The 136,588-nt window shown below is 49.6% G+C and overlaps 2 protein-coding genes across 4 annotated transcripts; one reads left to right on the top strand and one right to left on the bottom strand.

Moving 5' to 3' along the window:
* Nucleotides 1–30,227: 30,227 nt before the first annotated feature.
* On the top strand, nucleotides 30,228–96,150 carry Znf710 (zinc finger protein 710). Of its 3 annotated transcripts, none has more exons than XM_057755927.1 (5): nucleotides 30,228–30,410; nucleotides 83,744–85,232; nucleotides 88,937–89,128; nucleotides 89,409–89,583; nucleotides 93,490–96,150. In XM_057755927.1, exons 2-5 carry the CDS (start codon nucleotides 83,772–83,774, stop codon nucleotides 93,657–93,659), a joined length of 1,998 nt encoding a protein of 665 aa, XP_057611910.1. In that variant the 5' UTR covers nucleotides 30,228–30,410; nucleotides 83,744–83,771; the 3' UTR covers nucleotides 93,660–96,150. The 3 variants fall into 3 exon arrangements, with proteins under 3 accessions (XP_057611910.1, XP_057611911.1, XP_057611912.1); XM_057755928.1 differs by lacking the exon at nucleotides 30,228–30,410 and adding an exon at nucleotides 31,319–31,372; XM_057755929.1 differs by lacking the exon at nucleotides 30,228–30,410 and adding an exon at nucleotides 31,908–31,919.
* Nucleotides 96,151–97,908: 1,758 nt separating this feature from the next.
* On the bottom strand, nucleotides 97,909–120,190 carry Idh2 (isocitrate dehydrogenase (NADP(+)) 2). Its single transcript, XM_057755930.1, has 11 exons — nucleotides 119,992–120,190; nucleotides 106,892–106,983; nucleotides 104,332–104,497; nucleotides 102,520–102,680; nucleotides 102,296–102,439; nucleotides 101,667–101,803; nucleotides 101,331–101,482; nucleotides 99,039–99,151; nucleotides 98,808–98,905; nucleotides 98,630–98,722; nucleotides 97,909–98,251 (listed from the first exon to the last, which is right to left on the bottom strand). The coding sequence occupies exons 1-11, from the start codon at nucleotides 120,104–120,106 to the stop codon at nucleotides 98,164–98,166; spliced, it is 1,359 nt and encodes a 452-aa protein (XP_057611913.1). The 5' UTR covers nucleotides 120,107–120,190; the 3' UTR covers nucleotides 97,909–98,163.
* Nucleotides 120,191–136,588: the final 16,398 nt, after the last annotated feature.

The raw sequence follows: 136,588 nt of genomic DNA, 5'->3' as shown, positions 1-136,588 counted from the left end.
TACTATTATTATTACTATTAGTGTGTGTGTGTGTGTGTGTGTGTTTGCATGCATGCACAGCAGGCTAAGAAGGCAGAGACAGGACCTTGCTGTCTAGCTAGTCTGTCTACATAGAGAGATACAAGTCCAGTAAGATATACTGTCTCAAAACACAAGATGGATGGATTGATTAGCTATGAGCGTCTAAGGCCTTGAATCTCAGCAATCAGGAGGCAAAAGAAGACCCTGTGAGTTCAAAGTCATTCTGCCTGTGTAATGAGTTCAAGACCAGATAGGAATTCCTAGCGAGCCCTTGTCAATGATGATGATGATGATCATGATGATGATATAGACAGTGATTCAGAAAGAGACCAAAGTGGACCTCTGGCCTCCACACACATGCATGTGAACAGACACAAACACATGCACACACACTCAGTGTATTTAATGTCTCTTATAAAATGTCAGCACCCAAAGCTTTGAATATGAAGGATCTATCTATAGGCTCCTAAGAACATCTAGGCAGCATTTGAAGTGCCCATTTCATTCAGACTCCAAGTCTGGTTCATAAAAAGAGATGAGTGTTCAGATGAGAAACATGGGAGAGTTTGAACAGAAGATATATTAATCTCAGAAAGTTAAAGACATAACTTTTCAAAAGAGATGTGTTAATATGGCTGCATTTTACAAAAGTGCTTGAAGCTCGGAGGAGCTGGCACTTGTCCCAGTTCACACAAGGAAGAAGACCCCTGCCATAGTTTCATGGGATTGTCCTCCAGTGGTTTCTATGCTGGAAGCTTAGTCTCAGTGTAGCCAGAGTTCAGGTGGGGTGAGGCCGAATAGATGGTGACAGGGTCTCCACCCACATGAATAGAGGAATGTGGGGCTCCAGGATGGGGTCGGATCTCTTTTGAGAGTGAATTAGCTCCTTTGAGATTGGAATTTCTGGAGCCAGAGAGATGACTAAATGGTTAAAACACAAGCCTGACCCCTTGAGTTCAGTCCCAGGAACCTATGGGCTTTTTTATCTTGTTTTTAAGCTGGGTGTGTTGGCACACATCTGTAACCACAACACTCCCAAGGTAGACGGGGAGACAAAAACTCACACGGAAACAAAGAGGACCATGCCCAGAAACAAGATGGAGGAACCAACTGAAGAGAACCCATTTCCGAAAGTTGGCCTCTGACTTCCGTGTATGTTATGACATGTAGATACCCATGAGCGCATGCATGCTCAAGTGCTCGCACACACACACACACAAATTAATTAATTAGTTAATTAAGAATAAAACAGGCTGGGCCAGTGGTGGTGGCACACACCTTTAATCCCAGCACTTGGGAGGCAGAGGCAGGTGGGTCTCTGTGAGTTTGAGGCCAGCCTGGTCTACAAGAGCTAGTTCCAGGACAGGCTCCAAAGCTACACAGAGAAACCCTGTCTCAAAAAACCAAAAGAAAAAAAAAAAGAATATGTTTTCATTTTGTTTATAAAGAACTAGCCAAAGATGGTGGTACATACCTTTAATTCCAGCACTCAAGTGGCTAAAGAGGCACATCTCTGTGAGTACAAGGCCAGCCTGGTCTACATAGCAAGTTCCAGACCAGGCAGGGGCTCCTGTTAGACCCTGTTAGGAGGAAGAGGAGCTAGCCCAAGCCCTCACTGCCTGCTCTGGCTTCTAGTTACGCCGTGCAATCTCTCCCTCCCATCAGTGCTTCTGCCATGATGATGTTTATCTCTGGTGCCATCCATCATGTCCTGACAGTCTCACTACATGCCTGGAATGCTCTTCATAAACCAGACTGGCCAGAAACTTACAGCAACCCTGCTCTGTCTTCCCGAGTTGCTGGGACTGCAGGGATACACCACCATACATGGCAAACCTCCTTTCCCCAGAAAGCACCCAGCCTTCAGTGTTTTGTTGTGGTAATGCAAAATAATTAGGAAAATGTCTTGGCTGGAATTAAAGGGAGTTTCTGAGGCCCTAAGAGGCACTGACTCGAATCCAGCTCTTCTCAAACCAATGCCGGAGATTTTTGATTGGATCCCACCCACAGCCCCCAGAGAGCAGCAGTCTATGCTCACAGTCCTCAAGACGAGGTTGCTGTGTGTGGTTCTTCCTCCAAAGCACCGCTGTTTTCCCGTGATCCTTTCTTCCTCTTTTCTGTTTCTTCTTCCTCTTCCCTGCCCATGAGGAAAATCCCCTTCTAAGTAGCACGCTAACTTTGTCCACATAAAGATAAGAGCAACCTCCCTCCTGCTAACCTAACCCTGGACTGCCCCTTGCATAGCCAGCCCAGGGTGATATGGGAGGTGATCTCCACAGTCACTGTGCTCCCAGCAAGGCAGTAGGCAGATACCCCTATGAGTTCATCGCACTACACACAAGTCTCAGAGGTGGGTTTCCACCTGCCCATTTGACAGATCAAAGGTTCTGAAGGTGCTCGTGGCTTCCTGCACTGAATGAGTGGTTGCTTCCTGGCTAAATTTTCCAGTCATTTCCACTTAAAGGGAAGGATGTTAATTTTATCTATGTGAATGTTTGTTTGTGTGGATGTATTAGATAATTTTTTGATTTTTGTTTGTTTTGTTCTAAGACAGAGTTTCTCTGTGTAATCCTGGCTGTCCTGGAACTCACTTTGTAGACCAGGCTGGCCTCGAACTCACAGAGATTCACCTGTCTCTGCCTCCTGAGTGCTGGGATTAAAGGCATGCGCCATCACACTCATTGTACTAGTTAATTTTCTATAGCTATAATAAGGAACCATGATCAAGGTGACTTATAACAGAAAGTGTTTAGTTGGGCTTAGAGTTCCAAAGGGCTAGGGTCCATGGGGGCAGAGCAAAGGAATGAAGCAGGAACAGCTGAGAGCTCACATCTTAAGTCATGAGCAACAGGCAGAGAGGGCTAGCTCCAGACGGCACGAGGCTTTGAACATCAAAGCCCACTCCCATATTGACACACCTCCTCCAACAAGACCACACCTCCTAATCCTTCCCACACAGTCCCACCAACTGGGGACCAAGCATTCAAACGTATGTTCATGGGAGCCATTGTCACTCAAACCACCACCACAATGTGTGTGTGTGCCTGTGTGTCTGTCTGTGTATGTCTGTTTGTGTCTGTCTGTCTGTGCCTGTATATCTGCGTGTGTGTGTCTGTATGTGTGTGTCTGCATGTGTCTGTGTCAATGTGAGTCTCTCTGTGGTATTTGTACATGTGTGGTAGTTTGCTTTCACCTGTGAATATGTACAGAAGCCAGAAGAGGCCATCAGGTGGTCTGCACTATTTCCCTTAGGACATAGTCTCTCAATGAACCTGGAGCTAGTCTAGCAGCAAGCAAGACCAGAAAGCCCCCTGACTACCCCTCCCCCCTCAACCTGACAGCTCTGATGTAGGTAGCCACACATAACTTTTTTTTTTAATGTGTATGTATTTTGCCTGCAGGTATGTAAGTGTACCACGTGTGTACAGTGCCCAAGGACGCCAGAAAAGGGGGTCAGAAACTGGAGTTATAAGTAGTTGTGAGTCACTTTGTGAGTGCTGGGAACCAAACCTGGACTGGTGGCCCTGGATGCTGTAAGAAAACAGACTGAGCAAACCACAAAGAGCAAACCAGTAAGCAACATTCCTCCATGGCCTTTTTCCATTCCTGCCTCCAGGTTGCTGTCCTGACTTCCTTGGACAAAGGTCTACAAGCTGTAAGCTGAGATAAACCTTTTCCTTCCCACCTTGCTTTTGGCCAAGCTGTTTTATCACAACAATGGGAACCCTAAGTCATTCAGTCCCCACAAAGTACTTTATGAGACAGGTCCTGCTCCCCCCCCATTTGACAGAGGAGAAAACTGAGGTTCAGGAGATCTAGGGGTTTGCCATCACACAGCCAGTGAGGATCAGGAAGATGGGGCCCAGATCTGGCTGATTCCTGGGTCCAGCCCCTTGACCCCACCTTGCCAGCCAGGCTCACGGTTCCTTGACTTCTCTGCTTCTGGAGGCAGAGTGGAGTCCATGGACCTGATGTGCTTAAGTTGGCTTCCCAGACTCCATGGTTCTGCCTGAGGATGGCTTTGCTTCCCTGCTAAAGAGCTGCCTGAGTTTCAGGATGGAAACCATTTGGCAGCCAGAGTATCTGCTGGAACCCTAGGAACATATGTGACAAGCCTATTTGGAGGCACAGAGGAGATTGGAGCTCAGACTCTTTCAAAACAGTTCTTTTCTCTTGAGCAAGATGTGTGTGCAGCATCCACCTTCCAAAGAAGAGGAGGAAACAGCATAAAATCAAGACTGGGGACCCTTGAGTTGGCTGGGGGACTCTCTCATGTAAGCATATGCAGACGTTAGGGACAGAACACCAGGGAGGGGTCTTTGGATTGCAAGCAACAGAAAATCCAACCCAAATTAGTTAAAGCAGAAACATGCATTGATTGACAGAACAGAAATCCCAGTAGCCAGCCCATCTTCAGGTGCAGCTTGATCAAGAGGTCAAGGAAGCTCCAGGTTCCCTCTTCCCAATTCTGCCATCCTACTCCTGGGCTTCATCTTCTCTCTCAAAGCAAGATGGCTGCTGTGTTAGGTACTATTTTATCACTGGGTCCAAAGCACCGGATGCAGCAACTCCAAGGAGGTGTGGCTTGTTTGGGCTCACAGATTCAGAGGGTTCCATCCGTGAATGCTTGGGCAGAGAACCATTACGGCATGAGTGTGTGGTAGGAGAGCTGCTCACTTGCCTCGTGATTGACAGGAAGTAGGGATAGGGAAGGGGTCAGGACACACCCTCCAAAGGAAGGACTCACTTTGTCCAGCTGGGGTCCTCCTCTTCGGGTTTCTGGCACCTCCTAAAATAGTGTCACAAGTTAGGGACCAAGTAGTCAACCTGTGAGACTGGAGGGGTATCTTATACTACTCAAGTGTCATCTCTCAGGAAAAGAGAATGGAAAGAAGGTCGGCCCAGGACACGCCAAGATCAAGTTCTCAGCACAGAGAAGATTTAGTTGCACCAGAGGGACAAAGGCAGGGAATAAGAAACTCTAGACAGAAGATAAAAGAAGAGGAAGAAGGGAAAGGGAACAGGGGATGGGAGAAGGGATATTTATCCTTGGGTGACAAAGACTGACTTTGGATATAGAGGAGACAGAGGTGGCTCAGAGGCAAATGGCAGTTTACAAAGGGAAAGGGGAAGCCCTGTACAAGAAGGAGTTGTTTGGTTTGATTGGCATGTTAATTAGGGTAGGCAAAAGGGGGCTTTGGATTGCTGGTCTTCAGTACTTGGATAGCTGGACCTTGGTGGTCAGCCTCAGGAGGAGGAAGTGGCCAAATAAGGGAATAGACCTTGGTGGTTAGCTTTAGAAAGGTAATCTAACAGCATTAGCTAGGCAGAGGAAATGGGGGAGCCATGCTTGAGCCTAATAGAGCCCTTCTGGAGCTTGTGTTTCCAAAAAGTTAACTGAGTTTCAGTGGCTCTAGGTGGCTCAGTGTGGACCAGGGAAATGTGATGTCAGCCAGCTCTGAAGGTGGAGGATCAGACACACTCAAGGTCATCTACGAGGTTTGAGACCAGTCTGGGCTACCTTAGATCCAGTCTGGGCTACCTGAGATCCAGTCTGGGCTACCTGAGATCCAGTCTGGGCTACCTGAGATCCTGCCTCAAAAAAGTAAGAGAGAGAGAGAAAGAGAAAAAAAAAAAGAAGAAGAAAAAAAGAAAAAAAGAGGCAGAAGAAGGTGGATCTCTGAGTTCAAGGCCAGCCTGGTCTACAAAAGCGAGTTCCAGGACAGGCACCAAAGCTGCACAGACAAACCTTGTCTCCAAAAACAAAACAAAACAAAACAAAATTTTAAAAAAATTGTTTTAAAGAAGTAGGATCAGCCAGCCTTGGTGAAGCAGGCTGTAACTCAGGCTACCTAAGAGCTTGAGACAGGAGGATCACAAGTTAAAGGCCTTCCTGAACAGAGTGAGCTCCAGTCTAGTCTGGTCAATTTATTAAGCTCTTATCTCAAAACAAAAAGTGAAAAGCAGGTTAGGGATGTAGGTCAGTGCAGATCACTTGCCTAGCAGATGTGAGGCCTTGGATCCAATTCTGTATCACCCTCCTCCCTGCACCACACACATGCCCAAAACAGCAGGATAGATGGGACAAGGGGCGTGAAAGAATATATATATAAAGGTGAGAATAAGGGGAAGAAGGAAGGGAGGAAGAAGCAAAGAAAGGGTAAAGAAAGTTAGATAAACAGAACTCCATTTAAAAGCAAAGTGGCAAGCAGCTTCCAGTAGGGATATGCTCAAAAGTTCATTTTTTAATCTGTTCGGAAGTCAGTACATTTTTATCTGTGTGTGTGTGTGTGTGTGTGTGTGTGTGTGTGTGTTGGGTGTGGGGGAGGAGGGGGTTCATTGTAAATATCCCAGGCTAGCCTGAGGAACTATTTATTGTTAATGTAATGAAGATACTGGATATTTGCGGTGAAAAATAGAAATCAAAACGTCCAAGGCCGGATGACACGTTGGGAAAGCCTGTCTGTGTTTGTTTGGAGTGCCGGCGCTGGAGAGAAAGAAGGCTTAATTAATGAGCGTGGGCTGGCAGATGGAGGCTCCGGTGGGGACCCGGAGGGGGCTTCCTTCGGAGCGTTTCCAAGGTCTCAGAGTTTAACGACGGGGCTCTCTGTGATGCAGAATTTCCCGTCCTACGTTGTGGTTTTGCTTCCTCTAGATAGAGATGAATCCAGAACACACCTCAGAGCTTCTCTTTACGGGTGCACAGAGAAGATGCGACCTTGCAGCCCTACCCTGACTCCTGTCACGTGACTCGCAAATGGGCTCCGTGGACGGGCGAAGAGAGCAGGAGGCTGTCCCACAGCTCCTGAGCCAAGAGGTTTAAGAGGCAGCAGGAGGGGGCAGAGGTCAAGGAGAACTTCGTAAATCATAAATTGTAGGGCTTGGTCTTCCAGGGAAAGGGCTGTCTGCCTGAGGAAATAGAGCTGTACCGCTCTCCTGCTAGAAAAGACACCCAAACTCTTGCATCTCTGCTTCTCAGTACGTCCTCCCTCGGTCCTTTTAGAAAGATGGGGTGCTAAGGTTTGGATTTGTGTGTTTATGGGTAGCTCAGTCTGGCCCCAAATCTTGATCCTTCTGCTTCAGCCTCCCAAGAACACTTTCAATACTGAATGTTCGGTCCGGGCAGTGGTGGTGGCGCACGCCTTTAATCCCAGCACTTGGGAGGCAGAGGCAGGTGGATCTCTGTGAGTTCGAGGCCAGTCTGGTCTACAAGAGCTAGTTCCAGAACAGGCACCAAAGCTACAGAGAAACCTTGTCTCGAAAAACCAAAAAAGAAAGAAAAAAGAAGAAGAAAGATAAAAAGACATGGGTGATTGTCCAGAGCTTTAAAAAAAAAAGTAGGAGGGTGACTTTAATCTAGAAAGAGGTTATTTTACACTTGCTCTTAGCCAAGAGACCACGAAGTGATGCAAAAGAATGTTTATTCGTGTGCATGTGTATATGTGTGTCTCTCGCTGGAGCTGCCGGTGTTGGGTAGTCCTGGAAATCTGCCCTGACCCCAATCCCTAGTCCTGGGGTTGCATGGGCATGGGCTCTGGGGATCCAAAGCAGAGCCACTTGCTTGCAAAACAGGCACTGTCCCCGCTGAGCCCTGAGAGAAGGTTCTCAAGAGCACAGGACTAGGGCTCAGTTGGTAGAATGTTTGCCCAGCGTGCGCAGTCCCCAGCATCACACGTGTAATCCCAATACTTGGGTGATGGGAACAGAAGGCTCAGAAGTTCGAGGCCAGCCTGGACTACTTGAAACCATCGAAAATAAAGAAAAACAGTGGTCTGAGGAGTTCAGAGCGCATATCTAAAGTCATTCCAGTCTGTTAGAGGGGAGGGAGATGAAGCCGGCTGGATGTGGCTGGAGATGCTGGCTGGACGTGGCCGAAAGCAGGGTGAGCACTCCTTGGGAGACATGAATTACTCCTGGATGCTTAAGAACGCGGAGACGGAAGAGAGGGAGTGCCAGGTTTTCAGTTGGTTCCCAATGGACATTGGTATTGTTGGAAGAAGCCCAATGAGAGGCAGGCTTGGTGAGGAAGCCGGCAGGACGTCGGAACCTCTATGTTACCCAAGTGACTCATCAGGAGAGTACAGGTGGAGTAGGCCAGCAACCATGAGCCACACAATTCAAATCCCATGAGCACTTAGCCACTGCTGAGGGCAGCCACTGGAGAATGCCAGCTCCTATCCAGTAGCAAGCCCTGTGGGGTACCTAAGCCCTAACTGTAGCAGCCCTTGAGAGGTCATGTTCTTTTTTTCTTTCTTTCTTCCTTTGTTTTTTGTTTGTTTTTCAAGACAAGGTTTCTTTGTAGCTTTGGAGCCTGTCCTGGAACTAGCTCTTGTACACCAGGCTGGTCTGCCTCTGCCTCCCAAGTGCTGGGATTAAAGGCGTGTGCCACTGCCCGGCCAAGGGACCATGTTCTTAACAGACCTTTAGAAAGAGCAATGTAATTCAGAGAGGTTCCATGATTACCATCGAGTAGATAGTAGGTGGATCTGGGGTCTGGAAACTGAGAGCCAAGCCTTCTGTAGTCGGCTCGTTCAGTGTGAGCAAACAGTGGGCATCTGTGCAGCCTAAGAGAAGGCACCAGTGTCCAGGGGTTCCAAGGCACTGCCAGCACTTTACCCTGTCAGGCCAGCAAGGCAGCTCAGCAGGAAGAGGGTTTGCTACCAAGCCTGACAACCTCACTTACATCCCTGGGACCCACAAAGTGGAAAGAGAGGATGGACTCCTGAAGGGTTGTTTCACAGCCTGTGCTGCCTGTGTGCCCTGGTGTCTGCACACACACACACATACACACACACACATGCACACACACACAAAATGTTATTTTTAAAAGCCCCATCTGTCAGCCAGGCTCTGCAGCACACACCTATATACCCAGCACTCTGGAGGTTGGTGATCCACAGTTTAAGGCCAATCAAGCAGGCTAAGTAATGACTATGAGCCCAGTTTGAGATGCATGAGATGAATGTATGAATGAATGAATGAATTCCACTAGTCCCTTCATTTCTTCTGTGCTCAAGTCAATCTCTTCCTGGAAGGGACACCTGTGTGGGGATGCTGGGCAATGAAGCCTCAGTTTTGCCTGCAGCTCCCCAGTGCACCCCCGTTACAGAAAGGCCAGGGACGTGAGGGGGAGGGGACAACTAACCACAGTGGGGCGGTGCTGTGGGGGGGGAGCTAATCAAATGGCAATGGTGGCTTCTCTACTTAGGAGGATTTGGGCAAGCGACTCCCTCCCCCCTGCTGGGACCACCTCCCAGGTCAGGTGGGTTCTAGGGTCCAGACAGGAGATGGACCAAGAGAAGAGAGTTCTCTTGCCCTTGTGGCCACTCACACTTTTGGATTGACCTAAATGGCCCAGAGTGAGTGCAGACATTTTCAGGATTTTTGTTTTCTGCAATTTTCTCTTGAGTAACCTGTCTTGTGGTATCTTTTGATTATCGTTGAGATTGTACAGTAAAAAAAAATCCATATCTATACCCTGCATCTAATCATCTAATAAAAAATAGATGTAGAAATATTTAAAATTTCTAAAATTTAAAATATTTAGCCTGCCTTTCTGCTTGACTTGTCATTTTTTTTCCTTTGGGGCTCCCTCTCCCCCAGACAGGGTTTCTCTGTGTAGCTTTAGAACCTGTCCTGGGGGCTGGAGAGATGGCTCAGAGGTTAAGAGCACTGGCTGCTCTTCCAGAGGTCCTGAGTTCAATTCCCAGCAACCACATGGTGGCTCACAACCATCTGTACTGAGATCTTGTGCCCTCTGGTGTGCGGGCATACATCGAAGCAGAATGTTGTAGAACCTGTCCTGTAGACCAAGCTGGCCTTGAACTCAGAGATCCACCTGCCTCTGCCTCCCCAATGCTGGGATTAAAGGCCTGTGCCACCACTACCCAGCTTCTTTTTTGGGCTTTTAAGAGAGGGGTTCATGCAGCTCAGGTGTAAGTCCTGGTCTACCTGCCAAGTGCTGAGGTTAGAGTTGCGCATTACCACGCCCAGATAACCTCCCCCACCTCCTCCTTTTATTCTTCTACTCCTCCTCTTTCTTCCTCCTCCTCCCTCTTTGTAGAATTTTGAGATAGGCCAAGACTGGTCTTAAACTCCTGACCCTTCTGTCTCCATCATCTTAGTGCTAGGATTATAGGTATATGCCATCATGCCCAAATTATTTGTAATTTTTATGAGAATACTATCTTTCTTTCTGTGTTCCTTTCTTTTCCTTTTAGACAGACCTCAAGAAGCCCCAAGGCAACCTTGAACTCTCCTGCCACAGCCTCCAGAGTACACCATACCCGGCTCATGCTTTCTTGATTTAATAATATATGTTGGGTGGAGCCAGAGAGATGGCTCAGCAGTTGGGAGTGCTTGCTGCTCCTGTAGAAGAACCAAGTTTGATGCCTGGCACCCACATCAGGTGGCTCATAAAAACAACTCCGGTTCCAGAGGATCAAGTCCTCTCTTCTGACATCTTTGGACATCAAACACAGGCACACACACACACAACCATTAGTGCAACACACACACAAAAAAATATGTATTGAAGGCAATTTATTTTCTTCATACTTTTTTTTTAATTAAAATTTCCACCTGCTCCCCGTTTCCCATTTCCCTCCCCTCCTCCCAAATATTGCCCCCTCCCCCCACTTCCCTCCCCCTATCCCCACTCCTCTTCTCCTCCCCCCACACCATTCCCCCTCCCTCTTGATACTGAAGAGCAGTCCAAATTCTCTGCCCTGCGGGAAGACGAAGGTCTTCTGTCTACTTCCAGGAAGGTGAGCATCTAAACAGGCTAAGCTCCCACAAAGCCGGTTCATGTATTAGGATCGAAACCTAGTGCCATTGTCCTTGGCTTCTCATCTGCCTTCATTGTCCGCCATGCTCAGAGAGTCCGGAATCAACCCATGCTTATTCAGTCCCAGACCAGCTGGCCTTGGTGGGCTCCCAATAAATCAGTTCCACTGTCACAGTGGGTGGGTGCATCCCTCGTGGTCCTGATTTTTTGCTCATGTTCTCCCTCCTTCTGCTCCTCATTTGGACCTTAAGAGCTCAGACCGTTGCTCCAAATTGAGACTCTGTCTCTACCTCGATCCATCGCCAGATGAAGGTTCCGTCCCGATGAAACTTCTCGGCACCTACACAGGAACTCCTGGATCTTCTTCATACTTTTGAACTTGACTGATTTACTGTTGGGAGCTGTGAACCCCCAGATCCTGAATTTCTTGTAAACATGTTTTTCTCTGTTCTGATACAGCCTGCAGCTGCTCTGAGCACGAGACCCTCAGGAATTCCTGATGGCAGGAGAGTGGTTTCTGGTGGGTTTGCCTGGGGCGTGGCTATCAGTTAAGGATCCCTATATAAGCTGCCCCTGAACACAATAAAGGGGGCATTCTTGGGGCATTCTGGCATCAAGGGTGATTTGTGTCTCTGTCTGTGAGTCTTTGTGTGCTTCAATCTCCAGCCCCTTGCCTGGTTCACGAACTGTATGGTGGCGCAGAGTGCAGAAAGGCGTGGTGTGCTAAAATTTACCAGTAATATTCTCTTTCCCTTTGATTCAAAAATCCATTGCTTCACCTGGCACCTGCAAGTGCCTGTTTTCTTTGACTTACAACATTGTCCACAGTTTGATCTTCCTTATGATTAGGTAGTGTGGATGGAATTTACTTACTGTACCATGCGAGAGGCTAAATGTTCCCATAACTTACCAGCCAGTAAGCTCAGTCTTCTTCTTCTTGTTGTGTGCACATGTTTCATTTTGCTTTGTTTTAGTTGGTATGGTGATGGAAGCGAGGCATGGATGGGAGTATACTTGGGATTACCCAGCACTTAGGTCAAGCCATAGGGATTGCCCTGACTGTGAGGAGTCAGGGCCACATGTTGAGACTCTGTCTGCAAGGGGAAGGGTTCTATGTAAGGAAATCAGATGGTGGATCATCTAACAAGAATAAAGAAAGCCTCAGGATTCCTGGGTGCTGAGTAAATCAGATGTGGTGGTATTGTTATCCCAGCACCGGGGAGGTAGAGGCAGGAGGATAGGAAGTTCAAAGTCGTTCCCAACTACATATTATCTTCAAGGCCAGGCTGGGCTACTTCATTTCCTTTGGAAATGGGGTTCTCTAGTGCCCAGGTGGGCATGAACCTGTGAGCTCGAAGGACCTGTTTCTCTCAGCATCCTGAGTTAGTATACAGGTAATGTCAGCATGCCTGGTATCCCCAAATGATTCAAATACAACACTTCTGTCCCCTATCCTGGTGCCTCCATTACCTATTAAATTAATATTCATGTCACTGTCAAGTCTGGAGCTAACTTCTTTGTGAAGGGGTAGGTTTTGGAGATCAAACCTGGGTTTCTCACATGCAAAATGCATGCCCTGGTCCTCTACTCATCTAGTTCATTAACTCATCTAATTTTTTTTGTTTGTTTTTCAAGACAGGGTTTCTCGGGCTGGAGAGATGGCTCAGCGGTTAAGAGCACTGACTGCTCTTCCTGAGGACCCGGGTTCAAATCCCAGCGCCCACATGGCAGCTCACAACTGTCTGAAAATCCAGTTCCAGGGGATCTGACACCTTCACACCAATGCACATAAAGCTAAATAAACCATAAATAAAAATAAAAAAAAAAAGACAGGGTTTCTCTGTAGCTTTGGAGACTGTCCTGGAACTCATTTTATAGGCCAGGCTGGCTTCAAACTCACAGAGATCCACCTGTCTCTACCTCCTGGGATTAAAGCCCTGCACCACCACCATCGGGCTAATCCATTTTATTTTTAGCAGGCTCCCAGCTAGCTCAGGTTGACCTTGAACTCTCTCTACCCTAAAATAACCTTGATCTTCTGAAACTCTGCCTACCTTAATCTCTCCAGTGCTGGGATTGCAGGTGTGTGCCAGCATGCCCAACTTTGTGTGTGTTTACATATGTGTACATGGTATATGTACCTTTCCCGTGGGTATGTGCATTGGCATGTGCGTGCATTTGTATGTGGAAGCCATGTCTGGGCTTTTCCTTGATTGTGCCTCAGTGTTCCTACCACCTTTGTTAAATTCTTCCTCCATTCTTTTTTTTTTTTTTTAAAGATTTTATTTATTTATTATGTATACAACATTCTGCCTCCATGGATGCCTGCAGGCCAGAGGGCGCCAGATCTCATTACAGATGGTTGTGAGCCACCATGTGGTTGCTGGGAATTGAACTCAGGTCCTCCGGAAGAACAGTCACTGCTCTTAACCGCTGAGCCATCTCTCCAGCCCCTCCATTCATTCTTCTAAGCAGTGTTTGCGGAACCGAGGGCGCAACCTGGGGCCTTGCTCATGCTGGGCAAGGGCTCTGCCCCACTGAAACTCCCTCAGCCCCAAACTCTGGTTTAAGTGTCTCCCATGCCAGAACCCCACGGCTCGGTCTAGTAGGGAAACACAGCAGCCAGCAAAGGGCTTTCTGACGGCTACATAATAAGACCACTTTTTCAAAGAGAATAATCTCACAATTATAAAAACTGTTTAAACTTTAAGAAGAAAACCAGTTCTTAGACGTTCATAATCTCAGGGTAAGGAAAAGAAAGAAGAGGCAGGTGCAGCCACGTGGGTCCGGGGAGATACTTCCGAGGAGAAATCCGGATAGAGGCAGCTTTGAAAGCTGTGGAAAGGTGTGGAGACCTCTTGTTCAGGGAGCACAAGGGCGGAATCTGAGGGTCCAGGAAGGCAGGGGAGACAGCTCTGCTGAGGTGGAATACTGTGGGGACAGCATCTTGGCAGCTCAGGAAGCAGAGAGACTGGAGCCTGAAGGGCCTGGTTACAGCTCAGAGAACCATTCCGGGTGAGCCACTTCCGCCAGCCAGGCTCCCGTCCCTCAGAACTGCACCGCTAGCTGATGATCAAGGGTCCTAACAAGAGAGCCTACAGGAGACGTTTCTGACCCAAAGCACAATACCTCTTATTTTTACTTTATTTTGAAACAGGCTCCCCCAGTGTAGCCCAAGCTGACCTTGAACTTGAAATTCTTCTGCTTCACCCTCCTGAGTTGTGGGATTACAGATGTGACCATCGAAGCTAAATTTTAATTTAAAGTTCTCTTCTTTTCTTTCCTTTGTGGTTTTTCAAGTCAAGGTTTCTCCGTGAAACAGCTCTGGCTGTTCTGGACCCCACTTGTCTCTGCCTCCTGAGGTCTGGGATTAAAGGCATGTACCCGGCTCTTTTAAATTTCTAATATCTTTCTCTTTGTTATTCTATCTATCCCCTTCTATTAAATCCTGTATTAATTACATTCTGTCATTTACAAAAATAAACAGCCCAAGGACAAGGGTATTAATTTTCTTTTTTTCTATTTTCTTTCCCTTCTTCCTCCTTCTCCAGTTTCTCCTCCTCCTCTTGTTTGTTTTAAAACAGGTTCTGAAGTTGACCAAGCTGGCCTTGAACTTTTGCTCTTCCTGCCTCTACCTAATCTACCTCTCAAGGGCTGGGATAACTGTGTGGGCCATCACTCTCAGCTTGCTTATTTATTTTTTAAATAAATTTATTTTTCTAAATTACTCTTTTCTGTTGTTTGAGTTTTTGAGTCAAGGCCTCATGTGGCTCAGATTGGTTCAAACTCTAATCAAGGTTAGCTTTGACTCTTTTCTTTTTTTAAAAAAAAGATTCATTTATTTATTGCATATACAGTATTCTGCTTGCATGCATGCCTGAAAGTCAGAACAGGGTACCAGGTCTCATTACAGATGGTCGTGAGTTGCTGGGAATTGAACTCCGGACCTCTGGAAGAGCTTCCAGTGCTCTTAACCTCTGAGCCATTTCTCCAGCCCCTAGTCTTTACTCTTTTAAAAAAAAAAAAAATTAGGGGCTGGAGAGATGGCTCAGCACTTAAGAGCATTGCCTCCTCTTCCAAAGGTCCTGAGTTCAATTCCCAGCAACCACATGGTGGCTCACAACCGTCTGTAATGAGGTCTGGTGCCCTCTTCTGGCCTTCAGGCATACACGCAGAAAGAATATTGTATACATAATAAATAAATAAATAAATAAATAAATAAATAAATAAATAAATAAATAAATATTTTTTAAAAAATATTATTTTATGTATATATGGGTATTTTGCATGCATGTATGTCTAAGTACCATATGCATGCAGTACCATGAAGGCCAGAAGAGGGCGCTGGAGCCTCTGGAAATGTACTTAAAGACGGTTGCTAGCCACCGTGTCGAAGAGCAACAGCACTTAACTGCCGAGTCATTTTATTTTTATTTTTTGTTTTTGGTTTTTTTTTTTTTTGGTTTTTCGAGACATATTTTTATTTTTTGATACAGGGTTTCTCTGTGCAGCCCTAGCTGTACTGGAAGTCACTCTGTAGACCAGGTTGGCCTAAAACTAGAGATCCATGGGCCTCTACCGCCCAGGTGCTGGGATTAAAGGCGTGCACCACCGCCAAGCAAGTAATTTTTATGTGAAACAAATAATAATAAAGTGTGTGTGCGTGTGTGTGTATGTGTGTGTGTGGTGTGTGTGTGTGTGTGTGTGTATGTAACCAGTGTGGTGGGCCAAAGGACAACTTGGTGGGATCAGTTTTCTCCTTTTGCTTTTATATAAGTCTTTAGGATCAAGTTCAGGTTCTAGGTTTTCATGGCAAGGGCCTTTATCCACTGAGTCTTCTCACTGTCCACAAAAATAGTTTTTAAAGATGTGTTTATTTATATTATGGATGTTCAGCCGGCATGTATGTCGGTTCACTGCACGCATGTAGTTCCAGAGGGACGCCAGCAGAGGGCATTGGATTCCCAAGAATTGAAGCCATGTGTTCTTAGCTACCCTGTGGACACTGAGAACAGATCCCAGCCCCCCTGCAAGAGGCTCTGTTATTAACTGTTAAAAACTGTTATTAGAGTCAGGTGGTGGCGGCGGCGGTGCACGCCTTTAATCCCAGCACTCGGGAGGCAGGGGCAGGTGGATCTCTGTGAATTTGAGGTCAGCCTGATCTACAGAGCAAATTCCAGGACAGCGAGGGCTACACAGCAAAACGCTGTCTCAGAAAAAGGAAGGAAGGAAGGAAGGAAGGAAGGAAGGAAGGAAGGAAGGAAGGAAGGAAGGAAGGAAGGAAGGAAGGAAGGAAGGAAGGAAGGAAGGAAGGAAAGAGAAAACTGTTATTAAGTGCTGAGCCATCTCTCCAGACCCCCGCAAACATAAATACACACAAGACATATATAATTTTAGGTATGTATTTTTTTCAGGTCTTTGTTTTTTGTTTTTTCGAGATAGGGTTTCTCTGTGGCTTTGGAGCCTGTCCTGGAACTAGCTCTTGTAGACCAGGCTGGTCTCGAACTCACAGAAATCCGCCTGCCTCTGCCTCCCAAGTGCTGGGATTAAAGGCGTGCGCCACCACCGCCCGGCTGCTTCTCTGTAGTTTTGAAGCCGGTCCTGGAACTAGCTCTTGTAGACCAGGCTGGCCTCAAACTCACAGAGATCCACCTGCCTCTGCCTCCCTGAGTGCATGAATTTTTTCTATAATTTTTTCGACGTGCTAGTATTTATGTGTACTACATGGATTCTTATGTACATAAATGGGTTTTTGCCTGTGTGTGTATGTGCACTACATGTGTGCCTGATGCCCAAAGAGATAAGGGATGTCAGATGTCCTGGAGCTGTCCTGGAATTGAACCTAGGACCTTACACATGCTAGACAGACAAGAACCCTACCACTGGGTTAGATTTTTTTAATTTTATATATATATATATATATATATATATATATATATATATATATATATATTTCATGTGTGCGTACATGTGGGTGCCTGTATGTCTATGAACATGTGTGTAGAGTGCCCAAATAGGTCAGAAGAAGATACCAGATCCCCTGGAATTAGAATTAGAGGTAGCAGTGAGCTGCCCTATGGGTGGTGGGAATTGAACCTGGGTCCTCTGGCAGAGCAACCAGCACACTTAACTGAGCCATTTCTTCAGCACTTTCTTTTTGCATTTTGTGTATTTTTAAAGATTTCATTTTGTGTGTGTGAGTCTGAGTGCCTGTGCGTGCACAGGTGTGCAGATGGCTACAAGATTTCAGATCCATGGAAACTGGATTTCTAGACAGGTGTGAGGCTCCCAATCAGTTGCTGGGTATTGAATTCTGGTCCTCTGTCAGAGCAGACACTCTTTTTTGTTTGTTTTTGTTTTTTCGAAACAGGGTTTCCATGTAGTTTTGGAGCCTGTCCTGGAACTAGCTCTTGTAGACCAGACTGGTCTCGAACTCACAGAGATCCGCCTGCTTCTGCCTCTCGAGTGCTGGGATTAAAGGCATACGCCACCACCACCCAGCTAGAACAGATACTCTTAACCATAGATCAGTTCTCCAGCCCCTTGTCTTTAAATCCTGAGACAGTATCATGCCAAGTGACCCAAGAGGTCCTTGAACTCCCTCTATATCCCAGCCTGTCTTTGTTCCTGCTCGTTCTCCCTAATAGTTAGAATTATAGGTCTGCAGCCCCAGGTCCTGTAAGTTCTAGAAATCTGAGAGAATGTTTATCAAAGTGGTGTGTACATTGGCAAAAAATGGAAAAATCAAAAAATGAAACTAAAGGAAGGAAAGAAACTAACATCCCACAATTTGGCATGCTAGGCAAATCCTCTATCATTGAGTCACACCTCCTAACAGGCAACTTGTCGAAAAAATATTTAAGAGTGGGGAACGTTAGTAACACTCTGAGTAAAAGAGCAAATTACACATGAATCAGAATTGAATTTTTCTAACATGTTGCGTACACATGTATCTTATCCAGAAAAAGACATATTAGATACCTGGAAGAAAATGTACATTAAAAAGTTATTGCCACCAGGTGTGGTAGTGCATGCCTTTAATCTCAGTAGTCTGGAGACAGTCTGATCTCTGTGAGTTCAAGGCCAGCCTGATCTTAATTCTAACTGAACAGTTCACCAACTGAGAACCAAATATTCAAATATCTGAGCCTATGGGGGCCATTCTCATCCAAACCACCACACATGTTTTTCCCATCTCCCTGGCCCCGTGGCTCAGTTTGTAAGAACTCTTGTTGCCAGGCCTGTGTTTCACCCCAGAATCCACACTGTGGAAGGAGAGAATTGCTATGTCCTCACACCCCCACCACACCCGTGCCCACACACATATACCCAAGGTAAATAAATAAATATATGTTTTAAAAAGTTGTCAGTTATTTCTGTTTGTGTGGCTTATATAGGTGTTATTTATTTTTTAAAAAAATTTATTTTATTGTAATTGTGTGTGTGTGTTTGTACATGAATGCAGGTATCCTCTGAATTTAGATCTTCCAGATCCCTGGAGTATTGAACCAGGGTCGTCTGCAAGAACAGGTAGTGGTCTTAACTGTGGAACCATTTCTCAAGTCCTTTTCTATTTTCTATCTGTTAGAGAGAATTTGTCAAGTTTTTTAATGAGTATACATTTTTCTCTCCTGTGAACAAGCCATATTTCTCCTTTCTTACCCCCCTAGCTTTGCTAAAACATATCTTTTTTTTTTTTTTTTTTTTTTTTTTTTTCGAGACAGGGTTTCTCTGTAGCTTTGGAGCCTGTCCTGGAACTAGTTCTTGTAGACCAGGCTGGCCTCGAACTCATGGAGATCCACCCGCCTCTGCCTCCGAGTGCTGGGATTAAAAGTGTGCGCCACCACCGCCCCGTGCTAAAGCATATCAAACTGGCATGTAAAGGCGCCCATAATCCATGTGTAAAGCTTGGTGAGTTTGCACATGCATGTGCTACATGTTCAGCCAAGGTGATTCACAAGCACGTCTTCTGTCCCCTCCTGTACTTTGCTGGTTATCCTGGTTTTGTTTTCATGGCCAGAATAATCACAGTATTCTGAAACAATTGCTTGGACATTTAGAAAACAAGGCTTAAATTTGTTTTGTATTCTCTAGTCAGAGGCAAAGGCCCCACAGGGAGCCTTCAGGGAGCTTCCAGTTTGTAGGAGAAACCAGGCAACTGGAGGTTGTGTTGCGCAAGGCTATTGCTTCTCTTCCTTTAGAAATGTCTGGAGAACTGGGTGGGAAGGGGAACCAGCCTTTCGGTTGCTGATTTAAACTCTGGGTGGAATAGAGTATCTATTGTGGGAGTGTATTGTGCAAAAAGAGAATGGAGCTTTTTGTGAAGAGAGATAAAGAGGTTGTGGGGTGGGAAAGGGGAGGATGCCGGGAGGAGAAGGGCTGCTGGCAGAGAGCTCCTGGAGAGGGGCCTGGGAAGTAACCATCCCGTGGGCAGACTTCAAGCAGGGCCCCCGAAGATCCCAGCAAGCCGTTCTCCTTAGCCTGTCCAGTTTGTCCCTGGGTCTGTGAGTCCACGAACTGTCCTGGATGCAGTGCCACCTTCACACAGGCTCAGGAAACAGTCATTGTCCTTGAATGTCATGGTAAACCTGAGAAACAGTTGTAGGATTATTCTCCTGAATTTCCCGTAAACTGTTCAGTAAATGGTCTGAAGAACACAGGTATGGTAGCTCGCACCTATAATCCCAGCAATTAGGAGGCTGAGGCAGGAGTATCGCTGTGAGTTACCTTGGGCCACAGGGTGAAATTCTACCTGAGAGAGAGAGAGAACCCAAGAGAAGATGGAGTAAGAATGAGAACCTGATTTCGGATCTCTAGAATGCATTTACAAAGGCGAGGATTTATTGGTGTGAATCTTTAGTGTTTTGTTTGCAGGGTTTTGTTTTATTTTTTCAAGACAGGGTTTCTCAATCCTGGAACTTGGTGTGTAGATCAGGCTGGCCTCAGACTCACAGAGATCCGCCTGCCTCTGTCTCTCGAGTGCTGGGATTAAAAGTGTGTGCCACCACTGCCCGGCTTGTTTGCAGTTTTTAATTCTTTAAGACAGTTTCACTACGCAGTTCTGGCTGCCCTTGAAGTTGCCAAGATCCTCCTGCTTCTGCCTCTGCCTCCAGCAGTTCTGCATATGCTGTATTGGTTCTGTTTGTTTTGAGACCAGATCTCACTATGTAGCCCTCACCAGACCTTCCTAGGTAGCCTCAGATCCACAGAAATCCACCAGCGTCTCTTCCTCCAGAGCATGCTGGAATTAAAGGCAAATGTCACCAGATCTGACCTGCAGATTCTTTAGATAAAAACTCTCTCTTTTTTTTTTTTTTTTTTTTTTTTTTTGGTTTTTCGAGACAGGGTTTCCCTGGAACTAACTCTGTAGACCAGGCTGGTCTTGAACTCACAGAGATCCGCCTGCCTCTGCCTCCCGAGTGCTGGGATTAAAGGCGTGCGCCACCAACGCCCGGCAAAACTCTCTTTTTTTGTAATCACATTTTCTACTACTAAGCTATTATTTTTTCTTTTTGGTTTTTCAAAACAGGGTTTCTCTAGCTTTGGAGCCTACCCTGGCATTAGCTCTGTAGACCAGGCCTCAAGTATGGGACACCATAACCCTTGTGTTTGTAATCTATTATTTATTTATTTTATTTATGATACAGGAGATTGAGTCTAATACCTCACCCCACCAGTCCTTGAGCCATACACACCCCCAGCCTGAGAGGCAAGGTTTCACACCTATCTCACAAATAAAACAAGCTAGGTGACGGGCAGGAGGATTGCTTTGAGTTTAAGTCCAGGCCTGGGTATACACACAGCAAGTCAAGGCCAGCTGAAGCTAAAGAGAACTGGAATCTGTTTTTGTTGTTCTGGGGTTTGTTTGTTCCTTTGACACAGAATCTCCTTACACTGTCCACACAAAATTAACAAACCAATAAAACGAAACAAAAAAAACCTTGCTTTGCTTACAAAAAGAGCTCACGGGGCAGGGCAGGGGAGAACTTGGGAAGCAGCTAACTTGACCTCCTTGGCCTCCACAGGCTAGAACCCCACCTCCCAGCATTGAGAGCTGTGGCTTCTGGCTTCTGGCCCTTGGCTATCAGGACCAGTTCCTCTTGGAAACTTCCCGTTCCTGTTTCTCTCTTCTTTCCACTTCCTCTAGATAGCTGGGCTATTGGCTCCCACCCTTAAGTTACCCAGACAATTTTCCCGGTGCTGAAAAAGAGTTTTAAACAAAGATCTTATTTTCTACCACAGGGAAAGATCCCAATAAATTTGAAAATGAAGATGTCATCTGAACCACATTCCCTGTTCCCAAAATGCTACAACTGGAAATTATTGTTATGAACCAGTTACTGAGGATTCTCCAAGGTAGCTCTGGGATAAAAGAGATAAATCAAAAATAAAGTATCAATTCAGAGGCTAGCACAAGACTCTAGCCATATCTCCTTCAATGTACCCTCTTTTCTCTGATCTCAAAGCTAAGCAGGCCGGGGCCACGTTGGTACAGGAATGGGAGTGAATAGGAAAAACAAAAGAATTTTAACAATGAAAAACAACAGCTGAGATGGTTCAGTGGTTAAGAGTGCTCACAGGTCCCCCAGAGGATTCAGGTTCTATTCCCAGCGCCCACATGGGAGTGCACAGCAACTTCTAACTCTAATGCGGGGGACCTGGTGTCTTCTTCTGGCCTACGCGGGCACTGTACACACATGTCTGTTCAAGACATACAGTCACCCACACAAAAAACAAATGTTTTTAAAGCAAAAAGAGGGCAATGATATAACCAGTGGTAGGGTTCTTGCCTAGCATGGGCAAGCTCCTAGGTTCAATTCCAGTGTTACAAAAATTAAAATAAAAATAGAACTATATTTAAACACACACACAGGTTGGGCTGGGCTATGGTAGCATGTGCCTTTAATCTCAGCAATTGGGGGGTAGAGGCAGTCGGATCTCTGTGAGTTCAAGGCTGGCCTGGTCTACAGAGCAAGTTCCAGAATAGCCAGGGCTACACAGAGAAACCCTGTCTCAAACAAAATAAAACAAAAAGAAAACCAGGAAGCCGGGCGATGGTGGTTCACGCCTTTAATCCCAGCACTCGGGAGGCAGAGGCAAGCGGATCTCTGTGAGTTCGAGACCAGCCTGGTCTACAGAGCTAGTTCCAGGACAAGCTCCAAAGCCACAGAGAAACCCTGTCTTGAAAAACCAAAAAAAAAAAAAAAAAAAAAAGAAAGAAAACCAGGAGATAGAAGCTATTAAATTTCCCTTTTTAAACTATTTAAAATAAAAAATATTTATTTAGATATTTTTAAATGTATTTAAATGTTTGTTTGCTTTTTTTTTTTTTTTTTTTTTGGTTTTTCGAGACAGGGTTTCTCTGTGGTTTTGTAGACCAGACTGGTCTCGAACTCACAGAGATCCGCCTGCCTCTGCCTCCCGAGTGCTGGGATAAAATATACTTTTAAAGACTTATTTTTATTACCATATATATATGTATAAGAGAGTTTTGTTGCATATATGTCTGTACCATATTTTACAGTGGATCCCCCGTGACTGCCATTACAGACTGACATGTGGGTACAGGGAATCGAACCCAGGTCCTCTGGAAGATCTGTAAGAGCTCAGAACCACTGAACCAACTCTCCAGACCAAAGTTCCCTTAATCTGTGGTATCAAATTATTGTTCAGGCTTTGCATCAACTTGCCTTCCCATCATAATTTGTTCTTATTTATTTATTATTCATTTGTTTAAGGAAGCTGACTATCGCCTGTTTAGAGCTGTTAGGAAACTTTTCTGTGGTAGATTTTTCTTCCTCTTTTTTTTTTTCTGGAGGGTGGGGTATGACATTAGCTCAGGCTAGCTAGCTTTAAACTCACTATGTGCTTGAGGGTGGTGGCCTCAAACTCCTGAGTCCCGTCTCTACCTCCTGAGTAGGGATTGCAGACATGCACCACACCACCACAGCCCATTTTGTTAGTTTTCTTTTGTTTGGGGGAGGGGAGAAGGGGGAAACAGACACTTTTAGCTCAAGCTAGCCCCAAACTCACCACCATAGGTAGGTAAGGGTAACCTTGAATTTAATCTCCTGCCTCCCTGTCCTAAGGGCCTGGGATTACAGGTGTGCACTTCACACTTGGCTTTTCTCCTGATGTTTTAGGCAGCACATCTGGTCAGGAGCACAGCACAGACCTGTGCTTTCTGCAGCATCTGTGTGATCCCTGGGGTCCTCTTCCTTTCCTTGGCTGGATACCAGCTGGGAGGTCTGATAATAAAAATTAAATATCAAGTCGTGTGGTGTGAGGTGGTTAATCCCAGCACTCAGGAGGCAGAGGCAGGTGCACCTCTGGAGTTCAAGGCTAACTTGGTCTACAGAATGAGGTTCAGGACAGTCAAGGCTACACAGAGAAATTGTCTCAAAAAACAAAATACATAAAAAAGGAATAAATAAATAAATAAATAAGATTGAATATTATAAATATTAGACATGACAAACCCGCAGATATTACATATCCCCTAAAAGGTTTGATTGGAATACAGTGAAAGACACACTGGTCTTTCTGTTTGTGTAGCTCTGGCTGACCAGGAACTAGCTCTGTAGACCAGGCTGACCTCAAACTCACAGGTCTATCTGCCTCTGCCTCCCAAGTGCTGGAATTAAAAGTGTGTGTGCCACCTTCACCTTAGAACACACCTACCTTGGCAGCTGGCATGTACCTTTAATCTCAGCACTCGGGAGGCAGAGGCAGGTGGATCTCTGTGAGTTTAATGCCAGCCTGGTCTACAAGAGCTAGTTCCAGGACAGGCTCCAAAGCTACAGAGAAACCTTGTTGCGTAAAAATAAATAAATAAATAAATAAAACAAAAACCCCAAACCAAACACACACACACACACACACTCACACCTACTTTCAATTTTAGCTCAGGATGACTTTGGGGCTTCTGAATCACTGGAAGAGAGCTGCGTGTCACCTGCCATAGAAACAGCTGATGGCCGGGCAATGGTGGCGCATGCCTTTAATCCCAGCACTCGGGAGGCAGAGGCAGGCGGATCTCTGTGAGTTCGAGACCAGCCTGGTCTACAGAGCTAGTTCCAGGACAGGCTCCAAAGCCACAGAGAAACCCTGTCTCGAAACCCCCCCCCCAAAAAAAGAAAGAGCTGATGGCTCTCTAGTGTCAATGTGGAAGAGTCTCTTCTGCTTGGCTATCTGACTAAATGGTAATGTCTTGAGCCTGAGCTCTCCCTGGGATCTACTGACATCCAAAGAGCCTTTACAGTTTACAAGATTACAAGATACAGTATCCTGTGTTTTCTGTTGCTAGTTACCTGATTTTATTCCATTTTGTTCCAGCCACTCCAGGAAACGGCATTAATTAGTTAATAAGATGTTAGAGTAGAAGGTGGGGCATCTGCCCAGACAGGTTCTTTCAGGGGAGTGTGAGGATGGATGAGAGCACTGATTGTGACGGGGAAGGACTTCGGAGGTGGTGGACTGGATTTCAAGGTTACCCTTAGCTATACACAGCGAGCGTGAGTCTAGCCTGGGTTACAGGAGACCTTGTCTGAGAGGAAGAGAGACAGAGACAGAAATTCCTGAGGGACACTGGCTCCTATGAAAAGAGATAAACCAGGCCAGGCACAGAAATCCCAGCTTTAGCTGTAAATTCTGGCTTAGTTATGGTAAAGCCCCATCGAAGCCTGGCACAAGAATGTTGTACAAGAATGTGCATCTGGCCAGGCGTCATTCCAGCAGAGGCAGGAGGATCTCGAGAGTTCCAGGCCAGCCTGGGTTACTAGTGAGTTCAAGGCCAGCCCAAGACACCCAAGGGCTGAAGAAATGCCTCAGCAGCTAAAGGTAACCGAAACCAAGTCTGAAGACTGGCATTCCATCCCTGGGACCTGTATGGTGGAGCGCATGCACACATCCCAACAAAATAAATAAACAATGCTAAAATAAAATAAAGGGTATCTGTAGCCTTTGAAAACAGAAACAATAAAAAAGAAATGCTTATCCTAGCAGTTTCGTGACACTGAAAACCTGCATGCATCCCACCATCTAACAATTTGTATACACACATACTATGGAATAGTGTAATTTGTTATGAACAATACTGTGGGTGTTAACAGGCAGGAAAAGATATTTGTGACATATTGGTTGATCTAACTGATTACAACTCAGTTATGTGATGCGGTTTTGTTAAATTTACTTTTCAATCCCATTTATTTATTGTATTGTAATTATATTTATTTATATGTGTTTACGTCTATGCATGTGTGCTCTGTGTATGTCCATGCTGATGTCAATTGTCTTCCTCTATAGTTCTCAACTTTTTTTTTTCAAGACTGGGCTTCTCTGTGTAGCCCTGGCCATCCTGAAACTCACTGTGTAGTTCTAGCCAGCGTGGAACTCTGTGTTCCATAGACAGAGAGCTGGCCTTGAATTCAGAGGGATTAAAGGCAGGCGTTACTACTTCCAGAAACTTTATTTTTAATGTTCATGTGTATGTCACCTGCATGTGAGTGTTCTCAGAAGCCAGAAGAGGACATTAGCTCTCCTGGACCTGGGGTTGCAGGTGATTGTGAGCTGCCAGATGTGGGTGCTGGGAATCAAACTTAGGTCCTCAACAAGAGCAGGAAGCCCTCTTAATGGCTGAGCCACCATCCCAGACGCATATATATATATATACATATATACATATGTATATATATATATATCTCCAGTTATTTAACAATATTTAATTTATTATTTTACTTCTTTACTTATTTGGTTTTCTGAGACAGGGTATCTTTGTGTAGCTTTGGAGCCTGTCCTGGAACTCCCACTGTAGACCAGGCTGGCCTCTGCCTCCCAAGTGCTGGGCTCAAAGGTGTTTAGTGGCTTATTTTATGTAGTTTTATTATATGCCTCTACATGTAAATATGAGGAAGTGGAATGTCCAGGACTATACACTAATATATAATGTCTCCAGCTGTTCCCAGGTGATTTCCAGTTTTGTCACAATGTATCTGTGCTATGAGAAGAGAAAGAAAAAGTCAGGTGTGGGGCTGGGCACGCCTGGAATCCTAGCTCTTGGGATACAAGGTCAGGTCAGTAAGTTTGAAACCAGCTTGGGCTCCATGAGACCCAGATTTGGGGGGAGAGAAGGACATGTAGGCAAGAGGGAAGAGGCAGTCTGGAGATCTGTACTTGTCATGCAGGAGGCCCTGGGTTCCCAATACTGCGGTAAAATAAGCTGCAATACAGAAATGCACAGCATCCACAGTGGAAGGCGTGGGACACTGATGTCTCCTGGATCTTTGGATCCACAGGGCATCATGTTGCTGTGATGTTCATCTGCAGTGTGCCTGGAGAGCCCTTGCAGAGGGCTAGGAGTCTTACAGAGGTTTGACTGGACTCTGGAGAACTCAACAATCCCTTCCCACCCCGTGTGAGTCGCCGTCTGTTTGTGCCCTGCTCCTAGGAGCCTTTGCTGGTTTCCCAGGACCCCGTCTTCCTCCGATTCCTACTGGTTCCTCAGGCAGGCTAGAACTCCAAGGATCAGGCTGGGCCTTTGTGCGCAGTTAGTTCCGGTCATGCTCCTGAGATGACATCCTGGCCTTCTTGACCAAATGTGGGTGTTCCCCTGCCAGGCATTTTTGAAGAAACATTTCTGAAGCAGCTGGCTCTTGGCCTGTGAGTCACTCTGATTTTCAACCCAGCTTTTCACTTCCAGGTTGCAAGGACACCTCCCCGACACTCCTTCATTTCATAGCAAAGGTGAGTAAAAGCTGCCATATATTGCAGGTGCTTATGCACCAAATCGCACAAAGGGTGTGTGTTCTTTTAAGTTTCACTGCACACTGGGAAGCAGGTATTTGCTTCCCTATCATACATATGAGAAGATCAGTGGTTGACTCAGCCACAGGTCTATGTTGCATAAGTCTGGGCGCTTGAACACAAGACACTAACAGGTTTAACCCCTTCCCCCGACTTTTATAGCCTCTCTTCAATATTTTGAAACAAGGTCTCACTATGTAGCCCAAGCTGGCCTTGAACTTAGATTTTTATGTTGGTACAATACAAGACAAGACCCCACACATTCTAGATATAGCACTCTACCACTAAGCTATATTTCTGGCCTTTTTTTTTTTTTTTTTTTTTTTTTTTTTTTTTTTTTGGTTTTTCGAGACAGGGTTTCTCTGTGGTTTTGGAGCCTGTCCTGGAACTAGCTCTTGTAGACCAGGCTGGTCTCGAACTCACAGAGATCCGCCTGCCTCTGCCTCCCAAGTGCTGGGATTAAAGGCGTGCGCCACCACCGCCCAGCCCCGGCCTTCTTTCTTATATTTTGAGACATGGTCTCCATATGTTGCCCAGGCTGGCCTTCAGATTTTTTTTTTTTTTTTTTTTTTTTTTTTGGTTTTTTGAGACAGGGTTTCTCTGTGGTTTTGGAGTCTGTCCTGGAACTAGCTCTTGTAGACCAGGCTGGTCTCGAACTCACAGAGATCCGCCTGTCTCTGCCTCCCGAGTGCTGGGATTAAAGGCGTGCGCCACCACCGCCCGGCTGGCCTTCAGATTTTGATTCTTCTGCCTCAATCTCCCAAGTAGCTAGAATGTATAGCTAGTTACTTATTTTTGATTCTCTCTCTTTTTAAACAGGAACTTTCTGTGCCATCCAGGCTGGCCTCAAACTCACAAGATCCACCTGATTCCGTCTCAGAGTGTGGGGTTTTATGTGGTTAAAGGTCCGTACAGTCATCATGCCTGAGCTCAGCTCCCTCCATTTTTACTAGGCAGGAAACTAGGGCTACATTATTTACTGAGTATATTAATCATGTAAGTTGAGGAAGCTGGCAAGTAAAATGGAATAGACTTTGAACATTTCCCTGACACTAATCCTGTCCTCCACTGTGCCCACAACCATCCTCATTCCCCAGCATGCACTCTAAAGTGCTGCAAGTACTTGAAATTTTCTCTCTCTTTTTTTTTCCTCTATATAATCGTGCCTGGCTTGTAACTCATTATGTAGACCAGGCTGCCTCAAAGTCACAGAGATCCACCCGCTTCTCCAGTGCTGGGATTAAAGCATTATCACCAGGTCTGGCTGCTAGAACTCAACATTTTCTAGAATTTAGAATGTCTTTTTGTTGTTGTTGTTGTTGCTATTGTGGTGTTGGTCCTGGCTATCCCGGTATTTAGAACATAACCTATGCTGGCCTTAAACTCCTGACAATCCTCCTGCCTCAGTTTCCCAAGTGCTGGGATTACAAGCATGCACCATGATGCCTGGCTCTGAGGCCCAGCTCTCTTTTGCTCCTCTACCAGTTTGCAAAGACAGAGAACAAGGAGCCTGAATGGCTGGTGGTTAAGTCTTTAGGACCAGGCTGAGGGGTTGGCACTAAGCAGGTACATAGCAGATGTAGTTGAATGAACGAATACTCGACTCTTAGAGATGACTTTGTCTCTTTTTTGGAGGCTATGGCTTGGGTATTCTGAAAAAGGTCAGGTAATGACAGAACTGTGGCTTCTGGCATTCCCCACTACAAGGGTGTACTGGGAAGTCGCTAGGGTCACGAGAGAGGCCCCAATGTGCTGAGCCTGAAATCATGGGGTCGTTCTTGCTGAACCAACTCTCTGGCTTCTGTTTTCTCACTCCTTGCCAGAAATAAATCATGTTCTGAGTGACTGGAGTCATTGCTCACAGCTCCGTGAGCTGGTGTAGGGTGGGGCAAGGGGCAGTGGCCTTGGGGCTCCTGTCAGCAAAGGCCCAGGCCTTTGGGCTGGGGGGAGGGGAAGGAGTGGCTGGTCCTATCCCTAGGAGGCTGCAGTCATTGGGGGGGAGAGACAATGGGGCTCAGCGTCTGCTCCTAGCTGGGAGAAGGGACCCTCCAGTGAAAAGCCGGGGAGAGCAGGGAAGTGTGGGAGGAATTGATGAGAAGGGGTGGAGCCAAGGAGATGCAGCCCGGAGGAAGGAGGGAAGGGAAAGGAAGAGCGCAGGGAGGGGAGAGGATCCAGGCTTCTCTTCGGCTCGGTGACCTGGTCCGGAGCCGCAGCTTGCCTCGCTTTGTCTGGGCCCGCCGAGACCTCAAGTTTCTCGCCCAGCTGCAGCCCCAGTCCAAGGGCCAGGCATCCAGCAGGTGCTCAATACTTACTTGGGAAAATAAGAAATGTGGCCAACTTTGCTCTGGGAACTTTTCCCCCGTGTTGTCTCCACTCCTCCGGAGAAGCCGAGGACAGAGCTGGTCTTGGGAGCACGCCCAGGCGCCCCATGAATAATTGACCCTTGGTGGCGACACTGCCCGGCTCTGTCCGCGGGCTCGGTACCCGCCCTGCGTCGGAGTCGAGCGGCGCAGCTGAGTGGCGGGTGTCCGGGAGGTTGGAGGCGGGGTGTCCGGCCTGTCCCAGAGCTGGGAGGAGGCCAGGCTATGCTGAACCCCGGGCCCCGCAGGGAGCCACAAGGGCCCAGACCTCAGCTAACGACCACGCCTCGGCGCCCCCAGCCGTGCACCCCGGGACCGAACCCAGGCCATGGACTTGGGGAGGCCGCGAGGGGCTGAACTCCTCTGAACCCCTTCGCACCCGGGTCCCAGCGATCGCAGCCGGAGCCGTTCCCTCGAGTCTGACCGTCCAGGGCTCTGAACAGCTGTTTAAAGGCGCTTTACTGTTCAGGGCTCTGCGGCTACGTTTGCTTCAAGCCCATCAGCCCACTTAAAAAATACATTAAGTGAAGAGCAACCCCCCCACCCCCAGCTTTCACCCCTGGCTGGGGAGGGGGCGGACTCAGAGCCCCTACCCGTATTTCGGAAGGACGGGGCTCCTAGGGACTCCCCCGGACTCCCATCCCAGAGGCTCTTCTTTGGGATAGGACACCCCAGGTTTCCTGGGGGGCTGTTCTCTCGGGCCCCCTTTGTGCCTGGCAGGGACAGCCCCCCATTTCCATTCGAGGTTCTGACGCTCTCTTCTCCCCCGCTTGTTAATCTTTGTTCCCCTTTTCTGCTGAGAGGAGGGAAAAAAGAGGGAGAGGGAGAAAGAAAAGAAGGAAAAAGGCGTGACTCGATTTTCAAACGAAACTCCCACAGCAAACAAAACCCTTTTAGAGAAATAAGAAAGGAGGAAGGAGGAAGAAAAGAGGAAAGGGGAAGAAAAAAAAGAGAAGCCTCCAGGCTTGCAATTCGAGTACGAGAGTTGCACCGAAAGAAAAGAAGAAAAATCCTCTCTGCGGTAGAAAGAGAAAAAGAAAACTTGGGCCGACAAGAGGGGTGTGCTGGGGGGGGTGGTGGAAGGAAGTGAGAAAACAAAAGAGAGATAAAAGGGCTGCTTTTCTGTCTCTCTTCCTCTGCGAGCTGGCTTAGGAGGAGCTGTTTAGCATCCCTTCACGTCAGCCCTGCCTCATTCCCTTCTTCCAGGGAGGGAGAGAGCGCGAGCGAGCGAGCGAGCGCGAGAGAGCAGGAGGGAGAGAGAGAGAGAGAGAGAGGGGGGGGGGGGAGAAAGAGAGGAGCCGGAGGGAGGGTGGCAGAGCAGGGCGGGCGCGCGTGGAGGCGGCGCGCAGCAGCAACCCGGGCGGTGGGCAGCAGGAGCCCCCGGCCCGCCCGGCCCGGCCAGCCGAGGGCCCCCAGCGCCAGGAGCCGCGCCCGGACCCAGGGTGAGTGTCCCGCGCGGCCCACGGCCCCGCCAACCCCCCGGCGGCCCGCGGCGGGGTGGCTGGGGGCGCGGGGGTGGGTCGCTGCGGCCGCGGTCGACCCGCCCCCCGCCTCTCCCCGGGGACGGCGGTGCGCAGGCCCGCAGCCGCGCTGCAAACATGTCGTCTTTTCCTTTCACTTCCACATTCCCTCATGCCGGAGAGCTGGAGCGAGAGAGGGAGAGCTGGGGAAAGAGGGAGAGATGGCGTCTGGGGGGGGGGGGGGAAGGGAAGGAGAGAGAGAGAGAGAGGAGAGCGCGCGAAGGGGAAGAGAGAGAGAGAGAGAGAGAGAGAGAGAGAGAGAGAGAGAGAGAGAGAGAAGCAGAGGCAGAGAGAGGCAAAATGAAAGGAAAGCGGCGGCGCGGGAGGCCGGGGAGGCGGCGGCGGTCTCCGGCCCGCACGTGGGTGTCGCGGCGCTCGGGGACGCTCCCCCCCCCGCAACCGGCCCGGGACTCAAAGTTTCACCCCTCGCCGCCCCGCCCCTGCGGCTGCCCACAAACTTTTTACTCCGGGAGCGGGTGGGGTGGCCGCGCGGCCGAGCCAGTGGGGTGGCGAGGGCGCAGCGCGCTGCTGGGGTGCCCGGCGCCCCTCGAGGTCAACGGGGGTTTCCAGCAGGGTGCCGCGGGCCCCAGGTCCCCCTCGGTAGCCCCGGCTCGGACCTGTTGAAGGCGCTCGCCCGGTGCAGGGAAAGGGTGGGCAGATCCCCATGGCTGGTCTAGAGCCTCCCGTGGCTCGTCCTCCCTTCCTCGCCGCCCCCTCTCACTCTCCTCGCGGTCATTTTCCTAATTGGACGGAGCTGTGGGGCGTGATCGTCGGCGTCAGATCGAGGAGCCCCCCGAATTCGGTGGTCTTCCTTCCCCGACTCTCAGACCCCACTGAACCGGCCTCGGTGTTACCCCCACCCCGAGCTGCGGACTTGCTAACTCGTGCGTAGCGGGGTTGTTGATTTTCTTTTTTTTTTCCCTCTCTCTCTCTCTTTTCTCTCTCTCTTTTTTTTACTTGCCTTTTAAGATGACTTTTATGGTCCCTGCTACTGCTTCCCTCCAGTCTAAACTGTAGTTTGGGAAGATTTAAGAGGCCAGGGAGGTGCTTGTGTGGCCTTTAACTAATCCAAAACGGTCATTAATGTATCTCTACGCCCTGCGAGATGGTTCCGGCCAGGCCAGCAGTAGCCTGGGTGTGTTTTCACCCGGACACTGCGGAGTTCCTCCACGGTCTTAGCGGCCAGCCTGCCGGTGAGGGGACACTTGACCCGCGGGCCCAGTGCCCTATCTTCGAAGGGCACCCTGGGCGTCTTTCTTTCCGTTTACAATGGAAACTGTCCGCCACTGTCTACCTGAAGCCGTACCTAGTCCCTGTGGGTACCTCGGAAGCTCACAAAACTCCCCCACAGGTGGGAGGAGGACTTTGTGCTGTTGGGGGTCATCCAGCCAGCTTTGACGCTGCCCTCTCAGCCTTGCCTTTTGTGCGTGTGTAAGTAAAAGCAGTCAAAGTTCATGTCTGCCAAAGAGAAGAGCTGGTGTGTGGGAACAGGGGGCGGGGGGAGGGCTTGTATCACCTTACTAGGGCTCTTCAAAGGTTCAGGGAGCTGGTGTGGGAAAGGGAGAAAAGGTCCGGTCCTTCACCGTCTTTAGATTTAAGAAAGTGTATTGTTATCAAAGCTGATGGGCCTGTCTGGTTTTTATTTTGAGAGGTCGTGTGACCGTCGCTTTTTCACTTGTTTCAAAGCAAACTTACCTTTGAGAACTTGGCTGGGTGGTTTGGTCTGCTCCCCTCTCATCCCACACCCTAACCCAGAGCCAGGCACCTGCTGTTCTTGGAGCACAACCTTGAATGGATGGCTCAGAGCTCCAGCCACCTTGTGGAGCTGGCTTTGCTGCCTGAGGGCACTGGATAGAGCTTGGGGTAGGGGGAAATGGACAGGTGGATCCTATCTTGTTCCTCTAGTCTGGTCTGGTTTCCTGCATGACCGTGTGCCAAGAGTTTCTGTGAATTTCACGGAGACAGACTGACTTCTCGGTTGCCTGGTGTGTCTTCTTCAAGCCGTTCTGAGCTGACCCTTGGGCCCATGGTGTATGAGGCATTTATTTTGTGCTCTCCTGTCACAACGAGGCATTTTATTTTAGGATCTCTGACTAGAGACAAGGAGACAGACAAGGTCTGGAATATCTTTGGGTTGGAGGAAAGAGTTAGGATCACCAGAGAGTTTGCATAGCTTCTGGTTTGCCTTGTGGCCTAGAAACCTCTCTAGCAAGGCTGATCTTGGGAAGCAGCTAGACGACTATTTTATTCTCTTTTGAGACTGAGTCTCACTACCGAGTCCAGACTGGCCTTGAACTGGTGAGCTTCCTGTCTCTCCCGAGAGCTGAGACTATAGGCATGTGCCATCACGCCTGGCTCTGGCATAGCTTATTTCTAGAAGGGTATAAGTTGCCTGTGGGTAACCCCTTTTGGGGTTGCATATCAGATATTTTACATTACGATTCTTTTTTATTTTTATTTATTGGTTTTTCGAGACAGAGTTTCTCTGTGTAACAGCCTTAGCTACCCTGGAACTAGCTTTGTAGACCAGGCTGGCCATGAACTCAAAGAGATTCGTCTGCCCGCCAAGTGCTGCTGAGATTAAAGGTGTGTGCCACCCTTGCCTGGCCTATATTGTGATTCTTTGGTTTTTTGAGACAGGGTTTCTCTATGAAATAGCCCTAGCTATTCTGGAACTAGCTTTTGTAGACCAGGCTGGTATTGAACTCATGAAGATCTGCCTGCCTCTGCCTCCCGAGTGCTGGGATTAAAGACGTGTGCCACCACTGCCCTGCATGATTCTTAACAGTGGTCAAATTACAATTGTGAAGTAACAGTGAAATAATTTTATGGCTGGGGGTCACCACAGCATGAGACACTGTAGTAAAGGGTCGCAGCCTTAGGCAGGTTGAGAACCACTGAACAATAGAAATCTAAAAGGAGGCATCTATTGCATCTCAGAGGAAACAGGTGAGGGCCCACCACTCCCCCCACACACTGGTGGTGACATTTGGTGCAGGTTCCTCCTTTGCCACAGTCACCCACAGGTCCCTCACGCTGTACCAGGGCTTGGCCCCCAAAGGGAAGGCTCCTGCCTCTGCTAGGTCTCTGTTAAAGATGGTCAAACCATTGCTTTGACTTCAAAACTAGAAGATCTTAGAGACTGCTTAAAAATATCCAAGACAGGAAGAGCGCCCATTGACCTAACAGTCAATAGCGGGGAGCCCCCAGGATCTGTTCCCAGCACTTCTCACAAGGCCTCTATCTTGACTGCAGCTGCTACAGCTTCCTGGCTGCACATCCTTCAGAGAACATGGCTATGAACATGGCGCCAACCAGGGGCTTGTGCCTTTGCAGGCCAGGGTAACACAGCCTTATTTTCTAGGTATGCTGTCCTTGCTGCTGGGGACTGGGCAGGCCGGGGCAGTTATCAGGGGAGCTTGCTATTTTAACACTAACCTCTTTAAAGCCGTAGCAGTTCAGCGGGGTGGAAGTTTAGTCATCGAGATGTCCCTAAACTACTGGGTTTTGATCTGGAATACTTTCTTCATACTTTGTACTTGTGCGTGGTTTATTTAGGGTTAGCTGGAGGGGAAGAATGGGGACAGAAGGAAGGGCCCCAGCTAGCTGATCTCCATTCAGGGTTTAGATCTGCTAGAATGTCTGTTTAGTGGGGCAGAGAGCTTGGCTCTATATGGATTTTCCCCTGCCAATCTATTTATTATTGATTTATTTATTGCTTATTTGCTCTGCCCATTGCTAAGCCCATGTAAGAGTAATATACAGTTGGCCTTTCATAAATACTTGTTGAATGATGTACTGGGCATTAGGAAAAGCATTTCCCTCCCAGGAGTAGCCCAGAAATGACACACAGAGACAGGGACGGGGAGGTGATTGATGGGAACTGCAGAGTTGTGCTGTGATTCATTGTCTCAAACAAGCTCCAGACAGGTAAGGCAGGAGGGGGCTGGGAAGAGTGGATCCTGAATGGGTGGAGCCACAGGGTGGAGACTTCTGCAAAACAATAGAGAGGTTTTGAATTGGACTCAAGACTCTGGGAGAATAACACAGTCAGGTGTTCCGGGCCAGGATTATGCTGAAGTATATATATCATCTCCCATAGTCCTTGTCAGGTGCTGGCAAACACATGGCTGTGCTCTCGCTTGGTAGCCTGGGAAACAGCCCAGAGGAGTCAAGGCACTTCTCTGGGGCCTCAGAGCTAGCTAGCGTGTGAGCCAGGCGGAGTGGCTTCTGACTTTGCTTCCCTACAGTAACGATGTGGCCAGGCCTCTCTCTACTCCTACAAAGGAACTGGGTCTTCAGCTTTTGGGTTCTTCTGAAAGGACAGTGGAAGAGAAGCGGATAAAAGCATTGTCAGTCTGCCCCAGAGAGAGGGTCCTCACACTGCCTGACAATGGCTCGGCCGATGAGGGCTGAAAGGGTGTGTTTGTTTTCCAGGCTCTGATTACTCCCCAGTAGCAGTCCCAGATCAGGACTATTTTTGTACCTGACAAGAATTTAGGATGCATGCTCACACGTATGAACACAGATGATGCCTGAATTGAATCCAGGGTTTTGCACATGTGCAGAACCACTGAGCTACACCCTTACCCGATTGGAGTACGTTTACACTGGTGGGAATTTTAAAGCTTAGGACTGTACTGTTGAGGGCTGGGCAAATGGCTCAGGCAGGAAAGCGCTTGCCTTGCAAACAGGAGGACCAGAGTTAGAAGGTCAGCACCCACATGAAATCCATGGTACACACTTGTAACTCTAGAATTGGAGAGGTGGAGACAGGAGGGTTTCCGGGGCTTACTGGGTAGGCACCCTAACTAATCCAGGAGACCATATCTCAAAACCAAGTAGATGCCATCACTTGCATGCAGACATGAATATGTGCACCTACACACAAATGCACCCACATATAGGAACACACACACACACACACACAAAATAAAGGTCATGGTTACCATTGGCTTTGGAGTCTCTAGATGTCCCCCCCCACACACAGGCCAGTCTGCTAGCCCAGCGTGGTCCAGACCAGCGCAGCTGCCTGTGTCCGGACAGTCTATGGTATTGTAGGCACTATGCTGACCCGTCCTCCTGGGGCTGGCAGTCTGTCTGGGAGACAGACATTAAACGAATAATTACACAAATACTCTTTAATTACAGTTGTTATAAATGCTTCAAAGGAAAAAGTTCAGAGGCATAGGAGGCAATAATTAGGGAGGGAGGAGCGAAGGGACGGTCCCTGAAGAAAGGGCATTTGAAACAGCCTCCTGACTGGGAAGGAGGGCTTTAACCAGGGTGGTATACATTGTTGTCTTTTCTTTCTTTGGAAATAGAAACAGTAAAGAAGAGAAAGGCACTCTGGGTAATAATGCACAGGTTTAGACAGCTGGTACATGTCTGACTGAAAAACCTTTATAAACATTTTATTTTTTTATTAAAGATTTTATTTAATTTTATGTGCATTGCTGTTTTGTCTGCATTTGTGTCTGCATTAGGTGTTGGATCCCCTGGAACTGCAGTTACAGACAGTTGTGAGCTGCCATGTGGATGCTGGGAATTGAACCTGGGTCCTCTGGAAGAGCAGCCCTTGCTCTTAACCCCTGAGCCATCTCTCCATCCCCCAAATATTTTATTTCTTCACTATGTATGTGTTTGAGCAAAAGAATGCCATGGCACCTTGTGTGGAGTCAGAGGACAATTTTGTCTTTCCATCATATGGATCCTGGGGGATTGAACTCAGGTCGTGGGGCTTGACAGCAGGTGCATTAGCCTGCGAAGCTATCCTGCTGACAGCTCCTCTCCCCTCTTGATGGGTTTCTGTTTGGTTGTTTTTAGTAACTAAGGCTTACCTCAATTGCTGTGTAGCTGAGAGACTGGCCTTGAACACCCAGTCCTCCTCTAGCAGCTCCCAAGTGCTGGGATTGCAGGCACGTGCCACCAAACCCTGCTTTCCTTAAGTTCACAGCCGCCCTCCTGCCTCTGCCTCCCCAGTGTTAGGATTCCAGGCACCTCACCAGGCCTGGCTTGGTCTGTTCACTTGGACATGAATCTTGCTGTTCTCTATGTGGTTGATGTACCAGCACCATCAGCATTATCTGGGAGCCTGGTAGAAATGCAGACTCCTGGGCCCCTCGGCAGGTTTGCTGAACCTACATTTTAACAAGAGCGCACCAGAGATGGCACAGGTGGACACAAGACCCGAACTGGAAGGTTATTAGTTTTGCAGGCAAGGAGCAGTGTGACCTGGAACACTGGCTCTGCCAAGTAGCAGGGAATTAGGCAATTTCCCAGGGCCCTTCTGGCATCTCTGACCTTTAGTTTTGGAGCTTTGTGCTGTTTGCAAACCTGTTGAGGGCCAGGGTCAGCACCACTGCCGCCTCCACCACTGTGCCCTGCAACCTTCACCCCTGGGGTCTCCCCTTTCACTTTAGTAAAGTACTCAGTACCCTTAGAGCTTTTGTGACACGGATCAGGATCAGGAAGTTGTAAGAGGTATTGGAGCTTTGTGGCACGGACTGGGAGACTGAGCCTAAGTAAGGAAAACTGGCAAGGTCAAAGGGCTTTAGGGAAGAGAGCGGTAAGGTTTCTGCCAGAAGTGGAAGTTAAAGGGGGGCGGGCAGGGAACCTGCTCAGTCATTCGTGGGTGGGAACTTAGTCCCTGGCTCCCTGAAGTCACTTCAGGGAGGACTAGACAGTCCTTAATTTCCTGCAGTAGGGATGGGGTTTTTACTGGAGCCATGCAGGTTTTGTGTGTGGTGTTTTGGAAGAAGACTACTTATTAGCATCAGAGGAGCCCTTGGCTCTGGTACAGTGGTGCTCAGCCTGTGGGTCTTGTCCCTTCCCAGAGGTCACATTTTAGATGTTTACATTACAATTCAGAATGGTAGCAAAGTTACAGTTATGAAGTAGCAGTGGGATAATTTTATGTTGGGGTCACCATGACACAAGGAACTGTATTAAAAGGTCACAGCATTAGGACGGTTGAGAACCACTGGTCTAAGCTAAGCTGCTGCTGATAGAGCCCAGGGTCTTTTGCGTGCAAAGTCAGAGAACGTCACCACTGGCTACAGCTGTAGCCCTTTTTCTTTTTTCCCCTTTTCTTTCACTTTCATTTTAAAAAAATGATTGTGTGGGGGAGGGGTGTATGTGCACGTGGCTGTCAGAGGACAATTTGTGGGCATCCACTCTCCTACCACCATGTGGGTCCTGGGGATTGAACCTGGGTTGTTAGACGTGATGGTCAGTACCCTTACTCTTTGAGCCATCTTGCTGACCCTCTCTTTTTATTTTGAGACAAGGCTTAAACTTACCTTGCTCCCATAGCCAGGGCAGACTGTGACTAGCTATCACCCAGATCTTTGGTTCAACAGTACTTACTATGTCCTGGGCACAGTTCTAAGTACTTTACATACCACCAATTAGCTTAATTACTTATTTTTTTCCTTCTGGTGGGGGGTGGAGATTGAGACAGTCCTATAGCCCAGGCTGCCCTCCAGCGTGCTGTAGAGCTGAAGCTGGCCTCGAACTCCGAATCCCCCTTCCTGTACTTCCTGTGCTGGAATTGTGGGGTGTGTGCTACTGTAGGGAGCTCTGTTTCAATATTTAAATTAGCTCCTTTAAATAGAATAACTTTGCTGAAGTCACATGTAGCAAGCACTAGACACAGCCAGACACATGTAGCGAGCATCCTCGGACACAGGTGGGCTGGGGGTGAGATCCTGTGGTAGTAGCGAGGCACCCTCCCCCGTAGTAAGTGTTTCCTGATTGTTCATGTGTGTATGACATGAAGAATTTTCCTAAGGAAACCGGGAGTGGCTGGGGCCAGGTTCCCAGACTGCCCCTGAAATCCCGCTTCGCCACTGGGTCCAAGTTCCTCTAATTTGCAAAGCAAAGAATTAGCAAGCGAGATGCCAGCAGCCTTGAAGACTAAACATTGCGCTAGCAGAGCCTTTGAAGAGTTGCACCCTTGAATTAGGGGAGGGGGCTGTAAGAGGAAATTGGGGTAGATCCCCAAACGGAACAGATTAAAGGGTGTTAAAACCGAAGCTGGGCCAAATGCATGTCAGCAGCATCATAAGGTGAAATAACCGCTTTTATTACCTTCTGATTAACGTGAGGCGCTCCCAGGCCCGACCCTCCCCACCCCCACTGCCTTGTCGTCCCCCCACAGAGGCTTTGCCTTCTCTTTTACTCTTTCCCGAGCTATCTGAATTTTCATTCGTATGATTTTTTTTTCCCTTTATAACATGTATGCGTGTGTTTGCAAACGAGGTCAAATCACTATCAGGAGTAAGCTGGCCTCTAAGAGGGCTTTGGTTCCGTCTTTCACACCCGCCATTGTACGAGTTTCTGGTATTAAATATATATGCTCTATTGTGTGTTTATTTCTGGGAGTTCGCAGAGAGCTGTGGGGGAACGTGAGGGTTTTCTGAGCAGTCAGAACTAAGCAGAAGAGATCGCAGCCTGACTGTCTTCCCTCTGTACCCCTGAGTCAGAACGAGGCTGGAAGGACAGCTATGGAAAGCACGGATGAGAAACTCTGGTGACAGCTCCCTTGTGTGTGGTTCGTCTGGGGGTGGAGGAGGTTGTGTGACTGTGTGCCACCCTGGACACCCTCCCATCTCCAGCAGGACGGTGATGCCATGGTTGTGGCTTCCTGGATGTGAAGGCAGTTCTGCATGCCTGGGAAAACACAGAGGCAAACTTGACCGGTCTTCCCAGTACTGACCACATCCGAGCTGCTCTCTTGAGAACTGTAGGTGCCCTTTGGAAGGCAGTGATGTGGTTGGTTAATCTCACTTTGATTCTGATGCTGGACCCTGGACCTACAAACGTCGTGTCTGACAAGTGCTTTGTTCTATCGTTGTGACTCTATTAGCTTTAGACCTCAAGGAGGCTTGTAGAAGATGCCTTTGCTTGTCCTCCCTCTGTACCCCTACTTGATGTGGGCCTGTTCACCCCTGCCCAAGCTGGAAACCTGTGCCTGCTTCCCTAGGCAGCTCCCCCTGCCCTTCCATCATGTGCTGCCCCCACCCCCTAACCCTCACCCCCGGTTGCCTCAGTAGGAGTGGGCTTCCTTATCCTGGGTTCCAGGTTTCTGTCTACATTTGTGGACAGGCCAGTCTCCTGTCGCCTTTCTTTTCTTTCTTTTTTTTTTGGGGGGGAGGGGGCTTTCCAGACAAGATTTCTCTGTGTAGCTAGCCCTAGCTGTCCTGGAACTAGCTCTTGTAGACCAGGCTGGCCTCGAACTCACAGAGATCCTCCTGCTGTTGCCTCCTGAGTGCTGGGATTAGAGGCGTGCGCCACCACTGCCCTGTCTCCTGCCTTCTTTCTTGTGTCCCTCCATTCCCACTAGAATCCACTTCCTCTCTGCCTGACTCTCCACATGGCTACTATCAGGGACAGCCTACCCCTCTAGGTCTGGTTTCTCACTGGTCCTTCATTCTGATCCTGCTATTTCTGCCATCTCTCCTGTCCTCGCTGCACTTTGGCGCCTTGGCCACAGTCCTCTGCATTCAGCTCTCTTCCACACGTCTAGTCCAGCCTGAGTGGTGAGGGCTCCCCCTTGGCCACACGCCCCTATACACAGTCCCCAGCTGGACTGCTTTTGGTTTGTGACCCATCCTGACATCTATGCTGTTTGAACAAGTGAGTTTGGGCCATTTACATTTGGTATGGTTTTAGATATTTAGCTGGGATTACAGATGTGCCACCACATCCAGATGTGCTGAGGGTGGGGGACTGCACTTTTTGCTAGCATACAGTCTACTAACTGAGCTACAGCCCCGGCTCTTTGTTTTGTTTTGAGACAAGACCTCATTGTCTAACTCTGGCTGGTCTAGAACTTGTATGCAGATGAAGCCATCCTCAAACTTGTAGAGGTCTGTCTATGCCTCCTAAAAACGCGGTTCTACCTATTTTCTCTCTCTCTCTGTCTCTTTCTCTCTCTCTCCTTCCTTCCTTCCTTCCTTCCTTTTTCTGTTTCATCTTTTTTTTTTTTTTTTGGTTTTTTGGTTTGTTTGTTTTTTTTCTTATTTTTCGAGACAGGGTTTCTCCGTAGCTTTTTGGTTCCTGTCCTGGAACTAGCTCTTGTAGACCAGGCTGGCCTCGAACTCACAGATCCGCCTGCCTCTGCCTCCCGAGTGCTGGGATTAAAGGCGTGCACCACCACCGCCCAGCCTATTTTCTTTTTTTTCTTTTTACATCTACAGACTGCCAAAGATTTAGAGATACTTGGTGTCTGTCTTTTGTTTGTTCATATTTTGAGACTCCTTGGTAATTCAGTATGTAAATCAGGCTAGACTCAAACTCACCTGGCTGGGATTAAAGGCGTGCATAACCACGCCCTATCTTTCCCCCCAAACAATACAGTCACTGTTGTCCCTGCTAGCATTCGCTTGTGACAGTAATTTAGCTGCTTTTCTTTTTTTTTCTTCTGTCTTTTCTTTCCTCTCTCCTTCCTTTCTTTTTGTCTTGTTTTGTTTTTCAAGACATCGTTTCTCTGTGTGGCCCTGATTGTCCTACAATTCACTCTGTAGACCACACTGGTCTCAAACTCAGAGATCCACCTGCCTCTGCCTCCAGAGTGCTGGGATTAAAGGTGTGCACCACCACCACCTGGCTGCTTTTTGGAGAGGGGCTCTCGCTATGTAGCTTGTTGTGTAGACCAGGCTGACCTCATTCACGGCTATGCCAGCCTCTGCCTCTTGAGTGCTGAGATCAAAGGCATACAACACCATTCCCACCTTCTTTTCTTTCTTTAATTTCGCAAATAGATTAGTTGCTGTGGTAGTTTGAATGTAATTGTTCCCCCATAAACTCACTGTTAGGTATTAGGAGGTGTGGCTTCGTTGGAGGAAGTGTGTCACTGTGGGGGTGGGTTTTGCGATTTCCTATGCTCAAGATACCGCCCACTGTCACAGACCATTTCCTGTTGCCTTCTGATGTAGCCAGCACCACGTCTGCCTGCACGCTGCCATGATTATAATGGACTGAACCTCCGAACTGTAAGCGAGCCCCCTCCATTAAATGTTTTCCTTGTAAGAGTTGCTGTGGTCATGGTGTCTCAGCATTAGAAACCTTAACTAAAACAAGTGCTGCTAAAAAAAATTTTTACGAGTGTGTGTGTGCGTGTGTGCACACTCAAGCACTCGCTCACTCATTAGAACTCGAGGGACAACTTAGGAGAGTTGGTTCTCTTTTACCCTGCGAGAGCTGATGAGTGAACTCTGGTTCAGGTTGTTAGACTTGGCGTCGCATAGCTGCTGAGCCATCTCACCACCCAGATGCTGTTTTAGATGCTGTGTGTGCTTATCGCTGTCTTGGCTGTCTTTTTCCTTGTCTTCAGCATCTGGTTTATTCAGGTTTTCCCCTTCATCTCAGCTCTTTCTAGGATTATAACATTTTATGGCGATGGTTTTTCAGTCAGAAAGTTTCAGTTTCTACTTGGCTAAAAATCTGATTTTATTATATTTAAGAATTAGTTTCACTGGATATAAAATATGAGCTTGACGGTTGTTTGCTCTTGGTACTTACAGGCGACGTTCCTCATGTGCTTGGTTTTTAGACAGGGTCTCACTGTATAACTTCCTGGCTCTCCTAGAGCACACTTTGTAGACCAGGCTGGCCATAAACTCACAGAAATCCTCCTGCCTCTGCCTGGGACTGAAAGCATGTGCCAGCACACCTGATCCTTTCATTGTTGATGTAGAAGTTGCTGGCCCAGTTAGGTCCTTTCTGATTGCCCCAGGGGTGGGGAGAGCAGAGTGGAAAACTACGCTTTTGCCCTTCCCTGTAAAAGTATGAAGGAGTGGATTTCGCGCTGCCGCGCTGAGGATTTGTTAGGACCTTAAAACAGGAAAGGACGGCCTGCTCAGACCCCCACACTTAGACTCAGAGCTTTCTGAAAGCTTGGAGCCATGTTCCTTCTTTCTGGATCACCGACCAGTGCCTGGCTCACTGTTGAGAAGAGTCATTGCTTAATAGATACCTATTGATTGAGCAGAATTTATGGTAAAATCGATGTTACTCTTCTTGAATAATAATAAGAATGTTGTAAGACCACCTGTCCTGTGATTGTGAACGTGTCCGGCTTGCTCTTTCTGACCAGTCTCTGAAAGGCACTTTCTAAGGTATTCTGAGGTACGTTCAGTGCAGTTTTTGAGTGTTGCTACAACACCAGATGTCAACTCTTGCCTCACAACTGGTATGAAGAGATAAGAGGGCTGCTGAAAGAGCATGACCTAGAGGTAGCTGGATGTGAACTGGAAGAGAGGGAAATGGGCCAGTGGTGGCGCACGCATTTAACCCCAGCACTCGGGATGCAGAGGCGGGCGGAACTCTGAGTTTAGGATGGCCAGGAATACACAGTGAAATTCTACCTTGAAAAATAAACAGAGGGCTGGGAAGATGGCTCAAAGGTTAAGAGAACTGACTGCTGTTCTGGAGGTCCTGAGTTCAATTCCCAGCAACCACATGGTGGCTCACAGCCGTTGTATCTATAATGAGATCTGGTGCCCAGAACACTATATACATAATAAATAAATTAAAAAAAAAAAGAAAAGAAAAACAAACGAAAGAAAGAAGAAAAAAAGAGTGAGCTTCCATAATATAGGGACTGGGTTACATTGCTGGCCTGGTGTGCATAAGGCCTCAGCAGATTATAAAATTATAAAATTTTGACAGCTGGTATTAAAGATGTGTACCACCCTGCCCAGCTCCAAGCTCTCTTCTTTTGGATTGATACTTGATTGGTCAAGAGCCTGTCTTCCTCATCTACCTTGGCTAGACCCAGTTGAATGTGTGTAAATCTCTGCTGTGTCTCCAGGGCAAAGCTTGGGCAATAGGTGGTGAAGGCAAGCCCTGCCCGCTGCCTCAGACACAATGATGGAGATTAGAGATGGACTCTGCAGTCCTATCTTTGAAGGGGCCAGCTTTCATCAGAACGTCTGAACTTCAGCATTATTTCAAGGGAGCTTTTATTACTGCCTGTGAACTGGCCTCAGGTAGGTGCCGGCCGCTGCCTGATGCCCGGAGAGATCACTCTCTGCTCTCTGAAGCTGATGCCTTTACTTTATCTTATGGTCAAGAAGTTTTCAGAGCCGAAAGCACTTAGTCCTTTAGAAGATTCCAGCAGAATAAGTTTTAAAAAGTATTTTTCTAAACAGAGGTGTAAATTGGGTGGTATGCCTTTAATTAAAGGGGAGAAAAGTTATGTATTTTTGTCTTTATTTTTGGTCTCAGAAATATCTGCATTGTTTTCCAAAGCCGGGGTATTGACTGCTGTCCCTGTGCTGAGGAGAAACACTGTGTAGAGACAACGCTGGAGGCGTTAGCCGTGTATGTGTATAGTACAAGACTAATTTACAGGTTACAACTTCAGGAAGAGTTGGATGGCTGTAAGAGATACGGAACCATCCTGTACCAGCTGGCCTGGTGTGTGATGTGTTTATTTCCAAGTTAGAGTTCCTGTTTCTTCACAAAGGCAGGGTCCTTTTAGGTGGTGGTCTCAGGGCTAGGAAGTTCCTGGGATTTGTGTGTGTGAGCTGATGGGCGCAATACCCTGTCACTTGGCAGTTCCACCAGGGACACGTCCCGACAGCCCACCCTTGCCATATCCCTGGGTCTCGGTGCCATCCCATCACCGGGTGAGTTTCCTGTCCGATGATGGAGTTGCATGGGTGAGTGAAGAGGGGCTGCCCAATAAATGTTCCCCAAAGAGATGCGTTTTGATACTTAACATAGGCTTTTGATCATAATAAGGCCTGGAGGCATCCAGCCGCCTCCCTTGCTCCCGAGGTTTTCCTGGTACGTGAATAATTAAGTCTGTGCCAAGTGGAGTTGTGCTCCCTTGGGCTCCAGGACACCAGTTTGAATGAGGACCACGTCTAACTAACGTGGTGTTCTAAATGCTCTGTCCATCTTCTTTGGCTCCATCCGTATCTGGGGAAACCTCCCCGTAGTGTGGTCAGGGTTCTGCTTCTTTTAGAGAGCTCATGGGAATTTCGCTGCTGACCCCGACTTTGGAGACTTTTTTAAAAACCTAGATTGTGAAAATTCTCTGCCTCCAAATCTCAGCACAAGAATCTGCCCCTAGCCTTTTTGAGATGAAGTCTCATGTAGTAGCCCAAGTTAGTCTTAAATCAGCAGAGTAGCCCAGGCTGGCCATAAATTCCTGATCCTCTTACCTCTGCCTCTCAAGTGCTAGGATTATGACTATGAGCCACCACTTTTTTTTTTTTTTTCGAGACAGGGTTTCTCTGTGGTTTTGGAGCCTGTCCTGGAACTAGCTCTTGTAGACCAGGCTGGTCTCGAACTCACAGAGATCCGCCTGCCTCTGCCTCCCGAGTGCTGGGATTAAAGGCGTGTGCCACCACCACCCGGCTGAGCCACCACTTTCAGAACACACATGCATACACATGTGTGCACATGCGTGCACACACACATACATGTACATCCCCATACAAGATAGATTATTGCTGTGTTGCCTGGGCTAGCCTCTAATACCGAGCAGTCTTTCTGCCTCAGTCTCCTGAGTTGCTGGATTGTAGGTAAACCTAGCTAGAGACTGGCTATTTTCCCTCTCTTCTGAATTTACTGTCCGCTGTGGTGGCCACTGCCCTTTCTTCAAAGAATAGCCAAGATAAAGGGGGTTCGCTTTCTCCCCCTTCAGCTCCTCATCCCCCCACATGGAGAGGACCTGCACAGAGAGGCTATGTTCTCAGAATTCGGAAACCTCATTGTGCAGTTGTATGGCCCTGTACTGGGTGTTTCCTTGGGTGGTGGTGGCGCATGCCTTTAGTCCCAGGGAGGTAGGGGTAGGCAGATCTCTGTGGGTTCGAGGTCTACTAAGTGAGTTCCAGGACAGACAGGGCTGTTATACAGAGAAACCTTGTCCAATAAAAAAAAAAAAAAAAAAAAAAGTTTCTGTCAACTATTTTTTTTTTTTTCAAATCCAACTCCTTCATGTATTTGGTGAATAAAAGTTTGGATCTTGGAGCTAGCATCACCCCTGCCCCTTTCTCTCAGAATAACAGTAGCCATGCATGGTGGTACACACTCGTAATTCTGCTGGAGACTGAGCTAGGAAGATCAAGGGGTTACTAAGAGTTCAAGGCCAGTCTTTACCAAGCTAGTGTGGAACTATAGCCTGAGACCCTGTCTCAAAATTAACAAAAAGGGGGTCGAGGAGACATTTCAGTTGGGAAAGCGCTTGCTTGCTTCACCAACATAGAGGCCCAACAGCAGCCGTGTAAAAGGCCAGTCAGGTCTGTAAGCTCAGCTCAGGGAAGTGGGAACAGGCAGAGCCAGTCTGTCTGGTGAGCTGCAGCGTCAGTGAGACGTCTGTCTGGAAAGAAAATAAGGTGGAGAGCACATACAAGTGCATTTGTGTGCACATGGTCCAGTGCACACACCCCAAGAACACATGTATTCACGACAGATAGAATAACGCACGGAGGTCATATGAAAATTGCCTCTGATTGACCTATTTTTTGGTTTTTCTCGAGACAAGGCTTCTCTGTGTGGCCCTGGCTGACTGGCCTCGAACTCAGGAGATTCACCTGCCCCTGCTTCCTGTGTACCAGGATTAAAGGCGTGCACCACCACCACCCAGCATGACTTTTTTCTTATTACAAAGAGATTTGTTGCAGGAAAATTAGGATTATAAATGACGAAAAAAAATCTATAATTATTAGTATTTTAAAAGGAGAGTCTATATAAACCCTTTCAGTGTATTTTCTTTTTTTTTTTTTTTTGGTTTTTCGAGACAGGGTTTCTCTGTGGTTTTGGAGCCTGTCCTGGAACTAGCTCTTGTAGACCAGGCTGGTCTCGAACTCACAGAGATCCGCCTGCCTCTGCCTCCCAAGTGCTGGGATTAAAGGCGTGCGCCACCACCGCCCGGCTTGTATTTTCAATTCAAAATATGAGATTGTACTGTTTGTACCATCTTGTTACTTAATTAACAATGTTAAATTAGTTTTTTAATTAAAATTCTCTTTGGGTTAAACAGCCTCCTCAGATCACTGTAAAGAATTTATAGCATTCTTTTGAGCCAGTGGATAGGCTTTTTAATCAGAGGTTGGCATCGGGTGTCTTCCTCAATTGCTGTCTGCCTGGAGCTCATCAATTGGCTTTGATTGGCCAAGCCTTGGGGATCCCCCTGCCTCTGTCTGCGCAGTACTGGGGTAGCTGCAGCTGCTTGAGTAGTGGGAGTCAAACTCAAGTCAAGACAGGGTTTCTCTGTGTGATGGTCATGGTTGTCCTGGAACTCTCTTTGTAGACGAGGCTGACCTTGAGCTGCCTGCTTCTGCCTCCCAAGTGCTGGGATTAAAGGTGTGGCTCAAACTCTAGTCTTTTTTTTTTTTTTTTTTTGGTTTTTCGAGACAGGGTTTCTCTGGTTTTGGAGCCTGTCCTGGAACTAGCTCTGTAGACCAGGCTGGTCTCGAACTCACAGAGATCCGCCTGCCTCTGCCTCCCGAGTGCTGGGATTAAAGGCGTGCGCCACCACCGCCCGGCTCAAACTCTAGTCTCATGACCACACAGCAAGGAGTTTACCAAGCAAGGCATCCTCCAGCCCCAGGACTGGGATTTATTTAATGCAGTCTTCTGCAGTTAAGTTGTGTTCTGGTTTTTGTTGTCATTGTTTTGGATTTTGGAGACAGGGTCTCACCCTGTAGACCAGGCTAGTCTGGAACTCTCTAGCCCAGGCTGGCCTCAAACTCTTGGCAAACCTCCTGCCACAGCTTCCCAAGTACAGAGATTAAAAGCGTTAGCCTCTGTGGTGGTTTGAGAGAAAATGACCCCTAAAGGAAGTACTGTTAGGAGGTGTGGCTTTGTTGGAGTGGGTGTGGCCTTGTTGGAGGTATCACTGTGGGGGCGGGCTTTGAGGTCCCCTATGCTCAAGACACTGCCCAGGACACCACCCAGTGTGTCAGTTCACTTCCTATTGCCTTTTTTTTTTTTTTTTTTTTTTTTTTGGTTTTTTCGAGACAGGGTTTCTCTAGTTTTGGAGCCTGTTCTGGAACTAGCTCTTGTAGACCAGGCTGGTCTCGAACTCACAGAGATCCGCCTGCCTCTGCCTCCCAAGTGCTTGGATTAAAGGCGTGCGCCACCACCGCCTGACTTCCTGTTGCCTTCTGATCAAGTTGTAGTCAGCACTTTGTCTCCTCACCGCCATGCTCACCGCCATGATGATCACGGGCCAAACATCTAAACTGTAAGCCACTGCGTGATTGAAATGCTTTTCTTTATAGGAATTGCCTCCGTCATGGTGTCTCTTCACAGCCAGACAAACCCTAACTAGGACAGCCTCTGTTCCCCCCTAAGGACATAGTTAGGCGGCGACATCGCCTTGCAGAAATATCCAAAAAAATCCATTTTGTTTCTTTTCACTGGACACCATCTTTTGTTTTAACACCGTCTGTTTGTTTGGTTTTGGCTTTGGGGGATTATAAGTTTTAAGACTTCTCTTTCCCAGTCTTTCCCACATACATAGCTAGCAAGAAGCCTGGGAGATGCTAGCCTCGTTGGCCTGGGAAAGAAATGTTATCTTGGTGCCTCTGTTTTGCACCGAGAGCTCCAGGTCTGGGTTCAGAGGCCCTGTCTTGCCCTTCTAACCTCAGGCAACACTCAGGCTGTGGTTCCCTGGGAAACCTTCTCCTAGGGTTTAGGGCAGAAGGGAGCCTGTCAGGGAACTGGGGCCTGTCTCTTTGGTAGGAAGATAGCCCCAAAACAAACATCCTGCCCAAAATCTAGAGACCACTGTGGGAAAATGCTGAGGCTGGCCCTGCTGGGCCTTGGGTGGAGGGAGCTTCTGATATCCTGTGCAGGCTCCCGTCCAGACCTGAGCCTCCCACACCCTAAGCCTTCGATCCTCATCTGGTAAAGGAACAGAGGGAAGTTAGACGGACTTTCTTGAGGAAGTAGTATTCGTGTGGGCTAAATTGGGCCTTCCTGTTCCCTGTCCTGCCTGGGTCTTCCTCCTTTCCCTCCCCTTGCTCCACATGGTAGTTGGTGGGGGCTCTTGGGGCCTTCTCTCTTTAGCTTCTTTCTTACTCATGCTGACATTGAGGCCTGTGTTTGGCTATGTCCACACATCAGAATATTCCTCAACCTCTGAACCCATCTATCCTGACAGGACTGTCCAGCTGAGGCCCAGCCCAGCCTGCTGTCTTCTCTCAAGCCTGCCTGGGAAGGCCACAGGCTTGAGGAGGCCCAAACTGCCTTCCCCCAAGAGACCCAACATGCCAGCTGCTGCTGCCCAAATGGGTAACAAAAAAAAAAAAAAAAGCACACAAGCCCACCGCCGAGAAAAGCGTCATTGGAGTTTCTATGAACCTGACGACTCCAGCTAGAAATGAGAGGCGCAGGTTGGGAGAGGGAGCCTGGATGCTTCCCCTGGGGTGGGCTTTGTTTAAATTTTAATATGCTCTTCCTTTCTCTCCAAGCACCAGCCCGGCTCCCAGCTCCTTTGTCACTCTGTCCCTGTTATCTTGCTGGTGGATGAGATCCCTTATCTGCTCTGCCCTCCCTCTCTTCCTAGTGCATCCCCCCCCCATCCCAGCCTGTGTCCCTCCCCCATTGGTGACAGAGCATGATAGATTCCCTTCTGCAACCTTAGATTCAGATGGAGCTTGTTGCTCCATTTGGGGAAACGGACTGACTACTCTTAATGGTAGGCCACTTGGGTGTCCTTTGAGAGGTGTTCTGCCCACCCTTAGCGCTACGGGGAGCCATGGGTCCAAGGGTGAGGGTCTCTGTTGTGGGTAGCTTGAGATGGAGCTGGTGTGAGCTAACTTCTAACTTGGCACCCCAACAGCTTTGGTCGTTCGTCACCTGCTGTGTCCTTGGTAGACGGAGACTGTTAAACAGAAACACGGGCTATTTTTACCCAGGTAGGCCCTGATCCAAAAGACCCTGTAGACCTGAGCTCAGAGGGCAGGAGAGCACCCACAGATGAACCCCAGAGCTCAGGATCTAAACAGGTGCTTTTCAGTCTTGGCTCACCATCATCCCCCAGCCTCCCTGTGGACAGGGCATAGGCAACTCTGCATCTGTATCTGTGCTCAGTGCTGTCATTGTTTGCTGTGGATCAGGGGTCTGTGTGCTGCCCTGAATCTTCTGACCTCTGACCTCTTAAAATTTTTCCCTTCTCATCTCCATTTCTTCATTTAATCAACAGATTTTTATCATGTGCCTCCCATGGGCCCAACTCTGTGATGTACAAGTGAACGTCATTGGCTTTGTCTCTAATCAGCAAATGATGCTGGGTATCGGATTTATATACGGCTTGTGGAGCCCACTGTAGGTTTTTGCTAGGGGAAGGTTCCCCCAGTGAAACACCGGGAAACCTTTCCCTAGCGGTTTTGTTGTTATTTTGTTTTCTGGTGTGGCTTTTTGTTGTTCTATATTTTGTTTTTATTGAGACAGTGTGTTGCCTTGTAGCCCAGTCTGGCTTTGGACTTGTGGAGACCATCCTGCATCAGCCTCCCAAATGCTGGGTTTACAGACCAGAGTCCCCATGCCTGGCTGGTTATGTTTGCAGTGCTAGCAGCAGACTGCGGGGTGGCTCTTGTGCTGGAAGCTCTCACACTGAGTTTCTTCCCCAGCCTGGAAATCAAAATCGGCTCTTTGACTGTCGTAGGGGTGGGGAGGGGGGTGTCATGGGTTGATGGGGGTGGTGTCTAGCAGACAAAGAGAGCTCTGCAAAGCACAAGCCCAGGCGGCTGAGATGATGGCCATGGCTTGGTGTGAATGGGAGGTAGAGGATGGAGGATGGAGATGGAGATACAGGTTGGGCAAACTTGGATGTGTCAAGAGCTCAGCCATCCTCTGGAGTCTTGTCATGGCCACCAGTGGGTTCTGAGCAAAGAAACAGTACGGGAGATCACCCTGGCATGACCATGACCGGGCACTTGGCCGTATCTGTGTGTGGAAATCCCCTTGGGAATGTTGGCCCGAGAGCTGAGGACCCCTCATGGGAATGCATATGGTACTTTGGCTTGAGTTCTTTATTGTTTTCTCCCTAGAACTCCCTCTCGATGTTCGCAGATAATTTACAAAAGTATGTCCTCTGTACTTGGCTGTGTTTCTTAAAGCTTGTTGAGAAATTACCCAAACTAAAATGCTTCCACTGTGGCGTGTTCTGCATACATACCTGATTCTGCATTTGTGAATGTAGCAAGAGCTGTTGAAACGTGGCATAAGCTGAGCTGGGCTTCCCCAGCAAAGGGAAGAGGGGAGCCAGTTTGCGCACTCATTGTGTGTTAGATGCTGGGCTAGATTTGTTTGTGTGTGTGTGTGTGTGTGTGTGTGTTACAGAGAGAGCGAGCATGAGAACTGGAGGTTGTGGACAGCTTGACAACTTGCAGGAGTCTGCCTCTCCTTCCACCTCCATCATGACTGATATCTTGCTGTATTTGGTTGACCATCTTAGTCTTAATCCCTGTCCTACAGAAAAGGGCCAGGAGTCCATTTCCCTGACATTCTTCTGACTCCATGAACCTAGACTGTCCACCACATTGGGTGGGGTCTGACTACTACGCTGGGGCAGAGAGACTTAATAGACACTGATTGAGACAACTGGTTACTCCTGTCCCCATCCTCTTAGACCTCTTGGCCTCAACACAGAACTCAGGGCAAGGAGAATTCTGGGTAGGGACAGGAGGTTGATCTCAGTGGGGAAGGACTCCAGGAAACTGGAGGAAGGGTGGTAAGGCCGGAGCCCAGGTGATTGGCGGAACTGGAGCTGGGTGGTTCATTCACTGTAAAAGGATGGGTGCTCCAGGAACAGCCAGGGACCACCTTTCTCCCCTGTTGTGCCTGCCACATACTTCTCCTCTTTCTGGGAACAGTTTTAGAGCTAGCTGTAGACCTCCCTAGGGTTTTTGGCCACTCTCGCTCCAGAACTGTTGTCATTTGAAAAGGGCAGAGGAAGCTAGCGGGCTGGAAGCTAGCGGGCTGTCCAACACGAGCATCCATTCATCCCCTTTGCCGGAATCAGAGCAACCTGGTAGGTCCTTCATAGGCCGCCATCCTCAGGTGTTGTGTCCAAATCAGCAGTGTGGAGAAAAGGGAGGGAACCATGCTAGTCAGCCCTATGGTTCTGAAGGGAATCTGATACACGTGAAAACGTTAGCATCAAAAATTGCTCATGATCTCCTAAACTAGAAATTATGAACACCTTGCGGTCCTCATAGCGGTCCCCTCCCCTTGCTGTTTTCAGCCACACACCGCCCTTGAACATGGCCACAGGCCCATCGAACTTTGCTTCCTCCTCGTTTACTTTTGACATAACATCATGGCAAGCGAAAAGTTTTCAAGCGCTTGGGCTTTGCGAGTGAGCATATGCTTGGCAGACACGCTGTCAGCTCCCTTAACCAACTGCAAGAACTCATTCTACCCAAAACAGAAACAGTGCCAGACCAGGGGGTCTTTGATCACTATGCTGCAAACCCAGCCAAAACACTGCAGATTCAAACACACTGCAGCCCAAACCCAGCCACTCAACAGGATTGTAAAACCTGCTTCTAAGGTGTTCCTGGATCAGGGAAGACATGAAGATAGTGACAAATGCCTAGAAAAGCGTTGAAACCAGAGGACTACATAACCAAACCTATGGGGGACAGTCGGTTCTAGGCTCAGCATCAATGCCTTTATTATGAAAAAGAGAAAGAAAAACCAGAGTAAATGAAGTTCAGCTTGAAATCTTGGAGGGGTGGGTGTATCAAAACAGCCCCCAGGGGAAGTGGGAGGAAAAATCAGCAAAAGATAAAAGCAGAAACACTGAAATTAACAAACAAAACAGAAACATTGAAACTAACGCTTCCTAGAGCAGATTCTGTGTTTAAACAAAGTAGCCTAACCTGGCAGATTTATTTGAGAACGAAAGGAAAAAAGAACACAATACTAGGACCAGGAGGGGGGGGGGGGCATTTCAATAGATCTAGAGATTTTTAAATGGAAAATTTATGCATGGCAATAGGCTTATATTTGAAAAATCCCAATTAAATGCTTGCTCCTCTGAAAATATATATGCTGCTAATGGAGGAAAAAAAATTGTGATTCTTATCAGAGCACTGCCTCCTCCACCCGAGACACCATTCCCGATGCTTTTGCTGGTTATTTTCAAATTTGATGGTGCTGATAGTGTTACACTATTCTGTGGCTTTAGCAAAAGATTGAGAAGTTGCTGGTTCATTCTACAGAGCGAAATAAGACTGGCAGTAAACGTCGCAAAGAGACCAGATTCAAGAAGGAAAATGCTCTGTAAAAAGTCGAATTCAATAATATTAAGCAAGGCATTCACCACAACCCAGTGGGGCAAGAAGGAAGGAGAGTCGGTATTAGGAAAGCTTGATACAGTAACGCGATGGTATGCTAATAAGTTAAAGCAGCAAGACCTTATTAACTCTGATATGTGCTGGGGGAGACTTGATAACATTTCTACCTAATCAATATACCAAGAGAGGAACAGAAGTGTGGGTGCCTTCTCAGCATGCTTCAGAGTACCTGTTAAGCTGTTAGCCAGCGTTACAAGTGACCAGCAACAGTCACAGGTGTTGAAATCAGCCAACCGCAGGCCTCTGCCGCACCGTCACTGCTTAACGCCGTGCACAAATTCAGTTTGGTAATCCCGAAGCAAATAACATAAAGAAGTAGTGAAGGTAACAGTAAACCCATCTAATGGATGGCACAGCTAAGGCTGGGGGTTGATTTTTTTCCAGAAGAAAAAAAAAAAAGGTCAGGGCCTGAGGGTGTGACTCACTGAGAGTGCTCTTGTCTAGCTGCAGGAGGCCCTGGGGTCCATCCCCAAGGCCACAAAACCCAAAACAAACAGATTTGGCTCTGAAAAAAAAAACATTTGTTTGCAGACTGTAAAACAATGAGGAAAAGATTTTATCATAAATACTTACCATAAATAGATTGATGCTTTACCCAAGAGCCTACATAGATAGGCAGTTTTGTTGTCGATGACATCAGTTTTTTGTTTTGTTTTGCTTTTGTTTAGTTATTGGTTTTATGTTTTGTGTTTTGTGACAGATGAAGCAGGCCAGTCTGAGATCCTTCTGTCTTCTCCTCTACATTGTTACCATTATGGAGTGTGCCTCCACTCACAGCTTAGATTTGTCTTGTACTGTAAATTAAGGTTTGTCAGACTTGGTGGCCAAAGCCTATAACCCCAGCATCTCAGGAAGTTGAAGCAGGAGGATAGCCAATAATCTGAGGCCATCTTGGATTACAGAGCAGAACCCTAACTGAGTAAGTAAGAAAGCAAGCAAACAAACAAACAAAAGTTTTTGGTTTTTTGAAACAGTTTCTTTGTATAGCCCTGGCTGTTCTGGAACAAGCTCTGTAGACAGACCAAGCTGGCCTTGAACTCACAGGGATCCTCCTGCCTCTACCTCCCAAGTGCTGGGATTAAAGATGTGCGCCACCACTGCCCAGTTTAACAGAAGTTTTAATAAAATGAAGACAAACTTGAAAGCAGTATGAATAGACCCCAGTAGCAAGTGAGTACCTGGTGCAAAGAAACTGCCAAGTGGCCGTCTTGATGCACACAGGGACCAAGTCAGCTCAGTATGTGGCAGACACTACATTGAGTTAATAGTTGCCCCGTAAGTTAATGAATGCAGTGTGCTTGTTTACCTGGTGTGGCTGTGCCTGTTTGCATGCATGTGTTCAAGCGTGCTCACACGTGTGCACATACACACTTGCCGTATGTGTCTGCACCGTGGGGTTAGAGGATATTCAGTGTTGGTCTTTGCCGCCCATCTTGTTTGAGACAGTCTCTTGCTCTCTGGTGCCTATGCCAGGCAGCTTCCAGGAACTGTCTCCTCCTCCCACCATAGGAGCGCTGGTGTTGCAGGTGGATGCTACCCCACCTGGCTTTATTGTGACTTCTAGGGATCCAAACTCAGGTCTTCGTGCTCTCTTGGCAAACACTTTTATCCACGGGACCATCTCCCTAGCCCTACAATGCATGCTTTTAGTTAAAGTACTGTACTATTTTTATTTCAAGTTAGAAAGGGTATGAGGGTTTTTGTTTTGTTTTTGGAGAGAAGGACTTGTTTAGTTTTGTAGTGCTGGGACTCAAACCCACAGCCTCCTGCATGCCAGGCAAGCAGCTATACCACCAAGCTGTATCCTCAGCCCTAGAAGACTCCCTCCCACCAGGGTTTTTCTTAGGAAAAATTTTCAAGTGTTTTGAAAAGTTGAAATACTTGTACTGTAAACATTCATACACCATGGTCCCGATAGGACAGATGCTCGTGTTTGCTGTGTTGACTCCATCTGCCCACTTAGAGGCGGACCTGGAGATGCATGAACCAGGCTGGCCTCCAACTCCCAGAGAGCTGCCTGCCTCTGCCTCTGGAGTGTTGAGCGAGGAGATTAAGGGTGTGCTCCACTAGGGTAGGCTGGTGGCAGAAAGCAGTGCGAGAGTTAATGCACGCATGCACTCTGAGCTTTCTGTGGCCTTCCCATCCAGTCCAGGGCCAACCATGAGTGTAAGCCCATACTCAGGTGGCCTTCCCACCTCAGCTACCCCAACTAATAAAACCCCTCCCAGACACAGCTACAGGCCAACCTAGTCCAGACAGTCCCTCATTGAGTCTCCCTTCTTTGGGGGTACTCCATTGTGTCAAGTTGCTGATTACAACAAACCATTACCAGGACATTATGCCCATTTGGCCAAAATTGAGAATCAGAGAGGTTAAGTAACTTGCTTAATTTCACTCACTGTGGTTTTTCAACCTGGGCCCGCCTAACCCTGTCAAATTATATAACATACCCCTTTTCCTCTTCATCTTTCCTTTCCCAAGTGCTCGACAGTGGTCACTAGGGTGGCTGGACAAGTTGGAAGCAGTTGGAGTGAGGCGGGCAGGCCCGTGATGAACAGTCCTTAGCTGCTGAACGTGAATGAATGAGTCTGAGTGTAGTGGGGTTTCCACCTATGGGAAAATAACCAGGGCAATGGATCGCACAAACCTCGATCCAAGTCATGGAGAACACATTCAGGAGGAAAGAACACGAGGGGCAGGTTAGGGTGCAAAGGAATATTGATGGAGTTTCCTTCCAAATTCTTTGTAATGTGATTGGTTTGTGTAGAGAAAGCCACTCACGCCCACGTCACAGTTCTGTGTGGTCATGGTGGGGGAGGCTCTTTTCTGTTCCATGCTGCTGTTTTATCTTCCAGTGTCCAGCCGCATGCGCCTGGCATATTGTGTATGTAATTAATGTGAGTGTTGGACGGGCGCCCATTGGGAAACTTCTCAAGAAGGGCTTGGCCCAGGAACACGTCTGCAGAGAGCTTCCTCAGCTGGGCTTTCCGAGCAAGCTCTTGCTTGGGGTGTGGTACAGGGTCAGCCCTGGCACAACCTAAAAGGGCTAGCCAGGTGTGGGCATCATTCTGGTTATTCAGTAAAGGCCGGGTGTGGCTCCAGGGTAGCATTCAGGAGAGCCTGGGATTGATCCTCAATGCTGTAATGTGGGGGTGGGGCAGAAGGCTGGCCTGGCATCACCCTCTTAGTATAGAAGCTCAAACTCCAGCTCAGAGGCACTAGATTCTGCATACAGTTTTTCTCTGGGTAAGAGCCCTGGAAGTCCTGGAAGCCGCTTTGTAGATCAGGCCGGCTTTTAACTTACAAAGATGATCTATCTGCCCGCCTCTGCCTCCTAAGTGCTGGGATTAAAGGTGCAGTGACCACCACCCAGCTTCTTAGACTTGTAAACTCTTGGGCAGGGCGTGGCAGTTTGCACCCTTACTCTGAGGAGGCTCAAGGTCAGCCTCAGTTACTTGAGACCCTGCCTCAAAGAAAAACAAAAAGCAAAATTAAAAAAAAAAAAGAACAGAACACCTTGATAGCAGTGGTTCCACAAAGCCATTATTTTTTTAAAATATTTATTTATTTATTATGTATACAATATTCTGTATGTGTGTATGTCTGCAGGCCAGAGGAGGGCACCAGACCTCATTACCGATGGTTGTGAGCCACCATGTAGTTGCTGGGAATTGAACAGAACCTTTGGAAGAGCAGGCAATGCTCTTAACCACTGAGTCATCTCTCCAGCCCCCCACAAAGCCATTATTGAGTGCTGAGTAGAGACCTGGCTACACACCTTTACAGCTATTCTCGTAAATTAGTCTTCACAGCTATAAGGATTAGCAACTGTTACCAACTCCATTTTGATGCTAACAGACAAGGAAGAGGTGTTTGGCTTAAGTCTTGGTGTTCCTAGGAATGTTCCACAGATCACAGGCCTTCTGCACCGTAGCTCCCTTGTCTGCAGAGCAACTGGCATCAGTGGACACTTCCTCTGTGCCATGCTCTAGCTACACACGCTGCACGCAGCCCCCGTGACATTAGTGGGGCCGAAGGGAGCCAGGCAAGAGCGACCCAGCGGTGAGGAATGGGAGGCCACCCACAGGACAGGAGAGCACTCCTCTAAGTGCAGAGAGTGTCCTTTAAAGTTTGTCAAAATTGCGGAGTGGGAGCCTAAGAGATGGCTGAGCAGTTAAGAGCATTGGCTGTTCTTCCAGGGAACTTGGGTTCAGTTCCCAGCACCCACAATCACCTGTAACTCCACCTCTAAGGGGTCCAGTGCCCTTTTCTGACTTCTGTAGGCACACAGTACACAGACATACATGGAGGCAAGACACACATGTAAAAAAATGTTTTTAAAATTGCTGAGTGAATCAAACGTGGTGTTGAGCACCCATAAGCCCAGCACTCAAGAGGCAAAGGCAGATGGATCTCTGTGAGTTCTAAGCTAGCCCCAGTTACACAGCGAGACTCTGTCTCCGGTAAATAAATAATATTGCTGATGGATTGTTACATAACAAGAATACCAACAAAAGCTACCATCCTTTAAACTTATGGCTTAGACTCAGCTCATGAGGTGTGGCCCTTACAGTTGGTAGGGATGGCTTCATTCAAAGTTAGAATGATGGTCATGGATCGAATACAACACTTGGATTGGACTGAATGATGAACAGGAAAGCCATGAGAGCAGAGCAGAGCTCTAGAGATCAGGATGTAGTGGGGACCGAGGGTACAGCATCACTTGGGAACCCACCCTCAACACACACATGCTAATCCAGAACCTGTGTTAAAACAGTTCCCAAGAAGCAATTCATCCATCCGATCTTGGAGGAGATCAGAAAACCAGATAGCCTAAGTGACTCCCACCCGAGGACACCCAGAAAGCTTCTGGATACCGAGCTCTTGCCTTTCAACACCGGGGTTGGACCAGTACTTGGCCCAGCAGAATAAACTCGTTTGGTTTCATTGAGTTCCTTTTGCTTTGGGTCTGCAAAGCTCCTGGCTGTCCCATCACTCTTGGTTCTCAGGCAGTGTGGGGTGTTTTCCATGGCCACAGCGTTTATCATTCCTTTTGGAGGTGAGAGTGGCTATAGAAATGCCATTGCCTGGCCTAGCTCCAGTGGACGTCCACTGGGTTACCCTGAAACTTGCCAGTGAGCGCCACAGTTGCTATGGCCACCCACGCGCTCTTAGGGCGGCCTTTTCTGCCCAGGTGGGACCTGCAATCGCCTGGTTAGCATCTGGAGAAAACCCAGTGGGACTCTGAAGCTGGCTAACTACATGCTTTAACTGTGCACGGAGCCCAGGTGAACTCATTTACCTCAAACCTCTGCGAGCTCAGAAGGCCACATATAGTTAGACAGAACTTCCAAGAATATTTAAGGAAATTAAATTAAATATATCTTTCTTTTCTTTCTTTTGGGTTTTCAAAACAGTGTCTGACTATGTAGCCTTGGCTGACCAGGAACTTGATAGGTAGACCAGGCTGACCTTGAACTTGGAGATCTGCCTGCTTTTGCCTGCTTGCCTCCTGAGGGCTGGGATTAACTATTATTTTCTGTTTTTACGAGAAAGGAGAGCAAAATGATGACTTTGGAAAATTCAACACCTCCCAACCAGGACTGATAAAAATGTGTGCTTGAAATATTAGGAAATGGAGCTGGAGAGATGGCTCAGTGGTTAAGAACACTTCCTGCTCTTCCAGAGGATCTGGAAAATTCCTAGCACCCAAATGGCAGTTTACCACTGTAACTCCAATTTCGGGGGGGATCTGACTCCCTCTTCTGGCCTCCGCAGGCACTAGACACATAAATGGTGCAGACATATGTGCAGGAAAAAGTCTGGTTTCAGTTAGTAGATTGTTTGCCTAGCTTGCAGGAAGCCTTGGGTCCCATCCTTAGCACTTGATGTGACAAGCCTCAGGACCAAGGGCTGCCCATCAGTGTTCTGTCTGCAGAGATAAACAGAACTAACCCTTTACTGCAGAGAGCCTGAGAAGCAGTGGCACATGCACGTGTGCAGTTAGGCGGAAGAAGTGGAGAGTGGCAGAAGACCATCTGCCCTCCCAGCAGCCCCTCACGCGGCAGGGACTGGCTCCAAGGCCTCTCCATTGAGCGCTTCTGCCTGGTCCCTGCCTTGTCCCATTGAGACTGGCTTTGAACTCTTTGAACACAGAGGTGACCTGTGGGTGGAGCAAGAAAGCCAGAAGTGGCATTTAGAGTCCTGCCGTGTGACCTTGGGTCTTTCCCCAGCTCCTTGGAGTTTTGAATGAGAATGACTGTCACTCATGAAGGGTTCTTGTGTGAAATATTTATGGAGCAGTCCATGAACGAGGTTTTGGGTACCACAGAGGGAGAATGCCTTGTGTTTGTAAGTTATCGGGAAGCTGGATTGCAGGAAGTTGCCTGCACCGTCCTGCTTCCAAGTTCTTGTGTGTGTTCCCGGTGGTGGGGTGGTTGTGGCGTTGGTGGCAGCCGGGATTGTCAGGAAGCAGCAGGCAGTTTCCGGATGATTAACTCAGTTCCTGGAGGGCCCTCCCTGGCAGTCAGGGAGCCTGATCACTAGGCCCCTCTAGGCCTGGCTTCCTCCCTAGCCTCTCCACGCCCTGTCTCGGAGTCCTACCTAGGCCTCTGCCACCTTGGGCCCGCCACACCCTGTCAGGCCTCCTAAGCCTGGCTTTGTTCTGATCACCTGGGCTCTGGCTCCGCCCGGTTTTGCTTGCAGGTGTTTTCTTTGCACACCTGGGGGAGACTTTAGGTCTCTGCCAAATCATCCCCTGGTAAGAGATTTGGGCCATTTGAGCCCTTGGAAACAGGTGCTGTCGGTGTGCTTCCTGTGTGCAGGGACAGGTCAGGGCCACTTAGTGTGAGCCGTCCAGCAGTCTAGTGCCCGCAACTCAACCAGGCCCCGGATCCTCAGCTTGGGGGTGAAGCCTTCTGTTTTTTAATACCTGGTGGCTGAGTCAACAGCATGGGCACTAGTGTTTGGATAGCAAACACCTAGCAGCGGCCCGGACTCACCCACAGCCACCCTCCTCCTGCCCTGCTGCTGGCAGTAGTACCCTCTGGAAAGGTCAGCCAGGTCTGGCTCCATAATTTTCAGGGCCAGGTGACCAAACACCCTATGTTTGAAAATGAGTAGGACAGTCTTGCCGAACATGAGACCAGGAACAAGTCCTTCCGAGTGTAGAGCCCAGATGGTGGCACAGGCAGCCAGAGGCATGGCCACCCAGATAGGCCTCTCTTTGGTAGGAGAGGAGGTTGACCTCTCCATGAATAGCTTTGTTTCTCTCTCTCTCTCTCTCTCTCTCTCTCTCTCTCTCTCTCTGCATTGGTGTTTTGCCATGGGTGTCAGGTCCCCTGGAATTACAAACAGTTGTGAGCTGCCATGTGGGTGCTGGGAATTGAACCTGGGTCCTTTGGAAGAGCAGTCAGTGCTCTTAACCACTGAGCCCTCTCTCCAGCCCTGAAACTTGCATTTCTAAAGGGAACGAACTCCAACTTCTCCTTCCTCTTTTCCCCCTTTCTCTGCGAGCTCACAGAGCTTGAGGCCTTCCTCCTCTCCCAGCTTCCTCTCCTGGCCTCTGCTTCCCCTCCTCCCCCTCGCCTGCCCACCCTCCTCTTCCATTTCTTCTTCCTCTTTCCATTACTAAGCCCTTGACTGGATTGATGTGTAACATTTCCCAGCCATTCATCTGGTGCCATTCGACTTTAATGTTCTTTTCGGCAATACCAGGCTCCTTGGGTTTCCAGAGCCTTTCTGAAGTGGCTGGAGTAATGTCTTCCTCACCAAGGGGCATCCCTTCAGTGGCCTCTGGCTCTGCCCAGATGGTTTCTGCCCACAGGGAGCCCTGGATGAATTCTCATTGTTAGCCCTCGGTCCCTCGCCGTGTCCTCCCCACATTCTGCTGTCAACCCTACTGGCCACAGTGGAAAGAAAGCCTCTTCCATTCCCTGGTGAAACCCCGTGAGCCCTGGTGATAGAACCAACCTGGCTTGCATTCTCGTTCACCGCTTCCTTGCAGGCTGTGCAGCTGGGGACTGAGCAGGGCACGGGAAAGACTGAGGAGAGGAGCTGGGGTACCGCCCTGGTCTCCCCTTGCGTTTTCACGCAGCAACCAGAAAAATCTTCAGAACAGGCGTGGTGGTGCAGACCTATAATGCCATCACTTGGGAGGTGGACGCAGGAGGATTGCCACAAGTTGGAAGTGAGTCGGGGTTTATGTGAGGTTCTCTCAAAAACAAAATTCACAAGAACAACACACGTTCGTGGCAAAGCTGTGGTTGTAGCTGTGTAGGGTATTTGCCTAGGATATACAAGGCCCCATCCCTAGCACTGAAGGTTTAAATATGTGTGTGTAAGCGTATGTGACTTTTTCCTAAACTCTTGGGCTGAGGATGGTATCCAGGCCCTCAGCATGACCTCACAGGTGCTGGCTTCTTAAGTGTCCCTGTCTCCCTCCAGCTCTTGTTCCCAGTTCTAAACAACAGGGAACTGGCTTCCCTCTCAGAGAGGTGGCTTGTGTTCCTGAAAAGACACTTCCCCCATGCCTTGAAGAACACTGGCATCTGGGGAGGAGGAGATAGGGAGGCCATAGCACAAGCAAAGTGAGGGTAAGGGGCAGGCTGAAGGCGTGGGAGGCTCTTGAGTGGCAGGAGGGGAGAGGGCACTGGGTAAGTCAGTAGCCTGGCTCAGGATGACAGGCCTGGTCCCTTGGGACAGGAGTCAGGAGTCTCGACTTTTCTTGTAGTTATTTGAAGGGTATTTCAAAGTTCCCAGGGGTCTGGGGTAGGCCCAACCTAGGAGCTTGCATGTATTTTCTTGGGTTCACTGGAAATCCCCCGAATGAGGCTTGGGGAAAGTGGCCCAGTTGCCTCGGAACTTATCCATGGCCCCAGTGCATTGGGGTGGTGCAGACTGCTTTGCCCAGGGGCACTGGGAGAGCTCTGAGCAGGGTAGAGTTCCCTAGAGAGTGAGAGGGCAGGATTCCTGTTCTGAAGGGGAAGGCTGGGGCCTGGAGGGGGATGAGGGCCGAGCTGCACTGTTACACTGGGGATATACTCTCACCCGAGACACTACCCTTGAAGTGCCCAGGATCCCACAGAGCAATGGGTCCAAAACAGTACAGAAAGAGGAACTCGGTGTCCATGCCGTGAGAGATGGACCGTGAGAGACCAGGTGGCACCCCCAGGGAGGAAGCCGCTAAGGGCTTGGGATCACCCCAGCGAGCCTAGCTGTCCAGCGTCTACATGCTGAGCTGAGCACCAGAGCTACCAAGCTGTGCCCGCATTGTGACTTCCCCTCTGCCTGCAGCAGCTGGGCTGGGCGGGCCCTGGACAGCTGGTGCCCTGGCAGGTCTGAGTGCCCCTGCCTATCCACCCCACTGTTTAGGCTATGTAGCGTGTTTTGATACCCGCCGTGCAGATGGGGAACACTGGTCTGCTTAACCCTGTTTGTGCTCCGCAGTGGGCAGAAGGGAGAAGAAACTAGAGCCCGGCCCTGCAGACCCAAGGGGCAGGTGGCAGCTTGCCCGCGGGGTCTGATTGCTCGGAAGGCTTTATTTTGAAATTGCCAAACTTGAATGACGAGGGAAGCACCCTCATGGATCCGGCACATTCGCTGTCCCTTGCTCCCTGTCATGTGGTTCTCCTGAGTCATTTGAAGCTGGATTGTGTGAGGCTTCACCCCCAAGTAGGAGCCAGGGTTCCCCACTCGGTATCATGATCGTAACTAGAAATTGCGGTTCCTCAGTGATACCGTCCATGATGTCCCCAATTTGAGTTTTCCCAGTTGTCCTCCAAAAATGTCATTTGTGCCTGTTTCCTGTCTTCGCGTTCCATCTGGTTTTCTTTCTTTGGCTTTTAATTCAGAACAGGCCCCCTGCTCTGTGTGTGGGGTGCGTATGTGTGACATTGGCTTTGAAGGGTCTATGCAAACCAGCTGTGTTACAGAACGGGCTCTGGATTTGCCAGATTGAATACCTTCTAGATGTTTACCATCCGAAAACTTCCCTGAACACCGCTTCAGGGTATCCAGGAAAATCTAAGAGGCGGGGCATCTATGGTTGGGGGCGTGGCCTTTGTTCTTGCCTCCCGCGAGTCATGAGATCTTCCCTCTGGCTTTAGTAACTATTTATAATTGGCCGCCTCTGACTGTAAAGGTTATCTTGCTGCATCCACAGCAAACCTGGATGGCTGGCTGACCGTGTGCTGTCTTCCTTTCATGGATTAGGAGTCTGAGAGGTTGAAGCTGGGCCCACATCCAGGCTATGAGGCAGCCGTGGACTAAGGCTCAGCCCTGTGGCGCAAGTTGCTGGAGCAGCTGGGGACTGGATAGAGTCACCCAAGTCCAGCCCTGAGCCTAAGATTACGGAATGTAATCTAATGCAGTCTAGCCATGGTTTTGAGCTTTCGTGACTGAACCCGGGTGCTGGGGTCCCTACCCTGAATGGCCTCGTCAGGATGTTCGGTCGTTTTTCACTCTGCTCTCTCCACGTCCATCAGCTGTCGCACCCCTTCCATGCCTTTCTCCGACTTCTACCCTGCACCTTGCACAAGCTGAGATCCAGGAAGTGACATTAGCCACACCTGTTAGAGCAGAGTCCAAAGGTTCTTGGTCCAGGCTGTGTCTCCTGGCCTTTCTCTACTCCTTTGTCAGAACTTCGGGGTGTGAGGAACATGGCGTTAAGTATGCTTCAGACTTTAAAGACAGGGACTACTGCGGTCCTAGCGCCATGGCTGGCGCGGACCTGTGTGCAAGCGTGAGGCTCAGTGAACCACAGCCTCTTGGGCACGGCGGCCATGATGAGAAGACAAGCCCTTTCTGGGGCTTGTGAGGAATCCTGGACCTCAGCACACACGTGTGACAGCTAATCTTCTGCAGGTGTCACTGTGAGGTCTGCAGTGTTGTGAGTCCTCCCAGCATTCCTGAGGATCTGGTCCCATGGTCTCTGGTCTCTTCCTTCCAGGCTGACATCCCTGTGCTTGGATCTCTAAGAGCGCATGCCTACACTGTAGGCTTTTCCCCAGCTGCTTCCTCCAGGCTCATCTTGTGTTTCCTGAGACAGGAGCCTCTGAGGTCCAGCCTTTCTTAGAGGCACAGGCAGTCCCTTTTGCTTCTCCTCCGGATATCCTAAGGTGTTGGAGGGAGTGACCACTTGCTTCCTGGCTGCCCGGCAGCTTAGACCTGAAAATAATCACACAGAAACTACATTAATTAAATCACTGCTTGGCCCATTAGCTCTAGCTTCTTATTGGCTAACTCTTACATATTAATTTAACCCATTTTTATTAATCTGTGTATCACCATGTGGCTGTGGCTTAACTTTCAACCTGTGTCTATCTCCTGTGGCTCCATGTGTCTCTCTGACTCCGCCTTCTTCCTCCCAGCATTCAGCTTATTTTTCCCCCCCTGGACAGGGTCTCGTGTAGCCCAGGCTGCCTCCACCTGCTCTACTTTCCAAGTGCCGAGATTCTACGTTTGCACCATCACATTCCAGGCTTTTTGTTTGGTTGGTTTTTTCCAGACAGGGTTTCTCTGTGTAGCCTTGAATGTTCTGGAACTCACTCTGTAGACCATGCCTGGCTCAAACTTGCAGAGATCTGCCTGCCTCTGTCTCCTGAGTGCTGGAATTAAAGGTGTGCGCCATGATGCCCGGCTCCAGTTTTAATCAAAGCACTGCATCGGCATTTGTGTTTACATCAAACCTGTGGGCTTAGGAAGAACCGAGCTGTGTCAGATGTCTTCCTGTTGCTCCCCCTCACCCCTGCCTGCATCTCCCCCTCACCCCAGCACTGCAGCTCCCCCTCACCCCTGCCTGCAGCTCCCCTCACCCCAGCACTGCAGCTCCTTCTCTGGACTTCTGCCCCATCGCCTTGTAGATGAGGTCTCTCCGTAATGTCCCTTCCTTTCTGCTGTCACACTTTAGGTCTGTACTGCTCACTGCTGAACTGAGTACCAAGCTGTGCTGGACTTCATCAATTCTTTCAAAAAGGGATTAAGGGGCCGAAAACACTGACTGCACTCCCAGAGGACCCTAGTTCGGTTCCCAGCATCCACATGGCATGTTACACCTGTCTGTAGCTCCAGTTCCAGAGGGTCTGATGCCCTCCTGTTCTCTGAGGGCACTTTTGACAATCATTTTATTATTTTTCACATATGGTGCAAATCGCCCAAACATGAAAAACAATAAAACAATGGTAAAGAGTGTTAATTATGGTCTCTGCAGGTCTCACCAGGTGACTTTTTTTCTGTCCCTGTCTCAGATTCCTCCCAGAACACCAAGAGGTCGTGAACCATCTGTGTGGTGTTTTCTTTGTCACTCAGCAATGGTTGTGTTTTCATTCCCAGGCACTGGTGCTGGTATGGCGTGTCAGCAAGATTCCTTAGAACCTTCTCAAAACAAATGGGAACTTTGTTGTTGGTTTTTAATTATTTATTGTGTGTATGTATGTATGTGATGCGTTTGTGTGTGTGTCTGTGTGTATACTTGTGCAATTGCGTAGGCCAGAGACCATCAGGTGTCCCTCTTTGCCGCTGTCTACCTTGTTTCCTCGGCAGGGTTACTCCCTGAGCCCGCATCAAGCCTGGCAGCCAGCAGGCTCCTGTGATCTTTTCTCTGTCCCCCTCGCCCCAGCACTGGGTCACAGGTACAGGTTACCAGCCCCAGCTTCCTGTGTTCTGAGGTTTTAAGTCAGGTCCTATGCTGGCACAGCCAGTAAGTACTCTTACCCACTGGGCCATCTCCCCAGTTCTGTTTTCGTTTGTTTTTTGAGACAGGGTCTCACTTGTAGCCCAGGCTAGCCTGAACTCATTGTGTAGCCAAGGATGGCCTTGACACGTCGGTCCTCCTTTCTCTACTACTTCCCAAATGCTGTGATTACAGGCATCATGTTCATCCTATAAATGAAAATACAGCTTGCTTCCTTTGCTGTTTAACATGCTGTTTAACAAAATGATTCTGTGCTCTCCTAGTGCCTTTCCTAGGGGCCCACCGCTCCTTGCTCTCGGTCTTGCCCAACTTCACTGTAGTATAACTGGCAGTTTTCTCATTTGTTGCCTCTTCTTGCTCACTATCACCCCAGGAGTGTATGGGCGCTGGCTAGCACACTGTAGGCGCTCATCAGTTATATGCCAGCATTTGCATATCATATCAAAGTACAAGACAGAGCTCAGGCTGTGACTCCATCAAGTTTCCGCCCTGGAGCTTGGATGATGGTCCAGAAAGGGTTTCTTTCCACCCCCACACCATTGGCGTCTGCACAGAGTGCTCAGTAGAGAGAGAGAGACTTGCTCAATCAGTCAATCAATCAATAACCCAGTCAGTCTGCTCCTGCCGCCTCTCCACTCCCAGCACTTTTCAATACCCAGCATTAGCGTGATCAGAAGGGAAAACAGCCATTGTGTAAAGGTGACCCCGTTCCAGGTTTATGACTCATTGGATCCTGGAAGATAGGAGGAGGGAGACAAGACAAGATGAAGAAGGGGAGCCAGGGACACTCACCTGCCATCTCTGAGGACAGTTGGGGAGCCATTTGGCCGCCATTGTGCGAACATTGTCTCACTCTGATGCTGGACATCAGCCAGGCACTGCCCAGTGCATAACAGTGGCCAGCTGCAGGAAAGAGGGAGGTTCCAATCCAAGCCCAGGGCAGCCAGGCTTCCTCCCTTCTACCAAGAATGGGTTCTGGCTGTGTTGCCCAGACTGGCCTTGAGTTCCTGCACTAAATAAAGCAAAGCTTCTGCCTCAGCCTTCCAAGTAACTGGGACTTACACACTGCTCACCCACCCGGCGGGGTGTTCTCTATTCTTTCTAAGGGTCTTGGGCCTTGGATGACTCAGCAAAGTGTAGCTCTCTCGTGTATGAAGAAGCAAGCCTCTGCCCACAGGGCCTCCTCTGTCCAAGAGACGCCAACCCAGCAGTTGGTGTCCAGTGTCGAGAATCACCCGCCCCACCCTCTCAGTCTCCTGGACTGAGGCCCAGCCTGATCAACTGGGGACCAGGACTGTTTCTCAGTCATTTCCACACAGTTACCCTGTCCAGGGCACCTCGCTGTGCTACCTGACAGCTGGTGCAGGTAGACAGGGCCTGGGGGAAGCAGTTGTCTCCCAGGCCCTCCTCCTGTGTACCCCTGTACCTTGGGACAGTGCTCACAGATACCCAGCAGGGCTGCCCAGGAGGGCATCTCACCCCCCTCCCCCCCAAGGATGCTATAGTGACTGCAGCCAGGGCCCAGGCTGAGGGCAGGCCCGGCCAACCCTGCACTAGAACTGATGGCTGCTGGGCCTGAGGGAGCATTTGGGGTGTGCTGTGAGTTTGGGGGAGCCTTTACAGCGCTCTTCTTTCCCCGGTGGGATGGAATGTGTTCTCACACTTTCAGAAATTAACTTGCAGCTCTCAGCCTCTCCACCCCCAGGAAGGAGGGAAGGAGAAAAGAAGAAAGGGTTGGCATTGTCCCCGTGATTGGCACCTCGTGTGAATGAGGGGTCACCGCTTCGGGCTGCTCTTTTTCAAGCGCTCCTCTCTCTCCTGCACGCTGCATTCACGCTGGAACATTCTTTCTTTAAAGCTTGTGTCTTTCTCTCCCCCCTCTTTGTCTCTGCTCGCGTTCCCTTGGCTCTTGCCTTTCATTCTCGATGCTCCCCACCTCCCCGGGGATCGCTCTCTTCTCTTCTCATTCCTTTTTCCTCCCTTTTCTTCTATTCAGTTCCCCATTTCTTTTCTTCTGCCTCTCTCTCTCTCTCTTTCAAGTCTTCTTTTTCCCTTTTGAATAGCGCTTCTGTTTCCAAGGGTCGGGAGAAGTTGGAGAAGTGGCTGGTAAGGGCTTTTTCCCTCCTTTGCACTGTGTGCACAGACCTCCTTCTGCGGACGCGGGTATGTGCCAGCCCCTCTCGGAGAGGGCAAGGAATTTGGAAAGGTCCCCTTTGGAAAAGACACACCTGTTGTCACAGATAAGGAACCCCAAGTCCTCCAGCCAGGGAAGTCCAGCATGGCCCTGAGACCGAGGTCAGAGGTGAATACAGATCCCTCAAACTTGACTGGAGCCTGCTTTAAGTCTTCCTGGTCCAGGGGGGCTTTAGTGGAGACATGGAGACCTTCACTTGGACTGAACCCAAGAAGGTCAAACTACGTGTGCATGACAGCTGTCTAGCGGTGATCCCCCTACCACGGTGACACACCTCCACCTGCAGAAGCAGCTGGCCCCACATTAGCTAGACCTGGGCTGGGGGAGAGGGTGCTCTCTCTCTGTAGGCCTGTTTCCTGAAGATGAGAGTAAGTCCCTCCTGAGAGCTATGGCGTATCTGACTCCGTGCCTACAGGGTCCACATGGGACCAGATGCAGGGCACCATTGCTGTGGCCGGAGTGGCCCTGGATCTTCTCTAGGTGTGTTCAGGTTTCAGTTCCCTGTCTCAGGACTGTTGCAAATCTAGGTTTCCTCTCCATGCAGTGTTCTTGTTAGCCCGCTGGCCGGACCCTATAGAACTCACGAAACCCTACTAAGCCACCACCTTCCTGCTTGATTTCCCCACGTCATGTCAATCATATCTCTGTATTCTCTCAGGTTCCAGCTAACTCTGGGAGTCACCTGCTACTGTGATGACTTGAGGGAGGATGGGACAGCCATCTTTGTCCTAATGAAATCAAAAGAGAAAGAATGTCGTGCCATCCACGTTTGGCTAATCTCAGCCACTCCAAAGTGACTTTAAAAGTTGAGAGTCTAGAAAGCCGAAAGTCATGTGTCTGGCTTCAAGGACAGGGGCAGTTGACACCTAGAACAGTGGCAGGCCTGGGGTGGGGGCTCGGTGACCTTAGCAGAGAGATCAGTGTGGAAGCTGCAGAGATGGCTTCCCTGAGGCCGCCCAGCAGGACAGAGGCAAGGCCTGAGCCAGGGGACCTTGGATGCAGGAGGCAAAAGGCCAAGGGATGGGGCAGCAGAGCGGCAAAGTCTGCTGACAGCCGGTAGTGACCTTCCAGAAGGAGAGTAGAGGTCACAGAGCCCAGTGCAGGAGGCCAAGAACAACCCCTGGTCATGGTCTTGTGGAGGAGAGAAGGGAAGTGGGCTTTGCCTGGGCTGTGGCCTGCTGTGGTACCAGAGGGAATCTGGACACAGGGTCTGGAGGAGACAGGGGAAAGCAGTTGGCAGATACTGGGGCCAACTTTCTGCAGATGGAACCTACCCTGATGACCCAGACTGATTTCTTCATGGAGGAGGGAGGACCTCTGTCTACCCATTCATCCTGAGGATGCTACCTGTCCTGGATCCTGTGCGTGTGGCCAGTGGGGGACTTAGGATAGCCAGCTTGCAAAAAAGAGGAGGGAGGCTTGAGCTGCTGTAGTCAAGGTGACAAGAGAGGAGGGCTTGGCCGGGATGTGACACACCTAACTCCAAGCCTGTGGGTCCGAGCTACCAGAACCTCCCAGAGACAACCCGTGTGTTCCTTCTGGGTTTGTTGGTGTGTGAATTGAATTTTTTATTAGCAAAAGTAAACACAGGATCCTGGATACTGACCATGACCAGTTGGGTGAATGACAGTGTCCAATGAGGTAGGGCCCATCCCCCAGGCCTTGAGTCAGGGAACCAACCATTTCCCCCCCAGCAGAAAACTAGAGCAGAGCCAAGGAAGACAGAGGGTAGCAGAAGGGAGAAGACAGAAGTTCTTGGGAGACAGAGCCTCACTCAGAGGAGGGTGGCACTGTAGACGGTTACTGAGGCACCTACTGTGTGCAGGCTCTGAGTCTGTTCCTTAGTGGTACTCAGGTTTGTGCCTCAAGGACTTGGTAGAGACAAATGTGGCCAGGGTGACTCCTTCCCCCAATGGAGTCCTGCCTGTGGGCTTTGCACCCAGGGACTAAGTAGGGCTGCCACTGCTTCCTGGTGCTACCGGCTTCTTGGGACACCTCCTGGTAAATCCCACCTGCTAAGGCAGGTGTGGCTGGCCTTCAGGTTATTCCGGTTTGGGCAAAAACATTTCCAAGCATTGCAGCAGGGCACCTATAAGGCAATAAATACCTCTCTAATGATGTGCGTGGTGGGCGGGCATGGGGGGGGGTTGGAGGCCAGAGGACAATTTTGGGGAGTCAGTTCTCTCTGTCCTGGGATGTGGGGATCAAATCCTGCCTTGAGGCTGAGGCTGCAAGTGTTTTTAACTGAGCCATCTCTTTGCCTCTTTAAGACCTGGCACCAAGGAGACAGCTCCTCCAGGAACTGGCTGTGTGGCCATGGAATCACCAAAGTCAATATTGCAAACACCTTGGTCGCCTTGGTCGTCAAGCGGGTGTTTCTGCTACACCTGCTGAAGGAGTCAGAAACTCTAGACTCCACTCCAAGCCGGGGCTCAGTGCTTTACAGCAGGCTGTCTGGTTTTATCTGTCGTCTGTCTGTCTTATCAATTTTAAGACAGTTCAACTGTCCTAGAGCTCAGTGTGCAGTCCAAGCTAGCCTCGAACTCCATATCCTTCTGCCGTCACTCTCTGAGTGCTCGGACTGCAAGTGCAGGTGCCTATCACACCTGGCTCCAGCCTGCTTTTCAAATGACTTTTACAGTCATGCCCCCGTCTCCTGGGGATTATATAAATGACATAGTGTTGCACACAGCCCACACATCCTCCGTCTGACTTAAAGCGTCTCTAAATGACTTATAACAATACCTACCACAATGTCAATGCTGCGTGAGTCGCTGGTGTGCTGTGCTGTTTAGGGGATAACGACGAAGGAAGGAGCCTGCGTGTGTGTAGCACAGATGCAACCATCTAGGCCTAAGTGCACGGCACACATCTGATAGCAGAAATGGCATCGCTCGCCCTAATTGTCTCCTCCTCTTCCTCTTCAGGGCTGCAGATACATTGTACTAATAATATAATCAGTCAGTATGTAGCTGAGGAGATTCTTTTTGTTGTTTGGCTTGGTTGTGGGGTTTTGTTTGTTTGAAGACAGGTTCTCCCTCTGTAGCCCTGGCTAGACCAAACTCGCAGAGATCCTCCTGCTTCCGCTTCCAGAGTGCTAGGATCACAGAGGTGTACCACCACACTTGCTTTCTGTTCTTTTGAGACAGGGAGGTTCTTAGTAGCCCAGGCTGGCTGCATATTAGTGGCAATCCTGCACCAACTTTTTGGGTGTGAGACCCCAGGCCCAGCTTCCTCCATAACCTTTAAGAACAATTTTTTTAAAAAAAAATAAAGCAAACTTAAGAGAATATCTTTCTTTACAGTTTTTTTACAGTTCTTTACAATTTCGTATGCACACGCATCCTGATCATATTTATCCCTAACTTCTCCGGACATCCCCTAAGACGTCCCCCACCACCACCTTCATGTCCTTTTGTTGGATTCTGTTTGTTTTGTTTTGTGACACCCTCAGTTGAATTGGTGCTGCCGGCTTTGGGATGCTGACTGATCCTGTCAGCTTGACCTTATGTGTATGGCTGCGCTACGGTGACTTCATGAACACAAAGGCCATGTCGTGTCCAGATGACGGCTTCACCGCGCTACTCCAAACTTTTACATTCTGCAGTGTTTCTTAAGCCTTGGGGAGGCAGATAAAGCCAATTTTTATTATTTGTTTATTATTTTGTGAGTGTGTATGTGTTTGTAGATCCGAGGCCAACTTGCAGAAATCAACTCTACAAATGGCTGTACAGCCTCCTAATAGCTGCCCACACCCCTGAAATCAGCCGCCTGGGACGCCGAACTCTGAGAAGCCATACTTGAAAACTGTTCTGAACCTTTCTGTGTCTCTGCTTCCCCACGGCCTCGTCAGGATTAAGTGAAATAATGCATTTAGAGTGCGCGGGCTGGCACTATTTCTCAGGGCAGCCAGCCAGTCTGCTACCACTAGCGCTGGCACTTCGCCGCAAGAACAAGAGCAATGTGTGCACAGTCCATGCCAGGCCAGTGCAGCCCCTGGTAGGGAGAATGCGATGGTGTCAGGCTGGAAGGGACTTTGCAAACTGCGCAGCGCTGTGCCAGGTGAATGGATAAGCTCATTCCTTACTCCACCTGCCTTTGTGGCTACGTGGTGCGTGCGTGTGTGTGTGTGTGTGTGTGTGTGTGTGTGTGCGCGCGCATGCGTGCGCCTTCAGTAGCTCTTTACCATTTTGTTTCTTCTTCTTTTTTTTTTTTTTTCTTTTTTTGAGACAAGGTCTCATTGAACCTAGAGTTTGCCTGTTTGGCTAGACTAGGTGGCCATCAAACCCCAGGGACCTTCCTGGCTCCACCTCCCCAGCACTGGGGTGACAGGTGCCCACCTCTATGCCTAGCTCTTTATGTGGGTTCTGGGGATCCAAGCTCGGGCTTCATGCTTGCACAGCGAGTACTTTATAGACTGAGCTACTTCCCCAGGAAAGCTGCCCTCTTTCCGAGTACCAGAAGCTGAGCTAACTTAGCCCTCAGACCCCACAGCAGGGAGAGCCAGGAGGGAACCCTCCCACCTCCAGGGAAGGCCAGGCATTCACTTGGCTTAAGATCAAAAGATCACTGACTGTAAAAGTCATTTGGGCATTTAGGCCACACCCATGCATCTCAAAGTCAGCATCTGGACACACAGGAAGAGCCACCACCCTGCTCCCCCTCAGGAACTCCTGTGTGCCATCCTTTGTAATTCAGATAGAAGAACCATATTTCCTCTCTGGGCATCTCTCACCCACATCCATCAACCTGCCTTCCTCCAGAGACCTACTCTTAAGGCTATCTCCTGGGGCTTGCCTGCTTCTGACTTTCCCTCTCTTCCAAGTTCCCTGCTTACCTTTCTGCAGCCGGCAGCAGCCAGGCTCTCTTAGGCCTTTCCTCTGTTAGCATCTGGTACCTGCAGACCCAGCAGCCCGCAGTGCGCATGCCCTAAAGACAGTGCCGCGACCCCAGCCTCCTCCTGCTCCTTCATTGCTCACATATGCGTGTCCCTCCGCAGACTGTGGGGTTGAGGGCAGCATGCATGGACTTGGGTCCCTCCACTTCTTGCACATGCTTCCTTCCCCTCATCTCCCTGTATGGAAGTGAGTGCACCAGGTCTGTGCCCTTGGTTCCCTGTGTGGCTTCTGCCCGTGTCTACTCCAGCGGTCCCGCCCCCTGGAGACCCAAATCACGCTTCTCCTGGCGTAAACCCAGACCTGACTTGGGCATGTGGGTGATTGCAAAATAAATGCTGATACCAGTGCCAGCTCGGCTGGGAGAGGCGGTACTGTCACGGGCTGTGCGGGGTTGGAGGCCCCGGGATGAGTCATTGGCGGCTGTGAGAAAGGGGAGGGGCTCAGGGCCAGGTCACACTCCTCGCCTGCCCTCCAACCTCAGCACTGCTCTCCTTTATACTTGGTCCCTTCCTTCCTCCACCCTGTGCCCTGCTGCATCTGTCTGAGTGGCAGCTTCCTAAATACCCATCGCCAGGCCTCTGTTCCACCTCCCGACCACCTAGAAAGAAGAAATCATGTCCCATGGATAGGTCAGGTGACGAGGCCCACACAAGCCAGCATGGCAGGAAGGGGCAGACGTCAGTCTAATGCTACAGCTCAGGTCAATTCTGTTGTCTTCCACAGTGCTAGCTTACATGGAAGAACATTCCCGATCCCTTAAATGGGGGTGGGGGAACGTTACTATGTCCTGTTGGGGCACCCCCCCATACTCATTTCCTGTCTGATTTGCCTTTTCTGGTTTGTGACTTTTAATCTTGTCTCTAATAAACTGTGAGGTCCCTGATATTGAAGATCTTTCTGTCCTGCTAGCACCTACCGTCCCTTGGAATAGGTAACAGCATTGGCGGTAATAATGATAGCAATGGCTCCTATCCCTCTCTGCATACAAAGCCGTAGCTGCAGATTGCAGCGTTTACCACACTGCTTTCATGAAAGCAAGGCATGAGGTTAGACCCAGCTGCCACTTCACCTCAGGGCCTGGGCCGGGCCACTCAGCTCCTCTCTGCCTCATTGCCTCCTTCCTTTCATGTTCCAACTTACTTTCTTTCTTTCTCTCTCTCTCTCTCTCTCTCTCTCTCTCTCTCTCTCTCTCTCTCTTTCCTCTTCCTCCTCCTTCTCTTTCTCCTTCTTTTTTGACAAGTTCTTGTTACAGAACCATGGCTGGCCTGGAATTTATTTTGTAGCCCAGGCTAGCCCTAAGGCTGCAACAGTCCTCTAGCTCGAACTTCCTAGGTGCCAGGGTGACAGGCACACACCGTCATACCCAGCTTATGGAAGGGGTCTTGTTACCAAGGTGCCATTCTCTACACCCATGACCTCAGAAGGTAAACACCTGGCTTATGGCCTCTCCCCCAGGAGCTTGGGCCACCTGCCGAGAATGCACAGCTCAAGGTGGCAAAGCTGGGAGAAGACAGACACCTCTCCTGCTCATTTGCAGAGGGAGGCCGTGGCCTTCCTGGCTCCTCCCAGAACTTCTCCCCAAGCACCCTCTGGGCCGTGGGAGCCCAGGACTCAAGACTGAAGGATCTCAGCCAGCTCCTTGTCATACAATGTTGCTCAGCTACTGCCGAGGTCTCTCGTGGCCCTTAGGCGCCTTCATCTCACTCCATGTCACCAGGGGACTTGATACCACTTCTCCCATCCTGTGTTGATTTGAGCTTCCAGGCTACCGGTATAATCGGCTTGCTCTCCTTTCTGTGGTAAATCCGTTTCTGGACCTTTGTTTCTGATCAGTTCAGATTAAGCACAGCAGTGTAGTGGCCTAGAGGAGGCTGGGCTCCGGACTGCAGTGTCTTGGAGTGCAGGGAGAAGTGGGGTCTATAAAGGAAGCGCATAGTTAATAGGCCATGTGACTCAGACAAACAGCAGTCCCTCTCAGTTTGTCTGTAAAATAAAAACACAGATGTCCATCTCCCTGCCTAGCCCCTACTAGGAGCTCAGTCTGTGGGAGCTGGAAGGACACTGGGAGGAAACCCTCAATCCCACCCCACCCCCCAAGGAGAGGGAGCCCTAGGTGTCCTGCAAGCCAGACAAGTGCTCTGCTACTAGGCCACACCCCCATCCCTGAAAAAGTGCATCTTGTAGAATTGGTGATTTCTACCACCTGTTTGTACGGATGGACGAGCACTGGCTCCATTGAGAATCAGTAAGAGGTTTCTCTGTGTATCCCTGGCTGTCCGCCTACCTCTGCCTCCCAAGTGCTGGGATTAAAGGCCTGCACCAGTTCTTAAGGCCAGGTGGGCCTGGGAGAGGAGCCTCGGGTTATTGGGTTGGGTTTCCCTGAGAACTGTGAATTCCTACCTTGTGCTGCATGGGGGAGATTCTGGGCCTGAGCCTTGCTCTATCCTGAGGGTACCTCAGGCTACTCTAGGGGGCCTCTCCCAGCAGGCCCCACCCCCAACTATATGTCAAGGAGGGAACACTCTAGCAGGCAGAGGGTCTGTTCCTTAGGGAAGTTTTCCTTCCTCCTGGCAGCCCAGGAGCTTTGACCCTTTGGCTCATGGGAAGGGAGGCTGGAACTAAACTGGAAGGGCCAGGCCAAATCAACTGGGGTTTCTGTTTTCTCTTTTCCTTCCTTTTTATTTTTAAGCAAGAGATAAATAAATGTCACTCCGAGATGACAAGAGGCCGTTGGAGGAGATAAAAGGAGAGTGAAAGGGAACAGAAGGGGCAGCAGGGGAGGACATGGGGGACAGCTGGACTCTACACTGATGGTGAGGGACATGAAAGAGGAGAGAAAGAGAGGAGATGGAAAGGCAAGACCAGACCGAGTGGCAGAGCGGAGGATGGGGTTGCCATGGAAACGGAAGAGGGGAGGAATAGAGGGAGAGGAAGACAGGATGGAGAAGGCAGAGGACTCTGCAGAGGAGGGGCCTGACAGGAGGCTAGGTGACAGGAAGGGAAGCCGTGAGAGGTCCTTTGGACCAGATAGGTTAGCAAAGGAGGGAAAAAATGACCCTGAAAGCTGATCCTGTCCAGATCTGGGTAGAGAGACCCTGGGGAGCCTGCTTCACCCCGCAGGGACTGCCTTAGTTTCTGGACCTGCAAGGTGGAAATGTCCCCTACTTCTAGAGGACTGCTCAGGGGTGCTCATGGAAGGGCCTGGCAAGGTTCAAACCCAGTGAGTGCTCCTGTCTGCTTGCTCATTTGTGATTCTTGTCTTTGCCCCCTGAACTTGTGAATCAGAGTTTTGTTCGCTTTCCCTGTTCGGTTTAGCTGGAGATTTGGGGGGGTCTGGCACAGATAGCATCCTCGTTGGTGAGAACACGTGTGCTTTTTACTTCCGAATTAGAAGGAAGACAAGGAGCCTTCCAGAAACAGGAGGCCTGCTGTCCCTCCCCATGGGGAGAGGAACTGGTCCTGCCACTCAGGGAAAGGGAGGTCAGCCCGGGCTTTCCACATAGCAGCTTGCCAAGCTGCCAAGCTGCGCTCCTAACAACCTATTTCTCCTTGAGTCTGTGCTCACCAGGCTCTGCTGGGGTGAGCAAATGAGCAAGGTGTCTGCCTGGGGCAGTGTCACCTAACTGGGGTGACAGGTACGAAGCCAGTGATTGTCTTAATAATAATTAGATCATTAACAAGCCCTTAAAAATTATGATAGGGTCCAAGAAGGGAAAAGGAGTGTTGCGGGGGGGGGGGGGGGGGGGGAGGGGTGTTTGTTTATTTTTTGAGACGTGATTTTGGTGTGTAGACCTGTGAACCTGGAGTTGATAAGGAACCCAGGGACTGTCCTTGAACTCCCAGGTGCCAGGATGGCAGGTGTGCACCGCCACACCTGGCAAGGAAAAGTATTAGAAAAGGATTTAAACTTGAATTTGCTGAGAACTTAGAGGGTGAGGCCTCAGCAGGTGGGGTGGAATGGGGAAGATTGCCTGCAGATGTGACACTCGCTAGGAGTAGAAGGCTGCGGAACAAGGAAGAGCATTCCTGGCACGGGGGACTCTTGTGCAGAGTCTCTTGCAGGCAGGGTCTGTGATGGAAAATGAAAGCAGCATACAGTGAAGTGGCCACACGGGCACAGATAAGCCAGGCAGGGTCACGGGTCCTTTGATCGCCAGCACAATGCGAAGTGAATGTGGGCTCTCGATCCATCGGGCTTGGCATCCTGCCCTGCCTGATCCGTGTCACTTGTTTGGGGCCCCTCCCTCCCCATATTCTGCCCTTACAGCCCTTCATGTTAGCAGGCAGTGCCCTGCCCAGAATGCTGAGGCAGGAGTCCGCGAGTATGGCACAGGGGTCCTAGGGCTTTGCTTCCCACCTCTGTAAGATGGCAACATGGGCTGGAGGGACCCCAAAGTTCCAGCCCTGCAGTGAAGATCTGGGCAAAACGGTTAGAGGAAAGGGGTGAAATGTGTGTCCATCCTTTGCAGTAAAGCAAAGAGATGCGTCTCTTTGGTGGGTGTGAGTGCTGTCTGATAGAAGATTGAGAGAGAGCCTGTGGCTTCCAGGGGTCCTGGGGACTTGGCCTCCGGACCACAGGCCTGGACCCAGGCTGGAGACCTGTAGCCCAGCCTTGTCTTTCTCCTGCCAAGGCTCCATTTGTGACCTCAGTGTCCTTATTTTGAAAAGAAGGTGCGGAGGGCCTGGTGTTGTGGTGCACACCTGTGACCCTGGTGCCTGGGGGGCCAAGTGAGGAGTGTCATGAGCTGAAGCTAGCCTGGGCTGCAGTGTAAGATTCTGGGGGTTGGGAGGGGAGGTCTGAGCCGGGAGGCTGAAGTAGGTGCTTAAGCTCACAAGTTCAAGACCATCTGGGTAACAGATTGTCCAAACAGAGCAGGGGCTGACATATATTAGACCTTTGTGTGGTCTGTGGATCGTGGCCCAGTTCCTGTGTAGTAGCGAGCTCATGGAGTTGGTCTCAGAGAAAAGGGGAAACTGAGGAAGAGAGAATCCAGCTACACTTCCCTTGGACTCCTTGATGCTGTGGGTGGCCCATGGCTGGCAGAATAGACTGCAGCAAGGAACTGAAGGTTTGCACAAGCAAGCGTCGGGCTTTTGCTTCCTCTTCTTCTCTGAGAAGTGCTCTTTGCAAGTCTAGTATGCAGACAACAGGGAAGCCGAGAGGGAGGTTTTGCTACCCTATGAATTCCATGCGTGTTTCTTCAGCTCCTCCCTTTCAGGCTACCCTTGGAGCCTACCTCTTCACCCCTCAGGGCCTAGGCCCTGTTTTCTTAACAGTAGGGCAGCTTAGATAGCAGGGCCAGAAAGGGAAGCTTGGGACCACAGTCTGAAGGTCTGAGTGACAAACTCTCACTGAGACCTCCTCTCTCTTGTTCCCCCAAGAGCCTGTCCCCTCCCCGTGAGGCTGCACCTCCTGCCACTCACAGATCTCAGGCTTCACCTGTTGGCATGAACTTTATTTTGCTCCTTGCTGTATACCCTGGCAGCACTTGGGAAGTGCTTGGTAAACGTGTGTTAATTCAGTGAAGACTGAGAAGAAGGGCCTGAGGACCAATTGGGCCTCCCAGTACCCATCCTGGTTACCGCCCAGGCTGCACTGAGGAGTGGGTCCTCTTGAGCCCTCAGGAAATAATCGCCAGATTAAGTCAGTTGCAGTTAGTGGGCACAAGAAGCCTGCAGAACGCCCCTGACTTTTTTTTTTTTTTTTTTGGTTAGTTTTATTTTTGTTATTGTTGTTTTGTTTTATTTTATTTTATTTTGGAACTCACTCTGTAGACCAGGCTGGCCTCCAACTCACAGATCCTCTTGCCTCTGAGTCCCAAATACTGAGATTAAAAAGCCACCACACTCGCTTCCTTTTGTTGGCTTTCAAAACTCCCAGGGTGGTGAGAGGCAAGGAATATCTTGTCACAGGTTCTGTCCCTCCTTTCTTCAAACTGACTCTTAACCTGCCAATCCCAAATTAGACCCTTTCACCTCTGCCAACCACCTCTGTCCAAGGCAACACTGGTCACTTTGCCTGAGCCTCTTCCCGCCCCCCACCCCAGACATTCTTTCTGAGCTCTGGTTGTTGTGGAACTCGCTCTGTAGACCAGGCTGGCCTCGAACTCAGATCCACATGCCTCTGCCTTCCGAGTTCTGTAATTGAAAGTGTGTGCCACCCCCACCCAGCCAAGCCTTCTTATCCTTAAGCTGGGGTATTGGGGGGGTCCTATTGAGGATAGGAGCTGCCAGGGCCCTGTGTTATGAGGGGACCCTGTGTGGCAGGCAGGTAGGATGTGGGCTTTAGATATGAGATTCCAAGTAGGCCTTTGCATCCGTTTTATAGATGGGAACACTGAGACTCCAAGGTGTCAGGTCCCTGGGCCCGTGGTCCCTGGGCTTCTATCAATCTTCCCTGGAGCCACAGAACAGAGATAAAACACTTTTGGGAGTAACAGTGAGAAGCCCGGGGCCCTCTTTGAGGTGGGGAAGCCTGCTGCTGGGTCTCAAAGGGAGACTTGCTCCCTCCCAGGATCAGGCCTGACCCTCTGCCCCAGAGGTGCCGTGAGTCCTGGGAAATAGGGCAGCCCTGGGCTTCTGTGTCCGTGTGGACCCCCTCCCCCTCCCCGCCTTTGTTTCCTTGTCCTCCACAGCCTCTTTCTCTTCCTCCCTCCCCCATCTCACTCCTCTTCTGCGCCCTTCTCTCCTCACTGCTTTTTTTCTCCCCTCCTTAGCCCACTCCCTGCATTACTGCACACCGGCAGCCACTGCACACCTGCATTACTGCACACCGGCAGCCACTCTTCATCGCCCCTTTAACATTTACTTTCTTCACACCCTGGGGAGAGGGAAGACAGGCTGGGAAGTGGGAGGAGTTCCGCAGAGGAGCCTGCACTAATGGCTGTGTCCGGGCCATGCTCCCCCACCCCCCCACCCCGTCATTAACCACACAGTTTGGAAGAGCACAGGGCCCTCCACGCTCTCTTCTCTTGGATGTTGGCAGGAGCTTTGGTTGAGTCCCCAGCACAAGTGATAAAGGAAGGCTTTGCCTGGAGAAGAGAGGAGCCACGGGGGCCCTGGGGGCCTGCAGCATCCCTGTGCCACAAGTGGTGTAGGTTCTTCTGCCCTGAGCAGTTTAGGTCAAGGCATCAAATAGAAGGGCTGTAGCCTATGAGAAGGAGCCAGGGGACTTGGGGACAGCTAAACCAAAAGACTGGTCTAAGTGGATGAAAGGGATACTGGGCTGGAGGCTACCTCCCCTCCACTTATCTCTGCCCATAAGACCCACAGGCAGAGCGGCAGGCCACTTAGCATCTCTTTCTCTCCACCTCTACCTCAGGAGAGCGCCTTCTGCACATTCATGCGTGTACATGGCTGTACCAGGAGACCAGACCACAGGGACACACAGCCGAGCCCTTGCCACCAGGTCTTGGGCCTCAGCTGGCTCTGGGCTGCTCCTGCACTTAGTTATGATGTGACCTCCAGATTTGGCAGCCTCAGAATTGGAGTCCCCTGGGTGCTAGAGATGCCTGTTGCCACCCAGCCCTGCTCTGCTCCTAGAATGCCCATCACTGTGGCTTAGGCACCATTCCCTGGTCTGTGGAGTCGGGTTGCTGTAGGGTTAAATGGGGCCTGGAGCCCCCAGGAATAATACGGTGTAGAGCATCTCCTGCCAGGACAGACTGACAATTTTTAAGCCCCTAATCTCGGCCCTCCAAGAGCACCGACTCTGGGCAAGCCCCCTTTGATAGCCAGAATGGGCTCCAGTGAAAACCGTCTGTTTCTGGAGGAGGAGGAGGAAGAGGCCAGGCGACCTGGAACAGGCTTAGTTTACATCTTGTATGTTTGACATTAGGGGTGTCTCCTTGTTGGAGGGGACCCCAGTTCGGATGGTTAACTGGATGATTTCTCTCACAATAGGGAACCAGACCCACGCTCCTGCTCCCTCGGGCAGGGTAGGCTTGTAGTCAGTGGTCACTCTTTTGTCTACATGGGAAGTAGGCCCTGTGCACCATTCTCTTGAGGTCGCAAGAGTGTGGGTGACAACTGGGCTTCCGAGGAAAGCCACACTATCTCATCTTGTGTCTCTTTAAAGTCAGAAACCCTCTGTAGGAGTGAGATGAAGGAACTGAGATTTGGGACACATTAGGGGGTAGCAGACCTGTTACTCTTAGCTGCTCAAAACTCAGTCTGTAGCTGAGGATGATTTTGAACGGCCAGCCCTAGCTTCCCTACCGAGTGCTGGCATATTCCAGGCCTGTGCCGGCACACCCGGCTTCCAGTGCTGGGTTCCAAACACAACTTTGCCAAAGATGACCAGTCCCTCCTCCCCAAAGGTTCTGCCTCTGGGAAAGTCTAGAAAGTTTGCTGAGTGTAGTGTTTGCTCAAAGCCATCACACACGCTCGGGCTCCCGCCCTGTGCTGTGTCTGGGATGGACCGGTATGGCAGGCAGCGACACCTCAGTATATTCAGGAAAGGCAACAGTGGCAGTGGCCATTGGACTGTTGATGGACCCAGGAGGACACCTGCAGGCTCCATGCAGACAGAGCCCCTGTCTACCACGAGGCCTGCCACCCAGCTGGGATGTGGCAATGTTTTTTGTCACGAGTTCACTGTTCCTAACAGGTGTCCTTGCAATCACCAAAGCTTTGCTGAATTTGGGGCCCAGGGATGGAAGGTTTTTTTTTCAGCCCCGCAACCATCTTCTTTCTGGGGATCGAGGACAATAAAGCTATTGTTCATCACTCTTCCTTAGGGCTTTGTAATTAACTAAGACCCTGGTCCTGCATTATGCTCTTCGGGACTCTGTGCCTTTCTTGTGTGTTTTCATTCCCGGTGTTTAGATAGGGAAACTGAGGCACAGAAGTGCCCTTCTGTAATCCATTAGAAGTGACTGACGTGGGAAATCCTTAGTCAAGTGCAGCTAGGCATGGAGTAGAGGGTGTCCAGAGCTGAGTTTAGCCCCCTAGAGAGTTCCACATGGACCCTGAAGCCCCCACAGGAGTCCAGCTGACCCCTTCCACCAAAGCCCTGCTCTGAGCTTTAATGGTCCAAGCTTTCGTGTCTGTTGCAAGGAGGCCGGATTCCTGTCTGGGGTATTTTTAGCAGCCTCAGGAAGAGGAAGCTCCATTGAGTGCTGGGGGGCAGGGCAGCACCAGGCCTGGGCTGATTTCCTGAGGAAGGACTGCCCACCAGCCCTGTGCCTGGCCCTGTCACCCCCTAGTGTCGCCCCTCTTCTGGAGTGTGTCAGGAACAGAGCCAGGGCAAGGCAACACGAGCATCTGAACCCCGGGAGGAGGCACCCATAGCACAAACCTGGAGAAGCCAGCATGGGCCTGAGAGCCGGCAGATGGGGCCAGGAGACTGGCGGCAGAGCATGCAAGCCCTGCTGGGAAGGGGCACCAGAGCAGGGGTCACTTTGTGCAAAGGTGGGGTTGATGGTACTCGTGGAACCAGGGGAAGGAGGATGCCTTTGCTGGTTTCACAGCTGGACAGGGGTACAGTGGTTATTATTTATGAGAATCTGTTAGATTACAGAACGTGATATGAACCTGGGATCCAGTTTTAACAGTCAAGTCAGACAGTGGTCTCACAAGCGTTCGCCATCGGATCTGACACACAACTCCCGTGCCAGCTAAAGCTATCTTTATATCAGTGTGTTTAGATATCTATGCATATGGCATTTAGTTAATTAAGAAAAACAATGGCTCCTATGATAGACTATTTAGCATTAGGGCTGACCGGCAGTAGCCCATATTTGGAGCCTAATCTATTTTTATCTGCTGTATTGTTTTTAATGTGTGTGTGTGTGTGTGTTCCTCGTTCGTGCAGCCATGCCATCGCTAATGGCAACAATTGTTTAACACCTCAGTACATCCCGGGGTCTGTGCAGAATTAATTACCCCAGCCGCAGCACAGCCATGGGACTCTTGATGTGTTTTAGTATGTGGCACATTATATTTTGAGTGGGTAGGTTTGTTTTTTTTTTTTAAAAAAAATCAGTTCTTAAAATAATAGAGTAATTAATTTTTAAAAGAAGGGCTGGGGCTATGGCTCAGTAGAAGGGTGCTTGCTTAGCATGCTCAAAGCCCCGGGTCCAATCCCCAGCTCTGCAAAAAAGAAAATTAAAAAGCTGTTCAACTTCATTCATAAATCACCAGGCTTGGAGACACACGTCTATAATTTCAGCCCTCGGGAGGCTCAGGCTCTCAGATAGCAGATTCCAGGCTAGCCTCAGCTACACACTGAGGTCCTGTCTCAGAGGAAGTAGAGTCATAGTTGTGCATTTTGGAACATATTTTTGAGGGCCCCGTGAAGAACCTATGAGACACAGCTTAAGAACTGTTGAACATGGGCTGGGGAATGGCTCAGTGGTCAAAGTGCTTGCTGCACAAACCCCAGCTCCCAATTAAAAACTTCAAGTGTTCCAGCACTCGGGAGGGAGAGGCAGTCAGATCTCTGAGTTTGAGGCCAGCCTGGTCCACAGAGTGAGTTCCAGGACAGGCTCCAAAGCTACACAGAAAATCCCTGTCTCAGAGGTGTATGTGTGGGGATTCCAAGAATGTGGCAGCACATAGCTGTAACCCCCAAGCTGGAAAGCAGAGTCAGGGAATCCCTTGGGTTTGCTGGCCAGGTAGACCCATTAACTGATAAACCCTGGCATCATTGGGCTTCATGCAGGCGCACACATGACACACGCACCTACAGCACACACGTGCACACACGTGCATACACCACACAGAAGGGGGGGGTGATGAAACTGAACAGCCAAGTGTGGAGGCACACATTTGTCATCCTCGTACTCGGGAGGCTGAGGCAAGAGGATAATGAGTTTGAGGCCAACTCCAATTACATAGTGAGACCCTGTCTCAGAGGGAAAGAATCACAGACGCAGCCCAACCCTCCTCCTTGTTTTACAGATGGAAAGACTCAGGAGGTGGGACTTACCCAAGCCCTAGTAGAGAGATGGAGGGGATGGCTGGACAAACAGAGGTTGTCATTGCTCCCTGTAATTACACACATATCCCATTCTCAAGGCAGGGGTCACATGACATCAGAGCCACACACACCCCAAATTAGCTGGGCCCTTGTCCTCACTGAGTCTGTTGCCCCCTCAGCACAGAACTCACAGTATTAACATGCTCTTTTCCTCCCACAGAAATGCCCTCCTAGCCGGCCGCCACAGGATGGAGGGCTTCATGGACTCAGGGACACAGACGGACGCTGTGGTGGTGCTGTCCTTGGCTCAGGCTGCCGTGCTGGGCCTGGTCTCAGAGAATGAGCTCTTTGGAGCCACCATAAGTGCTGAGGCCTTCTATCCAGACCTAGGGCCAGAACTGTCTGGAACAGCCGTGGGGGAGCCAGGACCACCAGGGCCCGACATCTATCAGCTGGCCTGTAATGGGCGAGCCCTGGAAGAGCCCCCAGAAGAGGAGGTGCTGGAGGTAGAGGCAGCCTTTGAGAAGCACACCCGGAGGAAGACACGGCCCCCCGTGCGGCTGGTACCCAAGGTCAAGTTTGAGAAAGCGGAAGAGGAAGAGGAACAGGAAGTGTATGAGGTATCTGTGCCTGGTGATGACAAGGACCCGAGCCCCGCAGAGGCTCCTGCCGAGGTGGCCGGTGGCGGCTGCGAGGCCCTGGTGCAGAGCAGTGCCGTCAAGATGATCGACCTCAGCGCCTTCAGCCGCAAGCCCCGGACGCTCCGGCACTTGCCTCGAACTCCAAGGCCAGAGTTGGACATGGCCCCCTTCGATCCTCCTTTCCCCAACCCAACTCGGGACGGCTTCCCCGAGCCCAGCATGGCACTACCTGGACCAGAGACTTTGCCCACCGAATGTGGTTTTGAGCCGCCCCACCTGGCCCCCCTGAGCAATCCTGACCCTCCCCCCATGACATCGCCAGAACTCGTCAAACCAGAGCAGGGCTTCGTGTGGCAGGAGTCCAGTGAGTTCGAGGCCGACCCGGCAGGCTCCACGGTGGAGCGGCACAAGAAGGCACAGCTGGACCGGCTGGACATCAACGTGCAGATTGATGACTCTTACCTGGTGGAAGCGGGTGACCGCCAGAAACGCTGGCAGTGCCGCATGTGCGAGAAGTCCTACACGTCCAAGTACAATCTGGTGACGCACATCCTGGGCCACAACGGCATTAAGCCGCACTCGTGTCCGCACTGCAGCAAGCTCTTCAAGCAACCCAGCCACCTGCAGACGCACCTGCTGACGCACCAGGGCACGCGGCCCCACAAGTGCCAGGTGTGCCACAAGGCTTTCACTCAGACCAGCCACCTCAAACGCCACATGCTGCTGCACTCTGAGGTCAAGCCCTACAGCTGTCACTTCTGCGGCCGCGGCTTCGCCTACCCCAGCGAGCTGAAGGCCCACGAGGTGAAGCACGAGAGTGGCCGCTGCCACGTCTGTGTCGAGTGCGGCCTAGACTTCTCCACCCTGACCCAACTCAAGCGCCACCTGGCCTCCCACCAGGGCCCTACCCTCTACCAGTGCCTCGAGTGTGACAAGTCCTTCCACTACCGCAGCCAGCTACAGAACCACATGCTCAAGCACCAGAACGTGCGGCCCTTCGTGTGCACGGAATGCGGCATGGAGTTCAGCCAGATCCATCACCTCAAGCAGCATTCCCTCACCCATAAGGTAAGGCCACCAGCCTCGGCTGTTCCACCTGTCCCGCCCTCTCCGGCACCCCAAGGTCCCGGATGAGATTTACACAGGTAAACTTTTTTCTCCGTGTACCTATATTTATTTTATCTGTTGAGTGTTTTCTCTACATGTGTGTCTTTGAACCACAGCGTATGCCTGATGCCCATGGAGGCCGGAAGAGGGCATCAAATCTCCTGGGCCTGGAGTTACAGGTGGTGGTGAGCTGCCATAGGGTGCTGGGAATCTAACCTGGGTGCTCCTTAACCACCGAGCCACCTCTCCAGCCCAGACTTTACTTAATTTCATACTTAGAGGTTTATCTTAGTAGAGTATTGGAAACACAATTAAGCTGAGTTTTTGAGAAAAACTAATCTTTAGCCGGGCGGTGGTGGCGTACGCCTTTAATCCTAGCACTTGGGAGGCAGAGGCAGGCGAATCTCTGTGAGTTCGAGACCAGCCTGGTCTACAAGAGCTAGTTTCAGGACAGGCTCCAAAGCCACAGAGAAACCCTGTCTCGAAAAACCAAAAAAAAAAAAAAGAAAAGAAAAACTAATCTTTAAAATGTTTTTGAGGCCCGGGGAGTTGTTGGTTCAGTGGGTAAAGTGCTTGCCGGCCCCTGTCAATCCTCCTCTTGCTGTGTTCAGGTTGCCAGCACGCCCATAAAAGCTAGGTATGGCAGTGTGCATCGCCCCACCAGTGAAGAGAGAAAACGGGTGGGTGCCCTCGGCTCACTAGTCAGCTGGCATAGCCAAAACGGTTCAGCGAGGTCAAAGAATCAGGAGGAGCAACTGGAGAAGACACCTGTGCTTGCACCTGGGCAATTAATTGCACGTACACACACACACACACACACACACACACACACCCTACACAGAGAGAAGAGGAATGTAAAAGATTTTGGTGTGAAGTGCTTGTGGAACTCCCGCAGGGCTCAAGGGTCCGTCCCTGTTTCCCAGGACTGAGTACAGGCGGGTGAATACCATTTCCAGAAATGCAGAGGGTAGCTTGGAGTTCTTGTTATCACAAACGTCTAACAAAACCTTCGACTTCCCTTTAGGAGAAAGCAAAATATATATGACTTTCTAGTTCTTCCTGGTGCCAGGTCACCGGTTTTCTTCCCCATGCCTCTCAGCCATCACCACCTCCCCCAAGATGCCCTTATACCCTGGAAGGTAGAATGGAATCTCTTAGGACTGACCGTCCCGTGCTGGCACTTGGCTGACCCACGGTTTCCTTCAAGCTCCAGCCAACTTAACCTTTCAAAGCTGTGAGTAGCCTTTCCTCTGTACGGTGACCTGTCGTGGCAGATGTGGAGCCTGAACTTCTCCAGCCCCCAGAACTTTTCTGCTAGGGCAGGGAGCATCGGCAGGTTCCAGTACAGAGGCTTGACCGCAGCTGTAGCAGCTGCTAATATAATATTATAATGTTAAGGGTTCTGACACTGAGTTCGGCTCATCAGCAAGACTGATTGATTATTAATGTCTGCGAGGGTGGGCGTGAAGGATGATGTGTGCACTGTGTATCTGCCATCTTTCTCCTCTGCTCAGACTTCAACCCTTACCTACCTATGTGCTGAGAGATAAAGGGTTGTGGCGAAAGCTGAAACTATGTGTCAGTGTCTTAATTTGTCCACCTCTCCACCCCACTCCACACGTCTGTGCTTGTAACTCTTAAATGGGGCCCCCTGGTGGTCATGTGGCCTGCCACCGTCACAGGATAATGAGGGCGTACATTTCCAGCAAGAGCACCTGGCTCCGCTAAAATATCATAAATACCCTGGGTTCAGTCACCAGCACATATGCCCGAAAACACATAACACCAAAGTTTTCTGTTCGATAGTTGGGACAGCCGCTGTGACCGTAGACATGCCTCTGTCCCAGTGAAGTTCTCTTCCTGCTCTCCCAGTGTCCCCTGTGCACACAGTCCTGTGCTGAGTGTCAGCTCCGGGCCATAAAGAGGCCTGCAACAGCTCAGACCAGACAGTTTGCTCTGGAACCAGTGTCTCCACGATAAGAATCACCTGGGGTGGGGAACTAATGCAACTAAAAACTCCCGGGCCATCCCAGACCCCACTGGATGGGCCTCTTTAGGTTGGGGCTCCAGGCTGTCTGCTGGGGAGCAGCTCCGGGTGGCTCTCATCTCCAGGGAGCGCTGGGAAAACACACCTTCAAGGGTGCTGAGGAAGAGCAGGGAGCTTTCGCTACTCAAGAGTTTTATGCAGAGCTGAGCCTTAGCCATTTTTCCTTGGGATGCACAAAGGTTTCCTTTTTCTCCCAAGTGTTGGTGATTAACCCAGGACATAATCTTTGGTAGATGAGTGCGCATATTTACTTTTATATATTTTTATATTTACTTTTATTTATTTTTATATATAATATATTTATAGATATAATATAAATACTTTTATGTATTTTTTATATTTACTTCTATATGTTGACTTTTCCATGTAGGGGTGTTTTGCTTGCATGTATGTATTGTATGTATGTATACCACATTACATGGAAGCCAGAAAGGGTGACAGAACTGGAACTGGAGTGACAGAAGGTTGTGAGCCTCCACATGGGTTCTGGGAACAGAGCTCAGGACCTCTGGAAGAGCAGCAAGTGCTCTTAACCAGCCCCACCATACCCCCCAGGCTCTTACTGATAAATTGTCTCTCTTGGCCTTGAATTTGCTCCATAGACTTGCCTACCTTTGGGCTTTCAACCCTGTTGTCTCAATCTCCCCTGAGTATCTGGGGATTAGCAGGCCTGTGCCACCATGACTGGCAGCTTTTTCTTGTTCGCTTCTCCCTACTCCTACCAACTTTTTGTTTTTTTATAGACAGGTTCTCATTGCATAGTTCTGATTTGCCTCACACTGGCTCCTCCTGTCTCTGCTTCAGCCTCAGTGGCTCAAACCTAGGACACCTTGCACATGCTAGGAAGACTCTCCTCCGCTGAGCTCTGTCCCCAGAAGCGCAGCTTTAATTGTGTTTCCAAAGGGTTTGTCCCCCAAGAGAAGATAATGTGAAGATAAACACATTCCCCCACCACCACCACTCTGCAGACAGGGTTTCTCTGTGGTTTTGGAGCCTGTCCTGGAACTCACTCTGTAGACCAGGCTGGCCTCAAACTCACAGAGATCCGCCTGCCTCTGCCTCCTGAGTGCTGGGATTAAAGGCGTGTGCCACCACCACCTGGCTGCACATCCTTGGTGTAATGAAAGTTGTCCAGACAAAGGCATTGCCCTGCTGACCACAGGCCTGTGGTGCTGGCTTCTAGCGGGTACACATGACTGAACTGAGAGGTGAATGGACGGACGGACGGACGGATGGATGGACAGACCCCCTTATATCTCTGCACACTGGTACACACCTACCTGGCAGGCAGGGATGGGAAGGCACACTGTTTGTGTCTGCCTTGTGCTGGAAGGCATCCTGGAACAACAGCCCTGCCATACTCCAGAACTGGCTGGCAAAATAGCTCAGCAGGTAGAGCTGCTTGCCCCCAGCTTGATAACAGAGCCTGCTGCTCAGAACCCACTTGGTGGAAGGAGAGACCCAAGTTCTGAAAGTGGTACACACACGCACACGTACATACACAGAACATACATACAGACACATACGTACACACACATATGCTTTTTTCGTGAAAAGGAATTCCCTAGCGCCACACCTGTTAGTGCCCCAACCCTGAGCGGTGCCTCTGCCTCCCCAGGGCGTGAAGGAGTTCAAGTGTGAGGTGTGTGGCCGAGAGTTCACCCTGCAGGCCAACATGAAGCGCCACATGCTGATCCACACCAGCGTCCGGCCCTACCAGTGCCACATCTGCTTCAAGACCTTTGTGCAGAAGCAGACGCTCAAGACCCACATGATTGTGCACTCGCCCGTGAAGCCATTCAAGTGCAAGGTATGGGACCGTCCCCACAGCGGGTGCTTGCCCGGGCTTGGAGGGGTTGAGGAGGGCAGGTGGGGATCAGAGACTCAAGTGGGGGTGAAGGGTGCGGTGATGCGAGCTGCAGTTCCTACCTCCAGCGCAGGGCAGGCAGGAGATGCAAGGAGCAGCGGTCCTTTGCCTCCCTCCGGTCACACAGGGAAGGACAGCACGCTGTGTGTGTGCTCAGGAAATGGGAGGAGATTGGCCAGGATGGCAGGCTCGCCACAACCCTCTGCCGCCTTCCCTGTTCCAGGTGTGTGGGAAGTCCTTCAACCGCATGTACAACCTGCTGGGCCATATGCACCTGCACGCAGGCAGCAAGCCATTCAAGTGCCCCTACTGCTCCAGCAAGTTCAACCTCAAGGGAAACCTGAGCCGGCACATGAAGGTCAAGCATGGCGTCATGGACATCAGCCTGGACAGCCAAGGTGGGTGGGCTGTGCGCAGTGGACAGAACAGGAGTGACAGCGGCATGGCGCACTCAGGAGTCTCCTGTCCAGTTAGGGGCGTAGGGAGGCTGGCCAAGGCCGAGACTTCACTGAGGTGGGCTCAGGTCTGGAGAGAGGGAGAGCCTGGGGAGCCGTCGTGGCAATAATGGGGTATTTATGTCGTCTTCCAAGGACTTCCATGGGCTCACTAAAACAATAATAAAAAGCATAACTTACACATGTTGAGTGCTGTGTAACTCATGTGACCCTCAGAGGGAGGCTGGCTCTGCTATCACTCCTCTAGCAGAAACCGCAGGGCAGAGAGCAAGCAACTCGATCACAACCCACAAGAGCCGTAGATGAGCCATCTCTCCCATCGTTATCACGAGACACTATGGTGATTTCAAATAAACGGATGGGGAAGGGACAAAGGGGGAAACTGAGGTCACACCTCCCAGTGCACATGGGAATTCTCAGACATTGAGAGAGGTTAGGGCAATCAACCAGCCACGGTGCCTGCTGGAAAGAATGAGAGCCACATACTCAGGAGAGGGACAGATAGCCCTGCTGTTAACCTTTACGAGAGGGAAACATAAAAGAAATAAGTAATGTAAGAATTAAAATAGAAGCCAAGGTCGAAGAGGGCTGGATGTGGTGTGGTACACATTCACAATTCTAGCACTCAGGAAACTGAGGCAGGAAGACTGTCGTTCAAGGCCAGCATGGGGCTACACAGTGAGCCCCTGCATCACCTAATAACAGTCATAATTGAAAGAATTTCCAGAGAGGCTAGGTGCAGTTGCACATACTTGTAGTGTAAGCACTTGGGATACTGACTGAGGCAGGAGGATTACCACAAGTTTGAGGTCAAACCAGACCACATAAGACCTTGATCTCTCAAAAAACCTGAAAACCAAAAGGAAAATCAATTTCCAGAGAATCCTGTATCTTGGCAACTGGCAGAGATCTCAAGTTGTTATGAGACACCCCCACTTCTGTCCAGTCACAGCTGAGCTGACCGTTGGTCTCCAGCTCCATTGTGGGGAGGAGGCAGCTGAAGGTGCATCCCAGAGGCTCCTCCCAAGGAGGTCTCTCCAGGCAGTGTCTTGGCAACGCCAGAGGAGTTGACTAACCATTCTCAATTCATTACAAAGGACTAGTGGCTTTGGTTTTGGAGCATTTGGCCAGTAAATGGCCTGGAGTTCCTGGCAAAGCAGGTGACACTGGCTTGTTGAAGGTAATTTTCCAGTAGTTTCTCCAAGACTGTTTTGGTAGGTAAGAAGGAACCCTATAGCCTGCTCTCTGTAGTCCGTGATATACATGGTCTGGAGTGGACATGCCAGCTTCATCCTGCCCCAGACTGCATTATCAAAGGCTCTCTCTGATCCTTGTTTAATGTACCTCCTCAGAATCTCCCCAAAACTGGCTTAAATGGCTGGGCTTCCAGCAGTTTCTTGGATGGGGCAAAGGGATTGCATTTCCAATAGACCTCCTTTGAATGCCTTTGATGTAGCCCTTACAGGATGATGTCTCGTTGGCTGCCCATGGGAGTGACTTGAGGATTTCCTTTAACGTTTAATTATGTGTCTGGGTGTTATGACTCCATGTGTGTCTGTGTACCATGTGCTTGCCTAGTGGAGGCCAGGAGAGGCCGTCGGATCTGATGGAACTGGAGTTACAGTTGTGAGCCACCACATGGGTGCTGGCAGTCAAACTTGGGGCCTCTAGAATAGCGTTAAACATTATGGCTCCAGCACATTTGAATATGGCTGAGTCTGGACTCCAGAGGTGCCCGGCTGGGGTCCAAGTATTGAAGCACTTTGGATTGTTCCCTGTACATTATTTTGAGAGCTCTACTACAGTGGACTTCCCTTGTGGCTACTCCTCAGCAGAGACCAAGCCAACCTTGCCCTTTTGCAAATGACCGGAGCCGTCAAATCTCATTCCTCACTTCCAGGAATGCTTAGCATTGGTCCCTCCCTGACTGTACAGATGAGTGAAGTGGCCATGGGTCCTGGCTGTCGGCTGGATACCCACATAGCTCTGCTGTGAAGCTGGAATAGGTAGCTTCTTTCTAGGTGAAACACCTCACAGACTTGGTTGTGATTTAGGGAGGTGGGCCAGTGAACATGCCCTGATGAGGCTGGCAAACACCAATAATCCCAGCACAGGGACACAGGCTGGGAGTTCAGCACAATCCTCAACTATATACTGAGTTCAAGACCGGCTGGACATAATGGCGATAAAGCGGGGTCATGGACGCTTGGCTTGTTTAATAGCCAGTGGTAGAATATGATATGGTTGTAGGCTTTGAAGGGAAAACCACCTAGGCTCAGCTTGCTGGGACACTTAACCTCGTTTACAAGGTCAGGAGGGTTCTGTGTGCTCCACGCAGCAACTCCACAGTTTGAAGGAGTTGGAGGTAGCTCGGCTGGTAGAGCGTTTGCTTAGCAGGCACAAGGCCCTGGGTTTGATCCCAGCAACCCATATGCCAGGTGCACCACTCTGATCTCAGCATTCTGGAGAACCAAAGGTTCAAGATCATCCTCGGCTATATAATGAGTTTGAGGACAGTCTGTCTGGGCTACATGAGATTTAGTCAAAATAAAGAAAGCAAGCTGTACATGGTGGAGAACATCTTTAATCCCAAGCATCAGGGAGGCAGAGATAGGCAGTCATTTGAATTAAGGCCAGCCTGGTCATGTAGTACATTCCAGGATAGCCAGGGCTTATATAAAAGGGCATAGAGGAGGATTGAAAGTTCAGGACATCTTTAAAGGTGGGTAGATCAACCCCTCGACAATGACATCAGGGTTAGGCTACCTCTGTGAGACCCCACAGCCCCAACATATTCTCCTGGACTCAAGATGACCCCCAGAAGCCACCAGAACACTGAGCTTCCTGGCACATCCAGGAAAAGAATGAAAGCGGCCTCCCTTTCCTAAAGCCAATGACTTGCCCATAAGCCATTTCCTTCTGACCCAGCGGTCAGGGTTAGGTTACATGCCAGTTCCGAGCCACTCGCTGGCAGATGTGGGGTGAGTTTGACTCCCACAAGTGACATTTGGATGTCATAACTGGGAAAATGCTCCTGGCATCTGATGGGTAGAATACAGGATACTATGACATCCTGTGGGACAGGTGGCAAAGGATCCCGGATGAAAGTAATGTCAAGGTTAGGAAGCCCATCTTGGACCTATCAGGTTAGACCTGGGGTGGGTCTGTGTCCAGGCAGAATGGACTTAGCCCGTGAGCCTCAGTCCCTGCCAGCCAGTCTCTCAGGGCTACCAGTTCATACCAATTCATATCCCCTTAGGAGGCGCTCTGGCTTTGCTGCCACAGCAAGCTCTATAAGTAAGATTATTTCAATTTGACAGAATTACAAGGGCAGTCTTCTGTCTCCAAAGGTGCTTTGACAACCTACCTTGGCTGAGAACCCAGGCCCAGGGTGGGGCAGGGCTTGGTACCCTAACTGTGGAGAAACAGCACCCTGAGGTAGAGCTTTGCAAGATCACAGCACTACTTGACGGATGACCTTGGGATGTTGATCAACCTTTTGACCTGCAAACCGAGCCTGCAGGCTGACACTGGATGAAATGAAATCTGGGAAGCACTAGGCAGTGAGCACTAAATGAGTCACATAGGAAGGGGGACCAGTGACAGACATCGTGGAGACTGACCCAGGAGGGCTTAGTGACCCAGCAGGGGTGAGGGAATATAAGCCAGAAGTCAAGGCCAAGCCAAGGATCTGTTCTGCCCGAGGCCCTCACACCCAGCGGTAGGGTCCATACATGCATCTGAATGAGAAGACTGAGAAAACAATAGCTGGACTTTAAGGTCCCCCCACTGCCCGAAGGACACTGGGGATGGCCAGTGTTTAGGCCTAACTATGCCCCTCTCTTGTAGACCCCATGATGGAGCTGGCAGGCCCCGACCCCTCTGAACTTGACAGCCAACAGGAGATGGAGGACTTCGAGGAAAACGCCTACACCTACAGCAGTGTGGACAACAGCACGGAGGCCAGCGCCCTCACTGAGCAGGCCATGAAAGAAATGGCCTACTACAATGTGCTATAGCAGGCCCGCTGAGTGGGTGGGGAGGGCACAGGGTGAGACCACGTTCTGAGGCCTGCATCTCTGCAGCCCAGAACCAAGCTACTGCCCGCTGCCCATCCCCCCTCCCTACCCCCCCAGTCACTTGCACCACTAGGGACCTTTAGACCAAATGGAGACTGTACTACTGTCCTTGCAGGGAGCTGGGCGTAGACCTAGGCATCCCGGTGAGGGAAAGGTAACCAGGAGGCCCAGCTCTGGTTCTCCTTGGCCTGCTGCTGTGGGTGGGTAGGGGAAATGCTAGTGAGGTCTCTTACAGGCATGGGGGCACAGACTTGGGTGTCTTCTCCAAGCTGCCTCAGGCCCATGGGGGTGCCTGAGGAAGAGAATGCTTGAGCCAGGCCTCGTCTCTCTTCTACACCGACTCTGGCCTTTAAGGACATCTGAGCTCCTGCACTGGTCAGCACTGCCCACCCCAATCCTGCTCAGACCCAAGAACCTCTTCCCTTCCCCTGTCACTCAACAGCCAGGCAGGGCACTCTGCCTTCTACCTCCTGGGCCTCCCCTTGCTCCTTCCAGACATGCATGCGGCCCTAGCCCTGGCCCTGCCTGTAGGAGAGCCGGGGAGCCCAGCCTCCAGAGCCCCCTCCCAGCCAGCCAGCAGAGCCTCCTCGTCCTTGGCCCTGTTGGGAAGAACGTCCCCAGTGTGCATTTCGGTGAACTTCATCCAGTTCTGTCCCAAGCTAAGGCACCAACCAGTGTCCTCACCAAACAAAATCAGGAGTCTTGTGTCTGGCATACATTAACAAGGACAGGTTGAGCCAAGGGGAAGGGCAGGGTGACATCCCTGGGACCAAGAGGAGGACTAGAACGGTTTTTGTTTTTGTTTTTATGAGCGAGCAGGTGTTGTAAGGAGTGGGTGAGTTGAGGCTCAGCAGGCTCCCAGGGAAGGGCATATTTTAAAAAGGAAACTGAAAACCATAGATGGGGGGAGGGGAGGGTTCAGTTTTGGGCAAGTGAGGATATTTTAAAGGTAATTTTCCAACTCTCTCGTCTGTCATCTTTGATGGAGCAATGGAGAGGCCATTTCCTGTGTGCTGTGCACTCCCAGCTTCCCTAAAGCAGCCAGGCATTGTGTACTTGGGCCCAGGAGGGACCCGTGCTCTGACCCCAGGAGGTGTGTCACTAGCTGGGGGGGCCTCAGAAGGCTAAGGCAGGAGGGAAGGAGTCAGAGAGCCTACCAGGCCCTCTCCAGCCAGTGGCTCTGCCATCCAGGGAACCAAGGTCTCTGACTCCATGCAGCCAGCTGCCCCCTCTCACCTGCCCACTTTCCTCCCCTCTTCCTTCCAGGTAGTGACAAACACCTTCAGAAACTCCAGAGTACCCTAACCCTGCTCATAAATCCCAAGGCCCCTCAGGGGAGGAGCAGGCAGGGCCAACCCCAAAAAGGCACAGATGAAGCCACCAGCTTTGGCTGAAAAACCAAGAGGGGGACCCAGCTGGGGTGGAAGGTGCTGATCTCAAGTGCGACTGCCCCCAAGCCTGTGTCCCTAAGTGAGACACCAAGCCAGGCCTCAGGGTAACTGTTCCAAACCGGGGGCGAGGTGGACACACTGGCCCACATGTGGTTTCCCAAGGCGCCCAGCCTCCCAGGTGCCCGCCATGATGACCCTCAGGTGTTAGTGATTCGGCATCACTGTACAAGACATTTCTCCTGCTGAGCAGAAGGCATCACCCCTGCAAACTACCTCTTCCCACAATGACTTTCTCCCCTGGTACCAAAAAGCACCCTGTACCTCCTCCTCCTGCCAATGCGGTGGCCTTGGTCTTGGAAACAGAAGGGAGAAGTCTGGCCTGGGTGGGGTCTCTCATTGCCTCCCAGCCCGCCATTGGCACAACCCTCCGAGGGGTACCATGCTCAGAAAACCCCCGGCCCTACGCCTTGTGCCAGGGCAATGCAGAGAGGAAGGTACAACACAGCGCACAGTTGGAGCTGGGGACGGTCCTGGCAAGGCTCCGGCCTCACCCCTCCCAGCCTTCTGGAAAGGGTAGCTCAAGCCCTGGTCGGATTCCACTTTAACTTATTGACGTGTGTACAAACCAACTGTTTAGACTCCACTTGTGCAGAGCCCTACTGTGTTTTTATGTTCCTGTTTAAAAGAGAAGTTTACCTAGCAATAATTATAAATAAATGGATATTCTTTAGTGAGGCGACTGTACATGCTTCTTCCCACTGCTCTTGGTGGCCCTTCTCCCCACGAAGGTCCCAGCAAGGCTCCCCAGGCATATACCAGACAGCCTCCCTCTCTGGAAGTGCAAGACTGTCCCAGCCACCTGACCTGCCATGCACTTAGGGGGACACGCTCCAGGCCCCAAGGGTGGGGTTATTTAGGGTTTTGTTTGAGACAAGGTCTCTGTACCCCAAATCTACCCATGAGAGCTGTGATTACAGATGTGTACCCTCCACACCCGGCTTCTTTTCCACTGCTGTCGTTACAGTATTGAGAGGCTTTGAGACAGGGTCTAGCCGTCTATCCCTGGCTGGCCTAAAATGCAACTGTCTTCCTGCCTCAGTTTCCCAAACCAAGATTATAAGTATGTGTGCACACCTGACCTATTCAGAGTTTTTGTTTTGCTTTTGATTTTTGAGACAGGCTCTTCAAATTCATGGTGATCTTCCAACAAGTTCTGGGATTACAGGCATGCACTGACATAGCTGGTTTGGGGGACTTTTATTCCCCCCAACTATTCCCACTCTGAGGTTGTTGCATCTGCAAACATAAAACCTAGGGGCTGGAGAGATGGGTAGGTAATCAGTTAAGAGTACTTGCTGCACTTCCAGAGGATCCAGGTTCAATTCCCACCACCCACGACAGCTCCAGTTCCAGGGGATCCAGTGTCCTCTTCTGACCTCCGTGCCCTGTGTGCACATGGTACACAGACATACGTGCAGGGAAAAATGCCCATACACATAAAATAATAAAAGGGTTTTAAAGCCCGTGGCTAGGGCTGCGAATGAGGCTTGGCTGGTAGAGCTCCTTCCTGCTGTGCAGGAGGCCCTGGATCCACAGCACAGAGTATTGTGGCATGACCCAGCATTCAAGAGGTGAAGGCTAAGAAGTTCAAGGTCATGTAAGAAATTTGAGGCTAGTCTAGGATGCATAAGATCAACTTAAAAAAAAAAAAGGCAGCTGAGAATACAACTTAGTGGTCTTTTTTTTGTTTTGTTTTTGTTTTTCGAAACAGGGTTTCATTGTAGCTTTGGGGCCTGTGCTGGAACTAGCTCTTGTAGACCAGGGTGGTCTCGAACTCACTGAGATCTACCTGCCTCTGTATCCTGAGTGCTGGGATTAAAGGGGTGCGCCACCACCACCTGGCTCAGCTTAGCGATCTTAGTAATAAAATGCTGGCCTAGCTAAACTCGATTCCCAGCACTGCTACACAGACCTCGGAAAGACCTTGGAAAGCCTGGGCAGCCATGCAAAGAAGGGCCTGGGAGGATCTGTTTTTAAGAGTGTAACAGAGCTGGGCCGTGGTGGCACATGCCTTTAATCCCAGCACTTGGAGGCAGAGGCAGGCAGATCTCTGGGAGTTCGAGACCAGCCTGGTCTACAAGAGCTAGTTCCAGGACAGGCTCCAAAACCACAGAGAAACCCTGTCTCGAAAAACCAAAAAAAAAAAAGTGTAACAGGAAAAAAAAAAAACTAAGCCTTTAATCCCAGCCCTCAGGAAGCAGAGGCAGGTAGATTGTTGGGAGTTCAAGACCAGCCTGATCCATATAGTAAGTTCCAAACAAACCAGAGCTACACAGTGAGACCCTGTCTCAAATAGAAGACTAGGACTGGGGATGCGGCGGGGGGATGCTCGCTTGGTCTACATGGACAAGAGGTGCCTATGTTAATAATAAATATTCAGGATATCACAGTGATAATCCCTAGATGGAGAGAGCTAGCTAGAAGGGATCCTGCTTGGGAATTCTGTGTGAGCCTTTGCTCCTAGGCCCCAGCCCCAGTTGCCTCCTGCTTAGAGAGGAGACTGAGACACCACAGACAGTTTTGTGAAGAACTCAGGGCCTTACCCCAAAAGTCTAGTAACTCTGGCGGTTTCTGTAGAATGCATGAGGCCCACAGGCTGCCTCGTTCCCTCTTCTGAAAGGCGGCCTCCTAGCTGACCTATTAACAGCTGGAGGCACCCCAACCCTGTCCCTGGGGCATCCTGCCAGCTGCTTCCTCCCACTCAGGGACAAACACAGCAAGACAATTTGGCGAAGAGCTTTTTAGTAGCTAAATATGGCACCATGTGATTCAGCGCAATATAAATTACAGTATGCAAAACAACTGACTGGCTGAGGTAAGGCACACCGTTTCTGCCTCGTGTCCACTGTGAGGGAAAAAAACGCTCACATCTTTAAAAACATCTCCATCATAAAAAAGAAAATGTCCCCTAGAAAGGCCACCAGAGAGAGGGGCCGTGAGGCTCACCCTCTACCATGTATGGAGTGCCCACTGCAGTTGGGCAGTAGCTGCCCCTACTGCTTGCCCAGAGCTCGGTCCAGGTTGCCCTTAATGGTGTCCAGGAAGTCCGTGGTGTTCAGGAAATGTTCATTCAGCTTCACACTGCCAAGAGAACATCGGGGGCGACTCAGGCCTCCTGAAGGCCATCAGTCAAGCCCTTCCAAGGCACATCAGACTTCAGGTATCAGAATGGCTATCCTGCCACCAGGCACAGGCCCAAATCTGCCAGGAGCCCATTGCCAAAGGGCCACAATGAACTTAGTGGAAACTTAACAGTGGCAAGCCACTGACATAGGTCTTACAAGAGAAGCTGGGGGACAGTTTGAGAGGAGATTAAAGACTCAGGCCTGGTCTAGGGAGGCTTATCCTGCCCCAGACCCGAGGCAGCTATACTGACTCACGAGAGGGATCCTAAGTGAGGTTCCCTGGCTTCCTCCCACCTGCTCTGAGGTCTCAGACCCTGTATCCCAAAGCACACACTTGCTGAGGCCATGGATGCAGCCAGCCAGGTCCTTGGTCATAGCTCCGCTCTCCACAGTCTCCACACACACCTTTTCCAGCGTCTGTGCAAACCTGCAGGGGATGTGGCGGTGAGGCCCCAGACAGGCTGGGCCAAACCGTGGGGCTGGACCAACTCAGGTTCTCCCCGCGTGCTCACCTGATGAGATCCGGGTTCCCATCCAGCTTCCCTCGATGCTCTAGACCCCTTGTCCAGGCAAAGATGCTGGCGATAGGGTTGGTACTGGTGGGTCGGCCCTGGGGACAGGCCACGGGATCAACAGCTGAGTCCCAGATAGATACAGCTATCCACCTTTAGACTGACAGATCAGGCTCATCCTCCCAGCCATCAGGGCCAGCGGGCACCGGACCTCGAGATGCACACTCTTACCTTCTGGTGCTCTCGGTAATGGCGAGTGACCGTCCCATGAGCAGCCTCAGCCTCAATTGTCTTCCCATCAGGGCAGACGAGCACAGACGTCATCAGGCCGAGGGAGCCAAAGCCTAGGGGTGGGCAGATCTCTCCTCAGGACATGCATCAGCTCAGAACCCTTCATCTTAGATGGGAGCCTGCTCATCTTCTGATCCCAGCCCAGCCCTCTGCAGCTGAGAGGACAATACGGCCCTCACAGGCAGCTCTCACCAATGGGCTAACATAGGTCTGTGTGCGCCCGTCCCAGACCCCCAGCCTGGGGCTCTCAGTCTCTCCAGCAGAAATGAGCTGCCAGCAGCTGTTTTGCAACCATCACGGTTTCTGCTGCTGTTAGGCCACTTTCAAACTTTGCAACGTATTTCCAAATGTCCCCAGATCCAGGTTCCAGCTGGAATGCCTCTGTTGTCAATGACTCCGGGCAATCAAAAAACTCCCCCAGACCCACAAGGAATGAGAGGGCTCCAGGGAGAAAAAGTAGGCATCTTCCATACGCCAAAGATTCCGCTCAGATTTTGTCTTTAGGTTTATTTGTTTTTATTTTGTGTAGGGGACAGCGCACATGTGCCAGTCTAGAGGTCAGAGGACAACCTGCAGGAGTCTGCCTTCTCTGCCATCTCAATTCCAGGGGTCAAACTCAAGTTGCTAAGCTTGGTTGCAAGTACCTTTACCCACCGAGCCATCGCAAGAGCCCCCTTTCTGTCTTGTTTTATTTTGATATTGGTTTAGCCTGGAATTCACTGTGGAACCCACATTGGGCTCAGGTTCTCAGCAATCTGCCCACTTCAGTGCTGTGACTAAAAGTGTGGACCACTGACAGGGTGGTGGCGCACGCCTTTAATCCCAGCACTCAGGAGGCAGAGGCAGGCGGATCTCTGTGTGGTCTACAAGAGCTAGTTCCAGGACAGCTAGGACTGTTACACAGGGAAACCCTGTCTCGAAAAACCAAACAAACAAGTGTGGACCCCTGTACTCAGCCTCCTGCACTCCTCTTTCTATCAGAGCAGCCTTGTGACACATCAGTCACAGGGACAGAGGCGGGCAGAACCCCTAGACTCACAGACCAGCTTGTCTAGATTCAGGCTCACTGGACAAACCCGTCTCACACAATAAGGTAGAGGGAAGACAAGACAGCTCAGCTGGTAAAAGTTCTTTCCACCAAGCCTGAGGTCAATGTGAGGTCAAGCCCGGGGTCAGGCTCGGTGGGACCCACATGGTGGAAGGACAGAACCGACTCCTGCAAGGTGTCCTCTGACCCCCACACGTGCACTGCAGCGTGTTACAGCGTGTGCACACGTACAAGTAAATAGAGGCCTGGCGCTGTCGTTCACGAGTAGAGCACTTGCCGGGCCTTCGTGAGGCCCCATGTAGAATCCACAGTACTGCCATACAGACAGACAGACAATGGTACATAGAGACTTCTAGACAGGGTCTGTTACGTAGCTCTGACTATCCTAAAACTCACTATGTCCTCGAACTCACAGAGATCCAATTGCCTCTGTTTATCATGCCACCATGCCTGATCTCAGAAATGTAATTTTAAAAAAATATATTGAGACTGAAGAGATGGCTCAACAGTTAAGAATACTTGACTGCTCCTCCAGAGGTCCCGAATTCAATTCCCAGCAACTATATGGTGGTTCACAGCCATCTGTAATGGGATCAGTTCCTTCTTCTGGTATGTATGAAGACAGAGTACTCATATACATTAAATACATGACATAAAATACATGAATAATAAATTTTAAATATATATATATAAATATATATATATATATATATATATCAGTCAGGCAGTGGTGGTGCACATCTTTAATCCCAGCACTAAGGAGGCAGAGACAGGCAGATCTCTGTGAGTTCAAGGCCAGCCTGGTCTACAGAGCAAGTTCCAGGACAAGCTCCAAAGCTACAGAGAAACCCTGTCTCAAAAAAAACAAATATAGACAGACAGACAGATAAAAAAATAATAAGGGGGAAGCCAATAAAAGACAGCTAATATCAACTTCTGGCCTCCACATGGGAACACACACGTGCACACACACGTGTGCACACACATGTGTGCACACACACACACACCTCCAGATGACTCTAAGGAGTCCACACCGATCCTCTTGGGTGAATCTTACTTTCTCCCCACTCTTTCACTTAACCCTGTGCTTACAATCATATTGAAATCTTTTAATTAAAGAAAAATCACTCCAGTCATGGAATACCAACAGCTGCCCGCTTTGGGGACAAGCAGTCCCAGCATACCTTGAGCCAAGATGTCAGACTGTACATCTCCATCATAGTTCTTGCAGGCCCACACAAAGCCACCTGAAGACTTGAGCACCTGGGCCACCATGTCGTCGATGAGCCGATGCTCGTACCATATCTTATTCTTGTCAAAGTCAGTCTTATAATGCCTGGGGGCAAAAGGGCTTGTTTCGGGGAGAGGACAGGAGGTCGTCAGCTTAAGGACCCCTCCCTGCACCTCAAAGCTAAAGCTGAACCAGGCGCGCCGGGAGCGCAACCTCCCCAGGTGGAGTAGGGATGGCGCAGGGGAGCTGGGAGGCTGCGGTGCCCTCAGAAAGCGGCAGAGGCTGTTACTTGTCAAAGATCTCCTGGAAGATGTCCTTGAAACGCCCGTCATAGGCCTTCAGGATGGTGTTCTTGGTGCTCAAGTAGAGCGGCCACTTCTTCTGGATAGCGTACTGGAAGCAGCTGTGCGCAAAGCCCGAAATGGACTGTGGGGAGAGCGGGCAGAGCATGGCCCCCAGCCTGAGACTGCCAGGCTTGCCATGGTCCCAGGGCCAGGGCCAGCATCACCTCCGTAAGATTCCTCAACCCTTGCCACCATGGAGCGAGCCCCTGCTGTTTTGGCTGGCCCATCTTCTCCCTCCAGACTTTCGGGAGCAGACCCCACCACTTTCGCTTCAGACAATTATCACGATTCTTCTTAGACCTTAAAGTCGCTGCGGGCCTGGGTGGGGGCAGCCCCGGCTAAGCTGCCTATCCGGACCGCTAGATTTGACTAGTGTCTCCAATTTAGCCAATTAGAGCCCTTCCTCCCTGCTCATTAGTGATTGGCTCAAAGGTGGTCATGTGACCCAATCCTGGCCAGCGCAAGGAGGAGCTCTTTTCTGAGCTAGTGTTCTCTTCCATCTCTTCCTGGCCAAGAAGTAAAGAAAGCTACAAGATAGGAGAGGAGCGGGCGAGGAGGCCCTGGCCAGCCTTACCTCGTCGGTGTTGTACATGCCCATGCCCACGCCGCCGGCGGGGAAGTTGTACACCTCCCACTCCTTGGGCGCACTGCCGTCCTTTGGGGTGAAGACCATCTTGAACGTGCCAGCTCGATCTACCACAAAGTCTGTGGCCTTGTACTGCAGAGGACAGGTAGTTCGAGCCAGGGCTTCCTTTGGGGCGCGTGAGTCAACAGACTTTGTCTCCAAGCCCGGCCTACCTGGTCGCCATGGGCGTGCCTGCCTATGGTGATGGGCTTGGTCCAGCCAGGGACGAGGCGAGGGATGTTTTTGCAGATGATCGGCTCTCTGAAGACGGTTCCCCCAAGGATGTTCCTGATGGTTCCATTAGGGCTTTTCCACATTTTCTTCAGCTTGAACTCTGTAAGGATAGGGATAAGATAGACCCACCACAGAGCCATCAGAATGTACCCCAAGCCAAAACACAGCCAGACGGGGGTCCAGGTGTCATCCTGGAGAAGGTAGAAGAGTCTAGAGCAGGGCTTCTCAATCTGTGAGTCTCGACCCCTGTGGGGTCACCTAAGACCATAGAAAACACAGATATTTACATTATGATTCCTAACAGTAGCAAAATTACAGTTATGAAGTAGCAAGGAAAATAATTTTAGAGTTGGGGTCACCACAACATGAGGAACTGTAGTAAAGGGTCGCAGCATTGGGAAGGTTAAGAACCAGTGGTCTAGAGTATAAACATGGCCTTGGGAGTCTTACCAGTTTTGACTGTGAGGGTGGTAACGCCGCCTTAGCCTGAGCTGTGAAATGGAGTCCCTGATAAAATACCAAGCACGCTGGCTTGTCATGAAATAAACTGTAAAGTGCCTGGCCGCCATTTTACCAGGTCCACACAGAGGTTCCTCATCGAAGAGAAAGGGCAGCTTCCCTCCACCCCATCCTGCTGGAGACACTAAGACCTTGTCCGTTGAAGAATGAGCTGTAAACCCCAGCACTAGGCTGGAGATGCAGTCCAGCGGCACGGTGCCTGCCTAGCATGCACAAGGGCCTGTGTTTTACTCATTTTTTAAAAATTTTTATTTTATTTATTTAGTCATTTATTTGTTTATTTTGGTTTTTCAAGACAGGGTTTCTCTGTAGCTTTGGGGCTATCCTGGAACTAGCTCTTGTAGACCAGGCTGGCCTCGAATTCACAAAGATCCGCCTGCTTCTGCCTCCCAAGTGCTGGGATTAAAGTTGTGCACCACCACCACCTGACCTCATATATATGTGTATATATTTAATTCCAGGATTCAGGAGCATCAAGGGAAAGCTGAGGACTAAAACTCACTCTGCTGTGTGATATGTGTGATATGTGCGGTAGGCAGGTGGTCTACAGACTGCTGATATCCCTTGAGTTCCCCTTTATTATTGTTTTGCAGTGCTGGGAATCGAACCCAGGGCCTTAAGCATGCCAGGGAATTTCTCCATCCCCGAGCTACACCGCCAGCTCTGAAGACCATCTGGAATGCTTGTTCCTAGCTTCCTCATGCTGCAGAAATGAGGGAGGAAAAGTCCTAAACCATATTCTTCTGTTGTTGTTTTTGAAGCTTAAGAACAATTTTCTTGGCGTTTAAGAGGAAAATAACAAGACAGGCAAGCTGTGGATCTCAGCAGCTGCCAGAAGAAAGGAAGTAGAGAAACGAAGAGAAAAGGACACACTGCGAGAAGTGGGGGTGATCAAGCAGCCACATGGCGAAAGAGAGGGAGCCTTAGAAGAACGAAAAGGCTGAGAGTCCCAAGGAAAGCGATTTTAGCACCTAGCCAGCCCTGCAGAGACATGACACCCTACCCCAACTGCACCTTAGTGACCTCAAAGGCCCGGCAGACCCTCCCAGCAAGACTGGACTGACCTCTCAGTCCCCCATCACCCCAACTCAGACCCCAAGTGATGAAATCAGCCCCAGGGAAGCTCCGTCTCCCAATCCGCTAAGGAATGACAGGCAGCTGCTTCCATCTGTGTGTGACAGTCTGGGACCTGCCAGCCTACAGGTCTCTGTGACCCCCACCACACCTCATACCTTCCACACGAGCCTCGTCGGGGGTGATTGTGGCACACTTGACAGCCACACTGTACTTCTGGGTGGCCAGCGCAGAGTCAATGGTGACCTGGTCATTGGTCTGGTCACGGTTTGGAAGCCCGAGGTCAAAATACTTGAGCTGGACATCCACATGAGGCAGGATAAGCTAGGAAAGAGAGCCCAAGCAAAGTGTCAGGCTAGAAGACCAACTTGGGCAGGGTGCCAAGGCATGAGAAGTCACCTGGTCAGGTGAAAGATGAGGGAAATCTGGTAAAGAGGGTGCAGGAGGGAGCTAGGGTCAGCCATTGGTCAGCAGGGCCAGAGATGGCAGGGGGCTAAGACTCTGAGGGGTAAGCAACACTGGGGTCCACAGAAGGGAGCCAGGAGTGAGTGTCTACTGCTATTCTAGAGAACCATCAAGCCTGGGAAATCCCAAGTCTATTCAGTGGGGTCCCCCTTCTCCTCCAAGTGATTTGTGATCTTAACACGGAAGGGACAGCTTCAGCCAGACACGGTGACATATACCTGAAATCCCCGCACTGGGAGGCTGAGGAAAGATCATGAATTTGGGGACAGCCTGGGCAACACAGTTAAGACACTGTCTCTGGCTGGAGGAATGGCTCAACCATTAAAGAGTGTGTTCTGTCCCTGCGGAGGGCCCAAGTTCAATTCCCAGAACCTGTAACCCCAGCTCCAGGGAATCTGCCAGCTCTGGCCACCGTGGGTACTGGCACTCATATGTGCATACCCACACATGGGCATATAGATCCACACATGGGCATACAGATTTACACATCATTAAAAACAAGTTTGTTTGTTTGTTTGATTTGGTTTGGTTCGGTTTGGTTTTTGCAACAGAGTCTCGCTATATAGTCCTGGCTGGCCAGGAACTCACAGAGATCTTCCTGCCTCTACCTCCTGAGTGCTGGGATTAAAAGCTTGCACAACCATGTTCAGTGCATGAACAACTGTTTTTCTTGCATATATGCCTGTCCATATGCATGCCTGGTGCCTAGAGTGAGATTAATTAAAAATTAAATTAAAGGAGGTAGGGGAGCTGGAGAGATGGCTCAGGGGTTAAAAGCACTTGTTTCTCTTGGAAAAGACTTGGGTTTAGCTCCCAGCACCCACATGACAACTCAAAACCACCCATAACTCCAGTTCCAGGGAGTCTAACACCTTCTGACCTTTGAGGGCATCAAGCACACATGTGGTACATACAAATACATGAAGACAAAACATCTAAACACATAAACCAATCCAAAATAACTTCATTAATTACAAAAAAAAAGCTGGAGCGATGGCTAGCAGTTAGGAGCACTTGCTGCAAAATCATGAGGAACAATTTGGACTCCAGCACCCAAGGACGTCTTCTACATGCTTGTAACCCCAGATCTGGAGGAGAGATGGGGGGACACTGGGCTTGCTGGCTTCTGGCCTAGCAGAGAAAACACAAGCTCCTAGTTCAGGGAGAGGCTGCCTCAGCGAACAAGTGGAGAGTGGCCGGACACCAAACCCCTTTCTGACCTCTGTGCACACACGCAAATTAATTTTTATTATATTTACTGATTTATTGTGTGGGTATTGCGGAGGCGCACGTGTGCCATGGCGAGTGTGTAAAGAGCAAAAGACAACTTGTAATAATTTGTCATTTTCTTTCTCCACATGGGTCTCAGGGATTAAACCTTACATCACCAGGCTTGGACCGGGTGGTGGTGGCGCACGCCTTCACCCAGTACTCAGGAAGCAGAGGCAGGTGGATCTCTGTGAGTTCAAGACCAGCCTGGTCTACAGAGCGAGTTCCGGGACAGCCAGGGCTGTTAGACAATGAAACCCTGTCTCGACATAGAAACAAGCAAAAACCCAAATATCATTAGGCTTGTCAGCAAGCACCTTTAGCCACTATCTACTGGACCACCTTGCCAGCCACCAATTAAGTCCTTTTTCTTTTAAATAAGAACAGATTTGGGACTGACAAGTGACTCCGTGGGTAAAGGCACTTACTGCCAAGCCTGACAATTTGGGTCTGATCCCTGGGGCTCGCTCTGATCCCTGGGGCTCACACGGTGGGAGGCGACTGACAAGTTTCTGGCCTCTATGTGAGCGCCATGGCACCCTCATGCATGCCAACAAACAAGTGTAATAAAACGCTTCTGAAAGCCGAGCGGTGGTGGCGCACGCCTTTAATCCCAGCACTCGGGAGGCAGAGGCAGGCGGATCTCTGTGAGTTCAAGGCCAGCCTGGTCTACAAGAGCTAGTTAGTTCCAGGACAGGCTCCAAAACCACGGAGAAACCCTGTCTTGAAAAACCAAAAAAAAAAAACGCTTCCGAAAGAAAGAGGAAGAGGATTTGAAAAGCTCACACATTTCAGCACCAGCGAGAGGCCCAGACTGCTCAGGACAGGCACTGGCTGACAAACAAGAAATAACAGCTTCTAATATTGTTAGCATGAGGAGGGCGGGGCAGAAAGTGGAAACAGAGGCCCGTTGTCCACCAGGGAACCGTGGGATACCTTGGGGCACTAACCACCTACTCGCCACCCACTGAGGGGGGGTGGTACCTTCTCCTTGATGAACTGCCAGATGATGCGGGTCATCTCGTCGCCGTCCATCTCCACCACGGGCTTCTCCACCTTGATCCTCTTGTCAGCATCTAGAAACGGGCACAGAGCACATCACCTCTGAAGATGTCAATGGTCCAACAACCGCTCCCTCTCCTGCTTTCAAGAACTGCATTCCCACATGGAGGATGGTCATATAGAGCAAACCCATCACACCCAGCTTAAGGGGCTGGGGCCAGCCCGGCCAGCCAAATCCTCTTCCCTTAGAAGCTGAAGAGACCAACAGAGAACCACAGGCAGCTGGGACTACCTGGTCCAGACCAAGTTGGGGTTCCTGCCCACAAATCCTCAGGCTGGACAGTCTCCCCACTTCTCCAAGTCTCAGCTCTTCACTGTCCCCTGTGTGTCCTTCAAATATGATGCTCTCAAAGGCACTAGGCTAAACTGCTATCTGCAATCTGGGAACTCTCAAAAGCCTGAAGCTTAGAGAGACGTGCGCAGACCCACAGTGAGAACCCAGCATGAAGCCAGGCGGTGGTGGTGCACACTTGGCACTCTGGAGGCAGAGGCAGGCAGATCTTATTTTGTGTTCGAGGCCAGCCTAGTCTACAGAGTGAGTTCCAGGACAGCCAAGACTACACAGAGAAACCCTGTCTTGAGAAAACAAGCAAACAAACAGAGAGAGAGAAAGCCCAGCATGTGCCTGACAGCAGTGCAAGCCTTCAACACAACCCCAAGGTTAGCATCCCTAGAGCCATCTTGTTCAGTTGGTTGGTTGGTGTTTTGCAGACAGGGTCAAGGGGAGCCAGGCTCTTGATGACTGAATGCTGCAGGAGCTGCTTCCAGTCCTTCAGCCAATAGACTTTAAGATACCAGCCCACTTGGGCGTGGTCTCGTTTGCTTTAAAAAGCAGCGGTAGCCGCGTGCTAGTTCTCTTGCTTCCGGCTCTGCTTCCGGCTACTGGACTCCTTTCCTGAGCGCGCAGAGGGCTGTTGTCTGGGAAGGTGATCTGTAAGTTTTTTTCCCTTTAAATAAATAACCATTCTATTAATCATAATTCCAAACTGGTGAGGGGTTGTTTGTGACTTAGACCTTCATCTGGCGCCCATACGTTCAAGTTGTTGCTCTCCGACCTACACACATACACACACACAAATAAATGTTAATTTTTTAAACATTTGTTTATGTGTTGGGTATTTTGCCTGCGTGTATGTATGTATGTGAACCACATGCATGCAGTGTCTGAGAAAGTCAGAAAAGAGCATTAGATTGCACGGAACAGGAGTTATAGATGGCTGTGCATTGCCATGTGGGTGCCGAGAACCAAACCCGAGCCCCTTGTATGAACAGAAAGTGCTGTTCATACAGTAACTGCTGACCCATCTCTCCACCTCCTTAAAAAGATTTTTTAGTGGCGCACGCCTTTAATCCCAGCACTCGGGAGGCAGAGACAGGCGGATCTCTGTGAGTTCGAGACCAGCCTGGTCTACAAAGGGAGTTCCAGGACAGGCTCCAAAGCCATAGAGAAACCCTGTCTCAAAAAAAAAAAAAAAAAAAAAAAAAAAGATTTTTTAAAAGTACCTCAACAGGTTGGCCTGGGGCTGCAGTTCAGTTGATAGAATGCTCGCCTAGCATGTATAAAGTCTTAGGCTCAATCCCCAAAATCCCATAAATTGGATGTGGTGGCAAGTGCCAGTAATTCTAGCACTCAGGAGGAGGTAAATTCAAGGTGAGTTCAACATCACTCTTAGCAGCATAGTAAGTTCGAGGCCAGCCTGGAATACCTGAAAGATTGCCTAAAAAGAAGGAACTAAAGAAAAGCCTAACCAACTTTAACCATATCATTGCCCTACAAACGTACCCCAAGCCATGACTCATGACACCCTCGAATGTAAACCTCAGACAACGTGAGCAAAGCAGTTCACTTCCCAGAGACGTACAAATGGCTGGACAATAAAGAGAGAAAACCTTCGAGATTGTTTAGGGAGAAAAAGGAGATCTAGGGAGCACGATTGCCGTCAAGCAAGAAAGAAACCAAGTCCCTGGCTCAGTGGAGTTTGGCCTTGCGGGTCAGATGCCAAGAAGCCAAAAGAGCAGACTTGAACTGGCCCTCTTCCTGGAAATAAAAGCAGATATGGCTGGCTCCATTACCAAACCCAAGATGCCTTCAACCCAACTACAGAATTCTTTCACTTTGGTCTGAAGCTGAGGTGAGAAGGGCCCAAGACAGGCTGCTGGTCACAACTTGCTTAGCTTCTAGAAGCCTCTTCTGAGAGTTCATTTAAAGACAGATTGTCAGATTATTTTTAAACAACCAAAACTATGTCATAAGCCAGTTCTAAGAGTCTCAACCTCAGCATCAGATGACATAGCCTCATGCCAGCATCGATGTGGGTGCCACGCTCCTCAGCAGGGGGGGGTATGTCAAAGTCAGGATCACACCCTGGTGTACGTGGGCATGTTTGTGGAATTAGAGAACACAGGGCCTGCTTATTCACATAGCAACGCGGTGCTGACTGAGCATTGTAGACACTGCAATATTAAGATGTGAAGCCACACAGGGAGGGAGGGGGATAGGACAGGTAACAGAACAAGCAGCACTGTTGTCAGATGCCAGGTTGCTGAGGCTTCCCAGAGGAGCTGGGGCAGGGACCTGTTCCAAGCCAGCTAGGTAGGCCCCTTTGTTTTGTCCTAGAAACTGATGTCCTGTTCACCCCATCCCACCTCACCCCATCCCAAAGACAACCCAGAGCCTTGCATATTTACCCCAAACACTCATCCACTGAACTACACCCTTGGGGCGGTTTGACTAAGAATGGTGCCCATAGGCTCATATATTTGGATGCTTAGTCATCTGGAATTGGCACTATTTGAAAAGGATTTGGAGGTGTGGCCTTGTTAAAGGAAATGAGCCACTGAGGGTGGGCTTTGAGGTTTCAAAAGCCCATGTCAGGCCCAATCTGTCTTTCCCAGCCTACTGTCAGGATGTAGCTGTTAGCTATTTCTGCACCTTGCCTGCCTGCCTGCATGCTCCCTGCCACGATGATAATGGACAAAGCCACTGAAACTGTAAGCAAGCCCCTCTTGGGTTTTTTTTTAAAGTGTTCTAGAATTGTTTGTTTGTTTTTCAAGACAGGGTTTCCCTGTAGCCCTGGCTGCCCTCGAACTCAGAGATCCTCCTGCCTCTGCTTTCCACGTGATGGAATTAAAAGTGTGTGCCAGCCGGGCAGTGGTGGCGCACGCCTTTAATCCCAGCACTTGGGAGGCAGAGGCAGGCGGATCTCTGTAAGTTCGAGACCAGCCTGGTCTACAAGAGCTAGTTCCAGGACAGGCTCCAAAGCCACAGAGAAACCCTGTCTCGAAAAACCAAAAAAAAAAAAAAAAAAAAAAAAAGTGTGTGCCACCAACTAACTGCTGAGCCATTTCTCCAGCCCAGATTTACTTTTACTTTATGTGCATTGCCTGCATGAATGTCTATGTTAGAATATTGAGTTTCCAGACCTGGAGTTCTGGACAGCAGGGAGCTGCCATGTGGGTGCTGGGAATTGTACCAAGGTCCTCTGGAAGAGCAGTCAGTGCTCTTAACCACTGAGCCATCTCTACAGAGTGAGTTCCAGGACAGGCCCCAAAGCTACAGAGAAGGCCTGTCTCAAAAAACAAAACAAAACAAACAAAAAAGGTGTGTGCCACTGCCACCCAGCTCCTTTTTTCCCCTCTTATTTGGTGGTGCCAAGGATTGAACTCAAGTCCCCCCCACCACGTTCTTAAGTAGGCCCCATCCAGTTAGTGAATTTTTGTTGTTGTTTGGTTTGGGTTTTGATCTGGGGAGAGCGGGATCTTTTTTTTTTTTTCGGGGGGGGGGGTCGAGACAGGGTTTCTCTGTATAACAGTCCTGCTTGCCCTGGAATTTGCTTTGTAGACTAGGCTGGCCCCGAACTCACTGAGATCTGCTTCCTCCCTCCCTCTGCCTCCCAAGTGCTAGAATTAAAGGCGTGCACCACCACTGCCCAGCAAGAGCAGGATCTTTAACTCTGTATCCCAAGATGGCCTCAAATGCAAAATCTTGCTGCCTCTCTCTCCTGCATATTGGGATTACAGACATCAATACCACCATGGCTGGTTCAGGTAGTGGTATTTCTAAACTATCCATTGGTGAGGAATGCTTTTAAAAATTAGGAGAGGGGCTAGAGAGATGGCTGGGCTGCTGTTAGAAAGGCTCCAGGCCCCAGGTTTGATTCTCATCAACATGGTGGCTTACAACTCTCTGACTCCCTGAGCACCAGATACACACATGGTACACATACAAGAATACATGCAGGTAAAATACTCATACACATAAAAATTTTCTTGTTTAATTCAGAAGGCACTGGAGAGATGGCTCAGAGGATAAGAGTACCTACTTTTCTTCCAGACAGTCAGAGAATGGGGTTAGTTCCCAGTACGCATGTCAGGCAGCTCATAACCTCCTACAAGGATTAGTATTTTTCTCAATACTCTTACATATACACGTTATTCAAAATAAAATCAATCTTTAGAAAAAGTCACGAGAGTAAGGTTGGGAACGTGACACAGCTGGTAGAGTGCTTGCCTAATATTCACAGAGTTCGTCTTTAGGACTGCAAAAATGGGGATCAGAAATTCAAGGTCACCCTTGACTACAGATAGAATTCAAGGCCAGCCTGAGCTCCAAGTGACCACATCTCAACCAACAAGCCACCCAGGAGAGACGACGTCTTAGCCTTTTAGTTAACATCAGGTGATGGAACCGGGTGTGATGCTGTCATCCTGTGATCTCAGCCCTCAGGAGACTGAGGCAAGAGGGTGGCCTGGAGTTGGAGATCAGCTCAGGAATGCAGCTCAATAGGACAGTATCTGCACAGCCTGGCCAAAACCCTGGGTCCCATCACCAGTACTGTCAAAATAAATAAATAAACAAGCAAACAAGCCAAGGGAACAGAAGCCAGAATCAAATTCAAAGCAGGGACTAGAAAAAGATGCTTACACACCCATGTTCAGAAAAAGATTTGCACACCCATGTTCAGAAAAAGATGTTTGCACACCCGTGTTCATTGCAGTGTCACTCACAATAACCAAAAGGTAGTGTCTAAGCAATGAGTGAACAAATAAAATATGATCTGTACATCCATAAAATATTATTCAGACTTAGGAAGAAGAAAAGAAATTCTATCACACGCCACAACATGGGTGAACCCTAAGGACAGTATATACACAAACGGACAGTCATACCCGGAGTGGTGGCTCACACCTTTAGTTCCAGAACTCAGGAGGCAGAGGCAGGCGGATCTCTGTGTGTCTGATGCCAGCCTGGTCTACAAAACATTCCAGGACATCCAGGACTGTTATACAGAGAAACCCTGCCTCAAAAGAAAAATAGAAAACAAACAAAACAAGACAAAAAACAAAGACAAATGTTTAGGTTTCTACTTACACAGGTGCCTAGAACAGTGGTTCTCAACCTTCCTAATGCTGTAATACTTTAATACAGTTCCTTGTGTTGTGGTGACCCCCAGTCATAAAATTATTTTCATTGCTACTTCATAACTGTAAATTTGCTATTGTTATGAATCATAATGTAAATATTTTTGGAGATAGGAGCTTGTCAAAGGGGTCGAGACCCATAGGTTGAGAACTGCTGGCTTAGCCCATTAAAGCATAGAGAAGAGGCGGTGGGATAGCTGGCGGCAGCCAAGGGAAGAGGAAATTGGAAGTCACTGTTTCATAGATACAGTGTTTCAGTTTTGCAAGATGAAAAGGTTCCGGCAGATGTTTGCGACTAATGGCTACATAGTAACAACCCTGACCACTACTGAAGTGAGTGGGTGGTGGGAGGGGATGTGGGGTACAAACGGTCCTGATACAGTGTATAGACGTGTGAAGTTGTCAAGGAATAAGTTTTAATATACTGTTAAAATAATTTTTTTTTTTTGGTTTTTCGAGACAGTGTTTCTCTGTAGCTACGGAGCCTGTCCTGGAACTAGCTCTTGTAGACCAGGCTGGTCTCGAACTCCCAGAGATCCGCCTGCCTCTGCCTCCCAAGTGCTGGGATTAAAGGCGTGCGTTAAAGGCGTGCGCCACCACCGCCCATCTTGTTAAAATAATTTTTAAAAATTGCCAAAGAATAAATAAAAGATATTCGAGGGTCAGAGATAGCCCCGCCTACCCACGGAATTCAATTCCTAAATTTTACCTGGTGGACAGAAAGAACACCTCCAAGTTGTTCTCTGACATAGGGTGCTGTGGCAGACATGTATGCATACACACACACACACACACACACAATCAATGTAAAAAAGATTCTAAAAAGGAAAGTTGTCATGGTTAATATTTTAACCAAAATAAAAATAGTAAGAATTCAAACCCATACCCCCCTACATACACGCAGTCTTAGATCACAGCCTGTCTTGAAGAAATGAGTTACCCCTGACCCAGTGACCCAATGACATTCAGTAGGAGCAAGAAGAGCCGGGCTGAGGGAGGCCTCCCTGTTCCAGACAGACCTGCACCCAGATGGTGGAAATTTGAGACTTTTTTTCTGTAGTTTATTTTGCAAGCAAACCATGCTCTGCCCATCTCAAAGAGAAAAGGGTGATAAACCATCTAAACCACTAGAAATGGGCTGGAGCAGGGGAGATGGGCTGGGGTGGGGGTGCCTACCACACAAGATTAAGAATCCAAGTTCAAAACCCCATAAGCAACGTAAAAGAGCTGGACTCAGTAGGTGCCTGTCACACAGCGGGGAACTGTAAGAGATGCTGTCTCAAAAAGTAAAAGTGGAGGGGCAACACCCAAGGTTGACCTCTGACCTCCACAATGTACACCATAGCTCGTATGTGCCCATGTCAAGAGGGAGAGGAAGGGGTGTGTCATTAAAACACAAGGAGCAGGGGCTGGAGAGATAGCTCAGTGGTTAAGAGCATTGACTGTTCTTCCAGAGGACCTAAGTTCTATTCCCAGCAACCACATGGTGGCTCACAACCATCTGTAATGAGATCTGGTGCCCTCTTCTGGCATGCAGGCATACATGGAGGAAGAATGTTGTATACATAATAAAAAATAAAATTTAAAAAAAAAAACACAAGGAACATACCCAAGGCTTTCCTAAAACTCCAAAGTGACGGGGCTTGACTCTCCTGAGGACCTAGGTTCCACAGTCAGCATTGCAAAAGATAAACAAATAAACCATGGGGCTGAAGTTAAGAGCACTCACTGTAGTACTGCAAGGATCTGAGCTTGATTTCCAGCACCTATACCTGCTAGCTTACATGGAATTCCAGGGGATCCAATGCCCTCTTCTGGCCTCAGAGGCACCAGCACACACACACACATATAAAATAAATAAAAATAATTATTTAGGGGTTAGTGAGATGACTCAACAGTTAAGAGCACTTGGTGCTCTTGCAGAGGACCCAGGTTTGATTCCCAGCACCCACATGGTGCTCATGACCATCTGTAACTCCAGTTCCAGGGGATCTGACTCCTCATTTGGCATCCATGGACACCAGACATGTATAAAGCACATGGTGTACATAGAGGCAAACATTTGTAAGCATCAAATAAAAATAATTGCCGTATCCCGCATCCAGGCAACAACATCAGCAGGGTCCTGCCCAGCTTACTTGTCCTTGCTTGGAGAGAAGTGTGAGGATTAAGAAATGGCACGTAGAAGTCGGGTGCCTTTAATCCCAGAACTTGGGAGGCAGAGGCAAGTGGATCTCTGTGAGGCTCCAAAGCTATAGTGGAACGCTGTCTCGAAAAACCAAAAAAAAAAAAAAAGAGAGAAGAAAAGAATGTCAGGTAGGGAAAAAAAACAGATACAAAAGAAAAGACAGGCAGGAAAGAAAGAAAGAAAGAAAGAAAGAAGAAAAGAATGTCAGGTAGGGGAAAAAGATACAAAAGAAAAGACAGGATAGAGTCGGGAGGGCATCCAGTAAGTCCTGAGATTTGCCCCGTGTTTATTTCTCACAGGCTTTGTATACCCCAATCCAAAAAGGAGGGAAAGGCTTCTCTACCTGATACAAGGAACAAAGTAATCACCTTCTCCATACCCAAAGCATCAAGTAACCACACCAACCACACCCTAGGTCAAAACATCCTATTAGCAAGCACACCTGGGGTCAAACCTCCTGTCATAACCTTAAAGGAGCAAGAATAGGCCTGGCGGTGGTGCACGCCTTTAATCCCAGCACTCGGGAGGCAGAGGCAGGCAGATTTCTGTAAATTCATGAGGCCAGCCTGGTCTACAAGAACTAGTTCCAGGACAGCTGGGACTGTTACACAGAGAAACCCTGTCTTGAAAAACCAAAAAAAATAGAGGACTGCTCTCTGACCTTTGATTAAGGTGAGACGAATCCACATCTGTGGGCTCCCACAAATAATCTTAAATTACAAAAAAATATATTTTTTTTTGAGAGAGGGTTTCTCAGTAGCTATGGAGCCAGTCCTGGAACTTGCTTTGTAGACCAGGCTGGCCTCAAACTCACAGAGATCCACCTGCCCGACAAGATTCTTTTTTTTAAAGGGAACACATTCATGTAACTTAGAGTGTATTACTATGATTGCTCTATTTTATTAGTTATTCTTAATCATTAACTCTGCCTGATTTGTAGGTAAACGTTATCATAGTATGGACGTACAGGGGAAAGTACATTGCAAGTGGAGTTTGGAACTATCCGCAGTTCCACGTAGCCATTGTGGGCATTGGAATAGATCCCTTATGGAGAAGTGGGGACCACTGTGTCTTCTGTTCTTGGTGGGATAGGAGCATGGACAAATGGCCTTGAGGCTCCATCTTGCACCATCATTTCCCCCAACACTAATGTCACCTTTTAATAGTTCCCATCTTTTAGAAACCCTATCTCAGTTCCATGGTAGAGGGCAGTTTTGAGTCTTACACATATGGTCTCATGTTTCCCGGACTATGCACCCTCTATGCTGCTGAGGATGATCTTGAACTTCTGGCCCCCTCTGCCTCCACCCTCCTAAACACTGGGATTAGAGATGTGCTAGACAGGTCCTCTCCTGAGTCACACTCCCCAGCTTCCTCTCTTCTTTTGGTGCTGTCAATCAAATAAGTATCTTGCACTTGGAAGATGTGTGCTTGCCACCTGGGCCACACCCTCCACCCGTAGGCCATTTTTGAGGACTTTGAGTTTTTATTTTGAGTGAGAAAGCTCTGCAGGATTTCACAATGTGTACTGCAATCAGATGTTTTGTTTTGTTTTTTGTCTTTTAAGATTTATTTTTAGCTGAGTTGGGGTGGCACACACCTGAGACCAGCTTGGTCTACAGAGCTAGTTTCAGAACTGGCTCCAAAGCTCCTGAGAAACCCTGTCTCAAAAGACAATAAATAAGTAAATAAATAAATAAATAAATAAATAGCAAGCTTTCCACTGCCATACACTTCATCTCCTGTTCATCACACAGTGCAAGCAGCCTTGGCACCTCTGGGTCCCTCCTTCTCTCCCTCTCCACTATCAGCTTCCTCCGCTGCTCAGGCTTCCCCTAATTGGGTCTCTTCTGTCCGCCCCATTTAAACCTTCCCGTACACCTTCCACCTTCCTAACTGAGCTCTTTCACTATTATGTCTGCTTACTCTAGTAGCTCACAGCACTGCCTTGTACCTTTGGAGGGCAGAGGACAACCAGGCAGCTCATGGGAGTCCATTCTCTCCTTCCCCCATGTGGGTCCTGGGGATCAAACTCAGGTCACCAGCCTGGCAGCCAGTGCCTCTGTCCCCTGTGCATCTTTCGGACCCTTCTCCTTAGCTCGTTACTATGCATCCTACTAGTTACCTATCTTAAGTGCCTGTCCCCTCCACGTTAGAATTAAAGTCCAAAGGCAGAACTCTTCCCCACTCCCCTCCCACTTCCAGCTTGCATGGATACGATAAAGGCATAAATGAAGGACAAACATACATCAGGGCTGCCTGGGTTCACTTTCTGCTTTCAGGAATGTGTCCCCCTGCCTTCCCACTGCCCAGGGCCTTTGCTACACATGAGCAGGGAACACTCTCATGTGACAGGCACCCTGCCCAGCACAACTCACAGAGTTGAGGAGTACTAGTAATCTGGGCTGGAGGTGCGACTCGGTGATGGAAGGCTGGTTTGGCAGCTGTGACTCCCTGGGTTGGGGCTTCAGCTCTTGCGGGAGGGCTTGCACCCAAGTGTCAAGGTACAGGCCTATAACCCTACCTACTCAGAAGGTGGAGGCAGGAGGTTCACAAGTTTTAAAGGCAGCCAGAATGATTTGGTGAGACTAGCTCAAAATAAAGTTTAGGAAGAGCTGGAGGCTGCAAGCCATATGCGGGCCCCTGAAACATTTTCCACATCTAAACTCCAAAGCAAGCCAGAGATCCTGGCTTCACACAATCAGCTGTCCCCAGAGCCTGCCAATGTAGAAGGGTAGAATGAGCCCAAGAGGGCCCAGCTAAAGTTGGAAAACTTGGGGGCAGCCAAGTCTTTCTAGACCAGTAGTTCTCAACCTTCCTAATGTTGCGACTCTTCAATACGATTCTTCATGCTGTGCTGACCCCCAACCATAAAATTATTTTGTTGCTACTTTATAACTGTAATTTTGCTACTGTTAATAAATCGTAATATGACCCCAAAGGGCTGCGACTCATAGGTTGAGACTTGTTCTAGACCACTGGTCTAGAGCAGCCCACAGTTCTAGGCTTGTTCTAGATCACCGTTCTAGGACCTTTCCCTTCAAACCCTACTGGGTCAAACACAAACACCCACACCAATTCTGGGGGAAGTCGTGCTGGGGATGGGCTGCTGGGGACTTGTCTGACATGCCTGAAGCAAGGCTCAGGGTGAAACAGATAGGAACTGACTCATGGGTCTGCAAAACTTGAAAGGCCTGTGAGATGGTGGGTGAAGGTGGAGGGAAGAGGCCAACTCCACAGGGTTACCCTCTGACCTCCATACATGTACCGTAGCATGCATGCACACGTGCGCGCGCGCGCGCGCGCACACACACACACACCATCTGTCTCTCTCTCTCTCACACACATAATAAATAACAAAGTTTTTATAAAAAATTGATGATCAGCTATTAAATAATTTATTCTGGGTTCTTAGACACTTGGAATTGCTTGTTCCTTCCAAGTGTGCAGGGCTGGCAGGTCACTATATATATGTATACATACATACATATGTGTGTATGTATATACACACACATATTTAAGGTGACGAACTGATGAAGTTTCTTCACCCTAAAGGTTCAGGTGAAGAAATGTAGTTTCTAGTTGGGAGTAGAATAAAGGGCGTCTAAGTGTTTGTCCCATGCAAAGACTGATTCCTGGGCCTTCCCAAGTTCTAACTTATCAGAGCTACCAGCAAGTAGTTGCTGGAGGATGAAATATAGAAAAAAATGCATGTGATGCCGGGCGATGGTGGTGCACGCCTTTAATCCCAGCACTCGGGAGGCAGAGGCAGGCAGATCTCTGGGAGTTCAAGGCCAGCCTGGTCTACAAGAGCTAGTTCCAGGACAGGCACCAAAGCTACAGAGAAACACTGTCTCGAAAAACCAAAAAAGAAAAAAGAAAAAAAAGAAAAAAGACACAGGATGGTTTTTTGTTTTGTTTTGTATTTAAGCACCACCCCACTTGGAGACCTTTGGGAAGTACCTTCCACTGATGACTTTTTAAAACGTAAATCCACATTTAGAATCCCAAAGGAACCTTATTTTCTTGTTAGTGTGGTTTCTCAAGGTAGTTTTTGCTTGTTTGTTTTGCCATTAATGCAGACCTCCCAAAAAAGGGAAAAGATGAAAAAGAGAACACTGGATGGCTTTAACTTCTATGGTATTTTGCTGCAGGGCTGCCATACGGGCGTCTTAGAGGCCCGAGACACTTGACCGACCGGGTTTCAGGACTCAGAGATTCCTGAAGCACAAAAGCAGAAATGTCCCTTTCTCCTTGGCAAAGGGGGAGGGTCAGGGGCTCCGCCCTCTCCCTCCTCCTGGCCCCCAGCTCCGGTCAGCTGCTCCCACACTCAGTTAAAGATTACCACTTTAGCCAGGACAAGCCCCATAGCCAGACCCACCCCCCTCTTCCTCATTCTCTTGGCTAACCCCAAGCAGCTTTGGGCCAGGTCAGGATAGAATTTCCGTGGCAACAGGCATCAAAAAAAAAAAAAAAAGGCCACCGAGCACTCTTCATTGTTCCCCGTGTCTTGTAGCAGGGCACTGTGTAGCTAGGGTGTAAAGGATGCCCACAAGCCAGGCGGGGCAGTCTGTTGGTAACGGAGACTCTAGCTAAACCCTGCTTATTTTGCCTCGATGTGCACCTTCACGTTTAAGAAGGAAGTTGAAGGCAAGTAATGCCGACCTCGTGGGAACGACTGACCGCAGAAAATGACGATGTGCGTGCACGGCCTGCTCTCCACAGCTTGTACACCAAGCAGGACCGACTCACAAGCAGCACAAGGCTGGCACAGCAAGAAAAGGCCAGGAGAGGGCCCAGACTGAGCCTCCAGGGCAGCGAAGGGTGGGGGAGTGGCAGAAAACAAAAGCGGGAAAAATAGAAGGACATTCCTCCAGCTGTCGAGTAAAGGTTCCAAAAATAGCTGACGTGGGCCTGCTGGGGAGGAGGAACCAGAGCGCGCGGGGATTGGAGCGAAGGGGAAATGGAGGCCTCTCCTCCTCGCCTTTGTCTGAGTCGGGACCGCGAGGTGACCCTCCCCTGCCTAGAGCAACAGCAGGCCGCTCCCGCCCCTCTGGGTCGCTCGTCCCCTTCCAAGGGCGCAGGGCAGTCAGGATCCGCCATTCCGGGTCCAGGCACCCCCAGAAACGCTCCCCCGGAATACTTTCTTAGCCCCAACCCCAACGGGGCCCAGTGATCATGCCCCAGGCCACCAGCTGCCACTGTTCCCTACGCCCCAACCCCTGCAGCAGCCTGGGCGCGCCAGGCGCTGGAGCCTGGGACGAGGCCACCGCCCAGCCCTTCGCGACCAGCACACCGCCGTTCCCCGGCCGCCGGCGTGTCGCTAGTAGCGCTCCGGGGTCCCCCTCCCGGGACGTCGCCACGTCGCAGCGCTGCAAGAGCACCCGCCCCCCACCCCCGTTGCGGCACTCACAGTGGCGCCGTGGCTGCTCCGGCCAGTTGGGGACAGTCAGGGCGGCCGGTGCCCAGGCCCGCGCCGAGCCTGGGGCTCTGCAGAGCGAGTGCACGGTTCGCAGGTAGCTGCCCATCCCGAACAAGCGAGGTCCGAGCGCGCCGCTGCACCAGGTTGTGCGGCGGGGACTCTGCTGGCCCGGGTGGCCAGGACCCAACCGGGGCGGAGCTGCGGAGCCCGCAGCCCCATTGGGTCTCACCCCGGAGAAGGCGGGTCCAGGGCCGGGGCAGGAGCCTGCCTGCCACCCTTGGGCCTGTTCCAGAGCCCGGGCCGCCCCACCGCTGAGCCCGCGCTTTCTGGGCACCTCAGTCCCTCTCCGAAGCAGCAGGAACCAGTGAGACCCATTCGGGTCGCGGAGGCTCACGGCTGCATGACGCCCAGCTTCCACCAGGATGTCAGCGGCAGTCAGGTCGCCTTAGTCCCCTGCGTCCTTCTGTGTTTGGCTGATTGACCCGACCGAGGCGCCTTCATCTAGCTGATTGACAAGTGTGGCTGTCTTGAGCCAAGATCAGGACATCTAGGATCTCCTCCTGGTATCGTTCAGTTGGATGGACTAACCTGAATCGAGAGTTAAAATTACGAGTGCGGTGGAGGCAAGAGGATCCTGAGTTCTGTTCACGAGTTCAAGGCCAGCTTGGGCTAACCTGAGACCCTGTTACAAAAACAAAGCAAAAGGCAAAGGGTTGAAATCCTGCTTTTGTTCCTCACTAGACCAGACTTCTAGCCCCGAAGTCCATTAGCGTGGCCAGAATCTGTTTTCCCGGGGCTTAAAAGAGCTGCCAGGAGACTTATGTGGCATTATGTGTGTAAAAGGTTTGAGGTGCAGGCACCCTTCATGGCACAACCCCTTCCCAAGTTAATTACGTTTTATGCCAGTAGTTAGGCGGTCCTGAAAGAGAGCCCCTATCTCCTATATCCTAAACAAAGACCTAGTCACCACCTGACCAAACAGCTCCTATTTGCCTGTTTGCATGGAAAAAACAAACAAGAAATCTGACAGAGACAACCTAAATCCATCACCACCCATTTCCTTGAGGCTCACTGAAGGCTGGGCTTTGTGTCTCAAAATCTAACAGATGCACCCCAGCTTTCCTAATCACACCAAATAGAGCAGCCTTTCTGCCCTGTGCTCCCAGTTCTCACCAGCATTGCCAGGTGGAGCTGGGCCAGGAAACTGACCTTGAACTGCTAACTTCAAAGCTTCCCTCCTGGAGTCTCAGTCTGGCAGCCTCACTCAGCTCTAGAATCCAACAGAGAGAGTATATACAAGGAGAGGCTGCTTTAGGTCGTTCCAAAGCATGAGGCCTCGGTCAAAGGAAGGCCTGGTTTGGGGCAGCTTGTTCCAGGGTTTCTCTGTATAGTTTTGGAGCCTGTCCTGGAACTAGCTCTGTAGACCAGGCTGGCCTCGAACTCACAGAGATCTGCCTGCCTCTGCCTCCCAAGTGCTGGAATTAAAGGTGGGTGCCACCGCCGGCTGGCCTGAAAGCCTTTTTATTGGGTTCCCGATTCTCTGGCCTAAAATTCTGATAAAGACCGTGGAGGTTGCCAGCTTTGGCTTCCAGGCCATCCTGGTAATACCAGGTCCCTGGACCTCAGGATCCACACCTACAAGGTTGGAGAACAGACCAATCAGATGCAGTTATGGAGGTCAGCACCCACACTGCCACTGCCAGGAGGGTGGCAATTACTCTCCATTCCCACCAGGGGCTTCCTGCTTCCCCTGTATAGAAGACAGGAATCTCAGAGGCTTGGCCTCTTAGGCTCGTGTGTATAGATGCAGTTATCACAGATCCAGGGACAAGAGGAGAATCCCAAGAGAAACTTCCTTCTTTCTTCCATTTTATTATTGTTATTTGTTGTTACTTTTAAACAAGGTCTTCTGTAGCCCAGGCTGATCTCAAACTTTGTCTGTACTGGGAAATGACCTTGAACTCCTGATTCTCCTGCCTCCACTGAGGCATGAGATTACTCTACTTCCAAGAGGAATTTTGATAACACATGAGACATCCAGCAAGAAGAAAGTCCCCTTTGTTGGAGGAGCTTCCCTGAGGAGTGTGTATGTGGCTGGAATATCCACCAAGAATGTGAGGCGTCCAGACCACAGGGTGTCTCACGCTTCCTCCAGCCTCCACTGCAGGCATGTGTTTCGCGGTGTGCTTGTAAGCAGAGTATAGGCTCCCAAAACAGAGATAAAGATATGCTGAGAGCAGGGGCTCACACCTGGGAAGAAAGACCTGAGTCCCTGAACCAAAAGACAAGCCTGACGTGGGTCCTGGAAGACTTCCAAAAGGGACAGGATGGTACGGGTTAGTGCAGCAGCTGCCAGAACACAGGCCTGGCAGCAGAGGAGTCGGAGTGAGTCAGACCTCCCCCTAGAAGGCTGAAGAATGGCAGTGCCATTATTAGAAAGTGGAAAACAGAAGGCGAATGTTGATGGCTAAGCGAGCTATTTATGGTGATCTCCCCAGTCTGTCCTGTGCCTGTTTCCAGCACCTTCTCCCTGAAGCCTAGCTCCAGCAGTCAGTCCGCAGCTCAGGTTCCAGCAGAAGCTCTCCCATGAACCAGTACGACAGCTGGAGAGCTCTGTGGTCTGTGCCTGTGCTGACTCTTACCAAGTCAAAGAGCTGCCTTCCCCTCCCACAGCCCAGTGCAACTTCTGCTCGGTGGATGCTTTGGCCTGTATCCTTGTGTCCCCACAATTCAGATGCTGCACGATTATTCCCTTGGTGATGGCATCTGGAGGTGATGTCTTTGGGACATAATTACATCATGAGGACCACTTGTCAGAATGGGATTAGTGAGCTCGTAAGAAGTCTCATGAGGCAGTTGACCTCTCTAGTATAAGGTCATAGATTGAAGATGACCTCACCAGATATCAAATACACTAGCACCTGGATCTTTTTTCATATATTAAAAGATTTATTTTATGTGTGTGCATGTATATGTGTGTTTGTGTGTGTGTGTGCTTTCCCTGTATGTACCTGAGTAGGCTGGAGCAAACATCAAATCCCATAGAACTAGAGTTGCAGATGGTTGTGAGCTGCCATGTGTGGGTGCTGGGAACCAAAGCCCCATCCTCTGCAAGAGCAGCAAGTACTCTTACCTGTTAGGCCAATTATTATCGCTGCTGTTTTAAGACAGGGTTGCTGGTATCCCAGGCTGGCCTATCCTCAGCCTGGCTTTGTAACTGAAGAGGACCTCGTACTCCTGATTTTCCTGCTTCCACTGCCTGAGTGCTGGGATGTTAGTCGTATATCACCATGTTGCTTTATGTAGCTCTGGGGAATCGAGCCCAGAACCTTGAGCATGCTTGACAAGCACTCTGTCAACTGAGCTATACCCCCAGTCTCTGGTTCTAACTTTGTAAAATGGACAATAATGGGGTGAAATAGCTGTTTTGGTGGGGTTTTTTTTAGAGATAAGGCCTCAAATTTATGATCTTCCTGCTTCCACACAGTGCTGGGAGATGTTGAAATACTATTGAATTTCATGAATGTTCTGTGGCTTAAATTAATCGTAAACATTCCTAAATCCAGGGAGCAAGAGTCAAAGAGAAATGGTTGACAGCCATTAACATGGGCCAGATGCAACATTACGAGGCTGGCAGGAGATGCCAGAGTTCTAGAGTTTCTGCCGACTTGCAGATGGAATTTGCATCATTGGGGTCTCATTGCCTGGAGTTAGAGCCTCTGGGAACCTCAGTTCCCCTGGTTGCAAACGGGGAGTAACAATGCCAACTCCTGGGGGAGTTCCGGGATGGAAAGTGCTTCCAGCACAGCGCTGAAATGTGGCCTGGTGCAGAGGGCATGTGCTGGGCCTCTGTGGCTTGCCAAGCCTGATGTAGGGATGGACCAGAGGGCACATTCCTTCCTGAGAGGACCTTAATGTTCAGGGGTGCGAGGGAGATGGAAACATACGCAGTTATTTCAAAATATTCTGACTGTGCCTCAGAGAGTGCCGGCTGGAACAGCGTCTTGAGGGCAACTCTATAACATCCCTCCATTTTGAGAGGCATGGACCTCAAATCCAGCAATTTCACTTGCAGGGTGGGCTGCCACAGCAATAATCACCGGGTGTGAGGAGACACAGGCCATGGGGCCACTCAAAGGACCATGGTCTGTGATAGGGAAATTGAGACTGAAAGCCAGGTGTGGGGTGCCCAGGCCTGTAATCTGATTTGGTAAGGCTTAGACAAAGGAGTACCAAGACTTCAAGGCCAGCCTAGGAAACAGAAGGAGTTGCAGGGTCATCTGAGCTACGAAGTGAGAGAGAGAAAAGAAAAGAAAGGAAAAGAAAGTTAGGAAGAAGCTCAATGGGTCATGGTGCCTGCTGTCAACCTAACAACCTGAGTGTGAGCCTCAAGCCCCACGTGTGGAAGGAGAGAATCAATTTCTGCAAGTTGACCTCTGACCTACAGATTTGTGCCATCCCACACATATATATGTACATATAAACAATCAAGCATACACACAAAAATGAATTGAGAGATGGAAGACATGTGAAAAAATCAGGAAGTGAGCCAGTCATGGTGGAATACCCATTTAATCCCAGCATTCAGAAGGCAGAGGCAGGCAGAGCACTATGAGGTTTTGGTGTTTTTTTTTTTTTTTTAAAGATTTGTTTATTGTGTATATAGCATGCCTACAGGCCAGAAGGGAGCACCAGATCTCATTGCAGATGGTTGCTAGGAATTGAACTCAGGACCTTTAGAAAAGCAGACAGTACTCTTAACCGCTGAGCCATCTCTCCAGCCGTATCACTATGAGTTTGAGGCCAGCATGGTCTGCAGAGTGAGTTCCAGGAGGACAGGGCTATGTAGAGAGACCCTGACTCAAAGAAAGACAAAAAGAAAGGAAGAAGGGAAAAAGAAAAAAAAAGAAAAAAGTAAAAAAATCTGGAATTGGAGGTGTTTCCTTCTAACCCCAGTGCTGATGAGAAAGCAGTAAGAAAGGGATCCCTGGGTCCTGGTGGCCAGTTAGTCTAGCAGAATCAGGTTAAATACACACACAGGCACTCAAGCATGTACACAAACACACACACACGAGCATGTATACACATGTGCACCGTCACACATGTACACAGAGAACAAGTTTGAAGCCTCCATATGGTAGCGCTTTTGACTAGCATGGACGAAGCCCTGATTGGGGTCAATCGCCAGCAAAGGAAAAAGAAAAAAAAAATCCTCATGGATACTGTTTCAAACTTCACAAGGCAACCAGGAAAGCTATCACCCGTATACTTTGTTACTAAAGGAAAAAAGAGCGTGCTAGGACTGGAGGAAGGGCTCAGCGGCTAAGAGCTTGCTGATCCTACTGAGGAGTTCCTCCCAGCACCTCCGTCAGGAGCCTCACAACCACCTATAACTCCAGTTCCAAGAGATGCAATGTCTCTGGCCTCTAAGGGTGCCTGCAGTCGCATGTACAAACTCACACATATATACACAAAATTGAGATGGCTGCTGGCTGGAGAGATGGCTCAGTGGTTAAGAGCACTTCTCGCTCTAGCAAAGGATCCACATTCAATTCCCAGGCGTCATCTGGTGGCTCACAACACCCATAATTCCAGTTCCAGGGACTCTGATGCTCTCTTCTGATTTCTTTTTCTTTTGTTTGGTTGATTGGTTTGGTTTTATTTATTTATTTGAGACAGGGTTTCACTGTAGCTTTGGAGCCTGTCCTGGAACTAGCTCTTTTTTATTCTTTTTTTTAAATTGATATTTATTGAGCTCTATATTTTTCTCTGCTCCCCTCCCTGCCTCTCCCCTCCCCCTTCAGCCTTCCTCCAAGGTCCCCATGCTCCCAATTTACTCAGGAGATCTTGTCTTTTTATACTTTCTACTTCCCATGTAGATTAGATCTATGTAAGTCCTCTTAGTGTCCGCATTGTTGTCTAAATTCTCTGGGATTGTGGTTTGTAGGCTGGCTTTCTTTGTTTTATGTTTAAAAACCACCTATGAGTGAGTATATGTGGTAATTGTCAGTTAAAAGCACTGACTACTCCTCCAGAGTTCAGTTCCCAGCAACCACATGGTGGCTCACAACCATCTGTAATGAGATCTGGTGCCCTCTTCTGACCTGCAGAAAAAAACTACAATAATTTTATTGCATACGGCTGAGATCAACACCCTGTGCTGAATGAAAGCTGAAGCCAGGACTGACTTCAGGAAGGAGAGCGGCTCTTCCTGAAGTCAGAATCAGATTAGGACATGCTTCTCCATCGATAAACTAATGGCTAAGAGAGGAGTCCATCCTCTCTCCACATGGTTATGCTGTAGAGAGTTGCTTACCTTCTCTGGCGCTCATTTTTATCATCTATAAAACAGGTACAGTAGGGCTGGAGAGATGGCTCAGCCATTAAGAGCTTTGCCTGCTCTTCCAAGGGTCCTGAGTTCAATTCCCAGCAACCACATGGTGGCTCACAACCATCTGTAATGAGGTCTGGTGCCCTCTTCAGGTCTGCAGGCATACACGCAGACAGAACATTATATACATAATAAATTTTTTAAAAATTAAAAAAATAATAGTAAAAATAAAACTATATAAAAAAAAAGATGTGTGCCACCATGGCCAAGCATAAACAAAAATTTATTAAAAAAAAAAAACAGGTACGGCAATAGATTACCCCAACCACATGGTAAATATATGAGAGCTAACTCAGTAGGATTTGAACATTTGAGGCAGCTCACGTGGACATTGGAGTGGGGAGACCTGAAGGCCGGTCCACCTGGGGCAGATGGAGAATACAGAAAGTTGTGAAAATGGGGAAGGAGGGGGAGGGAGGAAACAAACCTCCCAATCCTCCCTCCCCTTCTTCTGTCCTTTGCCCTCCTCTCCACTCTCCTTAGTCCATCTCCCTCCCTCCATCCTCCTCCAAGCCCCGCTCCCCACTTCATTGGCTTCTTCTGAGACGAGGTCTCCTTTTGTGGTCCAGGCTGTCTTCAAATTTACGTCTCCCCGGGTAAACCTTCCTGAGTGAGATTGTAAGCACACGCTGCTTGGCCCATTCCCCCTTCAAAGGTCCCTTCTGATCCCCTCTCAACATCTCTCAGTGGGTGTGGGAGTCAAAGTCAGTCACCCAGCATCAGCCACGGCACAGGTGCTTCAAGACAAGCAGCCAGAGTTCTTTGTTGTTTGTTTTGAGACGAGACAGGATGGCACGATGTATCCCTGGCTGTCCTGGAACTCGCCATACACCAGGCTGGCCTCTCCCTCCCCAGGGCTGACATCAAAGATGTGCAGCCACTACACTCAGGGGACAGTCAGACTTCTTGAGATTTGACGGACCGGCGGTCCTGTGCCCGCACAAGTAGCCTCCAGGCACAGCTCCCACCACAGAGGCTCTTCTCAGGAGCCAGTGATTGTGTGGAGTGTTAGCTCCATGACAACTGGAGAGTGCCGTCAGCAGGCTGCAAGCTGCGGCCCGGGTGGGGGTGGCTGCTCCTCCCCCCCCCCCAGCACAAAAGGTGACCTTTTCTTCTTTCCTGGCTCCAGAGGGATTTAGCATTCTCATTGTAGGCACCTCCCCCCACCGTAGAACAGCAATCCCTGCACAAGGTAGAGTCTCGCCTCGCAGAGGACTTGGCCCCTCGTCAGGTGTTCCCAAGGTCGTCAAGACGGCCAGGAGAGCTGCAGCTGGGGGACGGCCGCTCCGGCCGCTCCGGCTCTCAGCCTCAGGACATCTGCGTTCTTGGGTGACGAAACACCCATCAGCCCTCCCTGGTGAGTTTCCGATGGTCCTGGCTGCAAACCAGCCCTTGATCCCACTGTGGCTCCGCAAAGGTACAAATAACCAGGGTTTTGTTCTAGAATGATCTTACTCAGACCTCACACAAACCTTCTGGAGCAGACTATTCTTATTCCAGCCAGTTGAGAAACCGTGAGCTGGAGGACAGGGCTACCTTGCCCACCACCAGATGATGCCCCAGACCCAAGTTCTGTGGAACTAAAATGTGTCCCTTCACCCGCAGCAATCTTGTTTCCTTCTTGTCTCCTCTTCCTGACAGCCTCAGCTTCCACAGGACTGTGGGCTCTCCTGATGTGCTGTTTACCACTAAACACTCTCAGCAAGGCCCCAGTAGCAGAAGACAGGACAAATACCATAACCTTTGCAACCCAGAAGGGGAGGGTTGACTTCATCTTACAGCCAGCCATAGTCCATCGTGAAGGGAAGCCAGAGTAGGAACCTGGAGGCGTGATCTAAAGCAGAGGCCACGGAGAAACACTGTGTACTGGCTTGCTCTCCATGGCTCTCTCGGCTTGCTATAAAGCCCAGGAATGGCAGCACACACCTTTAATCCCAGCAGTAGGGAGGCAGAGGCAGGCAGATCTCTGTGAGTTTGAGGCCAGCCTGGTCTACACAGTAAGTTCCAGGACAGCCAAAAATACACAGGGAAACCCTGTCTTGAAAAACAAACAAACAAAACAAAAACAAACAAACAAAAAAACAGGGCCATCTGCACAGGTGTAGCATGGCTCACTGTATGTTGGGCTCTCCCACATCAATCAGTAATCAAAAAAATGCCCCAAAAGACTTGACTACAGGCCAATCAAACAGAAGCATTTTCTCACCTGACATTCCTTCTTCCCAGATGACCCTAGCTTGTGACAAGATGTCACCCAACCAGCTCATACCCAGAGAAAGACGTGGAATAGGAGGTGTGAGGCAGCTCCCCCAGGCAACCTCCGGAGGTTCCTTGAGTGCCTTCATGCCTACAATCTTAAAGGCAGTTTTTTTATCTCGTTCTTGCTGTCTTGGCCACCAGGGGGCGACGCTTTCCCTCTTCTGGTTCTAGGGACTGCGCCCCAGGGCCCCAGCAATGGAATGAAGGTTTCTCTGATGGTCATTCTTCCCACTCAGCTGCTGCCTTTCAGCACTCAGTGGCCTCACTTGCAGAATGAGGAAGCTGGCTATTGGGCACCAAGAAGTTCAAGATTTCCTGATCCTGGTCAATGATTTTTGTTGTTGTTGTTGTTGTTGTTGCTGTTGTTTTGGGGGTTTTTGGTGTGTGTGTGTGTCTCCGTTGTGGGGAAATCTGTGGAGCTGGCCTCCTATAGTCAACACAGGCCTGAGTATTCATTGCAGGTGTCAGCTATTTGCCTTTTTGTTTGTTTTGTTGGCTTTTGCTGTTATTGCTCTTGTTTTAGAGACGGGGCTTCGCTATGTAACCCTGATTGTCCTGGAGCTCACTGTGTAGACCAGACTGGTTTTGAATGTGCAGAGGGCCCCCTTCCTCTGCCTCCCAAGTGCTGGGATTATGTGTATACACCATGCCTGGCTTAAAATTTTTATTACATTTCTTTTTTATCCCCTTTCCCCCAAGGAAGGGTTCTCTGTGTCGTCCTGACTGTCCTGGAACTCCCTCTGTATGCCAGGTTAGGCTGGCATCAAACTCAGAGATCTGCCTGCTTCTGCCCCCTGAGTGCTGGGATTAAAGTCATGTGCCACCGAATTTTTTCTTAAATTTTGCTTTGTTTTTTTTGTTTTTTCAAGACAGGGTTTCTCGGTGTAACAATCCTAGCTGTCATGGAACTAACTCTGTAAACCAGGCTGGCCTCGAACTCACAGACAACTGCCTGCCTCTGCCTCCTGAGTCCTGGCATTAAAGGTGTGTGCCACCACTGCCTAGCTTTTCTTAAATTTTTAAAAGTTTTTTTTTTTTTTTTTTTTTTTTGGTTTTTCGAGACAGGGTTTCTCTGTGGCTGTGGAGCCTGTCCTGGAACTAGCTCTGTAGACCAGGCTGGTCTCGAACTCACAGAGATCCGCCTGCCTCTGCCTCCCAAGTGCTGGGATTAAAGGCGTGCGCCACCACCGCCCGGCCTTAAAAGTTTTTTGTTTGTGTTTTTTTTGTGTGTTTTTTTTATATATACACACACACACATATGTGTGAGTGCAGAATATTTTATTTTTTGTGTGTTTATGGGTGTTTTACCTGTATGTATGTCTGTGTACCATGTGCCTGCCTGGTGCCCATGGAGACCAGAAGAGGGTATCAGATCCCCTAGAACTGGAGTTACAGACAGTTGTGAGCTGTCATATGTGTGCTGGGAATCAAACCCAAGTCCTCTGGAAGAGCAGCCAGTGTTCTTAATGGTTGAGCCACCTCTCCAGCACCAGGATATTAGCTCTTTATTTGTCTGTGTGCATGTGTACATGTGTTAACACACATGTGAAAGCCAGAGGGCAATATCTGGGAGTTGGTTTTTCTCCTTTCACCAAGTGCATCTCAGAAACAAAACTCTTCTTTGGGCTTGACCAGAGACACCTTTACCAGCTGAGCCACCTCACCAGCTTTGCCTCGAAGCCAGATTTTCCTCTACAATAATTCAGATCTGAGTTTTATTAGGAAGCAAATAGGTTTCATCTCTGACCTAACAGTAGTGCCTGCACGAGTGTCCATGGGGGAAAGAGCTCTGTGATCCACTAGTCAGGTCTGTCAAGGCCAAGGCAATGGGGAGTTTTGTGTTATTTGCCCAGACTCCTAAGAGACAAGGTATAGATGATTGAAAGGATTATTAGCATCTCAGATTGGGAAGGATACAGATTCTATAGACGATTTAGTGGTTTTTACTCTTTGCTGTGTAATTTGATGTAACTAAGAACACAGTATTTAGGTTGGGTGTATAGCTCAGCGGCAGACCGCTTGCCTAGCACGCGTGATGCGCTGGGTTCTATCTCCAGCTCCTCCAAAGGAGGTGGGGTCGTGTCTATATTAGTCAGGCAGAGCCAGAGAACGGCCAGCAGCTGATCGCGTTTAAACATCTCTCTCCAAAATCCAGGCCCAGCTAGCGGGATAGGTGCCAGGACTCCCAGGCAAGGCCTCTTGGCATGCAGACCCATGCGGATGGGGGTGGGGTGGGACAAGGCTTGGAAATGCCGCGGCAGGAGGAACGCTGAGTTTGTTCTTGCCAGAGGCAGGCACAGGATGTACTCAGCTCAGCAAGCTCCCCACTCCAGTGCAAACGGACTCTGTGGGGCCTGAAGCTTCCATGGCTGACCTGGGGGGAGGGGGTGTTCCTAAGATCGTGGAAGCCTAGAGAATGGGTTGCACATGGGGAAGAAACTTGCCCTAGATTTCAGCTGGAGCTGGCATGATGCCTCGGCAGGAAACAGCACAGTCATCTGAGTGCCAAGCGTGGTTGTCTGAGTAAAACACCCAGGACCCACATGGTCGAAGGAGAGAGCTACTCCTGTACTCCTCTCGCCTCCACACCCCTGCTGTGTCATAAATAGATGTCATTTCAGGTTTGCAGTGTTGCTCAGATGGGCCTTGAACTATAGATTCTTCTATAGGAGCCTCTGGAGCAGCTGGGAGTCTGACTCAGGCACGGATGCCCTAAGTGAAGATACAGCAGGGAAAGGAAGGTGTCACTATGAACACTTGGACTGGAGATAGGACTTGCTTGGTTGAATGCTGGCCTAGCATGCAAGAGGCCCTGGGTTCAATCCCTAGAGCCCCTTAAAGTTGGATATAGTGGCCAGTTGGTAGTGGTATAGTGGCCCAAGCGCTGGACAGTGGTGTGCATACCTTTAATCCCAGCACTTAGGAGGCAGAGGCAGGGGCAGATGGATCTCTGTGAGCTTGAGGCCAGCCTGGTCTACAGAGTTAGTTCTCAGACAGCGAGGGCTATACAAAGAAACTCTGTCTCAGAAAGGAAGGAAGGAAAGAAGGAAGGAAGGAAGGAAGGAAGGAAGGAAGGAAGGAAGGACAAAGAAAGAAAAAAGAGAAAGAAAGAAAGAAAGAAAGAAAGAAAGAAAGAAAGAAAGAAAGAAAGAAAGAAAAAGAAAAAACTGGGTATAGCACATTCCTGTAATTTTAGTATTAGGAAGTGTGGGCAGAAGATTCAAAAGTCAGAAATCATGAAGCTGGAGAGATGGTTCAGCTGTTAAGAGTGCTTACTGTGGCCAGGCGGTGGTGGCGCACGCTTTTAATCCCAGCACTCGGGAGGCAGAGGCAGGCGGATCTCTGTGAGTTCGAGGCCAGCCTGGTCTACAAGAGCTAGTTCCAGGACAGGCTCCAAAGCCACAGAGAAACCCTGTCTCGAAAAACCAAAAAAAAAAAAAAAAAAAAAAAAAAAGAGTGCTTACTGCAAGCCTAGCAGTGGTGGTGCAGGCTTTTAGTCCCAGCACTCGGGAGGCTGAGGCAGGTGGATCTCTGTGAGTTCGAGGCCAGCCGGGGCTACCGAGTACTGCCAGGACTGTTACACGGAGAGACCCTGTCTCAGGAAAAAAAAAAGTTCTTACTGCTTTTGCAGAGGACCCAAGTTTGGTCCCTAGCACACACATGGTCCTCACAACCTGCCTGTAATTTTTTCAGCTGATCCTTCATGTGACACACACACACACACACAAATAGAAATGGTTTTCAGTTTTAAGAGCATGGTACTTGGCTTATACAGAATTCTAAAAGAGAATAGTATGGGGCGGGAGAGTGGGAGAGGGTGGGTGAGCCAAAAGGGTACTTCCAAGTCTGCTGGGCATGAGGACAGAGTCATTGGGAAGAGGAGAGCTCTGATGACACTCCACTTGGCCATCCCTCTAAAGATGGGGACACGGAAGCCAGATTCTATCTGATGGACTTCATGGATCTAGAGAGCTTTGAAAGTCCAAGGTCAGAAGGGCATATGCTGGGCAGTGGTGGCACATGCTTTTCATCCTTTTAATCCTAGTACTTGGGAGGCAGAGGCAGGCAGACCTCTGTGAATTTGGTGCCAGTCTGGTCTACAAATTGAGTTCCAGGATAGCCAGTGCTACACAGAGAAACCCTGACTTGAAAACTGCCCACCTCCCCCCCAAATCTCAGCAGTTAGGAGGCCGAGACAAGAGAAGTTATGGGTGGTTCTGAGTCACCATGTGGGTGCTGGTTTGAACGAGAATGGCCCTCATAACCATATATTTGAATCCGGGGAGCAGAACTGTTTGAGAAGGATTAGGAGGGTGGGTCTTTGTGGAGTGGGTGTGCCCTTGTTGGAGGAGGTCTGTCCCTGGGAGTGGGCTTCAAGGTTTCAAATGTTCATCCAGGCTCAGTCTTTCTGCTTGCTCCATGTGGATCAGAACGTAAAATTCTCAGCAACTGCTTCAGCACCGTGCCTGTCTGCCTCCCGCCAAGGCGATCCTAGACTCACCCTCTGGAACTGTAAGCACGGCCCCAGTTAAATGCTTTCTTTGTATGAGTTGCCTTGGTCTTGGGGTCTCACCAACACACTGTGCCAGTTAAGGAGAAGCCCTGTGAGTAACACTGATGGCCGGTAAGTGGGTGTCTGGCTCCCTTTTCAGCTTCTCCAGGCGCAAACTCATTGAAGCCCATCTATGGTGTCTTCCACCTCCACAGGGAGCAGCAGGTAGCATGAGGAACAAAAAGAAAAGAGGAGCTGGCTTGTTGGAGGTGCCTAACTAATAAGTCCATTCTGTAGAGGGAGGAAGGAACTTTCTAGAAAGAACATGGAGTGATCGGCAGAGCTGGAAGTCAGGGAAGAGAAGATGGTGGAGGACGAACGGCATATTCTACCCTGTGTACCCAGGAAGCCACGGCCTCACCCCAGCGAACCCTCCACCCTTATGCATAAGGCCTCCCTGGACAAGCTCACTCTTTCTTGGGTTTTTCTTGGTGTTGGTTGGTTGATTGATTGGTTGTTGGGTTGGGTTGGGTTTTCTGAGACCAGAGCTTTCTTTATAGCCCAGGCTGGTTTGGAACTAACTCCGGTCCTCTTGCCCCATCACCCAGAGTGTTGGGATCACAGACAGAAGTCATCATATTGTTAAGAGATGGGTCTGGGATTGCAGGAAAATGACCACACAATCTAAAGCAAGACACTTTACCTCTGAGACAGATGTATGGCTGCAAACCAAGCAAGCGCACCCACTGGGATCCCCTTGGGTTTTTATTCTTTTATTCTTTTTTTTTTTTTTTGGTTTTGGAGCCTGTCCTGGAACTCCCTTTGTAGACCAGGCTGGCCTCGAACTCACAGAGATCCGCCTGCCTCTGCCTCCCAAGTGCTGGGATTAAAGGCGTGTGCCACCACCTCCGGGCCGGGTTTTTATTCTTGAGGCAAGCAGGTCTTTTTCCTCTCTCTGAGTGGTTGGTCAGAGCTCAACCTCACCCCCTTATTGGAGGGGATAATTTAAAAGCGGAGCAGTTGGTAAGCAAAGTGTGAATTTTGAGAACAGCATGAAACCTGGATCGCATGCTTTGATCTGCAACAAATGTTACTGTTGGGAGACATTTTGGCCAGATGGTGTCTCTACAAATTTCTTTGTAAATTTATAGGCCTGCCCCTTTAAGCCCAGAGCTCACAGCCTGAATAATCTGAGCAACTCTCTCCTGATGGGAAGAGTAAGCTCACAGGTAGGACTCAGAGGGGTGAAGGCGAGCAAACCCAAACTCAAGACAAATGTGGCACTACCCCACACCCACACACGCTCATACTCTCTAGCAGATCACATAAGGACCAGAGGAGGTAAAGAAAAGCTCTCTGTACCCCTACACCTATACCCTATAGCTGGACCATATATCATACTAGTGCCCACCCTGGGGGAATGTGTCATCAAATTAGACCTTCCCCTGCCTGCCCACTAGGAATGCGTGTCCCCTCCCCCTACAGAAGTGCACACTCTAATAAAGAGTTCTTCATCCATGGTCCATCTAACCAGATCACTCTTGCACCGATTGCTGCTGATTCTAAAACCCCTGTTCAACAATGCAAACACAGAATTTCCTATGCTTCATTTAGCCCTTTCATGGAAATGGCAGTGCATTGGCCACAGCACCCAGCCTGGAGTTGAAGGCAAGACACCACATGGCTTAAGCACCCTCCTCAGTTTGGCTTTGGGAACTAGGAATAGCAAGCTTTCTTATAGGACTATCTTTGGACTTAGCCCACAAATAATGACCCAGAGACTTATTAACTATGAGAGCTTGGTTTTAGCTTAGGCTTTTTCCCAGCTGGCTCTTATAACTTAATTAACTGTTTCTATTAATCTATGATCTGCCACGTGACTCGGTTACTTCTTAGTACAGCACATCTAACTTGCAGTCTGATGGTGAAATTGCTCACCTAGAGTCCTCCTCCCAGTTTTTGTTTCTCTCTCTCTCTCTCTCTCTCTCTCTCTCTCTCTTCTCTCTCTCTCTCTCTCTCTCTCTCTCTCTCTCTCTCTCTCCTCCCACTCCAGTCCTGCCTATTGTCTCCTGCCTACTTATTGGCCCTTTAGCTCTTCGTTAAACCAATCAGAAGGCGCCTTAGGCAGAGACATGTCTTCACAATGTAAACACCTGTTCTTCAACAGGAAGGTGAAGCTGGGTCTTCCCCTGGCACCTGCTGGAGGGCCCTGGCAGTGTGTTATCAAATCAGAGTTGAAGGAAGCAAGACAAAACAGGGTGGCCAGGCCAGAGGGGGTTCTTAGGGGACTAGGCTGCAGCAAAACATCTGCCCACAGCTGGAGGAGGAAAGCGAGAGAGCAAATAAACTGTAGAAGTGGAGGGAGAGGAACACCCTTCTAAACCAAAGACTGAGCGACAACTAACCCAACGGACCCACCTAAGAAAGAGGACAGTGGAGGGGGCAGGCAGGGAATTCCCAGCACAGCTAGCTAACTACCACATAAGCACGAGTGGGGAGTGGCCAGTGTGCTGAGGCCTCCGGGGCTCTAATCCCAGTAAAGGTGATGGTTGGGCCACGTTGAGGCCCTGCTCACACTCAAGTGGAAAAGAGACAAGCCCTCTAGGGACAGCGAGAACACTAGCAAACAGTTGTGGAAAAGTCACCAGGGAGGGGCTGCCAAATCTCAGTGTGCTTTTATTTTCAGCTTTATTGAGCTTTAATGAACAAAAGGCATGTGTGTTTAAATGGCACAACAGAGCCAGGTATGGTTGAGCACACACCCAGCCCTTGGAGGGCACAGGCAGGAAGGTTGCTATGAACTTGAGGCTAGTCTGGTCTACAGAGTGAGTTCCAGGACAGCCAAGGAGAGAGAGAGAGAGAGAAAGAGAGAAAGAGAGAGAGAGAGAGAGAGAGAGAGAGAGAGAGAGAGAGAGAGAGAGAGAGAGAGAGAGAGTAAAGGACCTCTCAAGTCTTTTGCATTCCATCCTGGTCAGCAGAAAAACCAGTGTTGAGGGCTGTGAGTTGACAAAGGGCCAGAAGGTGGCAGTGTCTACCCAGGGAGGGGCAGTGTGCCCACTGCCGCATAGAAGTCCTTGCAAAAATCCTAGCTTGCCAACCAATTCTTGTCCCTAGCCCCAGGCCTCACATTGGTCTGCCTGTTGGGACAAAGTGCCAAGCCCGACATGACCCAGGTGGTGTGATTGCAGGCTGGGTTTTATGATCCCGCAAGAATCTCCTCCCATGAGTAATGGGGACCCAGAGTCCTGTCTCCAGGCTGTGGAGAAGCTGGCTTCCTGTCTCCTGGCCTGGATCCTGGCTGACCTCCCAGCATCCACCTGTTTCTCAGTGTCTTCCCCTGCTCCAGCTCATCCTAAACTCAGTCACTTCCTCTCGTTAGACAAGACACAGCTTTGACTGAAAGCTTAGGCCACGGAAGCAAAGCATCCCCAATGTGTGCGAGTTTT

This window comes from Chionomys nivalis, chromosome 23 (assembly GCF_950005125.1).
Source record: "Chionomys nivalis chromosome 23, mChiNiv1.1, whole genome shotgun sequence".
NCBI lineage: Eukaryota > Metazoa > Chordata > Mammalia > Rodentia > Cricetidae > Chionomys > Chionomys nivalis.
The sequence above is the reverse complement of the archived record's forward strand: the minus strand, read 5'-3'. Positions and strand labels throughout refer to the sequence as shown.

What these genes read in the sequence shown, in the direction of transcription:
- Znf710 (XM_057755927.1), top strand. Translation starts at nt 83,772, where the DNA reads ATGGAGGGCTTCATGGACTCAGGGACACAGACGGACGCTGTGGTGGTG. An exon ending in AGCATTCCCTCACCCATAAG is followed by an intron (nt 85,233 to 88,936) that starts GTAAGGCCACCA and finishes CTGCCTCCCCAG; the next exon opens with GGCGTGAAGGAGTTCAAGTG. An exon ending in TGAAGCCATTCAAGTGCAAG is followed by an intron (nt 89,129 to 89,408) that starts GTATGGGACCGT and finishes TCCCTGTTCCAG; the next exon opens with GTGTGTGGGAAGTCCTTCAA.
- Idh2 (XM_057755930.1), bottom strand. Translation starts at nt 120,106, where the DNA reads ATGGGCAGCTACCTGCGAACCGTGCACTCGCTCTGCAGAGCCCCAGGC. An exon ending in GGGAACCCGGATCTCATCAG is followed by an intron (nt 98,723 to 98,807) that starts GTGAGCACGCGG and finishes CATCCCCTGCAG; the next exon opens with GTTTGCACAGACGCTGGAAA. An exon ending in TGCATCCATGGCCTCAGCAA is followed by an intron (nt 98,252 to 98,629) that starts GTGTGTGCTTTG and finishes TTCTCTTGGCAG; the next exon opens with TGTGAAGCTGAATGAACATT.